This window comes from Rhinoderma darwinii, chromosome 3, assembly GCF_050947455.1.
Source record: "Rhinoderma darwinii isolate aRhiDar2 chromosome 3, aRhiDar2.hap1, whole genome shotgun sequence".
Taxonomy (NCBI): Eukaryota; Metazoa; Chordata; class Amphibia; order Anura; family Rhinodermatidae; genus Rhinoderma; species Rhinoderma darwinii.
Genome location: NC_134689.1, coordinates 149,536,858 through 149,681,036, shown reverse-complemented (window position 1 = coordinate 149,681,036; position 144,179 = coordinate 149,536,858). Strand labels below are relative to the sequence as shown.

The 144,179-nt window shown below is 43.3% G+C and overlaps 2 protein-coding genes across 4 annotated transcripts; one reads left to right on the top strand and one right to left on the bottom strand.

The window, feature by feature from the left end:
• Window positions 1–37,650: 37,650 nt before the first annotated feature.
• RXYLT1 (ribitol xylosyltransferase 1) lies at window positions 37,651–73,891 on the bottom strand. 2 transcript variants are annotated; one of them, XM_075856861.1, is made up of 6 exons: window positions 73,707–73,891; window positions 73,015–73,185; window positions 70,461–70,563; window positions 66,121–66,435; window positions 38,599–38,769; window positions 37,651–38,182 (listed from the first exon to the last, which is right to left on the bottom strand). In XM_075856861.1, exons 1-6 carry the CDS (start codon window positions 73,855–73,857, stop codon window positions 37,768–37,770), a joined length of 1,326 nt encoding a protein of 441 aa, XP_075712976.1. In that variant the 5' UTR covers window positions 73,858–73,891; the 3' UTR covers window positions 37,651–37,767. The 2 variants fall into 2 exon arrangements, with proteins under 2 accessions (XP_075712976.1, XP_075712977.1); XM_075856862.1 differs by lacking the exons at window positions 66,121–66,435; window positions 70,461–70,563; window positions 73,015–73,185; window positions 73,707–73,891 and adding an exon at window positions 58,389–58,482.
• Window positions 73,892–74,006: 115 nt separating this feature from the next.
• On the top strand, window positions 74,007–117,975 carry HAL (histidine ammonia-lyase). Of its 2 annotated transcripts, XM_075856859.1 has the most exons (21): window positions 74,007–74,230; window positions 84,345–84,618; window positions 86,208–86,268; window positions 87,337–87,364; window positions 92,457–92,531; window positions 92,765–92,837; window positions 92,923–92,989; window positions 94,300–94,337; window positions 94,414–94,539; window positions 95,133–95,272; window positions 95,473–95,520; window positions 96,082–96,229; window positions 96,316–96,411; window positions 96,602–96,660; window positions 104,582–104,662; window positions 110,271–110,336; window positions 110,441–110,606; window positions 110,783–110,917; window positions 112,598–112,706; window positions 112,801–112,870; window positions 116,821–117,975. In XM_075856859.1, the coding sequence occupies exons 2-21, from the start codon at window positions 84,372–84,374 to the stop codon at window positions 116,992–116,994; spliced, it is 2,007 nt and encodes a 668-aa protein (XP_075712974.1). In that variant the 5' UTR covers window positions 74,007–74,230; window positions 84,345–84,371; the 3' UTR covers window positions 116,995–117,975. The 2 variants fall into 2 exon arrangements, with proteins under 2 accessions (XP_075712974.1, XP_075712973.1); XM_075856858.1 differs by lacking the exon at window positions 74,007–74,230 and having other exon boundaries at window positions 84,300–84,618.
• Window positions 117,976–144,179: the final 26,204 nt, after the last annotated feature.

Here is a 144,179-nt window from a genome sequence, read left to right as displayed (position 1 = left end):
AGCCAAATGCCACTCCCTCCCTTCTGAGCCCTACAGCGTGCCCAAACAGACATTTATGTCCACAGATATGGCATCGCCATACCCGGGAGAACCCGGTTAATATTTTATGAGATATTCTTCAGTGGCACAAACTGGGACCAACATATTGTGCTCTAAAATGGCATATCAGTGGAAAATTTTAATTTTCACTCTGCACCATCCGCTGCGCATTAACCCCTTCGCGCACCACGACATAGCAGCTGGGTGATGTATGGAGCGGGCTCACGCGCTAAGCCCGCTCCATATGCTGCGGGTGTCAGCTGTGTATTAAAGCTGACACCCAGGTCTAACGGACAGGTAGAGCGGTCGCGCTTTTACAGGTTCCTATAAAAATGACAATATACTGCAATACATTAGTATTGCAGTTTATTGTACCAGCGATCTACTAATTACTGGTTCAAATCCCCTAGGGGGCTAATAAAATGTGTAAAAACAAAAGTAAATAGTTATTATTAGTGAAAAAACATTAAATACATATTTAAAGTCCCAAAAAAAACCTTTTCACATTTTTTCTCTAAAGTAATGTAAAACAAATACACAAAATTGGTATCTCTGCGTCCGTAAAAGTACTATTACAATATACCATTATTTAACTCGTACGGTGAACGCCGTGAAAAATAAAGACTGTAAAAAACGGCAAAATCGCTATTTTTTTGGTAACTTTGGCTCTACCAGAAAATTTAATAAAAAGTGTTCAAAAAGTTGTCTGACCGAAAAATGGCATCAATAAAAATTACAGCTCGTCCCGCATAAAATAAGCCCTCACACCGCTCTATTAACAGAAAAATAAAAAAGTTATGGCTCTTGGAATGCGGGGAGGGAAAAACGAAAAAGAAAAAGCAAAAAATGGTTCAGTCCGGAAAGGGTTAATTACTTTCTAATGAAAAAACATTTATGACCACATGTGGGGTATAGTCGTACTCGGGAGAAATTGCTTTACAGATGTTGGGCGGCTATTTCCTCCTTTATTCTTTGTGAAATTGAAAAAATTTAACATTTTAGTGGAAATAATGTTGATATTCATTTTCACGGCCTAATTCTAATAAATTCTGCAAAAGACCTGTGGGGTCTAAATGCTCACTATACCCCCTAGATCGATTCCTTAAGTGGTGTAGTTTGCCAAATGGGGTCACTTTTGGGCGGTTTCCACTGTTTTGGCCTCAAATGCGACATGGCACCAGAAAACCATTTCAGCTAAATTTTTGCTCCAAAAGCCAAATAGCGCTCCTTCCCTTCTAAGCCCCGCTGTGAGTCCAAACAGCAGTTTATTACCACATATAGCGTATTTACGTAATCGGGAGCATTTGTCTTACAAATGTTGGTGTGCTTTTTCTCCTTTATTTTTTGTAAAAATTAAAAATGGCGAAGTTTTTTCAGAAAAAAAGTAGATTTTTACCTTTACAGACTAATTCCAATGAATTCAGCAAAACAACTGTGGGGTCAAAATGCTAACTTTACCCCTAGAAAAATTCCGTGAGGGTGTGTAGTTTCCAAAATGGGGTCACTTTTGGGGGGTTTCCACTATTTTGGTCCCTCCAGTGCATTGCAAACGCGACACGGCACTGAAAATCATTCCAGCAAAATCAGAAATCCAAAATCCAAATGGTGCTCCTTCCCTTCTGAGCCCTGCTGTGGGTCCAAACAGCAGTTTATTACCACATATGGGGTATTGCTATAATTGGGATAAATTTCTTTACATATGTTGGGGTATTTTTTCTTCTTTTATTCCTTGTAAAAAAAAATTATGTTTTTTCAGAAAAAAAGTTAATTTTCATCTTCACATACTAATTTAAATAAATTGAGCAAAAAAAACAAACTGTGGGTTCAAAATGCTAACTATACCTCTAGATAAATTCCTTGAGGAGTGTAGTTTCCAAAATGGGGTGACTTTTGCGGATCTTTAATGTTTTAGCTCCAGAAGACCTCTTCAAACATGTCTCCGATGCATCCCCCCTCCGCCTCCATGAGCGCATTGCGCATGCCCGGAACTCCCATGACGCGTCGGGAATCCGGGCACGTGCTGCCGCGCTCGGGGCCGGATGTGGGGCATGCCTCGTTTCCGGCTGCATCGGCGGAGATGCGCCGCGGCACATCCAACGAACTACACCATTTAGGGAATATAAAAGGGTAGCGACAGGACGTACATAACTACACATCCCCCTGAGGAAGCATACGTGGCGAAACGCGCGTCGGGGTTCATGTAGCGGAGCTGACACCACTTACCATTTCTTGCTGCTATCTATGGGTGAGTTCATGACCTGACATATGACTCTTTTGACAGCAATGTCACTTGGATTATACCCTCTTCTGGTATTCACTAGTTATTAGATCTGTATTCCACAGCTATTTCTTCTAAGAGAACTTTTTCTTCCTATGAGGGAGGGTATATTGGTGTCAAATGTGTCTCGATCATTTTAGTTACTTATATGTACACCCATATATTTGAGCTAGCAACAAATATTGATATTGTCTCTGCAATTCACACTAGAGTTGTATCTTTCTGTATTTTAATTGTCCATGTTATTTGTCTAAATAAAATTTACTACTTTTATATATATATTGGCGTCAAAAGCTCTGGTTGTTTCTTTATGGTATGTAAACATGACATGGTGCCTAAAATATATTCTAAAAAAACAGGAGGCCACAAAATCCTCTAGGTGCTCTTTTGCTTCTGAGGCTGGTGTTTCAGTCTATTAGCAGGCTAGGGCCACATGTGAGATATTTATAACAACTGCAGAATCTGGGCAATAAATATTGAGTTGCATTTCTTGGGTAAAACCTTCTGTGGTACAGAAAAAATGTATTACAAATGAATTTTGGCCAAAAAAAAATGAAATTTGTAAATTTGACCTCTACATTGCTTTAATTCCTGAGAAACACCTAAAGGGTTAAAACACTTTCTGAATGCTGTTCTGAATACTTTTAGGGGTGCAGTTTTCAAAATGGGGTGACTTATGGGGTCTTTCTAATATATAAGGCCCTCAAAGTCACTTCCCAACTGAACTGGTCCCTGAAAACTTAGTCTTTTGACATTTTCTTGAAAATATGAGAAATAGCTGCTAAAGTTCTAAGCCATGTAACGTCCTAGAAAAATAAAAGAATGTTCAAAAAACTATGCAAACATAAAGTAGACATATGGGAAATTTAAACTAGTAACTATTTTGTGTGGTATTACTATCTGTTTTCCAAGCAGATACATTTAAAATTTAGAAAATGCTAATTTTTGCAAAGTTTCTCCAAATCTTCGTGTTTTTTACAAATAAATATTGACAATATGTCACGAGAAAACAATCTCAGAATCACTTTGATATGTAAAAGCATTCCCAAGTTATTACCACATAAAGTGACACGACAGATTTGAAAAATCGGCTTCGTCCTGAAGGTCAAAACAGGCTCAGTCCTGAAGGGGTTAAAGAAAGACATAGACATCAACAAAAAAGGCAGCAAAATAGAGACTGCCGCACAAACTAAGCACAAAAATGTGAAGGACCAAGAAGCGTCCACTACGCTCTGGGTTGGTTCGGTACCTACGGGGGGAAGATGGCAGCTACACATAAGAGGAACCCGTGCTCTCCAGCATATAATAACATAAAGGTAAACAGCTATTATTATTATTATTATTATTATTATTATTATTATTATAATAGACAAATTGAAAATAGAGGGGAAGGCATGTTAGAACAGCAAAAAAAATAATACCTAGCCAGAATGCAAATGACATAAAACACATTAAGCAGGAGCAAAAGAGGATTTCCAGGAACTAAACAATCAATGACATGTAGTGAAATAAGTCCTGGAAGTCATAAATAGGGGATCGTACACCACAGACCCTCAAGCTGAACGGGCAGGATCCCTGGGCGATGCAGGCTCCCCATCACGTCCGCAACTAGACCGTCTTATGGGACCTCGCGGGTGGCGCCTCTCAGCAGAAGGCGGATGCGTATAAGGAGGACTTCCCATATGAGAGCCTCTGCCAGCAGAAGGCAAGGGTCATACTTGAATAGTAATGGGAGGAAGGCCCAGGTCCCGCAGGAAAACAGGTAAGTCAGTCGGAGCTCTCAGAGTATAGGTATGTCCTTCTTGTCTGACCATTAAGGCAAAGGGGAATCCCCATCTATAGGTGATGCCTCGATTCTGACATACCTCCAGAAGACGGTTGAGAGCTGCGCGTTGCGCTAAGGTGTGTCTTGACAGATCCGGTAAGATACGTATCTGCGTACCTTGATGGAAGATGGTAGGTTGTTGTCTGATTTTTTGCAGAATAGAGTCTTTTATGGCATAAAAATTAAACCGACAAATGACATCTCGGGGCCGCTGGTGATCAAGATTCAGCGGGTGCAGGGCTCTATGAGCACGATCAAGTTCAATATGGGTATATGGTGGACGATCCAGTAGGTTGTTGAAGATGGTAGACAGTGTAGAGCAGGGGTCTCAAACCCGGCCGGGTAAGTGGGCCACATATAGAAAAAATGGGAAGTTGACGGGCTGCATTACTTTCAAATTTGATACAATACAAAATTATTGTAAATCAATTAGTTATTTGATCTACTATAACACTATATTACTTTAATAATACCACTAGGTTTAAAATTTGAGATATTTCTTCACATGCTTATTTCAACAATCCAGTTTTACAGTTTAAGTGTCGCTAAATGCAGTCCGGCGGCTCAGTTAGCAGTGTTTGGCAGACACACTTGTCAAGATTGGGCAGCCCATTTTTGTGGATGCTGCCACAGTGCCCTCTGTAGATGCTGCCACAGTGCCCTTTGTAGATGCTGCCACAGTGCCCTCTGTAGATGCTGCCACAGTGCCCTCTGTAGATGCTGCCACAGTGCCCTCTGTAGATGCTGCCACAGTGCCCTCCGCAGATACTGCCACAGTGCCCTCTGCAGATAATGCCACAGTGCCCTCTGCAGATAATGCCACACACACCCCAAGTAGATAGCTCCATTGGGGCTCCCTCTAGGATTGGAATCCCCAGCCAGAGCGTTGCCGACGGTTTGGCTGGGGATTCCTCTAATGTTGGAGCCCCTGACGTCACTGTCCATACACAGTGACGTCAGGGTATCCTCCTGGACCGGAATGTGATATCAGGGGCAACCCCAGAGCTGGTGTCCCGGGGCAGAGCACTAGTATGTGCTGGAACTCTGGGGAAGCCAGTAACATCAGTGTCCATATATGGACAGTGAAGTCAGGGGCTTGCCCAGAGCTTTAGTCCCGGAGCAGAGCGGCTTTTAGCACTCTGCCTGGGATTCCAGCTCTGCTCCTGACATCAATATGGACATGGATGTCAGGGGCAACCCTAGAGCTGGAGTCCCGGGCAGAGCACTAGTAGGCTCTTCCTGGGACTCCAGCTGTGCTCCTGACATCACTGGGACTCCTGCTCAGGGGAAGCCCCTGACATCACTGTCGATGTATGGACAGCGATGTCAGAGGCTTCCCTAGAGTCCCAGAGAAGAGCCTATACTAGCGCCTATACCAGCTCTGGGGAAGCCCCAGACATCGCTGTCCATATGTGGACAGCGATGTCAGAAGATTCCACGAAGTCCCGGAGCAGAGCCAATACTAGCGCTCTGCCCGGGACTCCGCTCTGGGGAAGACCCTGACAACACTGTCCATATATGGACAGCGATGTCAGGGAATTCTACAGAGTCCTGGAGCAGAGCCTATACTAGCGCTCTGCCCGGGACTCTGGCTCTGGGGAAGCCCCAGATATTGTGTGTCCATACATGGACACCGATGTCAGTGAATTCCAGAGTCACGTAGCAGAGTCTGCACTAACGGCTCTGTGTCCCGCGTGCTTTAGACCCCTGGTGTAGAGAAAAGATCCGATGCAGGGATAGATTCAGGTAGGCCCCGGATACGAAGATTGTTCCTCCTATTACGATTCTCTACATCATCAAATGTTGTTGCAGAGCAAACAGTTGAGCAGAATGTTGGTGCAGAGTGGATTGTATAGTTGCAAGTGATGTAGTGTCAGTGACACAGTCATGGGCGAGAGTATCCACCCGTGTAGAGAGTAAAGAAAGTTCAGCACGAAACTGGGTAAACTCCATTTTACACTCGTCCACAATTTGCTTGGCAAAGGAAGACATATCAGCCCTAGTGGGTAACGTTTAAACCATCTAACGAATATCCAAGAGTATGGCCAGTCTATTTTCACAGACAGGTATGGATGAGGCATCTGGTTGACTTAATCTGAAAACATCCGGAATATTGTCCGGGTTGTGAGCAGAGTCCAGAACGTGAATACTAGGAGAGAGGGTATTGGATCCTTGGGTAGAAACAGGTGATGAGGACATAGGCCAGTGGTGCGGGGGGACCGCTGGAGCAGTAAGGGTAGAGTGGTTGGCTGGACATGAGGGGGGCTACCCCAGGAAGAGAATGTGGACCACGAAGGGGTACCCCCCAGGGGCATGGGGACTTGCAGGAGTACATGGGCCTGTGACCCAGAGGGTTCAACATTGGGCACGGGAACATGAGGTCTATGTCCTCTGTACTTACTGTGCTCTGTCCCCGGTCGGGTAAGGAGAAGACGTGGTGCCTCCTGGTATGGAGCAGACGGAGGGTGAGGCCGATCAACCGGGCCATAGTCAGCGTGTCTTGTGTCCACCATTGCAGGAGAACCCAATTCCAGTGTAGTCAGCCAACATATGGATGCTGCGGGAAGAGGTGCCTGAAGGGAGTCTCCAGGGAGGGCTGTGTGCACTCTTCCGGCGTCCGTGTCCCTAATGGTGGGTGCCGTGGGCCATTTTGGGAGGCCTCGCACGTGGCCGGGAGTAAAGCAGCAGCTTCAGCGGCAGAGCCGGCGGCAGCAGGGCCATCCAGGGGGTTCCCAGTAAGCAGGTCTTCTGCATCAGGAGAGGCGGGCCGACACACAGCAGCAGGCCCAGGGCAGGCCGTGGAGACATCCTGGGATCCATCTGGGATGGCGGCGGTCCGTGGCGCATGGGGCCCAGCATCATCCACACCCTCGGAACGGAGCAAGCAGCCAGGTATCTCTCGAGAAGGTACCTGAGAAGGTAAGTGGGTGCCAGCAGATGGGTGGCCATCGTCACCGAAGCCCTGGAGTAGCGCAGGCGGACATGCCGGGTGGTCATCTTGTTCTCGGCCTCAGACCGGAGGGGAGCCCGCAACTGCATTGGGGTATGTCTCCCAAAGTATGTCCCGATATCACCTGCGGGGATGAAGGACGGGTAGAGGAGGGTGCCTTAGTCTTTTTAGGTGCCTTCCCCATGGTAGAAGCTGGATGGAAGTTCATAACAGGTAGGCTGGTGGAGGAGCTCAGGGAAACACGTCCTCACTCTCCCATAGCTGGCCATGCCCCCTCATCTTAATTGTTTGACAGAGAGAGGGGGCTCCCTCTGTCAATCCATGAGCACAATGCCAATGTGTTATCATGGCAGGCAGGGGCCTAACAAAGGACCCCAGGTCAGCCAGAGGTATGGTCTAAAAGATTGTCTGTCAGTTTTACACGGATGAGCAAAAGGCCAAGGCTACACTGAGAATTTTTGTAGTACTACTGATTGATTTTAACTATTGAATGGGACTGCTGCAGTCCACAAGACTGCATTTATTTAATTGGACTACAGGTGCAGCTCAATAGCTAATATCAATCAGTAGTGCTACAAAAAGTGGGATGGGATTAAAATTTTTAACAACAGGTTCCCTGTTTTTTGGATGAAAACATACGCGCCGCGGGGAGGGTGGGTCATGGTGTTTTGCGGTGTATCGCGCCATTAAAAATTATTCCAATAATAAAATAAAACAATTACGATATTCCAAATACCCCCTACATTAAAGTGGACTCTAAATAAAGAAATTCCCTGTCTAGAATGCTTTAGAGTGGATTGCCACACTACATATATAATTACATAAGCGTACAGACCTACCCACACATTGTATTAAACTAACCCATTACGTATGGGCCTATATGCGCACATTCAATATCCTAAGCGTGCTCAGCCCATTTAGTTAGGCTGTGTACATGAGAAGGGTGGAGGACAGGGCGGCGTGCGCAGTAAGCCGTGACAACTATCCAGGCTAATGCACAGATACGGTGCCAGGAGCAAGCTCAGTACATATATACAGCACCAGAACAAAGCTCAGTACATACATACAACACCAGAACCAAGCTCAGTACAAATATACAGCACCAGAACCAAGCTCAGTACATAAGTACAACACCAGATCCAAGCTCAGTACATAAATACAGCACCAGAACCAATCTCAGTACATAAATACAACACTAGAACTAGGGGCGTAGCTAGAGGCTCATGGGCCCCGATGCAAAAATTTTTACTGGGCCCCCCCCCCCCCCGCAAACTTCTCATGGCCGACGGTCCGCTTTCAGCTGCATCGCTGGGTCTCCTAAGTGACCCAACAATGCAGCACTAGCAGCCGGGGCGTCACTAAGGCTGGGTTCACACACACTATTTACGGACGTAATTCGGGCGTTTTAGCATTGAATTACGTCCGAAAATGCGGCTCAAAAGCGTCGGAAAACATCTGCCCATTCATTTGAATGGGTCTTACGATGTTCTGTGCCGATGGTCATTTTTTTTTATGCGCCGCTGTCAAAAGGCGGCGTGTAAAAAAGTGCCTGTCACTTCTTCAGACGTAAATGGAGCTGTTTTCCATGGACTCCATGGAAAACCAGCTTCAATTACTTCCGTAATGGACGCAGCAAAAGACGCCTGCACATGCCATTACGGCTGAAATTACGGTGCTGTTTTCTCCTGAAAACAGCACAGTAATTTCAGCCGTAACAGACGCTGCCGTGTGAACATACCCTCAGGGCTTAAAATGTCCGGGAAATAGCCCCAATACGTATGTGTCCGCCCCAAAAAAAAATGTGTGTATATGAGACAGCATAGCATATCTATAGCACTACGACCCTATAAACTATGGATAGGATTAGATACAGTGGCTGAGCAGACAGTATCACACATGATAGGATTAGATACAGTGGCTCAGAAGGCAGTATCACACATGATAGGATTAGATACACAGCTCAGCAGACAGTATCACACATGATAGGATTAGATACAGTGGCCCAGCAGACAGTATCACACATGATAGGATTAGATACAGTGGCTCAGCAGACAGTACCACACATGATAGGATTAGATACAGTGGCTCAGCAGACAGTACCACACATGATAGGATTAGATACAGTGGCTCAGCAGACAGTATCACACATGATAGGATTAGATACAGTGGCTCAGCCGACAGTACCACACATGATAGGATTAGATACAGTGGCTCAGCAGACAGTATCACACATGATAGGATTAGATACAGTGGCTCAGCAGACAGTATCACACATGATCGGATTAGATATAGGGCCCAGCAGACAGTATCATACATGATTGGATTAGATACACAGCTCAGCAGACTGTATCACACATGATAGGATTAGATACAGGGCCCAGCTCGATGACATTGCGGCTCCAGCGCTGGACCCAGGATAGGTAAGAATAATAATTTTGTTTCTTTATGTGTTACTGATTATTTTTGTGTGTTTGTGTTTTTTTACAGGTTCGGTTGTTGGACTTCGGATTCGAGGACTTCAATGACGGCGTTTTTTTTATTCTCAATAAAATGGTTAATGAGGGTTGTGTTTTTTTATTTCAATAAAATATTTTTTCTATGTGCTTGTATCTTTTTAAACTTTATTATCACCGCCTTAGTAATGGCCGCTGGCTGATTGACAATCTCCATTACTAAGGCGAGGCTTAATATTAGCCAGTGCAGAGGCTACACTAACCCCCATTATTACCCCGGTACCCACCGCCACCAGGGGTACTGGGAAGAGCCGGGTACAAACCAGTACCCGACCATCTGTAGTGACGGGCAGGCACCGGGGTGGCCGCAGGCTGGTAGTATTAGGCTGGGGAAGGCCAGAAACAGTGGCCCTTCCCACCCTTGTAATGCTGCCTGCTGCTGCTGTGTTGTATCTGGCTGGTTATGAAAATTGGGGGGGACCCGACATCGTTCTTTCCAATTATTATTATTTTTTATTTTTTTTAAATGACGTGGGGTCCCCCCCATTTTCATAACCAGCCAGATACAATAAAGCAGCAGCAGGCAGCATTACCAGGATGGGAAGGGCCACTGTTTTTGGCCTTTCCCCTCCTGATAATACCAGCCTGCGGCCACCCCAGTGGCCGACCATCACTACAGATGGTCAGGTACTGGATCGTACCCGGCTCTTCCCAGCACCCCTGGTGGCGGTGGGTACCGGGGTAATAAAGGGGGTTAGTGTTAGCCTCTGCATCCGCTAACACTAAGCCCCGCCTTAGCAATGGATGCTGTCAATCAGCCGGCGGCCATTACTAGGGCGGTAGTAATATAGTTTAAAAAAAACCACAAAGACATAGAAAAAATATTTTATTGAAATAAAAAAAAAAACAACACAACCCTCATTAACCATTTTATTAATAAAAAAAAAGCTGTCATCGAAGTAGTCCTGGAATCCGCCGTAGTCCAACGACTGAACCTGTAAGAAAACACACAAAAAATGATTAGTAACACATGTGTTAGGGTATGTGCACACACACTAATTACGTCCGTAATTGACGGACGTATTTCGGCCGCAAGTACCGGACCGAACACAGTGCAGGGAGCCGGGCTCCTAGCGTCGTACTTACGTACGACGCTAGGAGTCCCTGCCTCGCTGCCGGACAACTGTCCCGTACTGAAAACATGTTTACAGTATGGGACAGTTGTCCTGCAGCGAGGCAGGGACTCCTAGCATCGTACATAACTATAATGCTAGGAGCCCGGCTCCCTGCACTGTGTTCGGTCCGGTACTTGCGGCCGAAATACGTCCGTCAATTACGGACGTAATTAGTGTCTGTGCACATACCCTAAGGCTTAGATACAGGGCCCATGTGTGATACTGTCTGTGGGACCCTGTATCTAAGCCTACCACAAGGTAGGCTTAGATACAGGGTCCAGCAGACAGTAATCTTATACAGTATAAGCTTACTGTGTGCTGGGGCCCTGTATCTAAACCTACAGTGTGGTAGGCTTAGATACAGGGCCCAGCAGACAGGATCACGCATGGGCAATGTATCTAAGCCTACCATGTGATTGGCTTAGATACAGGGCCCAGCAGACAGGATCACACAATCTGTGATCCTGTCTCATGGGCCCCCTAAGCCTGCTACATCGTAGGCTTCGGGGTTGTGCAGTCCCTAAACATTGATGGCCTATCCACAGGATAGGCCATCAATAGCTGATGTGTCGCCCGGGACCCGCAAATCAGCTGTTTTGAAGGGGCCGCAGCACTCGTACGAGAGCTGCTTCCCCTTCATTTCACTACTCGCCCACACTGTGAATCGCCGACACCGATTCACAGTGTGACCGGAATGAAGGGGAGCAGCTCTCGTACGAGTGCTGCGGCCCCTTCAAAACAGCTGATTGGCGGGTCCCGGGAGTCAGACCCCGCCAGTCAGGGCTAACCTTACCTTCCTCTTCGGCCGCGGCGGGAGTTCTGTAGTCTCGATGCTGTGCGCGGCGGCATAGCGCTGTGACGTCATGCGCTGCGCACAGCGCTTGACGTCCGGACCTCCGCTGCGATCCGGAACCAGGAAGGTAAGTAAAGTATGTTACTATAGTAACTTTTTATTGATGTGGTGCGGGGGGCCGTGGGCCCCCCTGGCTTCGGGGCCCGGTCGCAATTGCGACCGCTGCGACCCCTATAGCTACACCAGTGACTAGAACCAAGCTCAATACATATATACAACACCAGAACAAAGCTCAGTATATATACTAGTCCTTCGCAATGAATTAAAAGATCAACAAAAGTTAATTGATTTCAGTAATTCAATTCAAGTGTCTCTCATATATTGTATAGATTCATTACACACAGAGTGATCTATTTCCAGCATTTTTTTTCTTGTAATGTTGGTGATTATGGTAACAGTTAATGAAAACCCTAAATTTAAGTCACTCAGAAAATTAGAATATTATATAAGCCCAATTTCAAAAAATGATTTTTAATACCGAAATGTTGTTTTACTAAAAAGTATGTACAGTATATGCCTTTGATAGTTGGTCAGTGCTCTTTTTGCATGAATTACTGCATCAATGGCGTGGTAAGGATACGATCAGCCTGTGGCACTGCTGAGGTGTTATGGAAGCCCAGGTTGCATGATAGCTGCCTTCAGCTCGTCTGCATTGTTGGGTCTGCGGTCTCATCTTTCTCTTGACAATACCCCATAGATTCTCTGTGGGGTTTAGGTCAGACGAGTTTGCTGGCCAATCAAACGCAGTGATGCTGTAGTTATTACACCAGGTATTGGTAGTTTTGGCAGTGTGGGCAGGTGCCGAGTCCTGCTTGAAAATGAAATCCACATCTCCATAAAGCGTGTCAGCAGAGGGAAGCATGAAGTGCTGGGAAATGTCCAGCTAGATGCTAAGCTGACTCTGGACTTGATATAATACAGTTGACCAACACCAGCAGATGACACGGCCCCTAAACCATCACTGACTGTGGAAACTTCACACTGGACAGCAAGACACTTGGATTGACGCCTCTCCACTATTCCTCCAGACTCTGGGACCCAATTAAATGCAAAATTTACTTTGTGAAGTTTCCACAGTCAGTGATGAAGCAACCTGGGCTTCCATAACAGCTCAGCAGTGCCACAGGCTGATCGCCCCCATGCCATGCCACATTGATGCAGTAATTCATGCAGAGACGGGACCCCGACCAAGTATTGAGGGCATATACTGTACATACTTTTCTGTAGGACAACATTTCGGTATTAAAAATCAATTTTTAAAATCGGGCTTATATAATAACTAACTAATACGGAATAGTACGTCGCGGGAGTAACGCCCATTTTGGCCGTCCTGCCGACACATGCAGGAGCTGTGACAGCTGCTGTCTCGTACAGCAGCTGCCGCAGCTCCTACAGTGGGGACCGATCGCTGTGTCCCCGCTGATTAACCCCTTAAAAGCCGCGTTCAATAGAGATCGCGGCTTTTTAGGGGTTAAGCTGCCATCACCGGCCTGCTACACGATAGCGGCCGGCGATGGTGACTATGGCAACCGGACACCAAACAATGGCGTCCGGCTATGCCATCGACGGAAGCCTAGTGGGTCCTGACAAAGTCAGGACCCACTATGCTTGCTGTCAATGAGTAGCTGACAGCTCCAATACACTGCACTACGCATGCAGTGCAGTGTATTAGAATAGCGATCAGGGCCTCCTGCCCTCAAGTCCCCTAGTGGGACAAAGTAATAAAGTAAAAAAAAGATGTGTAAAAATAAAAAAATTAAAGTTTTAAAAGTAATAAAAGTAAAAATCCCCCTTTTTCCCTTATCAGTCCTTTATTATTAATAAAAATATATAAACAAACAAATAAACTACATAATTGGTATCGCCGCGTCCGTGCGGCCTGAACTACAAAGTTATTTCGTTATTTATCCCGCACGGTGAACGCCGTAAAAGAAAATAATAATAAACTGTACCAGAATCACAATTGTTTGGTCACTTCACCTCCCAAAAAATGGAATAAAAAGAGATCAAAAAGTCGCATGTACCTAAAAATGGTACTGATCGAAACTACAGTTCATTGTGCAAAAAATAAGTGCTCGCACAGCTTTATTGATGAAAAAATAAAAAAGTTATGGCTCTTAGAATAAGGTAACACAAAAAGTAAATGATTTTTTACAAAACTTATTTTATTGTGCAAACGCCATAAGACATAAAAAAACTATAAACATATGGTATCGCCGTAATCGTATCGCCCCGCAGAATAAAGTGAATATGTCATTTATAACGCACGGTGAACGCTGTAAAAAAAATAGAATAAAAAAACAATGGTAGAATTGCTGTTTTTTAGTCACCACACCACTTAAAAATAGAATAAAAACTGATTAAAAAGTCGCATGCAGCCCATGAAAACTACAATGAATTCCTCAAGTGGTCTAGTTTCCAAAATGGGGTCACTTTTGGGGGGTTTCCACTGTTTTGGCATAACTAGACCTCTTCAAACCGGACATGGTGCCTAATAAAAATGAGGGCTCAAAATCCACTAGGTGCTCCTTTGCTTCGGAGGCCGGTGTTTCAGTCCATTACCGCACTAGGGCCACATGTGGGATATTTCTCAAAACTGCAGAATCTGGGCAATAAGTATTAAGTTGCGTTTCTCTGTTAAAACCTTTTGTGTTATAAAAAAAAATAGTATAAAAAGGATTTTCTGACAAACAAAAATGTAAATTTCACCTCTACTTTGCTCTAAATTCCTGTGAAACACCTAAAGGGTTCATAAACTTTCTAAATGCTGTTGTGAATACTTTGAGGGGTCTGGTTTCTAAAATAGAGTGTTTCATAGGGGTTTCTAATATATAGGCCCCTCAAAGCAACTTCAGAACTGAACTGGAACCTAAAAAAATAAATAAACTAGGCAATACTTCGCTTCTTACATTATACTGATAATGAGAAGCGCCCACACCGAGATGACCCCAGTTTTGACCGTTTGTTTAAATGGAGACCCCTATTAGACCGTTTCAGTGCCCGGTTTTCCCAAGCATACACCCCTGAGAAGTGTATTTCTATTGATGAGTCCTTGGTACATTTTAAAGGGAGGCTTCAATTCCGCCAGTCCCTGCCGAGTAAGAGGGCAAGGTATGGTGTGAAGATGTATAAGCTGTGCGACAGTGCATCAGGGTATACCTACAAATTTAGGATATATGAAGGGAAGGACACCAGTATTCAGCCCCAGAATGAAACCCCCCCCCCCCCCTACTGGGAGTTCATGCAAAAATTGTGTGGGATTTGGTGCACCCACTGCTGGACCAGGGTTACCACCTCTACCCGGATAATTTTTATACCAGAGTCCCACTCTTCAACTGCCTCACTTACAGAAGTACTGCGGAATGCGGCACTGCTAGAAAAAATCTGAGAGGCCTTCCTAAGACTCTGCTTGGGCAAACACTCAGAAGGGGTGAGAGCAGGGCACAATCCAGCAGCAACATATTGTGTGTCACGTACAAGGACAAGAGAGATGCCACACCAGTACCCATGTACCAGTACGAGGTACCAGTACAGAGACCCCCAAACCAGACTGCGTCCTGGACTACAATAGGTACATGGGAGGGGTGGACTTGTCAGATCAAGTCCTGAAGCCCTACAGCGCCATGCGGTGTGGTATAAGAAGCTGGCTGGGCACATCATACAGATGGCATTATACAATGCGTACGTGCTACATCGATGTACAGGCCAGACGGGAACTTTCCTGGAATTTCAAGAGGTGGTTATCAACTAATTTTTAGGGACCAAGAAGGGGAGGCACCTAGTACTTCTGGAAGACAGGCCACACGCATCGTACCAGGGCAACACTTTCCAGGAGAAGTTCCCCAAACTGGCAAGAAGGGCAAAAGTCAAAAGAGGTAGAAAGTCTGTTATAAGAGGGGGATAAGGGAGGACAGAATATATCAACATGACACGTGTCCTGAAAAACTAAGGCTCTGTATGAAAGAGTGTTTTAAAATTTATCATACATCCCTTGATTTTTAATCTACCCCAGTTTTACTTACTCTGATGCACTCTGCACATCTTATCCCCCTCATCTTTCCCTTCTGAGCCCTGCTGCGTGCCTAGGCAGCTGATAACAGCCACATTGAGGGTATTGCCGTACCCGTGAGAACCCACATTACAGTTTATGTGGTGTATGTCTCCGGTCAAAATGCTCACTACACCGCTAGATGAATGCCTCAAGGGTGTAGTTTTTTAAACCGGGTCACTTCTTGGGGGTTTCAACTGTACTGGTACCTCAGGGGCTTCTGCATACATGACTTCGCACCAAAAAATCCCCAGTAGGCCAAATGGTGGTCCTTTCCTTCTGAGCCCTCCCATGGGCCTAAACGGCAGTTTATCACCACAAATGGGGTACTGCCGCACTCAGGACAAATTGGGCAACAGAATAGGGTATTTTATTTCTTGTGACAATAAGAAATTTTCAGCCAAAACGACATATTGTTGGAAAGAAATGAGTTTGTTTTAATTCCCAGCCCAATTCAAATAAGTTCTGTGAAAAAACTGTGGGGTCAAAATTGTCACAACACCCATAAATGAATTCCTTGAGGGGTGTCGTTTCCAAAATGGGGTCACTTCTGGTGGGTTTCCATTGCTTTGATACCTCTGGGGCTCTGCAAATGCGAAATGCCACCCGAAAGCCAATCCAGCAAAATCTGGACTCCAAAGAACAAATAGCGCTCCTTTCCTTCTGAGCCCTCCCATGGGCCCAAACGGCAGTTTATCACCACAAATGGGGTATTGCTGCACTCAGGACAAATTGGGCAACATAATGGAGTATTTTATTTCTTGTGAAAATAAGAAATTTTGAGCTAAAACTACATATTATTGGAAAAAATTATTTTTTTTTTTAAATTCCCAGCCCAATTCAAATAGGTGCTGTGAAAAAACTGTGCAGTCAAAATGGTAACAACAACCATAAATGAATTCCTTGAGAGGTGTAGTTTCCAAAATGGGGTCACTTCTGGTGGGTTTCCATTGCTTTGATACCTCTGGGGCTCTGCAAATGCGACATGGCACCCGAAAACTAATCCAGCAAAATCTGGACTCCAACAAATACATAGTGCTCCTTTCCTTCTGAGCCCTCCCATGGGCCCAAACGGCAGTTTATCACCACAAATGGGGTATTGATGAACTCAGGACAAATTGGGCAACAAAATGGGGTATTTTGTTCCCTGTGAAAATAGGAAATTTTGATCACAAATGACATCTTATTGGAAAAAATGAATTTTTATTCATTTCACTGCCCAATTAAAATAGGTGCTGTGAAAAAACTGTGTGGTCATAATGATAACAACAACCATAAATGAATTCCTTGAGGGATGTAGTTTCCAAAATGGGGTCACTATTGGTGGATTCCTACTGTTTTGGCACCTCAACACCCAGGGGCGTAGCTAAAGGCTCATGGGCCCCGATGCAAGAATTCTTACTGGCCCCCCCCCGCAAACTTCTCATGGCCGACGGTCCGCAGCTTTCAGCTGCATCGCTGGGTCTTCTAAGTGACCCAACAATGCAGCACTAGCAGCCGGGGGCGTCACTAAGGCTGGGTTCACACATCCTATTTACGGACGTAATTCGGGCGTTTTAGCATTGAATTACGTCCGAAAATGCGGCTCAAAAGCGTTGGCAAACATCTGCCCATTCATTTGAATGGGTCTTACGATGTTCTGTGCCGACGGTCATTTTTTTTTACGCGCCGCTGTCAAAAGGCGGCGCGTAAAAAAGACGCCCGCGTCAAAGAAGTGCCTGTCACTTCTTCAGACGTAAATGGAGCGGTTTTCCATGGACTCCATGGAAAAACAGCTCCAATTACGTCCGTAATGGACGCAGCGAAAGACGCCTGCAAATGCCATTACGGCTGAAATTACGGTGCTGTTTTCTGCTGAAAACAGCACCGTAATTTCAGCCGTAACGGACGCTGCCGTGTGAACATACCCTCAAGGCTTAAAATGTCAGGGAAATAGCCCCAATACATATGTGTCCGCCCAAAAAAAAGTGTATATATGAGACAGCATAGCATATCTATAGAACTACGACCCTATACACTATGGATAGACAGTATCACACATGATAGGATTAGATACAGTGGCTGAGCAGACAGTATCACACATGATAGGATTAGATACAGTGGCTCAGCAGACAGTATCACACATGATAGGATTAGATACAGTGGCTCAGAAGGCAGTATCACACATGATAGGATTAGATACAGTGGCCCAGCAGACAGTATCACACATGATAGGATTAGATACAGTGGTTGAGCAGACAGTATCACACATGATAGGATTAGATACACAGCTCAGCAGACAGTATCACACATGATAGGATTAGATACAGTGGCTCAGCAGACAGTACCACACATGATAGGATTAGATACAGTGGCTCAGAAGGCAGTATCACACATGATAGGATTAGATACACAGCTCAGCAGACAGTATCACACAAGATACGATTAGATACAGGGCCCAGCAGACAGTATCACACATGATTGGATTAGATACACAGCTCAGCAGACAGTATCACACATGATTGGATTAGATACACAGCTCAGCAGACAGTACCACACGATTGGATTAGATACAGGGCCCAGCTCGCTGACATTGCGGCTCCAGCGCTGGACCCAGGATAGGTAAGAATAATAATTTTGCTTCTTTATGTGTTACTGATTATTTTTGTGTGTTTGTGTTTTTTTACAGGTTCGGTTGTTGGACTTCGGATTCGAGGACTTCAATGACGGCGTTTTTTTTATTCTCAATAAAATGGTTAATGAGGGTTGTGTTTTTTTATTTCAATAAAATATTTTTTCTATGTGCTTGTATCTTTTTAAACTTTATTATCACCGCCTTAGTAATGGCCTCTGGCTAATTGACAACCTCCATTACTAAGGCGAGGCTTAATATTAGCCGGTGCAAAGGCTAACACTAACCCCCATTATTACCCCGATACCCACCGCCACCAGGGGTACTGGGAAGAGCCGGGTACGAACCAGTACCCGACCATCTGTAGTGACGGGCAGGCACCGGGGTGGCCGCAGGCTGGTATTAGGCTGGGGAAGGCCAAAAACAGTGGCCCTTCCCACCATGGTAATGCTGCCTGCTGCTGCTGCTGTGTTGCATCTGGCTGGTTATGAAAATTGGGGGGGACCCCACATCGTTCTTTCCACTTATATTTTTTTTTTTAAATGACGTGGGGGTCCCCCCCATTTTTCATAACCAGCCAGATACAATAAAGCAGCAGCAGCCTAGCATCACCAGGGTAGGAAGGGCCACTGTTTTTGGCCTTTCCCCTCCTGATAATACCAGCCTGCGGCCACCCCAGTGGCCTACCATCACTACAGATGGTCAGGTACTGGGTCGTACCCGGCTCTTCCCAGCACCCCTGGTGGCGGTGGGTACCGGGGTAATAAAGGGGGTTAGTGTTCGCCTCTGCACCGGCTAACACTAAGCCCCGCCTTAGCAATGGACGTCGTCAATCAGCCGGCGGCCATTACTAAGGCGGTAGTAATATAGTTTAAAAAAAAACACAAAGACATAGAAAAAATATTTTTTTTTTTTTTTAAACATATTTTTATTGAATTTTTTCACCACACAAAAAAAAAACACAAATCATACAGTAATGCATTGCCATAATAATAAACATTACAAAAAATGTATAAATGAACATGTGATAGTGAATGCTTCCCAGCAAACTAGGTTTGATCTTGGAAGTTATTCCCCATGGGCTATCAGCCCTCCTTCATCTCCTCTATCTCCTCTATCCTTCCCTTCCTTTAACCCCACCTGTCGGGTATTCCTGTAAACATTGTTACATAACTTTGCATATCTGCCTAACTTACATAACTAAACAATACACAGAACAAATAAGAAATTGGAGCATACATAACAATTGGAGCTTCGTGAAGCAGTTCACCAACTCAGGCAGCTAGTCCGCAAGAATAAAGAAATCCCAGTGGATATATATGCTTTACTCCCGTGATATTTTCAGTGCCCCTAAAGTGCCCTTAAGATCTTCAATCAAGTACCATGACGTTCCCGTAAACGGATCTATGATGTCCCTTCGTTCTTCACTGGTGAAATATTTTGTGAGGAAAAGCTTCCATTTCTCAAAGAATTTTTTGCTCTGCGTGTCTTTATTCTGTAATATACCAATGCGGTCTAGATAAAACAGTTTCCTCAACCCCTGGACCACCATGTTCTGAGTCGGTACTTCAGCTACCAGCCAGTTTTGGAGTATGCACCTCTTTGCCACTATCAGTGTGGCATGGGCCATGGGAGCTAAATGTGTCGTTTCTGTCTCTTCTAATTCTCCATCATGTTGTATATGGAATAAGACCTCCATTGGCCCTAAATTCCCATGGAACCTGCCCACCTGCTGCAATAAGGATGTTATCTCCCCCCAGAATGGCTGAATATGTGCACACGCCCAAAGGCCATGATACATGTCTGTCTTTGAGATATTACATCTAGGGCATGACGTTTTCCTATCTGGTTGTGAGGCGGAGGGGGCCAGGGTAAATGCATATATTGCTTGGTGAATGATCTTCAGATGAGTTTCCCTCCAGTTTTCGTTGTGCACGTGTGCCCTGAAATCCACCAGCCCTTTTTCAATATGCTTTTCAATGCCTGGTAAATTAAACAGTTTTTCCCATCTCCCAAAGGCCTGCCCCGGGGACATCTTCACTAGTGTTGGTCTGAGTGTACTATATAATTGGGAAATGGAGTGTCTGTGATTGTCCGTGAACCATGAATCAAACAGGTTGGGGGGGACCTCATCCGCTACATCCGCTAGTTTAGTTTTACAGTGATTAACTATTTGTAAGTACTGTAAGTGCTGATGCCGAACAAAAACATATTTATTCTGGAGCTCCTGCAAGGTTAACCACCTCTTATCCTGCGCGTGGAACATATCCCCCAGAGTCGCTACCCCTTTCTCCCTCCATTCTGACATTAGTTTGTTAGATCTTCCTGCTGCAAACTCTGGGTGCTGCCATAAGGGCATATGTTTTGAAATGCGATAAGAGAGGTTATAGTGTTTGCGCAATACCTTCCAGGCAATGATGGTATCTCGTAACAGAGATGATTTCTTGACGATCTTTGGGAGACAAGTGAACGTTGTGTGTACCAGAGCCATGAGATCCCAAGGTTTTGCTAGCTGTCTCTCCAGTCTAGTATTGGAGTGGAACTCTGTGTTGTGTTTCCAATCTAGCAGATGTCTACTCAAGCAGGCCAGGTTATAACCCCGAATGTTAGGGAAATTGACCCCTCCTTCCGCCTTCCTCATCATGAGTTTCGTGAGCGCTATTCTTGGTTTCTTCCCCCCCCATATGAATTTGGTAAATGATGAGTTGAGTGTATTGATATCTGAGTGCTTGACCAGAAGTGGGATAGTCTGGAGCGGGTAGAGTAATTTCGCAAATCCTGACATTTTGACCAAACAGCTCCTTCCCATCAGTGATAGAGGTAGACTGTGCCATCTCAGAAGATCTGCTTGGATATCTTGTATAAGGGGGGGATAATTTAGATCATACAGCGAGTTGGGTGCCCGACCCACTTTAATACCCAGATAAGTAATGTTTGACTTAGCCATCTCAACATCCAGGGAGGCTAGGGACCGCCTATATGTTGGGTCCTGCGTTCCCAAATCTAGTAACTGGCATTTTAACGTGTTAACTTTGTACCCTGAGTAGCTCCCAAAGTCGTTCAATGCCTGGAAGATACGCGGAACATCTTTAAGGGGGTCTGCGAGAAATAACAAGATGTCATCTGCAAACAACGTTTCCTTGACCTCCATCTCCCCCACCCTTATGCCCGTATATAAATTGGATGACGCCAGATAACGTGCCAGCGGCTCCAAAGCCAGATTGAACAGCAGTGGCGATAGCGGGCACCCCTGTCTTGTACCTTTACATAGACGGAATGGTTTAGACAGAAAGCCTGGTGTGGAGATTCTAGCCTTAGGGTCTTTGTATATGTGGTGTAATAATATCCTGAATGCCCCCGTTATTTCCATCTTATCCAGGACAGCATCCAACCAATTCCAACGGACATTGTCAAAAGCTTTCTCCGCGTCAAGTAAAAGTAAAGCCGAATGTTCCCCCGGAAATGGGTTATGCTGTACTCTATCTAGCACTGCCAGAACCGTCCTGATGTTGGTGACCGCCGACCTACCTTTAATAAAACCTACTTGTTCTGGGGCTATGAGGAACGGCATTATATTCGCTAACCTATCAGCTATGATTTTGGAAAGGAGTTTAGCGTCCACGTTTATGAGCGATATGGGTCTGTATGATCCTGGTAGTAGGGGGTCCTTTCCAGGTTTAAGCAATAATTTCACATAAGATGTGTCTGCTGATGGTGGTAACCCCTCCTCTCCCAGAGCATTGTTAAACAAGGAGACCAAAGTCTCCGTAATCTGTTCCCGCATTACTTTAAAAAATTCGCCGGTCAGTCCATCTGGACCAGGCGCCTTACTATTTTTAAGGTTTCTTATTGCCTCATCCACCTCCCCCCTTGTGACCCTGGCATTTAGAAGTTGCAACTGTTCCGCGGAGATGACCGGTAAAGTGACCTTGTCTAACAGTGTGTCTGTCAGCGGAAGGGAAGATGTATCAGAGTACAGCTCCTCATAAAATTTAGCCAAGATGGAATTAATACTAATTGGATCGCATGTTTCTCGCCCATTATGATCCCTCAATTTCGCTATGTGCTGCACTGAGCGCTTTCCTCGAGCCATATTGGCCAAAAGTTTACCCGCCTTACTTCCGAACTTATGTAAAGTAGCTTCAAAGTCTCGAGTATATATTGTTTCTTTCTGAGCTGCCCACTCGTCAAAAGAGTGTTTTGCCTGAATCCAGGCCTGTCTGGCATCTAATGTAGGGTGTGCCAAATATGCTGTATAGGTTGCCCTCAGTGCAGCACTAGAAGCATTAAATTTTTGTGTTATTTCCCGTTTTTTGCTGGCAGTATACGCCATTATCCTTCCCCTCAGCACTGCCTTGGCCGTATCCCAGTACAGTGAGGGGTCATCTCTGTGTTCTGAATTCGTCGACGTGTATTCTAACCACCACCCTCTTAGCTGTCTCACAAAGGTGTCATCAGTTGCTAAATGAGCCGGGAATCTCCATATGAAGTCTGATCCTCTGGGATATATTTCCTGAAAATCTACTCGTACCGGGGCGTGATCTGAGATCACTAGGTCCCCTATCTCAGCGGCTCTCAGCCTCGGTTGTAGTGTTGGGGATATTAAGAGGTAGTCAATCCTGGACCAGGACTGTTGAGCGTGGGAGTAATGTGTAAATTCCCGGGCATCCGGGTTACCCCTTCTCCAGGGATCTATTAAGTGTATTCTTTCCATCAGAGGTCCCAACACTCGGTCCTGTTTTCTGGGAGCCCCTGTTGGAATGGATCCCGTGCTTTGTGAACTGTGTGTGCGTCTATCCTCCTTGTGATCAGAAACTGAATTAAAGTCACCTCCCACTATTTTGTGCTGGACATTATCTGACATAAGGGCCCTTTCCAAACCATTGAAAAACTCAATATTATCACTATTAGGTCCATACACATTATAAATGCTTAATACCCCACATGGTGTGCTTAGAGTAATATGGAGCAGTCGCCCTTCCTTATCTGCATCAGTATGAATTACCTCGTGTACCAGGTTTCTATTTATTAAAATAAGTACCCCCGCTTTACGGCCACAAGCTGAAGAGCCGTATACTTGGCCCACCCACAACTTTTTCATGCGGTGGAAGTCGCTCTCCTCCAAATGTGTCTCCTGAAGAAGAGCGATGTCCGTATGGAGTTTTTTTAAGTGACGGAGTACCATCATTCTCTTGTTAGGGGACCTAAGCCCCTTTACATTCCACGAGGTCAGCTGCATAAAGTGGGCGTTCCGAAAAGGTTCACAATTGACTGGTCATAAATATCTAATTCTAGGCAAGCGTGCTTTACTGCCTTGGTAGCCGCCCGGCGGCGTCTGCTCCAGATTGCTCCCAACATTACAATAACAACATTTACATTCGGTGCCAGAAAATTGGCACAACCTTTAACAACAAAATGCCCATCCAGGAATGTCACCAGCATTTCCTGTGAGACAAACTTTAAATTGGCATACATAACTTCACTTTTTTCTGGTCTGTGACCCCTCCCCCCCTCCCCTTCCCGCCATCTTTTCGTGATATATTGGAACTTAACATTTTAATTTTTAAAGTATCAAAAAATAAGTTGTGCTTCCTATACAACACGGGTACAAGTGCTTATGCCTATTATAGCAGGAATTTTGTCGGCATAATATCCCACCAGAACCAATTGCCACATTAATATATAAGGCACAATCAAATGCGCTCATGGAGCCTCTATGCGATACTTATCAGTCCGGGATGGTTGCAAGCCGGTTTTCTGAGCGTTGTCGATGTGGCATCTTCGACGATTCTGCCCGTTGTTGCTTGGGTGAGGAAGTGGAATTGCGGGTGATATCTGACCATGTACAGTCCCTCGATGAAGAAACTGGTGTACGGGGACCTTCACCTCCTGTATCTTGACTCGCCGTCTCCTCTCCCGATTGTCTAGGGCCCCGAAGTCCAGGGATCTTGTCTACATATAATGCCGCCTCCTCAGGATTGTGGAATACCTTGGTGGCGCCATCCGTCTGCATGATCCTCAAAGTGGCCGGATACTGTAGCTGAAATTTAATTTTGCGTTTGTAGAGGGAGGTGCAAACCCCTCCAAATGCTCTCCGCCGCCTTGTGACTTCTGCCGAATAATCTGCAAACAGGATGACTTTTGCCCCCCTTATATGCAAAGGGGTATTGCGGTTCCTGAAAGTGCGCAAAAGTTCCTCTTTGTCATTGTAATCCAAGTACCGCATGATCACCTGGCGCGGTCTGCTTTGCGGCTCTCCTTTGGCGTTGGCGCTCGGACCAGGGGGGCCCACTCTGTGTGCCCTTTCCACTCTGCAAGATCTGGTCAGACCTAGCGCTTCTGGTAACTCCGTCTCGCAGATGCCCTGGAGGAGCTGCGGTCTAATATGCTCAGGCAGTCCCACTATCCTTAAATTGTTTCTTCTGGACCGATTCTCAAGATCTTCTAAGCGGTCTCTGAGTTTTGTGTTATCTCGCATTAGGTCTCTAATGCAGGTATGTGCCCCTGCTGATTCATCCTCCATGAGGCCAACCCGCTGCTCCAATTCATCTAGTCGATTGCCATGAGATGTCACCTCATTTTGGAGTTTTTGGAGCGTTGTTGTGACTGTGGCTATTAAGGATTCTCTGATGTCGGGGGCCAGTTGGGTAGCTACCTCAATTGCCAGCTTCCGATAATCAATCTGTGAGTCAGTCATTACCGACGGCGATAGCATTTCCCTCTGAATTTCTGGGCTCTGAGACCGGCTCTGTGAAAGTGGTGGCTGCAGCGGCGCCGCCATCTTGGATGGCCCCTCACCTCGTGTGCTGTGCTCGGCCGGACAGGAGATCTCTCTGCTGCCGCTCCGGAGGAGATATCTCTCCATAAACCTCCCGGTTCTTGTCCCCCACCTCTCCTCCTAATGCCTGGGTGTTTATATCCTGCGGGTGTGTGGCGTAGATGGGTTAGGGGATCAGGGCTTCAGGAGCTCATGCAGCTCCGTCCTCACATCCCAGCGCCGGAACCGGAAGTCAGAAAAAATATTTTATTGAAATAAAAAAAAAAACCACACAGCCCTCATTAACCATTTTATTGATAATAAAAAAAAAAAGCTGTCATCGAAGTAGTCCTGGAATCCGCCGTAGTCCAACGACCGAACCTGTAAGAAAACACACAAGAAAAACGATTAGTAACACATGTGTTAGGCTTAGATACAGGGCCCATGTGTGATACTGTCTGTGGGACCCTGTATCTAAGCCTACCACAACATAGGCTTAGATACAGGGTCCAGCAGACAGTAATCTTATACAGTATAAGATTACTGTGTGCTGGGGCCCTGTATCTAAACCTACAGTGTGGTAGGCTTAGATACAGGGCCCAGCAGACAGGATCACACATGGGCCATGTATCTAAGCCTACCATGTGATTGGCTTAGATACAGGGCCCAGCAGACAGGATCACACATGGGCCATGTATCTAAGCCTACCATGTGATTGGCTTAGATACAGGGCCCAGCAGACAGGATCACGCACGGGCCATGTATCTAAGCCTACCATGTGATTGGCTTAGATACAGGGCCCAGCAGACAGGATCACACAATCTGTGATCCTGTCTCATGGGCCCCCTAACCCTGCTACATCGTAGGCTTAGGGGTTGTGCAGCCCCTAAACATTGATGGCCTATCCACAGGATAGGCCATCAATAGCTGATGTGTCGCCCGGGACCCGCAAATCAGCTGTTTTGAAGGGGCCGCAGCACTCGTACGAGAGCTGCTTCCCCTTCATTTCACTACTTGCTCACACTGTGAATCGCCGACACGGATTCACAGTGTGACCGGAATGAAGTGACAGGAATGAAGGGGAGCAGCTCTCGTACGAGTGCTGCGGCCCCTTCAAAACAGCTGATTGGCGGGTCCCGGGAGTCGGACCCCGCCAGTCAGGGCTAACCTTACCTTCCTGTTCGGCCGCGGCGGGAGTTCTGTCGTTTCGATGCTGTGCGCGGCGCATAGCGCTGTGACGTCATGCGCTGCGCGCAGCGCCTGACGTCAGGACCTCCGCTTCCATCCGGAACCAGGAAGGTAAGTAAAGTATGTTACTATAGTAACAGGGGCGCGCGGCCCGAGTTACTATAGTAACTTTTTATTGATGTGGTGCGGGGGGGCCGTGGGCCCCCCTGGCTTCTGGGCCCGGTCGCAATTGTGACCGCTGCGACCCCTATAGCTACGCCAGTGTCAACACCTCTTCAAACCTGGCATGCTGCCTAAAATATATTCTAATAAAAAAGAGGCCTCAAAATGCACTAGGTGCTTCTTTGCTTCTGGGGCTTGTGTTTTAGTCCACGAGCGCACTAGAGCCACATGTGGGACATTCCTAAAAACTGCAGAATCTGGACAATACATATTTAGTAGTGTTTCTCTGGTAAAACCTTCTGTGTTACACAAAAAAAATTTGCTTTAATTACTGTGAAATGCCTGAAGGGTTAAAAAAAACTTTCTAAATGCTGTTTTGAATACTTTGAGGGGTCTAGTTTTTCAAATGGGGTGTTTTATCGTGGATTCTAATTCATATGCCCCTCAAAGCCACTTCAGAACTGAACATGTACCTTAAAAAAAAGGCTTTTGAAATTTTCTTAAAAATATGAGAAATTGCTGTTTATGTTCTAAGCCTTGTAACGTCCAAGAAAAATAAAATAATGTTAAAAAAACTATGCCAATCTAAAGTAGACATATGGGAAATGTGAAGTAGTAACTATTTTGGGTGGTATAACCATCTGTTTTACAAGCAGATGCATTTAAATTCTGAAAAATGCTATTTTTTCTAAATTTTCTCTAAATTTTGACATTTTTACACCAATAAACACTGAATATATCGACCAAATTTTACCACGAACATGAAGCCCAATGTGTCACGAGAAAACAGTCTCAGAATCGCTTGGATAGGTTTAAGCATTCCGAGGTTATTATCACATAAAGTGAAATATGTCAGATTTCAAAAATGGGCTCTGAGCCTTAAGGCCCAAACTAGGCTGTGTCCTTAAGGGGTTAACTAATCATCAACATTAAAAGGAAAAAAATGCTGTAAATAGATCCCTCTGTGTGTAATGAATCTATAGAATATATGAGTTTCACTTTTTGAATTGAATTATATATGTTTTGAGCTTGGTTGTTCTGATATATATATAAAAAAAAATAAATATATATATATATATATATATATATATATATATTCAAACAGAGAAAGCAGCAGCACTCAATCTCAGTAAGAGAAAGCTTACATATGTGAACGGGTGCCAGCAAGCAGTCCAGATCCTAGGACTGTATCAATATTCAGGAGAAATAAATCTTGCAGCAATCCAACAGGATGAATGAAAAAAACTGATTTATTCAAGCCAACATACAGCGGTGCGACGTTTCAGTCCAACATTAGGACTTTTTTCAAGCATAATGGTGTGTACAACAGTCATGGTTTATATAGTGTGCATCAAATACAAGCAATCAAGCTCATTACAATAGTATCAAAAATACAAACAGCATTTAGTTACGTGTAAAACAAAAGTTACGGTATCAAAAAATAAAACATTGATACAGAGAGTGACAAGTGACATATTAAAAACGTCTATATATTAGAACGACTCAATATAGACCTAATTACAATGTAATCAAATATTCAACAAGATGTGTATCAAGTTACGGCTGTCAGACCACCGACCAATCAAAAGACTGATATTTAATTTATGCAAAGTGCTCGTATGTGTTTGACTCAAGTCCTCCCTATCAGGTATTTATTGCTAGCAGGTGCGCATGCGTCAGGCTGACAGCACCCGGAAGTGACGTCTATAGTAAGTTGCCTGGTTGCAGGTAATCAACAAACTCCTGACGCCATTGTGCACACATTCAACTAGCGAGAACCGGAACACGTTGCCAAGTGACAGGTAACAATCAATATTGTTGTAAATAGCTTATCAAGCAAAATTTTTCACAAATACATATAGACCCAAAATAAATCGAACCACGGAATGACAGAATTTATAAATATTCAGGACATATATATGTCCGAAGATGTCCAGGATCAGTATCAAGAAAAGGTAAAAAACCTGTCTATACAAATGTATATGTATGAGAGGGAAGCAGCAACAAAAACTAAGTGCAGCAAATAAATCTATTCATAAAAATTTAATAGAAATTCTATATAGTTGATGCCAGTTATAAGGTATATTAAACTGCGGATAAAGGATTCACACGAAAGGGGAGTGATCAGGGTCACAGTTATGTGCCCCATGAAAACCTACACCAAGGTTAGTAGAGTGACAATATCACACTCCCGTGTGCCAAGTCGAACCACAATAAAGAGAAATCATGTATCGAACCCATGAGAACTCCACAGTAGTTTATTAGATCAGTCAGTTTATACACTAATATTTTAATTATTGTTGCGCCCCTTTCACATACATTTAAATAAATATTTTCCAAAACATTAATACATGAAAACTATTCACAGGACATCAAAATTTGAATATCCAATTTCCATCTTCCATTTATTCTTGGTCAATTTTGTATCTTGTGGTCTGAAGTGGTCTACATTCACCTTATGATCTAAAATAGAAAAATAAAGTGTCAAAGATCAAGGTATATATATATATATATATATATATATATATATATATATATATATACACATCTCATATATCTATATTGGGTTCGATACATGATGGAGCACTTTCCAGAATTACAGCAAGGTGAATCAGGCAAAGCAGCTTGACTTACAGCTGCTGTAAATGTGGGGGGTAGACTCACCACCTCCCTATTTCTGGATACAAGCTAGGAAAAGTTATCTTCAAGTTGCTAAGCATTGTCCAGCTCCCATTTTGGGAGTGCTTTTACAATGGCAGATGGCAGAAGATATAGGACACACCGAAAGGCTAAGAATGATAAAAGTCAAGAGGGAGACCCTGTGGTGAATGACTTTTCAGTTGACAGGTTCACACGGCGTGTATTTGACGTATTTTTTTGGTGCATTTTACGTGCCAAAAACCGCAGAAAAAAAAACGATTGATTACGCTTTTCATTATACATAAATGGGAAAGCGCACTGTTAGTACATACAACGCACTTTTTTTATACACACAATTTAAAACAAAACACATTGTGCAAATAAAGAAGTGTCGAGTTAATTCTTTTGCACGTAAAACACGCCAAATGTTCTCAGTCAATGGGAGTCCTAATTATGCGCCAAAAAACTTGCAAAAAGAAGCGTCAAACGCTTGATTAAGCTTCCCATTTACATCAATCGGAAAGCAAGCAGTTAGTTTTTTACGCAAGCGTTAAAAAATGTGTTGCGTAAAAAAGCGTTAGATCAATTCTTTGGTGCATAAAATGCTCCAAACTACGCGCCCAAAAACTTGCAAAAAGCGCACACAAAAACCCCCGCGTGCATGGCCCCATAGAAATTAATGGGTCAGTGTGCGAACTGTTAAAAAAATATGAAGTGTGCTTGAGGCCTATTTTTTTTGCAGGTTCCGCTGGACATATTGGACTACGTCGTAGATTCGTTGAACTACTGCAATGATCTACATATTTTTTTTTAAAAATAAAATGGTTAACGAGGTTTGTGTGGGGGAGTTTTTATTTCAATAAAAATATTTTCTTATGTCTGCTTTTTTAATACTTTATTAGCGCCTTAGTAATGGCAGTTGTCTGTTTAACGCTGTCCATCACTAAGGTGGGGCTTCGCGTTAGCCAGTAAAACGGCTACCCGGTACCCACCGCCACCAGGGGTATCGGGAAGAGCCAGGTACGATCCAGTATCTGACCATCTGTAGTGACGGATAGGTACAGCCGCAGGCTAGAAAGGGCCAAAACCCGTGGCCCTTCCCACCCTTGTAATTCTAGGCTGCTTTTGTGTTGTATCTGGCTGGTTATGAAAATAGGGCAGACTCCACATCATTTGTTTATTTTTTTCAAAAACGACGGGTCCCTCCCGCTTTCATAACCAGCTAGATGCAACGCAGCAACAGACTAGCATTACAAGGGTGGGAAGGGCCACAGTTTTTGGCTCTTCCCAGCTTCAGAATACCAGCCTGCAGCCGCCCCAGTGCCCGACCATCACAACAGATGGTCGGGAACTGGAACGTACCCAGCTCTTCCCGATACCCCTGGTGGCGGTGGGTACCGGGGTAATAATGGGGGGTTAGTTGCAGCCTTTTTAATGGCTAACACTAAGTCCCACATTTGTAATGGATGTCGTCAAACAGACAACTGCCATTATACAGGCACTAATAAGGTATTAAAAAAACATAAGAAAATATTTTTATTGAAATAAAAACTCCCCCACAAAACCCTCGTTAACTATTTTATAAAATAAATAAACAAACAAACCGTCAATCGTAGTAGTTCACTGAATCTACGATGTAGTCCAATAGGTCTAGCGGAAGCTGCAAAAAAACAATTAAAGGGAACCTGTCACCAGCATTTCACCTATTGAACTTTACTTATCCTTCACTAGCCGCTGCTATCAAAAGTTCATTGCCATTATCCCCTCTCCTAAACTCCTCCTCCGACTGTAAATAACAGTCTGCAAACATTTTGCGCCTTTTATCGTAATAATCCGGTGTCCCGTTGTACGCACACACCAGAAGAGGACAACAATGCACAAGCGCGGGATTTTGTGCGCTGGGGAAATGTGTGGAGCTGTCAATCAAAAGTAGGGAGGCGGGATTAACTCGGAAAGACTTGAGGAATGAAGACATGACTTTTCAAATAAAGATTTGACTCTTATGCTCATTAGCATACGGTGTGGGAACACTAAAAAACTGATTACCAAAGATACAGAGCCGATTAAGAAGACAATTATAGGTTATATAGAAATGATTTTTCACCCACTGCCAACAGGTATTGCTGGTTTAATAGGTTGAAATGTTGGTGACAGGTTGCCTTTAAACTCACCTACAGTGACTTCTATCTTCTCGCCTGTGCCACAATACCCCCCACAAGTACCCTGCACACAACCCCCACCAGCACCCGGCACAGAACCCCCCCCCACACAAACCGTCACACAACCCCCCCCCCCCACACAAACCGTCACACAACCCACCCCAATGGCACCATGCACGCACACATCCCCGATTCCTTTTTTCACTTGACCGGATATAAACCTTGACAGTACACATTATTAATAGGCACGAGCCATGAATAAGGACAGAAGTATTGTCCGAAACCCGTAGACTGCTGCAACCACCCCCATTCACTTTTGGATTATTTTCATCATTGGAATAAACTTGGAACTTTGATTTGTTTTAAAAACTTCTAAGCGCTGGATCAAAGATCTTTTCTTTCCTTCTATTGCCTTGCGCCGTCACGCAGGATCCGAGCGCAGTCTGGATTGAGACGTTCTGTGGGTGAGCTGGAGGATCCCTCCTGTCTTTTCATAACTACCTAATAGTGTAATGTATTCCAACTGTCAGTGTGACCTCACAGTCACTCTGACAGTAAGCCTATGCCAGAGGTTGGTCCTCATAGGCTTCCATACATGGCAGACCCGGAGGCCGTTGTCTGACCATAGCAACTCCACGATTGCATGGGGGCTGCTGATGTGCTACAAACCCCCTAAATACAGCGATCACAATCGAAAGACGCATTTAAGCGGTGCATTGCCTAAATCAGCAGTGTTGACCTTCTGATCAGCAACACTGGAGTGTCAGCTGACCTACTTGTTCCCGATGCACACTGTGACCGACAGTGTGCATTGGGAACGACACAGTGACTTCCTGTCACATTGTTTGGCCTCCAGTTGCCATGCCAACCATTGGCAAACCCCGCTATTTCAGAGCAGGGTAAACCGATGTGCTAGAAACCCCTAAAATGCGCAACCGATCACCGCATTTAAGGGGTTAATTGCCAAAATCAGAGGCAAATGACCGCTGGCCGGCAAGAGTGAAGTGTCAGCTGTCGGAGACAGCGGACCTCCCGGTGCACACTGTCGCCGACAGTGTGCATCAGGAACTACTCAGTAACTATACGTCCTTGTGCGGGAAGTAACCTCCAGCGGCTTCGTATAGTTACTGAATGGGGTGAGTAGGGGTTAAATAAAAACCTTGAGGGGCCTATTTTACATAAGAGTCATTTTGGGGGTGTTAGAGGTTTTCAAGTCTCAAAGAATTGATGACCTATCCTCAGGATAGTCCTTCAATATCTGATCAGCCGAGGTCCGACTCCCGACACCCATGCTGATCAGCTGTTTTGAAAGGGCCGCAGCGCTCATATGAGCGCTGCATTCCTCTCATTTCTGTCTCTGCTCACATTATGAATCGCCAACATACTTGTAGCGGCGGTTCACTGTATTACATCCTTCTCCCATTGAAGTGAATGGGAGAAGGCAACAATACTGTGAACCGCCACCCACAAGTGTGCCGGGGACTCAGTGTGAGCAGTAAATTAAATGAAGTGGAAGCGGAGGGGATGCCGGGAGTCAGACCCCGACTGATAAGATACTGATGGCCTATCCAGAGGATAGGACATCTATTTTTTTGGGACTGGTCAACCCCTTCAAGAGTGTTATGGCACTTCACGACATCTGTAATTGCTGTTCGCGGTCAGCGGTTGAAAATTTGCTCTCCAAAAGCCAGTTTGCGCACCATTCCTTGTCTTGCACCCATGATGTAGGAAATGCACACATATTTGGTATTGCTGAAGTCGGAAGAACTTACCAAATATGTATTCCAATGTGTTTACACAATGGCATGCACCAGATGTTAAACACCATCACCTAAAATCACATATTCACTTTGTTTTTCTTTCCTTATTTTAAAAAAAGTTAAATATATCTATTTTTGTTACACAATATGGAAGCCCAATATGTTCTGAGAAAAACAAGACCAAATGTATGTAGGTTGGAAAAGTAATAGAACAACAATTTGCTTTAAAATTGGCACATGGCTAAAACTTGAAAATGAGCCTGTTCAGGAAGGGGGGGGGGGGGTTGAAGCTTCTGGTCAGGAAGTGGTTAATATAACAATAAATAATATCGTTTAAAGCTATGGGGGGAAAAAAACAACTTCAAAAGAATTTTAAAAAAAATGTAGCTTTCGGTGCAGTTTACAATCTAACACCTGGGATTCCACTGCAACAGAGTTCAGCATTTAGTAGTGCTGTTCACATTTCCTGCTGGAGATCATAGGCAATATGGTGGTGAGACCTCAGTCTTGCTCCCTTTTACTGTAGACCTCATGTGGATTAAAATCACTGCAATCTCCAGCTGTTGCAAATAAGGTTAGCAAGAAAAATACGACTGGTGACCATACAGTTCAACATCCTGGAAGATGAAACCACAAATTTGCAACAGTAGGACGTTAGATTTAATCTGCAGAAACAGCTTTAAAGAAGCTCTGTCACCAGATTCTCAAATCCCTATCTCCTATTGCATGTGATCGGCACTGCAATGTAGAGAACAGTAACGTTTTTTTTTTTAAAAACGTTCATTTTTGGCCAATTTATGAGCTATTTTATATATATATATATATGCAAATGAGCTTTGAAATGGACAACTGGGCGTGTTTTTATTCGTATGTCCAACTGGGCGTGTATTGTGTTTTTTAACTGGGCGTGTTTTCTTCTTTAACCCCTTTAGGACACAGCCTGTTTTGGCCTTGTGGACACAGATGATTTTTTCAAATCTGACATGTGTCACTTTATGTGGTAATAACTCCGGAATGCTTTTACCTATCCAAGCGATTCTGAGATTGTTTTCTCGTGACATATTGTACTTTATGTTAGTGAAAAAATTTGGTCGATAAATTCAATATTTATATGTGAAAAACTTCAAATTTTAGCAAATATTTGCAAAAATTTGCATTTTTCTAAATTTAAATGTATTTGCTTGTGAAACAGATAGTAATACCACACAAAATAGTTACTAGTTAACATCCCCCATATGTCTACTTTAGGTTTGCATCATTTTTTTTCACGTACTTTTATTTTTCTAGGATGTTACGAGGCTTAGAACTTTAGCAGCAATTTCTCATATTTTCAATAAAATTTCAAAAGGCTTTTTTTTCAGGGACCAGTTCAGTTCTGAAGTGGCTTTGAGGGCCTTATATATTAGAAAGTCCCCATAAATCACCCCATTTTGAAAACTGTACCCCTCAAGGTATTCAAAACCACATTCAGAAAATATTTTAACCCTTTAGGCGTTTCACAGGAATTAAGGCAAAGTAGAGGAGAAATTTACAAATTTCATTTTTTTTGCCGATATTCATTTGTAATAAAAAAAAATCTGTAACACAGAAGGTTTTACCAGGGAAACGCAACTCAATATTTATTGCCCAGATTCTGCAGATTTTAGAAATATCCAACATGTGGCCCTAGTGTCCTAATGGACTGAAACACAGGCCTCAGAAGCAAAGGAGCACCTAGTGGATTTTGGGGCCTCCTTTTTTTAGGAATATATTTTAGGCACCATGTCAGGTTTGAGGAGGTCTTGTGGTACCTAAGCAGTCGAAACCCCCCCAAAGTGACCCCATTTTGGAAACTACACCCCTCAAGGCATTTTTCTAGGGGTATAGTTAGCATATTGAACCCACAGTTTTTTTGCAGAATTTAGTGGAATTAGTCTGTGAAGATGAAAATCACCTATTTTTCTGTGGAAACATAGAATTTTTTCATTTTTACAAGGAATAAAGGAGAAAAAGCACCCCAAAATTTGTAAAGCAATTTCTCCCGATTACGGCAATACCCCATATGTGGTCGTAAACTGATGTTTGGACCCACAGCAAGGCTCAGAAGGGAGGGAGCGCCTTTTGGATTTTGGAGCGCAGATTTTGCTGGATTGGTTTTCAGTGCCATGTCGGGTTTGCAACGCCCCGGAGGGACCAAAACAGTGGAAACCCCCCAAAAGTGGCCCCATTTTGGAATCTACACCCCTCAAGGAATTTTTCTAGGGGTATAGTGAGCATTTTGGCCCCTCAGGATCTTTTTTGGAGCGAAGGTGACCAAAAAACAGCGATTTTGGCGCTTTCAATTCTTTATTTATTACAGCGTTCACCGTGCGCAATAAATTACGTTTTAATTTATTCTGCCGGTCGGTACGATTACGCCGATACCATATGTGTATAGTTTTTTTTAAGTTTTGCAGCGTTTCACAATAAAATTAAGTTTCTATAAAATTATTTATTTTCTGAGACACGCTATTCTGAGCCGTAACGTTTTTATTTTTACGTAAAAAAAAGCTGTGGGCGGTCTTGTTTTTTGCGGGATGGTTTGTAGTTTTTATTGGTACCCTTTTGGGGTAAATGCGACTTTTTGATCACTTTTTATTCTATATCTTGGGAGGGGTGGTGACCAAAAAATAGCGATGCTGACAGTTTTCCGTTTATTTTGTTTGCGGCGTTCACCGTGCGGAAAAATTAACATTATAGTTTCATAGATTGGGTCGTTATGAACGCGGCGATACCAAATAGGTGTACTTTTTTTTAACGGTTGAATTTTTTCCCTATAATAAATGACTTATTATAGGAAAACAAAACCTTTTATTTTTACACTTTTATAAAACATTTTTCTTAACTTTTTACACTTTATATTTTTGTTTATTAACTTTTTTTTTACTTTTTACACTTTCTTTTTTTGACCTGCAGCTCTGATCGCTGCTAGAATACATTACACTACCTAGGTAGTGTAACGTATTCCAACTGTCAGTGTGATGTCACAGTCACTCTGACAGTTGGTCTACGAGGATCAGCAGAGGCTGATCCTCATAGGCTGACATACATGGCAGACTTGGGGGCCGTTGTCTGGCCCCCGGGTGCCATTACAAGCATCAGAAGCCCCCACGATTGCATGGGGGCTGCTGATGCGCTACAAACCCGCTACATGCGGAGATCGCAATCGAGCCCCGCATGTAACGTGTTAATTGCCGAAATCAGCGGCGATGAGCCGCTGATCGGCAACACTGGAGAGTGTCAGCTGTCGGGGACAGCTGATCTCCAAGTTCCCGATGCACACGGTCGCCGACAGTGTGCATCGGGAACGACACAGTGACTTCCTGTCACTCTGACAGGAAGCCTATCAGGACCAGCCGAAGGTTGGTCCTGATGGGCTTCCGTCCATGGCAGACCCGGAAGCCATTGTTTGGCTTCCGTTTGCCATACTATCGGCAGACCCCGCGATTTCGGACGGGGGTCTGCCGATTGTTAGAAACCCCTAAAATTCGGCGATTGCACCCGATCGCCGAATTTAAGGGGTTAATGCGCCGAAATTAGCGGCAAAGGACCGCTGGCCGGCAAGAGGGGAGTGTCAGCTGTCGGCGACAGCTGACCTCCCGGTTCCCGGTGCACACTGTCGCCGACAGTGTGCACCGGGATTAACTCAGTAACTGTACGTCCTCGTGCGGGAAGTAACCTCCCGCAACGACGGACAGTTACGTCCTGGTGCGGATAGGGGTTAACTAACTGGGCGTTCTGGAGAGAAGTGTATGATGCTGACGAATCAGTGACCAATCAGCATCATGCACTCCTCTCCATTCATTTACACAGCAGCATCACGTTCTTACTAGAACGATGTGCAGCCACATACATAAGTGTCCTGATAGTGAATACACATGACCTCCAGCCTGGATGTCATGTGTACTCAGAATTCTGACACTTCTGAAGATTGTGTCACTGTTCAAATAATTCTGGACCTAACCGTATAAGCTGCAGCAATGAGCAGAGTCACTGAGAATTCAGCCCTGGGGTGAGATAGAATGTTTATTAGCAGCTGCAGCACATAAATGTCTCTCTCACTCTGCTCCCCCCTCCATAGACTTGTATTGGCAGCATGTGTGGGTCTCTCTCTCTGCTCGCACCTCCATAGACTTCTATGGGCAGCACGTCTATCTGTCTCTTTCCTCCCTCCACCATAGACTTGGAGGCAGTGAAGAGACAACCCCCCCCCCCCCCCCACCTTCTGCAGTCCATCTATAATTAGAGATGGATTTTGCTTGACAACAGGGGCTGGGGGCAACAGATTATAGGAAGGAAGACACCTAGTGGCAGTACCTTCTCACATAATTTTCATTGATAAAATTTCAACAGTAAATAATGTAGTTGATATACATCAGATATACTATTATATTAGCATAAGTTGTTTGAAAAGCTAGTGTCCGTTTAAACAGTAAAAAAAATAAAAATGATATACATTGAGATCTGGCCACTGGATATCAACGGAGGGCCCAATAGTATAGCCTTGAGATATGGAAATCTCTGAGCTATGAGCCAAAGGAGCCTAACACACAGACAAGCATTAGACCCTTTGGTCTAGCAACTTTCAGTGGTTCCAGCACCTGTATTCCATGGATCAAGATATTGAGAACTGACTGTAGAGATTCTTTGTACTGTTAATACATGCACGAGCTGTGTTCACTAAGATCTATGTACTACCCATGAACTGCAGTATTGAGGTACAAAACGTTACAATATTCTGTAATAATTTATGTAAATACAACACGTTAAAAGTACATGATCTATTCAGCAGGAGCATTTTCAAGTGAATTAATATAAATAGAACTAGAGGGCGCTAGTGCATCCTGCATTTCACTTATCCTTAAGCAGAAATGTTTTTTCAAGTGTTTCAATGAACTTGTGTTTGAGCTTTAATTTGAATTGTCTGTACCATTCTAAAATCCTTTTTCTTCTTTGGATCTTTTCTTGTAAGCTCATGTTTTTTTCAAGGTTTATAATGGCTGGAAGTTCTTTCCAGGATTTAATAAAAATAAATGGAGCGCCATAAGACTTTAGTAGTTGTGAAGGAGCATTACTGTTAACAGATGAGTTTCCACAATTTCCCGGTGTCATCACATCTTCTAACACAGGAACAGAGCCATAGGAACAGGCCTCATAAATTCTGTAACACTCCGTGTTTACTCCGACTGGGCTCAACGTTAGATCGCTCTGTAGCAGTGCATCATGATAGCTCTTATAGCTTTCATTCGTCTCCTGTGGTTGCCACCTGTAGGAATATAGTTACAAGGTTTACTACATCATTTGTGAACAATTTGACCTAAGTAGTCCTGTAATAATATTATATACTGAACTAAAAATAAGTAGGTTGACATGAGAGGCTTGACAAACCTCGAAAGATTTAGAGTCTATTTGCAAGAAGGGAAGGCAGTAAAGTTATTTTGGACAGCCTCTTTCCATATACCCTATATGCGCAACTACCCTGCGGGACTCTACCTCTGGCAGCACAGCAAAGTATTACAGAGTCACCCATGGAATGGAATGGTCACTATGTAATAATTTAGTTTCTTGCAATTTAGAAGTATCAATGTAAGCAGCTGTTATGTGGGGGTTCCAGTGGCAGTGGGAGAGTAAGCCGGAGAGGAGTTGTCCAAAGTGGACAGCTTGTTTAAAAGAAATACTTACTCATTTCTGGGTGAGATCCAACAGAGCTGATCAAGCCTCTCCTTCTTTATTACCTCCATAAGAATCTCTCTAGATGAGTTGCCATACACAGTCCCCAGAAAATTGCACAAGTATGGCCGTGAATCATGAACCAGGGACCAACTTGGATCAATGACTGTAAAGTTTCTATACCTGAAATTTTATAAGATATATAATTAGTGTTTTAAAAAGGTCAAATAAAAGGTAAACATATCAAAGTGACACGGAGAAAAAAAAAATAAAATAACTGTTAAACTAGCCTAGACCCACTGAGGACATTTAAAAGGATTGTATGAAATTAGAAAAGTAGGGTGATCTACAATACCATACATAGCCCATGGACAAGAATGGCACGGTTTCTGTGGGGCAGGGATGGGGGAATATTTCTCAAATTCATTCCTTGGGGAACCCCTACCCCTTTCCTTAAAACGGCAACGGTGATTTAGTGAATTTCACTAGATCAGTAAATTAGCACTTTTTTCACTATGGGAAATCCTCAAGATATAACTGTGGTGTTATAGGTAAAATCATCAAAATTGGGTTATTAATTGGTCAGTTCATATCTCCTTCTGACACAGAAAAAGCATCAGTTTTTTCTGAAGGAATACATATCTTTGACCATCACAGGATGTCCACTGTCAGACAAAATGCATAATTGACCCTTTCCTAACCAAGGTGTCAAGTAGTATTGATTTAGCCTACATTCACACAAGCGTGACAGATTTACGCACGTAAAAATCGCATGTAAAGCCGTCAGTGTGCGTTGCGTTTTGCATCAGTGTGCTTTGCACGTGGCATGTGTTTTTCACGCACTTGCAAGCACTTTTTCTTTCAATGTAATTGAGGCGTGAAACACGCACACCATACGGATGTGCGTCCATGTTCTATCTGTTGTTTTCAAGCACCCATTGACTTCAATGGGCGACTGAGTGCGTGAAACCGCACCAATATAGGACATGGTGAGTTTCATGCAACAGACACTCGCTGCGTGAAAACCCACGCATGTGTGCATAGCCCCATTGAAATCAATAGGTCCGTGTGCTATGCGTGGTTTTAACGCACTGCACAGGGACGAGTATCATGCTCGTCTGAATGAGCCATAAGGGTTTTCTCACTAGGGCCTGTATCTAGCATCAGATAACATCCTCACCCAGGGTTGGAGGTAATCACCCACACATACTGACCAAAGATCAAAAGTTATGCAAAAGAGATACCGGTTGTGTGTCTGCCATGCAGACCTGGGGAACCGTGAAAATGGCCTGAGTTCAAAGGAAATATGATTCATCAAGGCAAACCCCATCATAATTGATATTTGTAATGACCCACATAGGTAGTTATGATCAGGGAAAATAGCCCTCAAATATATACAGTGAAGGAAATAAGTATTTGATCCATTGCTTATTTTGTAAGTTTGCCCACTGTCAAAGACATAAACAGTCTAGAATTTTTAGGCTAGGTTAATTTTACCAGTGAGAGATAGATTATGTTAAAAAAAACAAAAACAGAAAATCACATTGTCAAAATTCTATATATTTATTTGCATTGTGCACAGAGAAATAAGTATTTGATCCCTTTGGCAAACAAGACTTAATACTTGGTGGCAAAACCCTTGTTGGTAAGCACAGCAGTCAGACGTTTTCTGTAGTTGATGATGAGATTTGCACACGTTAGATGGAATTTTGGCCCACTCCTCTTTGCAGATCATCTGTAAATCATTACGATTTCGAGGCTGTCGCTTGGCAACTCGGATCTTCAGCTCCCTCCATAAGTTTTCGATGGGATTAAGGTCTGGAGACTGGCTAGGCCACTCCATGACCTTAATGTGCTTCTTTTTGAGCCACTCCTTTGTTGCCTTGGCTATATGTTTTGGGTCATTGTCGTGCTGGAAGACCCAGCCACGAGCCATTTTTAATGTCCTGGTGGAGGAAAGGAGGTTGTCACTCAGGATTTGACGGTACATGGCTCCATCCATTCTCCTATTGATGCGGTGAAGTAGTCCTGTGCCCTTAGCAGAGAAACACCCCCAAAACATAATGTTTCCACCTCCATGCTTGACAGTGGGTACGGTGTTCTTTGGGTCATAGGCAGCATTTCTCTTCCTCCAAACACGGCGAGTTGAGTTATTGCCAAAGAGCTCAATTTTAGTCTCATCTGACCACAGCACCTTCTCCCAATCACTCTCAGAATCATCCAGATGTTCATTTGCAAACTTCAGACGGGCCTGTACATGTGCCTTCTTGTGCAGGGGGACCTTGCGGGCACTGCAGAATTTTAATCCATTACGGCGTAATGTGTTACCAATGGTTTTCTTGGTGACTCTGGTCCCAGAAGCCTTGAGATCATTAACAAGTTCCCCCCCGTGTAGTTTTCGGCTGAGCTCTCACCTTCCTCAGGATCAAGGATACCCCACGAGGTGAGATTTTGCATGGAGCCCCAGATCGATGTCGATTGACAGTCATTTTGTAGGTCTTCCTTTTTCTTACTATTGCACCAACAGTTGTCTCCTCCTCACCCAGCGTCTTACTTATGGTTTTGTAGTCCATTCCAGCCTTGTGCAGGTCTATGATCTTGTCCCGGACATCCTTAGAAAGCTCTTTGGTCTTGCCCATGTTGTAGAGGTTAGAGTCAGACTGATTAATTGAGTCTGTGGCCAGGAGTCTTTTATACAGGTGACCATGTAAGACAGCTGTCTTTAATGCAGGCACTAAGTTGATTTGGAGCGTGTAACTGGTCTGGAGGAGGCTGAACTCTTAATGGTTGGGAGGAATCAAATACTTATTTCTCTGTGCACAATGCAAATAAATATATATAATTTTGACTATGTGATTTTCCTTTTTTTTTTTTTATATAATCTATCTCTCACTGGTAAAATTAACCTAGCCTAAAAATTCTAGACTGTTCATGTCTTTGACAGTGGGCAAACATACAAAATCAGCAAGGGATCAAATACTTATTTCATTCACTGTATATGTCAAATTCACAGCCACTCACCAAGAGAAACTACCCAAAATTAGCTATTGGCTAAAAACATTGGCCTATTATAGTGGTGTTTGATATGTCCTGGTTGGTAAAGGTATGCACAGTTGAATGCAGGTAGTATTATATTTCTAGGAGATTCCTGAAAGAAGACGTGACCGTTTTTGGGTTTCTCAATAAAAATATAACTGGATAAGGGGAGAAGTACGCTTCATTATCATATGAACAGCCTCCTCTCTGTAACATCACCAGCCAGTGGACTGGAGGGAAACAATGGGTTTACAATGCCAGGAAGAGAGAGGGTCAGTGTCGGTCGTTGGGAATCCACATCTCGGTTGGATGGACTACCAATATTTTCAGCTGTCCCCACAGCCAGGATCTCACTGCTGTACATCAGTAAGTTTTTGTTCTGTTTCTTTTATTTTCATAAACAGTTTGAATGCATTGTAACTTTATGTATATGTTTTCATATTTTAATCTGACAACTATTTTCTGTATTGCACTGCACTATTGTGTATTAAATTTGAAGTATTAATAAGTCTCTTCCTTGTAGTCTTACAGAACTTAATCTTCCAAAGGTGAAGAACATTACCTGTATTAATTTAGAGCATTTTATGTTCCAATAAGATAACCTGTGTTATTGAGACTAGTGTTAAGGGAACATATGCCTAGAGAAGTATAGGTGGTGGTAGCATACGGTGTTAGAATTATGCTAAATTTCACACATAAGTTTCCAACACCCCAATATTTTATGTCATCTAGAGTAGGTGGGCGTGGATTTGTGGTAAATTAATAAGCTCAGTAGTGTAGTTCACCCCTATGACGTGACCTTAGCGGGACGATAGCCACAGATTGGTGGCATAGTGTTGGGATAGTGTTAGTTATTTACACTGTTAACCTCTTCCTGATATTGGTTGTATGGAAATGTCATGGAAAGACCGGGCTTCCCGCTAAATGTATCTATACGACAAATGGATGGTAGGGGCTCAGAAGCGGAGCCCTACTCAGCTGAATGTTACAGTGGACACCCTGCTATAATGGCGGGGATCAAAGTTGGCTCCGATCACAGTCATAAACCCCTCAAATGCAGCGGTCAAAAGCGACAGGTGTCTGCAGCCAATCGGGACGCCACACGGCGATGGCTGAAATAGCAAACGGAGGACTAACATTAGCCTCCCGGCCTGCAGAGAATGGAAGCCTCCTAGGGCCGCCCAAAAGCAGGGTATGAAAGGCTTCCAGTAACAACGTGCAGATGCCGCGAGCTCAGAAGCTGGGCCCGCGCCATCAGCGGTGGATGTCAGCTGTATATTACAGCTGACACCCTGCTGTAACGGCAGGGACCAGTGCTAGCTCCAATACCTGCCATAAACCACTTAGATGCAGCGATCACTGCATCTAAGTGGTTTGTAGCCAGTTAGCACCTCCGCGATGCGATCGCGTGGGTGCCCACGGCTACTATGGCAACAGGATGCCTAACAATGGCTATTACGGAAGCGGATTAGGCCTCGTCTGATGGCAGAACCTAATCGGTTTGCGGTCAGTGAACGACTGACAGTTCTAATGCATTGCAATACATAGGTAGTGCAATGTATTAGAACAGAGATCAGACAGTTGAACCTTAAAGTCCCCTAGTGGGACAAAGTAAAAAAAAAAGTTTAAAGTAATAAGATTTTCCCTGATCAAGTCCTTTATTATAGAAAAAAATTAAATAAATAAACCATACATAATTGGTATTGCCTCGTCTGTAATGGCCTGAACTATAAAATATGTTATTTACCCCACGTGTTAAACACCATAAAAATAAATAAATGCCAGATTTTATGTTTTTTTGACATCTTAAAGGAACAGTGTCACCAAATTTTTTTTTTTTATATCAGTTTTAGGTTAGGGTTTTATTAAAAACGTTTATATTTATTTGTGTGTTTGTGTGTTACTTTTTTCTATTTTTACACTTTTTCTTCCCTATGGGGGCTGCCATTTTTTTTTCCATTTCTGTATGTGTCGATTAACGACACATACAGACATGGAATACGGCAGCTCCAGTCCCATAGGGAATGCAAACGGGGCCCGTTCCATCCACTATGGTGTACGCCGTGTGTGTGGGAACGGCGCATGCGCCGCTACCACACAGTCCAATTTGAAATGCGCGCCGTCCGGCGCCATTTTCCTGTGGACCGGAAGTCGCGGCCGGACAGTAAGATTACTACTTCCGGTCGCGGCTTCCGGACTTGTGCACATGGAGCAGCGGCAGCAGACGGACCGGAGGGAGCGGCGGCGACTGGAGCAGGTAAGTGATTTCTATGTATGTTCGTGTTTCAGTGTGTGTTTACTAGTGTATGTAAACCTTCTAAACTGTGTGTTAGCTCAAAAAATGGCGACACACAGTGTAGGAGGTTAGACCGTTCAAACCCCTCGTTTCTCCCGGCACTACCCAGGATAAAGGAGGGGGGGATTCTGAGAGCTCACTAGAGCGAGGGATTTATTCCCAATTTTGCAGCATAAAGCAATGAGGTTGCTTTACCACATGCAATGCTGCAATTTTGGGAATTGCTCCATCTAGTGACCAGTGCAGGGAAATATTATAAATTGAATCCAATTTATAATATTTCCTGACTCGTGAAAAAAAATAAAAAATTATAACAATGTTTAATCCCCTACACACTAATTGTTTAACTAAAAAAAAAACACAACATGTTTTGCTGGCAACACATTCCCTTTAAAGAGAACCTTTTACCTGCCCATACATGTGCAGCATGCCATAGGCAGGGCTGCACAAACCCTGGGGCACTTTAAATAATGGAGGAGGATAGGAAAAAATATGTAGATATTGGTGCCGTTATATTTGGCGCCCGATATTTGAATAACCCCCTAAACTGTCAATGGAGCGTGTAATTGGCAAGGGGGGCATGTAACATCGCTGTGACACTGTCCAATAAGCTTCGGACAGTGTCACAGAAAAGTGCTGGAGAGGAAAGCGTGTGCACGCGCAGCTCGAGCTCTCACTCACTCTTCAGCCCTCGGTAGACAAGACGGATCTTCAGATCACAGTCTTGTCATCCTTGGCTGCCAAGATTGAAGATTGAGTGAGCGCACGCGCATAGCTCCGAGTGCATGCGAACACGATCTCCTCCCTCCAGCTCTTACTGGGACACTGTCCAATCGGCTACGAACAGTGTCACAGCTATGTTACACGCCCCATTGACTGTTCAGGGGGTTATTTAAATATCGTGCGGCAAATAGAACGGCACCGATATCTAAAATAATTTGTTAAGTACTCCAAGTTGGAGCAGCACCTGCCTATTACATGCTGCACATGTATGGGCAGGTGAAAGGTGCTATACTATGTACTATAGCTGGTCTCGCAAAGAGACAAGCCCTCATACAGCTCCGTCGACGAAAAAATGAAAAAGTTCTTGCTCTCAGAACATAACAGAAAAAAAATAAAAAATACAGCCCATATACCACTAAGTCTATAAAAAACTAAAATAAGTTAAAGAGGCTCTGTCACCACATTATAAGTGCCCTATCTTCTACATGTGATCGGCGCTGTAATGTAGATTACAGCAGTGTTTTTTTATTTAGAAAAACAATCATTTTTGACGGAGTTATGACCTATTTTACCTTTATGCTAATGACTTTCTTAATGCCCAACTGCGCGTTTTACTTTTTGACCAAGTGGGCATTGTGGAGTGACCAATCAGCATCATACACTTCTCTCCATTAATTTACCTTACTAGATCACTATGTGCAGCCACATACACACACACATTAACTTCACTACCAGCCAGGACGCGATGTCTATTCAGAATCCTGACACTTCGGTAACGTTTGTGTGTGATTAACAGCACAGCAAGCGTAATCTCGCTATAAATGACAGTTAACAGCGTAGTCTCGCGAGACTACACTTGCTGTGCTGCAAATACCACACAAACGTTACCGAAGTGTCGGGATTCTGAATAGACATCCCGTCCCGGTTGGTAGTGAGGTCTAATCATGGTCAGGACACTTCAGTAACGTGTGTGTGTGTGTGTGTGTGTGTGTGTGTGTGTGCACATAGTGATCTAGTAAGATCACTATGTGCAGCGTAAATGAATGGAGAGAAGTGTATGACGCTGATTGGTCAGCGTCATACACTTCTCTCCACAACGCCCACTTGGTCAAAAAGTAAAACACGCCCAGTTGGGCATTAAGTAAGTCATTAGCATAAAGGAAAAATAGGTCATAACTCCATCAAAAATAAAAGTTTTTCTAAATAAAAAAATACGGCTGTAATCTACATTACAGCGTTGATCACATTATGTAGAAGATAGGCCACTTATAATGTGGTGACAGAGCCTCTAAGGCTCCCATAACTTAGGAAAGAAAAAATATGCAGTTGTGCAGCCTGAGGGGAACACTTCTTCTGTTTCAAGAGGAGATTATCAAGGCCCTTATATGTCTCCAGTGGCACAACGTATTTGCCACTGAAACTGCATAGCTGGGGAAAAATTAAAATTGTTACTTTGCACCATCTGTAGCGCATCAATTTGTGGAAAAGACCTGTAAGGTAAGATGCTCACTACACCCCTTAATAAATGCCTTGAAGAGTGAAGCTTCCAAAATGGGGTCACTTCTCAGGGGTTTCTTTTATTATTTCACAGCAGAGCCTCTGAAATTGTGAGCCATTACTTTGTAAGTCGCCAAATTAGGCCTTAATTTCGCATGGTACTCTTTCACTCCTGGATCCGGTCGAATGTCCAGACAAAAGATTAGGGCCACATGATGGGTGTTTCTAAAAACGGGAAACCGCATAATTATGAGAGCTGTCTTTCATGATGGCACAAGCTGGGCACCACCTATTGGACACTGAAATGGCATATCTATGGAAAAATTTTCCATTTTTTTACTCTGCAACAGAGTTTACACTAATTTCTGGAAACCACCTGCAGGGTAAACATGCTCACTACACCCCTATGTGAATACCTTGAGGGGTGCAGTTTCCAAAGAGAGTTCACTTCTGGGGTTCCTCACTGTTTTGGTCATAGAGGCTTTGCAAATGCGACATGGTGCCCAAAAAACAATCTAGCAAAATCTGCACTTCAAAAGCCAAACGGCGCTCTTTCCCTTATGACCCTCACCGCGTGCCCAAACAGCGGTTTATGACCACATATGGAGTATTGTCTTACTCAGGAGAAATTGCCTTACAAATGTTGGGGTTCTTTTTCTCCTATTTGTTGAGAAAATGAAATAAAATTGAGCTAAAGCTACATCTTATTGGAAAAAAAAATTATTTTGTATTTTCACTGCCCAATTCGAATAAAATCTATGAAACACCCGTGGCTCACTACCCCAGATGAATTCCTCAAGAGAGTCACTTTTGGGGACATTACACTGTACTGGTACCTCAAGAGCTTTGCAAAAACGCCATGGTGCAGAGAGACCAATACAGCAAAATCTGCGCTCCAAAATCCAAATGGCGCACCTTCCCTTCTGAGCCCTGCCGTGTGCCCAAACAGCAGTTTATGACCACATATGGGGTATTTGCATGCTATGGAGAAGTTGCTTTACAAGTGTTGGGGGGCGGGGATTTTTCTCCTTTATTCTTAGCTAAAACGACATGTTATTAGGAAAAAAAAAAAATTTTTAATCTTCACGTCCAAATTCTAATAAAATCTGTGAAACACCTGTGGCGTCGAAATGCTTACTACACCCCTAGATGAATTCCTTGTGGGGTGTGGTTTCCAAAAAAAGGATATTTTTTGGGAGTGTTTCCTATGTTTGGGTACCACAAGACCTCTTCAAACCGGACATGGTGCTCAAAGTATATTCGAATAAAAAGAAGATCCCAAAATCCACCAGGTGCTCCTTTGCTTCTGAGGCTTGTGTTTCAGTCCATTAGCACACTAGTGCCGCATGTGATGTAGTTCTAAAAACTGCTGGATTTGAGCAATAAATATGAAGCTGCGTTTCTCTGTTAAAACCTTCTATGTTACAGAAAAAAATTTAAATTCTGCAAAAAAATAATGAAATTTGTAAATTTCACCTCCACTTTGCTTTAATTCCTGTGAAGTGCCCAATAGGGTTAAGTAACTTTCTAAATGAGGTTAGAATACTTTGGCGTGTGCAGTTTTTAAAATGATGGTGATTCAGAGGGTCTGGTTCTTATATATAGGCCCCTCAAAGCCAAATCAGAACTTAACTGGTCTCTAAAAAAAAAATATGCTTTTGAAATACTTGAAACTTTGCGAAATTGCTGCTAAAGTTCAAAGCCTTGTTGAGTCCTATAAAAATAAAAGGATGTTCAAAAAAACGATGCTGTATGTTCTGGTTATGGAGCATCTGGTTGTGGCACTGCGGAGTGACCCCAACATTAATGGTATTTGTATTGGTGCCCAACACCATAAGTTAGCGCTTTATGCTGATGCTCTTCCTTTGGGCCTCGCAGTGAGCCCAAACGGCAATTTATGACCACATATAGGGTATTACCGCACTCTGGAGAACTTGCTTAACAATATATGGCGTATTTGTCTCTGGCGGTAAAAGCTAGGCACAACACATTAGGCACCAAAATGGCATCTGTGAAAAATGGCAATTTTCAATTTTGCAAAAATTAGTACACAATAGATGTTGCAAACACTTGAAGGTCAAAAGCTCACTCTACTTCTAGATGAATTCCTTGAGGGACGTAGTTTCCAAAATGGGGTAATTTTTCGGGGGTTTCCACTGTACTGGTACCTTAGCTCAATGCAACATGGCTCCAAAAAACAAATTTGTAAAATCTCTACTCCAAATACCAAATGGCTCTCCTTCCCTTTAGAGCCTGCTGTATGTCCAAATAGCAGTTTGCGACCACATGTGGGGTATTGCCTTAGCCGGGAGAAAATTCTTTACAAACGTTGAGGTGCTTTTCTCCTATAGACCTTGTGAAAACGCTAAAAAAAAAAATGTTTACTTTATCAACCAGTTTAATTAGAATATTAAAAATGTACAACATATTGCAATGAAGAATCAAAACTCCACAATAGAAAATTGTAAAATGCAATAAGAACCAAGATAGGAGGTAAACCTCCCAGACCTCAAAATAATAACAGCAAATGGAGATCGGTATATCCACGATGTAGGATGTAGTGCAATACTAGGGAGACAAGTCCCAAGAAGCTTTGCACCCATGGTATATTATTTTCCGAATATCTAAATTAACCCCTTAATGACCAGCCTATTTTGGACCTTAATGACCAAGCTATTTTTTACGTTTTTCAATCGTCGCATTCTAAGAGCTATAACTCTTTCATTTTTGCATCGACATAGCTGTATAAGGTCTTGTTTTTTGCGGGACAAGTTGTATTTTTAATAGCACCATTTTTAGGTACATATTATTTATTGATTAAGTTTTATTAACTTAGAAAAAAATCTGAAATTTCGCCACACTTTTTTGCGTCCTAAGTCTACGCCGTTTACCGTGTGGTATAAATAACACAATAACTTTATTCAGCGGGTTGTTACGATTGCAACGATACCAAATTTGTATAGTTTTTGTATGTTTTACTACTTTTACACAGTAAAAACGCTTTTTTTTCTTAATTATTTGTTTTTGTGTCTCCATATTTGAAGAGCCGTAACGTTTTTATTTTTTCGCCGATGCGGTTGTATGAGGGCTTTTTTTTGCGGGAAGACTTGTAGTTTTTATTGGTACCATTTTGGAGTAGATGCGACTTTTTATCACATTTTTTTAAAGTCAGTATTCACAGAAAACAGCAATTTTTCCATAGTTTTTTATTAATTTTTTTACGGCGTTCACCGTGCGGGTTAAATAATGTAATAGATTTATAGTCTGGGTCGTTACGGACGCGGCGATACCAAATATGTGTAACTTTTTTACTTTATTTTGGTTTTGTAATAGTAAAGCATTGTGTAAGGGGAAAAGCTGGGTTTTTCATTTTTTTTTCACATTTTTTTTTAAATTAACTTTATTAAACTTTTTTTTTACTTTTTTACTAGTCCCATTAGGGGACTATAATATGCGATTGCATTTATAATACACTGCAATACTTTTGTATTGCAGTGTATTATGCCTGTCCGTTTAAAACGGACAGGCATCTGCTAGGTCATGCCAGAGGCATGACGTAGCAGGCATACACTACAGGCAGACCTGGGGGCCTTTATTAGGCCCCCGGCTGCCATCGCAGACACAGACACTCGGCGATCGTATCGCCGGGTGTCGGTGGGGGAGGGAGCTCCCTCCCTCTCTCCAAAACCACTCAGATGCGGTGCTCGCTATTGAGCACCGCATCTGAGGGGTTAAACGTGTGAGATCGATACTAATATCGATCTCACACGGCAGAGCAGGGACGCTCCCAGCCCTCAGCTGCCTCTAGCAGCTGAGAGCAGGGAGATTTGACAGCTCCCTGCTCTGTAAACTTATTCAGATGCCGCGACGTAAAAAGTCTATGGCATCGGAATAAGGCCCGTTAGTGACCGACGTAGAAACACGATGGGCCGGTCACTAACGGGTTAAGTAGATTACGAAGAACACAAAAACTAGACAACAAGGGGGAAACTCATACAAAAACAAAAAGCAGCAGAGAGGCAGTGAAACAGGCGTTCAAAAGAGGCCATCTAACCAGAGGCAGATCAGAACAATCCCGGAACAATGACCATACTATCCAAGTCCGAAGAAACACTTCGGAGTTACCCCGATCAGCGGCCAACAATTCCTCCAGTCTCATGATATTGTCATCTCATGTATCCATTCCTGTAAAGAAGGCACATTAGCAGACTTCCAGTGACGAGGGATCACCGTTTTAGCAGCAGTCAAAAAATGCCTAAAGACGCCCCTCTTGAGGAACCATGGAAATCAACACAATAGAAGGAGAAGCAATAACAGAAGTATCAAAAGGCTTGTTAAAGATCAAAAATTTTCTCCCAGAAGGGACGGAGCTTAGGACAATCCCACCAGATGTATAACATGGTTTCAAGTGCACCCCCACACCTCCAACAATTTTCGGACACATTAGGGAATATCCTATGAAGAAAGGAAGGGCATCGGTACCATCTCGTGAGGATTTTAGAGTTTTTTTTCTGGTGCAAAACAGGTCGGTAATTTGTGAGCTAAGAGGAATGAAGTCTGCCAGTCTTCTTCAGAGTGATGAACGCCCATCTCCCCATTCCATGCCGTAGTGAATGCCAACTGATAAGAATAACTAGGCCGGAGGATCCCATGTAGATTGGATAACATATGAGAAGGAGCAGAAGACAATGACAAATAATGTTCCAGAGGAGTCTTATTTTGTAGCAAAGCAGGACAGGCTCTCATGGAAGATAGATATGACCTGAATTGAAAATATGACCACCAGATTGCGTGTCCCCCCGGGCAGGCCTCTGAAACAGCAGCAAGCGAAAGGATGTCATCATTAGGAGTAACAGTCTGAGCCAAATACCATCCTGTCTCCCCCACCAGAGGAATGTGTCTACACCCACGGCCGGAGGGAAGGAAGGATCAAAAAGAGGAGTCAAGGGACTCGGACGGTTAGAAGGGTTCGAAGTACTAATGACCTGCTCCCAAGCAACAAGAAACCGACGTGTGAGAAAAGGTAGAGAAGAAATTGGTCTTTGAGAGCTATTCAGCCAGGGCAAGCAGAACAATGCAAGAGAAGACATACTTTTCTCAATGCGCACCCATTGCTTACCGGCATGTGAGCGGAACCAGTCCACTAGTCTCATCGGGAGTGCAGCTTGGCGATAACGCTTGAAATCCGGTAAACCCGCACCACCCTCTAGTTTAGGACGACTAAGGATAGAGAACCGAATAAGAGGTTTCAATGAACCCCATACAAATTTGGTAATGGCACGATGTAAAGTCTTAAATGCAGCGGGTACTACAATAGGGACGGTTTGAAACATATACAAGAATTTCGGCAGTATATCCATTTTAATAGCGTTGATGCGACTAAACCACGACATGCGCCCACACCCATACACCTCCAAGTCCCGCAAAGTGCGCTGCAAGACAGGTGTGCAATTCAGCTTAAACAAATCAGACGAGTGGGAATATGTACTCCCAAGTATTTCAAAAAAAGAGTTGGGCTGCCATTTGAACGGGAAGACCTGATATATTCAAGGCCTCAGATTTAGAATAGTTTATTTTAAAATTACTTAAAAGGCCAAATCGCTCAAACTCCCCAATCAATGAAGGCAAAGAAATCCTAGGATCCGTAATGTACAGAAAAAGAGCATCAGCATAAAGAGCTAACTTATGGTGTTGGGCACCAATACAAATACTATTAATGTTGGGGGTCACTCCGCAGTGCCACAGCCAGATGCTCCATGACCAGAACATACAGCAGAAGCTAGAGGGGGCACCCCTGTCTTGTACCATTGGTAACAGTCAGGGAATCAGACAAGAGACCATTAACTCGAACTCGAGCCGTAGGCCTATTATATAGTGCCATCATTTTATTCAACATGTTAGAGCCAAATCCAATCTGAGTCAAGACACTGTGGAGAAACACCCAATGTACCCTATCGAATGCCTTTTCGGCATCTACAGAAAGCAAACATATGGGCACCTTATGTCTCTGACCATATGATATTAAAAGAAGGGTCTTATTAGTATTGTCCTCTCTTCCACGTACAAATCCCACCTGGTCAGTGATGACCAGGTCAGGCAATAACAAAGAGAAGCAAGATCAATTTAGCATAGATTTTCACGTCCACGTTTATCAAAGAGATGGGTCAAAAGTTAGCATATGTCGTGGGGTCTGTACCCGGTTTCGGCAGAAGGGTTATGTGAGCCTCTAGAGACTGAGGGGCAAAGGGACAAGTGGAAGACACAGAATTAAAGACCTTTGTCAAAAACGGGGCAAGTTGATCTTTAAAGAGGCTCCGTCACCACATTTTAAAGGGAATGTGTTGCCAGAAAAACATGTTTTTTTTTAAATTAAACATTTAGTGTGTAGGTGATTAAACATTGTTCAAATTTTTTTTATTTTTTTCACGAGTCAGGAAATATTATAAATTAGATTCTAATTTATAATATTTCCCATTGCTGGTCACTAGATGGAGCTATTCCCAAAATTGCAGCATTGCAAAATTGGGTAAAAAGCCCTCGCTCTAGTGAGATCTCAGCATCCCCCCCTCCTTTATCCTGGCTAGTGCCGGGATAAACGAGGGCTTTGAACGGTCTATCCTCCTACACTGTGTGTCGCCATTTTTTGAGCTAACACACAGTGTAGTAGGTTTACATACAGTAGTAAACGTACACAAACACGAACATACATTGAAATCTCTTACCTGCTCCTGCCGCCGCGGCTCCCTCCGGCCCGTCCGCTGCCGCTGGTCCAAGTGCACAAGTCCGGAAGTAGTAATCTTACTGTCCGGCCGCGACTTCCGGTCCACAGGAAAATGGCGCCGGACGGCGCCAATTTCAAATTGGACTGTGTGGGAGCGGCGCATGCGCAGTTCCCACACAGACGGCGTACACAGAAGTGGATGGGACGGGAGCCGTTCGCAGTCCCTATGGGACTGTGGCTGCCGTATTCCATGTCTGTATGTGTCGTTAATCGACACATACAGAAATGGAACAAAAAATGGCAGCACCCATAGGGAAGAAAAAGTGTAAAAATAAGAAAAAGTAAAACACAAACACACAAATAAATATAAACGTTTTTAATAAAGCACTAACATCTTTAACATATGAAAAAAAAATTTGTGATGACACTGTTCCTTTAAGTGCCTTATCTACTACATAATATGATCGTAACTGTAATGTAGATTAAAAACCACCGTTTTTTGAAAAACGATCATTTTTGACCAAGTTATAAACAATTTTAGATTTATGCGAAGTAGTTTAGACAACGGGGCGTGTTTTTACTTTTTACCAACTGGGCGTTGTGAAGACACGTGTATGACGCTGACCAATCGGCGTCATACAATTCTCATTGTTCCAGCCCAGCTTCTTTCACTGCACAATCACGCTGTAACAATGGGCTGGAACAATGAGAAGTGTATGAAGCGGATTGGTCACTGATTGGTCAGCGTCATACACTCCTCTGTGCAACGCCCCGTTATCTATTAAGAAACAAATTTGCATAAATCTAAAATTGTTCATAACTTGCTCAAAAATGATAGTTTTTTTTAAATAAAAACCACTGTTATCTGCATTACAGCGCCAATCAGATTATGTAGGAGATAGGGCACTTATAATCTGGTGAAAGACTCTTTAAATGATTTATAAAACCTATTGTTAAACCAGTCAGGTCCCGGGCTTTTACCCAACGGAGTGTCATTAATTGCCTGTTCCACCTCTGTGTCCAGAAATTCCTCCTCCTCCTCGAGTCCCGATGCATCCCCAGCCTCCAGAGATGGCAGTGATGTGTCATTTACACAACGATCAATTTTGTGAAAATGCAACATTTTGAGCTAGAACTACATCTTATTGGAAATTTTTTTATTTTCACACCACAATTCTAATAAACTCAGCAAACACCTGTGGGGTCAAAATGCTCAGTACACCCCTAGATTAATTCCTCAAGGCGTGTAGTTTACCAAATGGAGTCACATTTCATTTTTTTTTTTTTTTTTACTGTACTGGTACCTCAGGGGCTCCGTAAATGCAACATGTCACCCAGGAATCAATTCAGCAAAATCTGTACTCCAAACGGCAAATTGTGCTCCTTTCCTTCTGAGTCCTGCCGTGTATCCAAAGAGCAGTGTATGGAGTATTTCCCCACTCTGAAGAAGTTGCTTTACAAACGTTGGGGTGCCTTTTCTCCGTTAATTGATCAGAAAATGAAACATTTTGAGCTAAATCTACATCTTCGTGGAAAAAAAAAAAAGTGTAATTTTTCATTTTCACTCCCCAATTCTAATAAAACCTATGGAACACTTGTGAGGTCAAAATGCTAGCTACACCTCTAGATTAATTCCTTGTGGGGTGTAGTTTCAAAAATGGGGTCTTTGAGACCTTTTAAGCACGCAGCATATCCACCATGTGCGCCGTGGGGAATTCTGGGCGAAAAACTGCACTAAACTGGTGCAATTGTTTGCCCGGAAAGACTGCTGCGGAAAACTGCTGCATTAACTGGCCTGCTAGCAGGCCGGTCTCCTGGGATGACGTTTCATCCCATGTGACTGCCGCTACAGCATGTGTTTGGCTGCAGCGGTCACACGGGATGAAACATCATCCCAGGAGGAAGAGAAACAGACTGCTAGGTAAGTATAGTTTTGTTTTTTTCAGAGTTGCGTTTTTTGCGGTAGAATCGCTGCAAACCCGCCCTAAAAAAAACTCAACTGCTATTTTTTGCGGGTTTTACCTTCCCATTGAATTCAATGAGGAAAACCCGCAGCAAACATGTAGTGATTATGCAAATACAATTGACATGCTGCAGAATAATATTCCACACTGCAGGTCCATTTCTGAGCAGTTTTTCCGCTCAGTATTTACCCAGCGTGTGGATGAGATTTGTTCAATCTCATCCACTTTGCTGCTTCTGTACGAAATTCCGGACTGAAAAAAACGCTACAATTCTGCTACATGTGGACAGGCCCTTAGTCTCCAGATATATTTCTTCAGACATTGAGGAGGACTCTAGCATACTCGCTGCCCCATGTGAGTCGCCGCAGATAGTAGATTAAATACTGAAATTGTCAATACTATGGAATGTGATGACCATGCGCCCAGCAATGTGCTAGAATTGCATAATCTTACTGCGCTTAGTAATAACCTAGACTCATTTAACAATGCATTGGGTTTCGATTTTATAACCAGCAATAATGTAGGATGTCATTGTATAGCGTCAGATAATGACTTGTGTGGGGATTTAGTAGTGGGAAAGGTCATAAAAACGAACGAACGAACGAACGAACACACAGAGAATGTGGTGTCCATTTCTCCTGTAACACGCAGATAGAGTGCCTGTAACACAAACCTGTGTCTGGGTTCCGGGCCCCCTACTGTGTCTGCTACAGGATGAAGGGGGGGGGGGGGGGACAGCTGACATCCCGCAGCAGAAGTGAAGTCCCTTTTACACTGGCCAATTATCAGGCAAATGAGCGTTCATAGAACGCTCCTTCATCGTCTGATTGCATAGTTTTAAATGCATAAACTATTATCGTTGTCGGCAGCATATCTTCCTGTATAAACAGGGAGACGTGATGCCGACACGATAGAACTGTATAGGGACGAGTGATCGTAGTAATGAGCGCTCGTCCCCATACTAGCTCCTTGTGAAAGGAGCAAACAGCTCGTTGATCGGCACACATTTACACGGCCCATGTTGGGCCGTGTAATACTACCTTTAGTCCGAATGTGTTTTTACTAGCAAGCACAAATGCAGAACGTCACTTATTTCAGCCTGCACTACACACGGACGATAGATTGCAGATGCTGCGGCAGCTGACTGATCTAACACTAGAGTAGGAGGGACAAAAATACAAAAACTTGGGACCAGGGGAGGCTGTATAGACAAAGTATTCCCACTGACCCCCAGCAGGATGTATTAAAAGACAGGCAACTAGTGGTGCCACGTCAGTTCAGGGAACAACTCCTGCAGGTGGCTCATAAGATACCACTACCTAGGGATGAGTAAAACGAAGTGTCATTTAAAACACAACTTTTACTGGCCTGGCTTGGGGAATGATGTGACAGATAACGAACTGCCTTTTCTGTATAGTGTGCCAAAGGATGGGGAAGTTGGGACCCGCTGACTGGGCCTGCTGTGGACCTGGTAAGGCCCTTGGCCATACTCAGCAGCTCTGGAAAGAGACTCATCCTGATGGTAGTGGATTCTGCCACACGTTTCCCAGAAGCAATAGCATTATCCTCCATCAGGGCTGATCGGGTAGCAGACTCACTTCTCACCATATTTTCTACTGTAGGATTTCCCAGGAAAATGCTCACAGATCAGGGACCCAGTTTATATCTAATTTGATGCAGTGCTTCTCTAAGAAAATACAGGTGCAAGACCCGGTGGCCAGCTCTTATCATCCTCAAGCTAATTGTTTGTGTGAAAGGTTTAACAGGAGCCTCAAGCAGATGCTCCAAATGCTTGTGGAGTCCCAGGGACAAGACCAGAAGCGTTCTCCCACACCTGCTAATTGCTTACCGAGAGGCACCTCAGGCATCAACAGGTTTCTCACCCTTCGAGCTCCTGTATAGAAGGGTACGGGGACCCCTAGATCTCATGAAAGAATCACAGGAGGGAGAATTGGAGGTCTCTGATTAATTATGTCCTGAAATTCAGAGAGGATGAAGGAACAGACAGGCCTAGTACATGAGAACATAGAACAGGCACATGCAAGTCAGAAGAGGTGGTATGATAGAAATGCCAGAGAGTGTATATGGTGGGTCAGAAGGTATGGGTACTGGTACCCATGACCGAAAACAAAGTCCAGGCGGAATGGGTAGGCTTATATCCCATTCATCAATGCCTAAACTACGTGGACTATGTAGTTACGATCTATGAAGTTTGCAAGAAACAAAGTTTTTCATGTGAATATGATCAAGGAACATTATGACTGGGATATGAGTGGTCTGCCAGAGAAAGGAGAAAGCGAAACCCTGATGGATTTAGTGGCTTCAACAATGGAGATAGGGTCCATCGAGGATGCCATAGTTAAAGGGAAGGTGTCATGAATTATTATTTATTTTTTTATATATATAATATTGCTTTTAGTATGATATTAAAATACATTTTATTTATTTGTGTTCTACTTTTTTTTTTTTCTTACTTTTCTATGGGGGCTGCCATTTTTTTTTTCATCTCTTCATCTCTGTATGTGACGATTAACGACACATACAGAGATGGAATACGGCACATACATCCCCATAGAGAATGTGAACGGGAGCCATTCCATTCACTGCAGTGTACGCCGTCTGTGTGGGAACGGACACAGACCAAAACGAAGCTTGTTAGCAGAGCGAAATCCGGCACCATTTTCATGTGGACTGGAAGCTGCTGCCGGACAGTCAGATGACTACTTACGGCCGCGGCTTCCGGACATATGTTCAAGGAAGCGAAGACGCAAGGATTAGGAGTGGAGGCAAGTTATGTTTGTGTATGTGATATGTGTATTATGTTCGTGTAATACTGTCTGCTTAGCACTGTATCTAATCCTCCTACACTGTGCATTCGCTCAGAAAATGGCGGCACACAGTGTAGGAGGTTTGAAGATTCAATCCCCTCCTTCTCCTGGCACTAGCCAGAATAAGGGAGGGGGGATTGTGTGAGGACACTAGAGCAAGCGTGTCTACCCCAAATTTGCAGCATAAAGCAATGAGGTTGCTTTACCACATTGACCATGCTGCAATTTTAGGAACTGCTCCCTCTAGTGACCAGCACATGGAAATGTTATAAATTAGAATCTTTATAATATTTCCTGACATGTGAAAAAATTAAAACAATGTGTAATCACTTAAATAATAATTGTTTAACTAAAAAAAAAAAAGAAAATAAATTTCTAGCGACACATTCCCTTTAATTCACAGCTGTCTGAGGGCCAGAAGGCATAGCTGCAGGAGGAACTTAATCCCTTTCTTGCCACTTTTACAGGGAGAGTGTGTGCATAATATATATATATATATATCTGTGTACATACACACACACATACATACACACACTGGAGATTAATTTGTTGTCCGTTCTTTATGCACGGGTATTGGCAAATCCCTATATCCGAGGAAGCGCAGTCTGGCTTAATCACCCCTTTTTGGACTCTAGGAGTCCAAGGTAATGCCCTTTGGTATGAAAAATGCCCCTGCCACATTCCAGCGCTTGGTGAATAAGCTGTTAGAGAAGTTTGAAGGGTTTGCTGTCACTTACCTGGATGACATTGCTGTGTTCAGTCAGACATGGGAGGATCACCTGACTCACCTGTCACAGGTGCTCAGGCGAATCCACGATGCAGGACTGACCATCAAGCCTGGAAAGAGTAAGAGAGGCATGACAGAAGTGCAGTACCTTGGACACAATTTGGGTGGAGGGAAATTAAAGCCAGAGCCAGGAATGGTAGATGCAATAACCGTCTAGCCCACTCTTGAGACCAAAAAAACAGGTTGTCCTTTTTGGGGACCGCAGGATACTATAGAAAGTTTGTTCCCAACTCTAGTGCCCTAGCAGAACCTTTGACAGACCTCCTAAAGAAGAAACGGCCTCAAATAGTTAATTGAACTGACGACTGCGAGAGTTCTGGGTCAGCTTTAAAAGCTGCCCTTGCCAGCTCCCGTGTCTTTCAAACCCCAGATTTTATTCGCCAGTTTGTGGTGCTGACTAACACAAGTGCCTAGGCGCAGTGCTCAGGCAGGTAAATACAGAAGGGGGTGAACATCCAATCAGGTATTTGAGCAGAAAGCTCTACCGAGGGAGGTGGCCTATGCCACTGTAGAGAAGGAATGTTAGGCCATTGTATGGGCCTTGCAGAAATTACAGGCATACATCTATGAGCGCAGATTTACAGTTTGTGACCGACTACAACCCCCTTAGTTGGTTACACAGGGTGAAAAGCGATGATGGGAAGCTGCTGAGATGGAGTTTAGCCTTGCAACACTATGACTTCACTATCCAGAACAAAAAGGGCAGTGGGCATGGCATCGCAGATAGGTTATTGCGCCAGGGGGAAGCTGCGGAGATCGGCTTGGGATATTGATGGCTATATCAATGATCCAATGCCATGTCTTAAGGGGGAGGTGTGGTGTTCTAGGTAAAATCAAAAAATTTGATTAATTGCTCAGTTCATAACCCCATCAGACACAGAAAAAGCATTGTTTTTTTTCTAAAGAAATGCATATCTTTGACCATCAAAGGATGTCCACTGTCAGACAACTGCTTAATCGGCCCTTTCCTCAACAAGGTGCCAGAAGTATTGATTAAGTGTTTTCTCACTAGGGCCTGTATCTAGCATGAGATAACATTCACACCCATTGTTGGAGGTAATTACCCACACATCCTGACTAGGTATAAAAAGTTACACAACAGGTATTACATTTGCATGTCTGCCATGCGGACCTGGGGAAACGTGACAATGGCCTGAGTTCAAAGGAAATATGATTCATCAAGGCAAACCCCATCATAATTGATATTTGTAGTGACCCACGTGGTAGTTATGATCAGGGAAAATAGCCCTCATATAAATATGTCAAATTCACAGCCACTCACCCAGAGGAACTACCCAAAATTAGCTATTGGCTAAAAACATTGGGCTATTATAGTGGTGTTTGATATGTCCTGGTTGGTAAAGGTATGCACAGTTGAATGCAGGTAGTATTATATTTCTAGGAGATTCCGGCTAGAACACGTGACCGTTTTTGGATTTCTCAATAAAAATATAACACGATAAGGGGAGGAGTACGCTTCATTATCATATGAACAGCCTCCTCTCTGCAATATCACCAGCCAGTGGACTGGAGGGAAACAATGGGTTTAAAATGCCAGGAAGAAAGGCCCAGAGTCAGTCGTTGGGAATCCACATCTCGCTTGGAGTGACAGGATCTGACTGCTGTACATCAGTAAGCTTTTTTTTTGTCCCTTTTATTTTCATGAACGGTTTGTATATTTAGTATTGCAATAACGTGTATTAAAGGGTATATTAAGGGGTTTTCCAGCCAGTAAAAATTGATGGCCTATCCTCAGCATAGGCCATCAATAGCTGATCGTTCAGGGTTTGACTCCCGGAACCCCTGGCTGATCAGATATTTTGAAGGGGGTGCAGCTCTTGTACAAGCGCTGCTTCCCCTTTATTTCTACTTGCTCACACCTTGTAGCAGCGATTCACAGGTATTGCAGCCTTCTCCCATTGAAGTGAGAAGCAGACAATTCACAGTGAGCAAGTAGAAACGAAGGGAAAGCACCCCCTTCAGAACAGCTGATCGGCGGGGGTCCCAGGAGTCGGACCCCGACCAATTAGCTATTGATGGCCTATCCTGAGGATAGGCCATCAATTTTTACTAGCTGGAAAACCACCTTCAAATTTGAAATATTAATAAATCTCTTCCTTGTAGTCTTGCAGAGCTTAATCTTTCATGGTGAAGAACGTTACCTGTATTAATTTAGAGTATTTTATGTTCCAATAAGGTAACCTGTGTTATTGAGACGAACTAGTGTTAAGGGAATATTTGCCTGGATAAGTATAGGTGGTGGTAGCATACTGTGGTATAAAATATTGGGATTGTTGGGAACCTATGTGAGTAATTTAGCATAATCCAGTCATCTAGAGTAGGTGGGCGTGGATTTATGTGGTAAATTAATAAACTCAGTGTAATTCACCCCTGTGACGTGACCCGAGCAGAGCAATTGTCACAATGAGCTTTTAAAATTCCTTGAGGAATGATGGAGAAACATTGTAGTCAAATTGATTGTGTGGTACAGGTAGAACAACATATAGCAGTTATCAAAATCCTCCTCCACCCCACACACTTAAAGAGGCTCTGTCACCAGATTTTGCAACCCCTATCTGCTATTGCAGCAGATAGGCGCTGCAATGTAGATAAGAGTAACGTTTTTATTTTTAAAAAATGAGCATTTTTGGCCAAGTTATGACCATTTTTATATTTATGCAAATGAGGCTTGCAAAAGTACAACTGGGCGTGGCGTGTTGAAAAGTAAAAGTCCAAGTGGGCGTGTATTAGGTGCATACATCGGGGCGTTTTTAATACTTTTACTAGCTGGGCGTTCTGATGAGAAGTATCATCCACTTCTCTTCAGAACGCCCAGCTTCTGGTAGTGCAGACACACAGCGTGTTCTCGAGAGATCACGCTGTGTAGTCACTCACAGGTCCTGCATCGTGTCAGACGCGCGAGGACACCGGCACCAGAGGCTACAGTTGATTCTGCAGCAGCATCGGCGTTTGCAGGTAAGTAGCTACATCGACTTACCTGCTAACGCTGATGCTGCTGCAGAATCATCTGTAGCCTCTGGTGCCGGTGTCCTCGCTCGTCTGACACGATGCAGGACCTGTGAGTGACGTCACAGCGTGATCAGGCAGAAGCTGGGCGTTCTGAAGAGAAGTGGATGATACTTCTCATCAGAACGCCCAGCTAGTAAAAGTAGTAAACACGCCCCGATGTACGCACATAATACACGCCCAGATGTACTTTTACTTTTCAACACGCCCAGTTGTACTTTTGCAAGCCTCATTTGCATAAATATAAAAATGGTCATAACTTGGCCAAAAATGCTCGTTTTTAAAAATAAAAACGTTACTGTAATCTACATTGCAGCGCCGATCTGCTGCAATAGCAGATAGGGGTTGCAAAATCTGGTGACAGAGCCTCTTTAATGACACCAGTCAGTGTTAAGCAGCTACAGGCGAAAGCTGCAGAGCATAAGGTCTCCCATACACGAGCGTGTTCGGTCCGTGATATACGGTCCGTATGTCTGTCACATTTCCCCGGACCGAACACACTCCTAGCATCATAGTTATCTCAAGCTCTTGTTGATGTAGACACTTCTGGTATAAATGAACATTGCACAGCTTGATCTATTATGTTTACCGGTACATTGTTTTTGTGTGTAAAGCTCAACTTATATGTGGGGTTTAAGCGTAAATGTATGATTTAGTACTCTTTTTTTAAAATAATTCTTGTTTGTCATAAAGTTATGTAATGGGGAACATGGCTGTTAACAGCACGCCATGACAGCTGCAATCGTAATGTTGTCTGCTTCACTCACCTTCCAAGGTGTGTAATCCCTGCATTTTATAAATTGTTTTTCTGAAATTTCCAATTCAGAACTACATTTTTGGTTTCTCTAGTTCTGGTGCTTTTATGAAGATATGTGCATGTAAACATAGGTATAAGTGGTATGTATGCACATATTGAACTTATTTTTAAGGAGGCGTTGTGCGTCTACATTTTTTGCTTGGGTCACACTTTTAGCCACAAATGTGAATTTTTATGCGTAAAAAATTACAGTTGACACAAAAGTGAATTAGAGTTGTCACGTTACCAGAAATTTGACTTCAAAACCGATACTTTGTGTAGTTTTGCGATCCTTGATACCAAAACGATACTTTGCCAACAATAATAATAAAATAAAGTTCTCCATTTTCTGATGTAAGGCACGTGGTGTGATGAATTTTGAACCTCCATGTGCCTCACATTAATAGTAATTAGTAATAGTAATTAACCCCATCATGTTTCTCAGTCATAATGGACAACATTGGGTTAATGTGTGAGGTACATGGGGTTAATTACTATTAATGTGAGGCACATGGAGGTACTAAATTCATAACACCTCGTGCCTCACATTAATAAGTGAAAGAAACAGGTTTTATTTTATTTAACAGCGTAAACATCATAAATGACGCTATAAACTTGTTGTGCAGGTTATTACGGTCACGACAATACCGAATGTGTATTTTATGTATTGACTTATTTTCATGCTTATTGTAAAAAAAATTGCTGTTTTTTGGTTTAGTTATCTTTCTTAATTTATTACTTAATTATTTTTTTCACTTTTTTTATTTTTAAACTTTAAAAAGGTAACTAAACGTTCAAACTTCTGAGATGTCACAGTGACATGTCAGAAGTTTTGATTGGTGGGGGTCCGAGCATTCAGACCTTAACCAATCGCTAAAACGAAGCGGCAGAAGCGCTCGTGTGAGCGCTTAGTTTCTGTTTGGCTTTTTCCGGAGTCGAGCCCATACTCCACTACATCGATTTCCGGAAAAAGCTGAACAGAAACTAAGCGGCTAAGTGCACCACTGCCGCTTCGTTTTATCGAGTGCTCGGACCCCCACCAATCAAAACTTCTGACAGGTCACTATGACACGTCAGAAGTTTGTTGAACATTTAGTTACACTTTTAATGTACTGGCATACATCTATATGCCAGTACATTAGCCTGTGTGTACTGATCGTACACAGGCAGTTGTTAGGACAAGGGATGTCACGATAACAGAATTTTGACTTCGATACCAATACTCTGTGTAGTATTGCGATTTCGATACCAAAACGATACTTTGCCAACAGTAATAAAAAAAAAAAAAAGTTCTTCCATTTTCTTGTGAGGCGCGAGGGGATGATGAATTATGCCTCACATTAATAGTAATTACCCCATTATGTTTCTCAGTCACAATGGGTTAATGTGTGAGGTACATGATGGGGTTAATTACTATTAATCTGAGGCACATGGAGGTTAAATTCATCACACCTCGTACCTTACATTAATAAGTGAAGTTTTTATTTGACTTTGATAGCGTACACATCATAAATGACGCAAATAAAATTGTTGTGCAGATTATTACGGCCGCGCCAATACCGAATGTGTATGTTTTATGTATTGAGACTTATTTTAAATGTTTATTGTAAAAAAAGGTTTATGTGTATCTTTTTAAATGTAATATTAGTTTGTTTTTACTTTTAAACTTTAATATACTGGCATATAGCAGAATATCTATCTGTGCCCTAACAGGAAATATGGTAAGACAGCCCTGGGGTCCTTCAATAGACCCTGGGCTGTCAGGCCATATGTATGGTATGTCCCTCAATCATGTCACAGGGATTTCTGTGATCCCTTCTCATTTTCTCCTGAATGCTGCAGTCAGCTATGATCGCAGCATTCAGGGGAATAACGGCAGAGATGAGGTTTCTCTGACCTCCGCCGTTATAGAGCGGGGCTGCGGATGTGTAATACAGTCATTGCCCCGCTCCTGACATTAAGAGCGCGCGCTGTCAGCATGAGGTGATGCGGCCGGCGCTGCACTAATGATCAGCGCAGGCACTGAACACAGAACATGGGGGTGTTTTGCAGTGCGCCCGCCATGTTCGGTTTTCAGTGCCGCCACTCAATAGTGCAGCGCTGGCCGCATTGTATCATCCGGACAGAGCGCACTTGTCAGGACTCAAGAGCGGGGCAATGGCTGTATTACACAGCTGCAGCTCCACTCTCATACATTCATGTATTACTATACTAAGCTGAGCGGCCGCACAGCTAAGTATCGAAATACATGAAATAACGGTATCGAACCGTTTGGGGGTGCACAGTATCGACGTTTTGATGCATCGTGCATCCCTAGTTAGGGCATTCTTTGGTATGTCCTAACAGGAAATATGGTCTGACAGCCCTGGGGTCCTTCAATGGACCCATGGCTGTCTGCCCATATATTGTATGTCCCTCGATCACGTCACAGGGATTCCCTGAGTCGATGCCGTCACAAGGATTCCCTGAAACACGATCCAAGGCGCATCCCCCTTGTCATATTCTCCTTGAATGCAGCGGTCAGCTTTGATCGCAGCATTCAAGGGAATAGCAACGGAGATCAGCGGATTCTCTGATCTCCGCAGTTAGAGCAGGGCTGTGGCTGTGCAATACAGCCATTGGCCCGCTCTTGACTAGTGTGCGCACGTGGTCAGCACGATGCGAAGCGGCCGGCGCTGCACTAATGAGCGGCAACGGCCTTGAAGACAGAACATGGGGGTGTTTTGCAGTGCGCCCGCCATGTTCTCTGTCTTCACTGCCGGCGCTCATTAGTGCAGCGCCGGCTGCATCACCTCATGCTGGCTGCGCACACTGGAGCACGGCAATGGCTATCACACAGCCGCAGTCCCGCTCTGACCACATTTATGTGTTACAATACTGAGATTCGTATCGAAATACAAGAATTAACGGTATTGAACCGTTTGAGGGTGCACAGCATCGAAATAGTATCGATATTTCGATGCATCGTGCAACCCTAAAGTGCATTTTACATCTTACTGAAAAATCTCATCTTATTCATGGTGTCGATTGTTTTTCATCAAGTAATAAAATAAATTCTGACTTACAGACTATAAAACATATGAGCCTGACAACTAATTATATATACACACACACACACACACACACACACACACACACACACACACACACACACACACACAATAAATCTTGCAGCATGAAAAAACTGATTTATTCAGGCCAACTTATAGCGGTGCAACGTTTCAGTCCAACATTAGGATTTTTTTCAAGCTTTCATGCTTGAAAAAAGTCCTAATGTTGGACTGAAACATTGCACTGTAATATGTTGGCCTGAATAAATCACCGTTTTTTCATCCATCCTGTTGGGAGTGCTGCAAGATTTATTTTGCTTGAATATTGATACAGTCCTTGGATCTGGACTGCTTGCTGGCACCCGTTCACATATGTAAGCTTTCTCTTACCGAGATTGAGTGCTACGTGTGTGTGTGTGTGTGTGTGTGTGTGTGTGTGTGTGTGTGTGTGTGTGTGTGTGTGTATGTGTATGTATACATATATATATATTTTTTTTTTTATATATATATATATATATAAAAATTTTCAAGGATTAAGGAAGTTTTACATAAAATATTTACTACTACGGTGAAGCGAAACCTCCCCAAAAGATAACCACTTTATCTAGACCGGATTTCCTGTGACAGACTTTCAGTTCCATCATACACAATACATACTGGCCACCTTCTTTGAGAGCACAGGGTAGTTTTTTTTTCAATCCAATTTTGGGTGATTGTCTTGAGGAGGTTCCACTGTATTTTGTGTTAAACATTATCCATTCAACTTTTCTATAAGATGTCCTGTAAGAGTAAAAAGATTAAAAACTTACGTTGCAACTCCTAGGGGCCACTGGTAAACATCTTGGTCATTAATCCAAGTACTGTCATAGACAAGGAAGAGAACCTCCACAAACCCTCCATTCTTCTTCAAATAGGGAAGGATCCAGTTATTACTGCACTGCTCACTTCCAAGCAGCACTACAGCAACGTGTCGGAGTTTATGGTTTTCAACCAGAGTCTGTGTGTATTGAAGCCATTGAGTGGCAAAATAAATCTTTGTTTCTTCTCTGCCATTGAGAACAAGAACTACATTCTGGGCTTCCACAGAGAAGTAACCTGGAACCACTGCAGGGCCGGTGATAAATCTAGACAGGGAAAGTGGGTGAAGCAAAATATTAAACCAATATATTAAAGTTTCAAAGCATGATGCTAATGAAAATATTACTTCCACCGCCGCCAGACCAACGACGATCATTGTGGAATGAAAAGTTGCCCAAAACCTGCTTAAAAAATTTTAGTAAAACTACATAAGACTGGACAACCCTGATAACATTTGCTAAAACAAACACAAAAATAATAGCAACACTTATGATATTCTCTTAGGTCTTTATTTATAAAACCATCAACATTTTCCTGCAGACATTGATAATGCACGCCCTCCCTTTTTTCAGTCCAAAACATGTGTACAACAAGTGGTGGGGCTTGGGATCTCTTGGTTTTGGCTATGAGCCTCTCAACACTTCCCGGATATGGAGACCCAGCAATACCATGCCCTTCCTACCTTCCCTACTGAAACTAAACTGAACATAGATTACCAGGAGGGGAATGTCAACTTTTTATCCACCGTACACTGCTGCTTGTTAAAACACCTGATGTTCCGTAACCTGTCAAAAAAAAATTATATGTTTTCTGTACGATATCTGGAGAGTATCCTAATTAATAGGACCCATGCACCATACTCTCTGGGCATCGTGTGAATTTACCCTTACACAGTGTCATGCATTGCGTTTTTTAGGCTGGATTTTGGGGCATAAGCCACTCTGTTTACACGAAGTCTCAGCACGACGACGCAGGTTTGACACGGTTTGGAGTAAATAGTGCGATGTATGAACACAGCCTTAAAGGGAATGTGTTGCCAGAAAAACATGTTTTTTTTTTTTTAATTAAACATTTAGTGTGTAGGTGATTAAACATTGTTCAAATTTTTTTTATTTTTTTCACGAGTCAGGAAATATTATAAATTCTAATTTATAATATTTCCCATTGCTGGTCACTAGATGGAGCTATTCCCAAAATTGCAGCATTGCATGTGGTAAAGCAACCACATTGCTTTATGCTGCAAAATTGGGTAAAAAGCCCTCGCTCTAGTGAGCTCTCAGCATTCCCCCCTCCTTTATCCTGGCTAGTGCCGGGATAAACGAGGGGTTTGAACGGTCTAACCTACTACACTGTGTGTCGCCATTTTTTGAGCTAACACACAGTGTAGAAGGTTAACATACAATAGTAAACGTACACAAACACGAACATACATTGAAATCTCTTACCTGCTCCTGCCGCCGCGGCTCCCTCCGGCCCGTCCGCTCCGTCTGCTGCCGCTGGTCCAAGTGCACAAGTCCGGAAGCCGCGACCGGAAGTAGTAATCTTACTGTCCGGCCGCGACTTCCGGTCCACAGGAAAATGGCGCCGGACGGCGCCAATTTCAAATTGGACTGTGTGGGAGCGGCGCATGCGCAGTTCCCACACAGACGGCGTACACAGAAGTGGATGGGACGGGAGCCGTTCGCAGTCCCTATGGGACTGTGGCTGCCGTATTCCATGTCTGTATGTGTCGTTAATCGACACATACAGAAATGGAACAAAAAATGGCTTCCCCCATAGGGAAGAAAAAGTGTAAAAATAAGAAAAAGTAAAACACAAACACACAAATATAAACGTTTTTAATAAAGCACTAACATCTTTAACATATGAAAAATAAATTTGTGATGACACTGTTCCTTTAAAGGTGATGTTACTCGACCCGAGTAAACGAGCGACGATCAATGAGACAGCAGGTTGATCCGCAGTCTTTTGCCCCTTTTACAAGAGCTAGTATGGGGACGAGCGCTCGTACTCCGATTGACCATCCCCATACATTTCCATCATGTCGGCAGCAAGTCTCCCTGTTTACACAGGTAGATGTGCTGCAGACAACGATAATAGTTTAGGCTTCATTCACATCTGCGTCAGGGCAACGCTCCGACGTTCTGTCAGGGCTTTCCGTTGGAACGGAGCCCTGACTGACAAACGGAAGCCATAGGTTTCCATTTGTGTCAGTCAGGGTCCCGTTCTGACGGAACGGGACCCTGGCGCTTATGTGAACTAAGCCTTAGGCATTTAAAACGATGCAAACAGCCGATGAATGAGCGTTTGCTCGTTCATCGGCTGATCGCTGCGCGGTCTACACAGGGCAAGGATTGGGAATGAGCATTCTATGAACGCTCATTTGCCCAATAATTGGCCGTTGTAAAAGGGCCTTAAGGCTTAGTTCACATGGCATATTTTACAGACTAAAAAAAATAAGGCTGATTGAGAGAAAACTGCCTCTGAAATCCAGGCATTTTACCAGCTGATTTTCAAAGCGTTTTTTTTTTTTTTAAGCATATTTTAGGCGTATTTACAGGATGTTTTTTGAAGTGTCAATGGGAAAGCCTTCAATAGAAAAAAATGTCTTTAGTAAAATGCTTAAAGGAACAGTGTTACCACAATTTTTTTTTTTAATATGTTAAAGATGTTAGTGCTTTGTTAAAAACGTTTGGATTAATTTGTGTGTTACTTTTTCTTATTTTTACACTTTTTCTTCCCTATGGGGGCTGCCATTTTTTTTTCCATTTCTGTATGTGTCGATTAACGACACATACAGACATGGAATACGGCAGCCACAGTCCCATAGGGACTGCGAACGGGTCCCGTCCCATCCACTTCTGTGTACGCCGTCTGTATGGGAACTGCGCATGCGCCGCCCCCACACAGTCCAATTTGAAATGCGCGCCGTCCGGCGCCATTTTCCTGTGGACCGGAAGTCGCGGCCGGACAGTAAGATTACTACTTCCGGTCGCGGCTTCCGGACTTGTGCACTTGGACCAGCGGCAGCAGACGGAGCGGACGGGCCGGAGGGAGCGGCGGCGACTTGAGCAGGTAAGAGATTTCTATGTATGTTCGTGTTTCAGTGTATTTTACTACTGTATGTAAACCTTCTACACTGTGTGTTAGCTCAAAAAATGGCGACACACAGTGTAGGAGCTTAGACCGTTCAAACCCCTCGTTTATCCCGGCACTAGCCAGGATAAAGGAGGGGGGGATTCTCAGAGCTCACTAGAGCAAGTGCTTTTTACCCAATTTTTCAGCAAAAAGCAATGTGGTTGCTTTACCACATGCAATGCTGCAATTTTGGGAATAGCTCCATCTAGTGACCAGCAATGGGAAATATTATAAATTAGAATCTAATTTATAATATTTCCTGACTCGTGAAGAAAATAAAAAAAATGTGAACAATGTTTAAACACCTACACACTAAATGTTTAATTAAAAAAATAAAAAAAATACATGTTTTGCTGGCAACACATTCCCTTTAAGGAAGGGACAGATCACATTTACAAAAAAAAAAAATGTACACTGTTTTCTAAATTAGCGGTGTAAAAATACACCTCGTATAAACTACACAGCATATTTCACACTGAAATCAATGGGAAGTGGTTTGCAAGCGTATTTGTGCGCACTATACAAAAGTTTTGTCTTGGCCCCCATTCTTGATATACTTGCGGGCCCCACATTTATCAGACATCTCCTTGCCATTTCCATTACAAGGGTTATTCAAGATAAAGGGTGATCTTATTAAATAAAATCTTTGTCATGGCTGTTGTACCTGTAGACTCCATATAATGCGCCAAGATCTAATGAAATTATAGGCAAGTGTACCACATTGTATGAAAAATCTGCACAGTTTGCCCACAATGGGGCTACTTCAGATTTCACATTGTCTTTTTGTATTCAAGGGAGATATGCATATATTGTGCTGGGAACACAAACACTCGAAACCATTATCTTCACATGCAAATATATACTGGGATCCTGCACGTTTCCTGTGCTTTGTCAATCCCACTGTCGGCAGCACTGCCATCTTTACAGATACACATGTAAACACTAGAGACAAGACATGAACCAGCTTGTGTGCATGAGATTTTTTAAGTTTTGTTCACCATAATGTAAAATCTGTCTGTGGAGGTAAATTTATTTAGTGGTCAAGGGCACAGCCAGCCCCAGAGTAAATGCATATCATGGTCTGTAACAATACCTAGCTAGGTTTCACAGACCATAGTACAGTGTCCTACTGAGATGTATTAGTGTCACATACCGGATGTTGGTTCTTCCAGTTTTGAGCTTGCCCTCCCTCCAATGAGCAGTATCATCAACCGGTTCAAGTGGTCCTTCCAATATATGCTGCCACAAGTAATGCCCTTAAGAAAAAAAACAAAACGCGAACTATAGATTACATTTTAATAGAAAGTCTGTAGCTGTTGCTCTAAGCTGGGTCTGGTTCCAGAAGTACCTGTTAAAGAGTATAAAGGAAATGCCTCAGATTCATATTTAAATGGGTTCTCCACTTTGGACAATGCCTACTTGTGATAGGGGTCTCTTGACAATAAGCAGATCACAAGGTATCCCCCTGCTGGGACCCCCAACGATCAGCTGTAGTCTGTGAGGAAACCGGGCAGTAAGCGGTCGGTTTCCCTGCAGCGCCACTAGAGGGGAAAACTAAGCATTACACAGTGCCCATTCAAATGGAAGGGTTGTAGGTGTAATGCCCAACAGAATAGGTCCTACAGAGTAAGAGATGTTCTTTGTAACCACTCTAGCTAAGAAACAAGAATCCTGAACAGGGGATGCCTCTCTATTAAACCAGAATTCGCTGAAAGGGTGTATGTAAATGGCCCTTCTAAATGGGACAACCCCTTGGCGACATGTCACGTAACTGTACGTGACAGGCGCCAAATGGGGGAGTATGGAGCGCACTCACAGGCTGAGTGCGCTCCTTACAGAATGGGTGTCAGCTGTATGTTACAGCTGACACCCCACTGCATCGGTCGGAATCTAAGAGCACTTAGATTCCAGCCGTTTAACCACTTAGATTCCGCGGTCAATAGCGACTGCAGCATCTAAGCTGTTAAAATAAGGGAGCAGACCCCTCTGACGTGCCATCGCCCCCCTCCCCGCAATCGCTGGTGCAGATTGTCATTATGGTAGGCTGGGGGCCTAATGAAGGTCTGCTATCTTTGTACTACTATGAAGCCCTCGGGCAGGGCTTCATAGGAGACTGTCAGTATAACGATATGCTGCAATACATTAGTATTGCAGTACATCATGCAAGCGATCCAACAATTGCTGGCACAAGTCCCCTGGGGGGGGGGGGGGGGGGATGTACAAAAAAGATAAATACGGTTAAAGTTTTTTTAAGGTACAAAAAGTTATGGCTCTCAGAACGTGGCAACAAAAAATATTATAGTAGTTTTTTTCTTTATAAAAGTGGTAAAATATGAAGAAAAATACCCTGTAAATTTGGTATCGCTGCAATGGTATCGAACCGTAGAATAAATTTAACATGTCGTTTTTAATCAGACGATGTACGTTGTAAATACGAAACACAAAAAACACCAAAAGGTGGAGTCACTTTTTCTCCCATTAAAACCCACAAATATTTTTTTTCCGTTTCCCATTACATTACATGGCACATTAAAGAGGCTCAGTCACCAGATTATAAATGCTCCATCTCCTACATAATCTGATCGGCGCTGTAATCTAGATAAGTGGTTTTTATTTTGAAAACGATCAATTTTGAGCAAGTTATGAACAATTTTAGATTTATGCTAATTCGTTTCTTAATAGACAACTGGACGTTTTTTTAACCTTTTACCAACTGGGTGTTGTAAAGTCAAGTGTATGACGCTGACTAATCAGTGTCCTACACTTCTCATTGTTCTAGCCCAGCTCCTTCCACTGCACACACAGCGTGATCTCGCGAGATCACGCTGTGCTGTGTAAGTCCCCCAGAAACTTTACCGAAGTGTCGGGAGTGTGAACAGACATCACATCCTGGCTGGAGGGGATGTCTACTCACTCTCAAGACACTTCGGTAAAGCTAATGTGTGAGTAAGTGACAGCACAGCGTGATCTCGCTGTGCTGGGAGTACAGCTAATCATGAATGTAGAGAAGTGTATGACTCTGAATGGTCACTGATTGGTCAGCGTCATACACTTCTCTTCACAACGCCCAGTTGGTCAAAAGTTCAAAACTGCCCAGTTGTCTATTAAGAAAGTCATTAGCATAAAATTGCTCATAACTTGCTAAAAAATTATCATTTTTTCAAAATAAAAACCACTGCTATTTACATTACAGCGCCGATCAGATTATGTAGGAGATAGGGCATTTATAATCTGGTGACAGAGCCGCTTTAAATAATGCTGCAAAAAAAAACACAACTTGTCCCGCAAAAAACAAGCCCTACAGCTAGGTCAACAAATAAGTTTGGGTTTTTGGAAGAAAAAAAAAAAAAAAAGAAGAAAATCGGAAAAATGGCTGCGTCTCCAAAGGGTTAAGGATAGTTCTGACTGCTACTTTTCTAAAGAAACCGTTCTAGAAAAACTGCACATCACTACATATATAAAACATCACATTCTATACATGCATATTTATATGAAAACAAGCAACAAATATGACTGGTTCGACATGCTGGGATTATTTAAAGAAACATGGAGAATTATGAAAATGCCACAATTTTCAACCACATTGTGTGAACAGGATTTTTGAAGATCCTCCCTCACTACAACGTAGCAACTGGAAAAACGCATGCCTTGGCATTCAATGTGAACGTACACCAAGTCTCTGCTGTTGATGACCAGCCGTCACTTACCAATAGCAGCCTTGCCCCAGATTTGCACCTGCAGTTCTGGCTGTTCTTGATGGGAGATCTGGTTTAATAGGACTTTCCAGTTTTTCCCAACTTTTTGCGAATGGGAGCCCTTACGTCCCTTTTCATCTTCTTCCCAAGGATTCCATTGTTCGTTTCCAAAATATAGAGACCCTGTCAAGCAAGAGAAGCATTAACGCAGAGAAACTCTACAAGGGAACTGTAGCATTACACAGTGCCCATTAAAACCAGTGGGTGCCAATGTATTACGCGGTTGCACTTAGCAGCGGCTCTTTTGTGCGTTTACATTTTCAGATGTGTAAATTGCAGATGTTTCTCTGTGATTGTCATAGTTGAGAATTAAACTTTTCTATTCTATTCTCTCTGCTCTGGCTATACTGTGGGACCCATGGAAAGAGGAGAACATGTCAACGTTACCATAGGTTACATTGTGTGGATCCTAATCATGATCTGCATCAATGGCCACATCGAAGAAGCAAATAGCGGCTATTGGGAAGTGTACAATGCGGCAGCGGGCAGTTCTACATTTCTTGAATAAGCCAATTTTAAAACATTTCTATTACTGTTGCTTTGTTTTCTATGTTCTTTAAGAATTTGCACACTGGTTAACCCTATATGCCATTTTCCTGGGTCAGTCTGTGCACGACGCTGTCCAGCACTGCAGACACTATTACCTCTGCTGTCTTCTTCCTTTTTGCTGACTACCCTGTGCACACGGGACACCTGGGGCGGTCGGAGGAAGACATTATAAGCGGCATAGAAGGAGAAGACGCCGTACAGGAGCACTAGCACATAGCAGCATAACCTCTTTCGGGTGAATCTCATGCTGCTCCTGTGCCAGCAGTAGTAGCCCCGCCTCTTCCTCGCTTATGTTACGCACGCGCTGATTGGTCGAGGTCTCGCCGTGAGCCGCCGCAGTATAAAGGAGGCGGGCTTCCGGTTAGAGGCAGTACCACGTGTGTCATGAGCCGGCGGTGGGTTGCGAGAGAGACTACGCGGAGAATGGTCGGAGCGCACAGCAGGCTGGGACTGCTAATAGCAGCTGCCGTATGCTAAAGCCACAAGAACCATAGTCTAATTCCCATTCATGTACTATAGATAAAATCTCCTGCGTCCCCTATTCCTTGCGCTTTTATTTTTCTGTGGAGAAGCTACGGATTATTTGGACAGTTGAAATCCGCATGTAAAAGCATTTATTGTACGTGAATCCAGGCTAGGGCTACATTTTCACCTGACATTGTCAGCACTGATTGTATGGTGTCGTTGTTTAGGGACACAACCCGTTGGCACAGGGAATTGGCTTCACCTGTTTGTCAATTTGTTCATACGTTTCCAGGAGGGATAAGGAATGGCACAGTGAGAAAGATTTTTAACGGAGCGGTGATCACGCATGTGCCCTGCCGCGCCAATTAATGTCTATGGGGCTGTTGGAGCAGGGTGCGTTACTCGGCTGGCCCCATAGATATTGAATGCAGCGGCAGGGCACATGCATGACCACCACTCCATTCAAAACCTCTCAACTGCGATTATGCCGTGAGGAGGAACGGGGGTTCGGCACCTCTGTTTCTCGTGATCGGTGGGGTCCCCAGCAATCACATTCATCATCTGTCCTGTGGATAGGTGATAAATATTTGGAAAACCACTTTATTTGCAGTAAACACAATGTGTACTTTACCGTTCTGACGTCCTGTATTAATCCTGCCTCAGTGGTGGATTAAGTAGACCATAGGCCCTGGGCTGTTCCACAAACTTGGGCCCCTCTTCCCCACCGCCACTCTGCCGTGTCTATAGCGAACACCACCTATTTGTGCGATCATTGACAAATGGCTGTTACAATTCCTCTTGTCAAAGGGCTATGTCCCTACATACTGACAGTCTCCAACCAACGCTGACAGTATCACACTGTATAGGGACACATCCTCCTGACAATGAGAATGGTAACACGCATTTGTCTATTAGTCCTGGGTACACAAAGACTTTATGTGGAATAAAAGGATTTCCTACAACAGACATGTCAGGAGAGGAGACAGTTCCTCTATAGATCCAGTGACTCACAAGTGACGTCTTATCTGTTGGGAGTCGTTCTCTTTTCTTCTCTATCTGACACAGACTGATATGGTGACTTCTCCTGATGAGACATCTTTGCTCCTCACTCCTGCAGCCATTTCCAGCCTCTATAGAAACACAAAAATTCAGACACCACGGCCCAGTACCATAAATTAAAGGGGTTGTCCGGGCATGGACCGGTTTTTCATACTGATGACCTATCGATGTGCCCAGACAATCCCTTTTACTCTGACTAATAAATTAGAATGCATATAGACCCCAGACCTTTTAAACTATTGCCATCCCCAGACCCCCCTAAGCAAATACGGACCCCAGAACAAGCACCCGAAACAAATACAGACCCCAGAACAAGCACCGTAAATACAGACCTCGGACCAGACCTTTAAATACAGACCCAACCCCCTAAACTAATAATGACCCCAGACCTGACTCCCTAAACAAATACAGACCCCAGACCAGGTCCCCTAAATACAGACCCCATAAACTAATTCAGACCCCATACCTGACTCTCTAAACTAATACAGAACCTGACCCCCTAAATACAGACCCCCATAAACTAATACAGAGCCCAGGCCAGACCTCATAAATACAGACCCCTAAATACAGACTCCCTAAATATACAGACCCTAGACCTCCTAAATACAAACTCCAGACCTCCTAAATCCAGACCCCCTAAATACAGACCCCTTAAACTAACAGACCCCAGACCAGACCCCCTAAATACAGACCCCTTAAACTAACATACCCCAGACCAGACCCCCTAAATACAGACCCCTTAAACTAACAGACCCCCTAAATACAGATCCCTTAAACTAACAGACCCCCTGAATGCAGAGCCCCTAAATACAGACCCTTGTGGCTCTATCTGAATTCGATCAATTCTCAAGAGAATATATGACAGACCTTAAAAAATCAAGGGTACATGGAGCGGCACTGTGAGATGATTTTTTCATAAACCAGAAAGGTTTATTTAAACTAACAAAGGAAAAATGTTTTACAGGCACATCTAAAAACAAATAACACGCGGCACGCCAAGTAGTTAGCCTTATTTGCAGTGTTGACAATAATGCTTGGTTCACAACACATTTGGCCCATACAAGTAAGACCTGGTTCTCATCACATTATTTTCCTTCAGTCGGAGGAGTCCCAATGTATACCTCCAAAGGGCGGTAGCGACAGCTCCCACTATATAGACATACAGTGGGATTCACCGCCCAAACTCTACTTGATGCAGTACTAACCACATCTCAACTGCAACGTATGAACGAACCCTTAGGCCCCATGCACACAATTGTAGATTTCATCTGTAATTGCAGACCGTAACTACAGTCCGCGATTATGGACCCATTCATTTCTATTGATCACGGACACCTTCCTGTATAGTTGCAGGAAGGAGTCCAGGCCCTAGAAAGCCTCCGCAAAAGATAGGATATGTCCTATCTTTTGCTTTTTACGGACCGTGCTTCCATACTTTAAATGGGCTGAAAATGCGGGTGGCTGTCACAGCAAGGACTGGTACTTGTGTCAGGCAGTTTTATGGTTAACCCCATCCCGTTTTGGCCTTCCTGACAGAGCCTCATTTTTCAAATTTGACGTGTCACTTTATGTGGTAATAACTTTGGAATGCTTTTACCTATCCAAGCGATTCTGAGATTGTTTTCCTGTGACACATTGGACTTTATGTTACTGGCAAAATTTGCTCGATACATTCAGTATATAATTGTGAAAAACACCCAAATTTAGCGAAAAATTGCGAAAATTCGAATTTTTCTAAATTTGAATGTATCTGCTTGTAAGGCAGGCAGTTATACCACACAAAATTGTTGCTAATTAAAGAGGCTCTGTCACCAGTTTATAACTTCCCTATCTTCTACCTAATCTAATAGGTGCTTTAATGTAGATAAGAAATGTTTTGTTTTTTTTGTTAAAAAAAAGTTTATTTTTGACAACGTTATGAGCATTTTAAGTGTTATTCAAATTTGTTCTTAATGCCCAAGTGGGTGTTTTTTTTTACTCTTGACCAAGTGGGGGTAGTAAAGAGAAGTGTATGACGCTGACCAATCAGCGTCATACACTTCTCTTCATTCATGTGGGAGCAAGTGACACTGTACTGTCACTTGCTCTTGTAGTTCCTTCCTTTCTTTTTTGCAGAAATACAATTTTAATCCATTGTTTGTTTGTAACACAGAAAGCTTTACCAGAAATACGCAATTCAATATTTATTGCCCAGATTCTGCAGTTTTTAGAAATATCCCATATGTGGTCCTAGTGTGCTTATGGACTAAAGCACAAGCCTCAGAAGCAAAGGAGCACCTAGAGGATTTTGGGGCCTCCGTTTTATTAGAAAATATTTTAGGCACCATGTCAGGTTTGAAGGGCTCTTGCTGTGCCAAAACAGCTGAAATCCCCCAAAAGTGACCAAATTTGGTAAACTAGACCCCTCAAGGAAATTATCTAGGGGTATAGTGGGCATTTTGACCCCACAGGTTTATTGCAAAAATTATTGGAAGTAGGCCGTGAAAATTAAAATCTACATTCTTTCAAAGAAAATGTAGGTTTAGCTAATTTTTTCTTATTTCCACAATGACTAAAGGAGAAAACTGATGCAACATTTGTAAAGCAATTTCTCCCAAGTAAAACAGTACCCCACATGTGGTCATAAACGACTGTTTGGACACACGGCAGGGCTTAGAAGGGAAAGAGCGCCATTTGGTTTTTGGAGCTCAAATTTAGCAGGAATGGTTTTCGGAGGCCATGTCGCATTTGCAAAGCCCCTAAGGGACCAAAACAGTGAAAAGGCAAAAAAAAGTTACTCCATTTAGGAAACTACACCCCTTAAGGAATTCATCTAGGGGTGTAGTGATAATTTTGACCCCACAGGGGTTTCATAATATTTTATTAGAATTGGGCAGTGAAAATAAAAACATTCCCTTTTCTTCAATAAGATAAATCTTTAGCTCAAAGTTTTTCATTTTCTCAACAAATAAAGAAAAAAAAAGAACCCCAACATTTGTAAAGCAACTTCTCTGGAGTACGGAAATACCCCATATGTGGTCATAAACTGCTGTTTGGGCACATGACAAGGATCAGAAGAGAAGGAGCGGCATTTGGCTTTTGGAGTACAGATTTTGCTGGATTGGTTTCTTGACACCATGTCGCTTTTGCAAAGCCCCAAAGGTACCAGTACAGTGGAAACTCCCCAAAGGTGACTCCATTCATGAAACTACACCCCTTGAAGAATTCATTAAGGGGTGTAAGTGAACATTTTGACCCCACATGTGTTTCATAGATTTTATTAGAATTGGGCAGTGAGAATAAAAAAAAATCCTTTTTCTTCAATAAGATGTAGCTTTAGCTCAAAATTTTTCATTTTCTCAACAAATAAACGGAAAAAAGAACCCCAACATTTGTAAATCAATTTCTCCCGAATATGGCAATACCCCATATGTGGTCATAAACTGCTGTTTCGGCACATCTTAGGGCTCAGAAGGGAAGGAGCACCATTTGGCTTTTGGAGTACTGATTTGGCTGGATTGGTTTCTGGGCGCTATGTCACATTTGCAAAACCCCTGTGGGACCAAAACAGTAGTAAACCCCCAGAAGTGACCCCATTTTGGAAACTACACCCCTTTAAGGTATTCACCTAGGGGTGTAGTGAGCATGTTAACCCCACAGGTGTTTTGCAGAAAATAGTGTGCACTCGATGTTGCAGAGTGAAAATTAGATTTTTTTCCATAGATATGCCAATATATGGTGCCCAGCTTGTGCCACCATAACAAGACTGGTCTCTAATTATTATGCTGTGTTTCCCGGTTTTAGAAACACACTACATGTGGCCCTAATCTTTTGCCTGGATTATCGACAGGGCTCAGGAGTGAAAGAGTACCATGCGAAGTTGAGGCCTAATTTGGCAAATTACACAATATTGGTTCACAATTGCAGAGGCTCTGATGTGAAATAATAACAGAAGCCCCTGACAAGTGACCATATTTTGGAAACAGCACACATTAGGGTTCAGAAGGGAGGGAGTGCCATTTGGCTTTTGGAGCGTGGATTTTGCTTGGTAGTAGTTTTTTTTAGTATTACTGGTATTTCAGTTTAAAATGTGGGGGTACATCAGGGGCATAGTCAGGTGGTATAATAATGGGGTAAAAAAAATTATAAAATAGTCCATAGATGTGTGTTACGCTTTGAAGCAATCCTTTCTGCACAGGCCTGTGTCGCATTGATAAATGGTGTCCTTTCTTATCCCCTTTAGGTCCACACTCCGTACCTTTTCAGTTTGGGGAATTTTACAGGGAAAGTGTTGTCCTGGTATAATACGGGCACCCTCACTTCTAGCAGATATGTTTGGGCCCTCTCCTTTCTGGTTCCCTAATTTTAGGGTCTTGATAATTCGCCTTTTGGAGCCTTAACTTATTCTTCATAGACATAGTGGTATGAGGACTGTTTTTTTGCGGGACGAGCTGTAGTTATTATTGGTACCATTTTGGGGTACATGCAACTTTTTTGATCACTTTTTATCTTTTTTTTAGGAGGCAAGGTGACCAAAAACAGCAATTCTGGCATAGTTTTTTTTAGGGTTTTTTTTTATATAGCGTTCACCACACAACATAAATTACATGTTAACTTTATTCTGTGGGTCAGTAGGATTCCGGCGATACCAAATTTATAGCATTTTTTTATGTCCTACAACTTTATGCACAATAAAATTACTTTTGTAAAAATAATGTATTTTTTCTGTCGCCATGTTGTAAGAACCGTAACGTTTTAACTTGTTTTTTGCGGGACGAGCTATAGTTTTTATAGGTACCATTTTTGGATACATGCGACTTTTTGATCACTTTTTATTTACATTTTTGAAAGACAAAGTGACCCAAAAAACAGCAATTCTGGCAGTATTTTGTAGGTTGTTTTTTTTACGGCGTTCATTGCGCGGGACAAATAACATAATATTTTTATAGTTCAGATCGTTACAGACGCGGCGATACCAGAAATGTATGGTTTTATTATTTTCAATAAATGACTTGATACACTTTTTTTTACACTTTTCTTTAGTCCCACTAGGAGACTTGAAGGTCCAACTGCTTGATTGATCTGATACATTGCACTACCTATGTAGTGCAATATATTAGAACTGTCAGTTGTCCACTGACAGCAAGCCGATCAGGCTCCATCTCCGGTCGGAGCCCAATCGGCTTCCGTAATGGCAGACAGGAGGCCATTGTTAGGCCTCCTGTTGCCATAGTAGCAGTCGGCAGCCATGCCATTGCATGGCAGGGCTGCCGATTTGCTACAAACCACTAAGATGCAGCAATCGCTTTCGATTGCTGCATCTAAGGGGTTAATGGCAGGAATCGGAGCTAGCTCCGGTTCCTGCCGTTACAGCAGGGCGTCCGCTGTAACATCTTGCTGATGGTACCGGAAGCCTTTTAGGCACCGCCCAGACAGGGAGGCCAGTATTAGGCATCCGGTTGCCATTGCAGCCACCAGCAACCCAGCGGTCATGCTGCTGGGGTGCCGATGGCTAAAAACCCCTCACATGCTGCGGTCTCTATTGAACGCAGCATCTGCGGGGTTAATCGGCCAGATCGGAGGCTAGCTCCGGTCCTGGCCGTTACATCAGGGTGCCAGCTGTAACACACTGCTGGCACCCGGTGGTGATAGTGCGGGCTCAGCTCGTGAGCCCGCACTATCACTGCAACGTAATGGTACTGCGCTTTGTGGGATGCCCTGCCCGATAGCGCCATATATATACGGCGGATGTCGGTAAGGGGTTAATCTGCCTATTAGGTAACAATACCTGGTAAGTGTGCATTGTTGAAGTAGCAAAACCATGTCAGATCACAACTATCAGAGCAGATGCTTTTTCACAGGAGACCTTCTATTACACCTTGATTGCAAAATAACTTGTTTACAGTAGTTACTTGTCATCGAGTAAATTTCATAGTGGATAATAGTGAACTCGCCCTGTAGTCCTGGCTCCAGATTCTGGGATGTTGAAAAACTTAGAGCAACATGTTTTGAGGGTTTTTGCTTTGTTGTTTTCATGTTATAGTAAAGGCTTATGCACATGGCAGAGACAGTCGGCCTCCATATGTACAGAGATATGCTCCCCTTCTAGAGGAGAATACCACAGTACATAAGATTCGTATATCCAGTACATACCACAATTTTGTTTCTACTGAATTCCCATGTAACCCGCCAAAATAAACCTCTGTTAATCAGAGGCATACAAAGGTACAATAGGGGCAACTCTTTGGCAGCCCTATTACGTCTCAGTACAAAACGGAGCCATAATATGGTCATGTGCATGAAGCACAATTTTTTTGCCTTAAAATGGTTTACATAGCCTTCAAGGTAGGGCTGGCCGAATAATCAAATTAATTCGCCCTCAAGGCCTCTAACGATTCAGTTTTTTTGAACAGAATAGTTAAATCGATTCTCTAGTGGCACCGTGCTGCAGGCGGAAGCTCTGCCTCGTCACCTGCCTGGTCCGCCCCTTCTCACAAGCTGGGCCCCGTTCTGTCCCCATCTGCTCCCTGTTCTGTCCCTTCTTCCCCATGGAACTGCTCTTCTGTACTGAACAAAATGATACAGTACGGAACAGCTTTCCGTGGGGAAGCAGGGACTCCTAGTGTAGAGCCACACCGCCCTGTAGCTATCACCCCCCTTGTAGATCGCACCCCCCTTTGTAGATAGCGCCAATGTAGCCCCCACTTGGAGCGGAATCCCCGGCCAGAGCATAGCCAACTCTGACGTCTCTGTCCATAAATGGATAGTGATGTCAGGGGCTGCCTCCAAGAGCAGAATCATTGGCAGCCTCTGGCTCTAGGAAGAGCCCCTGTTGTCACTGTCCAGCTGAGCCGGCACTGTGGCACTATGTGGGCACTATCTACAGTGGGCACTGTGGCCCTATCCACAGGGGCATTGCAGCACTATCTACATGGGCACTGAGGTGTTTTCAGGAGATTGGGAGAAAAAAAAAACCTGACAAATGAAATACATCTGGGTTTTTTTATGGCCATGAAAACCAGATGGCAAATGAATGACCAACTGCCATTAAAAACGGACAGACAGACTAGAAATGGATGAAAATTTGGAGACACGCTGATTAAAACATCCGTGAAAAACTGACAATTGATCAGTTTTTAATGGCCATTTTTTTTTACTGTCATGTGACTGGAGTCTAAATGACTAATGATGCCAGGAGTCCCATTCACATGTACCGTGGTCGTGCCGGGAAATCCGACTGACACACGAACCATTTTTCATGGTCCAATAACAGTCGTGTAAATCCTGCCATAATATAATTTCTTTAAAACCCAATCGTGGGGCCGGTACTGGCAGGGTCCTGCTCAGACTTTAGACACTATATTGTAGTCTTGTCGCCGAGTGCACACTCGGCGCTATCTGTCCGGCCCTGCTGCAATTTACCATGCTCTCGCCTTCAATGTCAGAGACCGGCTGATGTGGTGATGGGCAGAGAGGGATGTTAGTGCACACTGTGGATCACTGATTATAGATTATTAACCTGTTCCCTGCCGGGGAACACAGAAGTTATAATCAATTAGATATACATTTTTCCAATTGTATTTCTGATTAAAAAAAAAGTATTTACAGAGGTTAAAAGATGTGAAGTTACGTACAATTATAGTAATATATGTTAAAGAGTTATTTATATAAAGAAAATTATTTTTGAAATGATCTCTTGGCATTACTGTTATATAAACAGAAAAAAATAAGAAAATCGAGATTCAAATTAAAAATACCCCACACCCATTCCTACTTTAAGCTCATGCACACATAATAGGGCACCCATAGAAGCTCATGGGGCCTTTACTGCACCTCAGTATCCCTCCAATTTCATGCGGAAGGATACAGGTTTGTTTTTCTCTGTGTGCCACCATACGGCCTTTGTGCCATGTGCATGAGGCCTAAAATAGAGCAAATTATACATTGATGACTGTGTATTCTACTGTATATACAAAGTTCATATTAGTTCAGCAGAACCATTGTGGTCTGGGTGTCACATTTGTAGTACAGATGCTAAAATGCGGCAGTATAACAGCAGTCTGAAACTGGCCTAAAGAGAAAAATTGTATCTAACATGCCTAGCGATCTGTGCCAAATATATTATGCCACATGTATTATGCCTCTGTGGTAGTTACAGCAGAGGAAGCGTGATCTCGCGAGATCTCGCTGTGAATGACAGGTTACAACGAGATCACGCTTCCTCTGCTGTAACTACCACAGACAGAGTAACGAAGTGCAGAGATTGTGTATAGTCATTCCGTGGAATGTCTATTCACTGTCTAAACACTTCAGTATTGTTAATGTGTTAGAATAAGACAGCACATAAGGATCTAACAGGATCCCTATGCGCTGAGTAAATGAGTGGAGAGGAGTGCAGGACGCTGATTGGTCAGCGTCATACACTCCTCTGTACAACGCCCACTTGGTCTAAAGTAAAAATACGCCCAGTTGGGCATTAAGCAACTCATTAGCATAAATCTAAAATCGCTAATAAAGTGGTGAAAATAGATCGTTTTATTAAATAAAAAGCATTACTGTCAGCTACATTATAGCGCCCATCTCCTTATGTAGGAGATAGGGCACTTATGTGGTGACAGAGCCTCTTTAAGTATAAATCTTTTTTGTTTTAGGTGCAGTTTTCCACAGCGGATATTCCGGGCTAAGAACTGCACCACAATTTGGTGCTAATTTTAGGCCGGAATTCCCTGCGGCGCACAGGGCGAATACGCTGTGTGCGTTCATGCAGCGTATCTGCCCTGTGTGAACATAACTTAAATCTACAGATATATTTTGCTCAGTATTGTAATCCTATTCACTTGCATTGTACAGTACTTTGCTGCAAATTTTTAATGGGACTGTAATGTCAATTTTAATCCTTTAAAATTATTCAAATATTCTTAGATATACAATATATTTACTGCGTAACAAATCCTGATTTTCATTTGTTTAGTTGCAGTTATTTTCCTTTTCCAATGAATTGTACAAATATACCATTTCTAATACTATTTTATTGAAAATAAATGATCTCCATCATTGTTATTGTTATTTTTTTTCCTAATAAAGAACGGGTGTCCTTAGTGCTCTGCCTGTGATTGGTTACCTCCCCTCAATCATTAACTTTAGACAGAGTTGGTGACCTGTATGTCTTCACTAATGAAATGTGACTTTAGGCAACAAGACCAATTCTGAGCATCATCTTTTTCTATCAGGCTTAGGAGCTGCTTCTGTCAAGAAATATGCCAAGATACACAGTACATGTGCGAGGAGAATGGCTGTCAGTGCCTTGTAAAGATCCCTCCAAATCTATTAGATGTCTGGGTAAGGAGGCACTGAGGAGGTATATCAAAAATAAGCCTGATAATGGCGGCTTTGTAACTCTGGAGAATGTGAAATTTTACCTGCGAAGATGTAAAGGTTTGGGCTTACTGGACCTTGAAGATAAACTAGAAGATGCATTGGAGGATAATGAGTTTGTGGAAGTTGGTGAGTGCGAAAGTATATATATATTAATTTTTTTATTTTGAAAAAAAAAAAAGTTGCATATTGATGAATTACATTTACAGCTGTATATTGTATTTGCTGCCATTTAATGCACGGCTTATTTTTACCCGGAAAACTGGAGCACAATATATTAATGTATGGTGATACAGTTTAGGTAGACAATGTAAATTAGTATGCGTGCTAAAAACCTGTAGGCAATCCATGTGCTTCTGTATGGTAAAACTGCATATGGGTGAAACTGCATATGACAGAGCATGCCCAATTATTTTTTTTACACAGATACCATATCAATCTTTGCACAAGCGATCGTTCAGGACCCAGTATAGTAGTCAAGAAAGGGAGTGCCTATTATGGATCTTCCATGTTACTTTTTGGACTCCTTTACGCACAGAAAATTCCTGGTGTATTAAACTGCATCAAAAAATGCTTCTAAAAAGCGCTAGTATTATTAAAATGTAACATGCATTTTTTAAAGCTTTGCTTGTGGCATTTTTCATTTGGTGTCATTTTGTACATGCTTTTTATGGCGTAAGTCCTATAGAGAAGCCTATGGGAAAAACGCCTGAAAAAACACCATTGCCAGAGCATGCTGCGTTTGGAAAAGAATGGCACTGACCCCAAAATTGTCTCAAAAATGCCCCAAAACAAAACTAAGTTGTGTGTAGTGCATTTGATATTTTACTATAGACTTTAATGTAACATCTAGCCTCATTAAAAAACATAGCAAAAAACACCACAAAAACCAGGGGAGCCCATAGTTCTCCCTTTAGCACCACGTCTGTCCACTGTTATTTTAATAACTGGGGCCTATGTAATAAAATACACGGACCCCTGTTATTACGGTAACGGTATACTTACACTCCCCACTCCTGACTCGGGTCCGGGTGCAGCATTATGTGCACTGTGCACAACGTCATGGCGCTAAATGACGACAGGACCCGCGCTGTGACCGGAAGACGACCCGGTTTTGGAGTGAGGAGGCTAAGTATATTAATACAGTTTGATGGGCCCTGTATCTAAGTCTGCCATGGTCGGCTTAGATACAGGGCCCAGAAAAAAGTATCACATATGATGTGTGATGCTCTATTGGGCCCTGTATCTTAGCCTACCATGTGTGATACTGTCTGTGGGGCCCAGTATGTAAGCCTATCGTGCGTGATGCTGTCTGCTGGGCCCTGTATCTAAGCATATCATGTGTGATACTGTCTGTTGGGTCCTGTATCTAAGCCTACCATGTGTGATACTGCCTGCTGGGCCCTGTATCAAAGTCTATCATGTAGGATCATGTCAGATCTGTGAAAAATGGACGTGTGCATGGCCCCTTAGAAATGAGTGGTTCAGTGTGCACTCTGAAAAAAAAATAACAGATAGGACACTGAAGAAAGCAACGGCTGTGTGCATGAGGCCTTATGCTTATATTTATTCTCTTTTATGCACTCCTAGTTTTGGCTTAAATATACGGATGCAAAATACTGACTAAATCTGTACTTTGTAAAAGTATCCTCAGTTTCATCTCTCTCTTTATACCTTGAATCTTTTTTAAATATTTTTTTAATTCTTCCCTGCTATAGTTGTGGAAGGGGATGTGATGTCACCAAACTTTATACCGTCTCAGCCGGAGGGTGTTCATTTGTATCCTTTATTGAATAGCATTGTACACAGGAGCACTCTAGACATCTGGGTGCCTATCAAAGGTCATACTCGGGTTGACTTTCACATATTGTATGGACAAACGGAGTATGATGAGTCTTGTAGTTTAACAAGAGGCAACCACAGGTTGTCTGCCAGGGGAAATGGTAGTAGTTTCCTATGCAGTTTGTTCAGTATTCCTGATGGTGGCATTGTTATAATGGTCTGCTCTGGTTTTACATTATAAATCTTCAGTGCAATCTAAACATCATTCCATATTCAATATAATTCCTTTAATCCAGCATTAATGGGACCTGATAGGAACCAGATTATCAAATATTCTGGATTATTGAACGATCATAATTTAATATATAAATCCCACATGAAAGAGTGGATAAGTTTCAGGAAGACAGACAATATAACAATTTTAAGTTATAGTAAGATGTTAGACAGTATTAGTAAATATGCGCAATTGTGTGTTGTGTTTTTTTTTTTGTTAGCGACCAAATTCCTAATTGGTTATCTCTGTTTAGTCTTCTACCTGTGGTTTTATGTTAGGCCCCATACACACAAACGTATTTTTGCGGCCTCAATTAACCCGCAATCTGCGGGTGAATTGCGGCCACATTCATTTCAGTGGGCCCATGCACACAACCGTGGTTTCCACGGTCCGTGCATTGTCCAGGCAAAAAGATAAGACATGTCTTATTACAGCCGTGTTTTGCGGTCCAGGCTCATAGAAATGAATTCACGCGGCCATGTGCACGGCCCGCGATTTGCGGGCGACCCGCGGGTGACACTCTGCGGCCGTCCGAGCCGCAAATCTCGGCCGTGCACACAACTACAGTCGTGTGCATGAGGCCTTACTGTTCTGTGTGTTCTGTGCTGGAAACATGTGCAGGATTATTAGACTTTGTGTGTTATCAAATGCTGGATTAAAAGAATTTCTCTTTACCTATATTTTTCATTACTATACATTTTTGAATAGTAACTCCATGCTTAATAAAATGTTTTGGCCCAAGTATTGAGACTAACAAAATATATCTTGGAATTTCTTTAACAAATACATAGATATAGCAAATATAAAGAACCTGCCCAGGTGAGTAACTTCTATATTATATTCTGTGACAGAGTATTAAATGAAATAAAAAATAATTCTGTACTGATGAAGGAGCCCGGGATGACCCTTGAAAGCCTCCAGTCAGAATCTGAAAACGCACATTTGACTGGATCTAATCCCAATAACCCACTTGCATCTAACTCAGACTCATAGAGACTTTGAGATATAAGACTTTGAGATCCAGTATAGATAATTGTTTAGTGGAGCCCTCACAAGCTTTTCTTTTTATTTTCTATACTTTATATTTCATAGGAACATAGACTGCTAAATGGGATCATTTCATTTCTAAAGGTGTAAGAATTTTCTTGTATTTACAAAACTGTGAATACAGCTATAAATTTATAGTTTTCTATATTCTTTATTACTAGTTAATTCTGTGTTTCGTAAATTGAGCAATGTTGGACACTGTTAATAAAGTTGGTGAGAGGTAAAAAAATGGTGTTCCTGGGGAATATTTTGTTCTGGCAATCTGGATTTCGATGATGTTGCAGGCGATGGAGGCGCGCACTGTCAGTTGCAGCTCCCCAGCTCCACTTCCCCTGCTGGTCCACTGTGCTCTTTTGCCCCCCTTCTCCAGTCCCAGTAATCCACTCCTAAAATCTTGGGCTCCCAATGTGAGATTCATGCAGTCCTTGCAATTTATGCTTAGAAATGAGACATCTAATCAGTTGTCAACCGTCACGGATTGTTTGGGAGTCTCCTAAAACGAGAAGGTCTCTTTGCAGGACAGTCAAGTCTGTTTAGTGATTGATCGCTCGTGCTGGATGAAAACGCACTAATCTCTGCTTATAGAAATAAGAATTAAGAAAAGAATAACACACTAAATGGAAAATTCAGCAGCACATCACAAATTCCGAAACATGGCCAACAAGCTGATAAAGGTGTGATGTCCCGGTGTCCACATACTTTAGATGAGTTACCGTGAACATGTAATATAATTGAATTAATGTAAAAAAATGAACCAGTCTGAGATTCACGCAATCAATGTAAACAAACATTATTTAAAGAGGCTCTGTCACCAGATTTTGCAACCCCTATCTGCTATTGCAGCAGATCGGCACTGCAATGTAGATTACAGTAACGTGTTTATTTTTAAAAAACGAGCATTTTTGGCCAAGTTATAACCATTTTTGTATTTATGCAAATGAGGCTTGCAAAAGTCCAAGTGGGCGTGTTTAAAAGTAAAAGTCCAAGTGGGCGTGTATTATGTGCGTACATCGGGGCGTTTTTACTACTTTTACTAGCTGGGCGTTCTGACAAGAAGTATCATCCACTTCTCTTCAGAACGCCCAGCTTCTGGCAGATCACGCTGTGATCTCACTTCCCCAGGTCCTGCATCGTGTCAGACGAGCGAGGACACATCGGCACCAGAGGTTACAGTTGATTCTGCAGCAGCATCAGCGTTTGCAGGTAAGTAGCTACATCGACTTACCTGCAAACGCTGATGCTGCTGCAGAATCCACTGTAGCCTCTGGTGCCGATGTGTCCTCGCTCGTCCGACACGATGCAGGACCTGTGAGTGACGTCACAGCGTGATCTCTCGAGAACACGCTCTGTGTCTGCACTGCCAGAAGCTGGGCGTTCTGAAGAGAAGTGGATGATACTTCTCGTCAGAACGCCCCGCTAGTAAAAGTAGTAAAAACGCCCCGATGTACGCACATAATACACGCCCAGTTGGACTTTTACTTTAAACACGCCCACTTGGACTTTTGCAAGCCTCATTTGCATAAATACAAAAATGGTCATAACTTGGCCAAAAATGCTCGTTTTTTAAAAATAAAAACGTTACTGTAATCTACATTGCAGCGCCTATCTGCTGCAATAGCAGATAGGGGTTGCAAAATCTGGTGACAGAGCCTCTTTAAATAATGTTTGTTTACATTGATTGCGTGAATCTCAGGCTGGTTCATTTTTTTACATTAATTCAATTATATTACATGTTCACGGTAACTCATCTAAAGTATGTGGACACCGGGACATCACACCTTTATCAGCTTGTTGGCCATTCCATTCCAAGATTTTGGAATTTGTTCCCATTCAGCCAAAAGATCATTTGTGAGGGCGGGTATAGATGTTGGACGAGAGGGCCTAGCTTGCAATCGGTGTTCCAATTCATCCCAAATGTGTTAGATGGAGTTGGGGTTAAAGCTCTGTGCAGGACACTCGAGTTCCTCATCACTAAACTCGTGACAGCATGTCTTTATGGACCTCACTTTGTGCACAGGGGCACAGTTATCCTGGAACAATGCTGCAAGCATACAATTGTCTAAAATGTGTTTTATAAGCTGTAGCATTCACCCCCTTCACTGAAAATAAAAGCCTAGCCTTTATCGTGGAAAAACACTCCAGACTATTATTCCACCTTCACCAAATTTTACAGGAGGATTAATACATTTCATAGCTTCCCCGGCATCCGTTAAACCCATATTCAATTGTCCGACTGACAGATGGTAAAATGTGATTCATCACTCCAGAAGACAAGTTTCCACTGCTACAGAGTCCAGTGGCGGTGCGCTTTACACCACTGCAGCCGACCCTTGGCATTGTGCGTGGTGATCTTAGGCTTGTGTGCACCTTCTCCACTACCCATTTCAAGAAGCTTCCAACCACACAGTTATTGTGCTGATATCACTTCCAGAGGCAGTTTGGAACTCTGTAGTAAATGCTGCAGCAGAGGATATTTTTTTATTTTTTACGTGCAACACACTAAAGCACTGGTGTACCACTTTGTGGCTGACGCTTCCACTTCACAATAATAGCACTTACAGCTGACCGGGGCAGGTCTAGCAGATTAGAAATTTCACAAACTGATTTGTGGCAAGTGTGTCATCTTATTAAAATACCATGTTTAAAGAGGCTCTGTCACCACATTATAAGTGGCCTATCTTGTACATAATGTGATCGGCGCTGTAATGTACATTACAGCAGTGTTTTTTATTTAGAAAAAAAATCATTTTTGACGGAGTTACGACCTATTTTAGCTTTATGCTAATGAGTTTCTTAATGGACAACTGGGCGTGTTTTACTTTTTGACCAAGTGGGAGTTGTGGAGAGAAGTAAATGACGCTGACCAATCAGCATCATACACTTCTCTCCATTTATTTACACAGCACATAGTGATATAGCTATATCACTATGTGCAGCCACATACACACAGACACTAACGTTACTGCAGTGTCCTGACAGTGAATATACATTACCTCCAGCCAGGACGCGATATCTATTCAGAATCCTGACACTTCGCTAACGTTTCTGTGAGATTTACAGCAGGGCAAGCGTAATTTCGCGAGATTACGCTGTAAACTGTCATTTAAAACGAGATTACACTTGCCTTGCTGTAAATCTCACATAAACGTTAGAGAAGTGTCAGGATTCTGAATAGACATCACGTCCTGGCTGGAGGTAATTAATATTCACTATCAGGACACTGCAGTAACGTTAGTGTGTGTGTATGTGGCTGCACATAGTGATATAGCTATATCGCTATGTGCTGTGTAAATGAATGGGGAGAAGTGTATGACGCTGATTGGTCACTGATTGGTCAGCGTCATACACTTCTCTCCACAATGCACACTTGGTCAAAGAGTAAAACATGCCCAGTTGGGCATTAAGAAACTCATTAGCATAAAGCTAAAATAGTTCATAACTCCGTAAAAAATGATCGTTTTCCTAAATAAAAAACACTGATGTAATCTACATTACAGCGCAGACCACATCGTGTACAAGATAGGGCATATATAATGTGGTGACAGAGCCTCTTTAAAGAGGCTCTGTCACCAGATTATCAAATCCCTATCTCCTATTGAATGTGATCGGCGCTGCAATGTAGATAACAGCAACTGTACCCTCTGATGCCTGGAGCTGATGTGTCTTCTCTCTTCCGACGCCAAGGTTGAAGGACCTGGGTTGAAGGTTACCCACAGGTCCTTCAACCTTGACGTCGGAAGAGAGAAGACACATCAGCTCCAGGCGTCAGTTGAATTTGCAGCAGCATCACCATGTGCAGGTAAGCATAGTAAACTCCCTAGAGACGAGCATATTAACCTTTTGGATGCCTGGAGCCGATATATCTTCTTTGTCCGACGACAAGGTTGAAGGACCTGTGGGTGACGTCACGCTGTGTGTCTGCAGTGAAAGAAGCTGGGTGGGAACGATGAGAAGTGTATGATGCTGATTTGTCAGCGTCATACACTTCTATTCACAATGCCCAGTTGGTAAAAACACAATACACGCCCAGTTGGACACGCCCAGTTGTCCATTGAAAAGCTCATTTGCATAAATATAAAATTGCTCATAACTTGGGCAAAAATGATCGTTTTAAAAAAAAAAACTTTGCTGTTATCTACATTGCAGCGCCGATCACATTCAATAGGAGATAGGGATTTGATAATCTGGTGACAGAGCCTCTTTAAAGTCACAGCTCTTCAGTACGACCCATACTACTATCAATGTTTGTCTATGGAGATTACATGACTGTGTGCTTTAGTTTATGCACCTGTTTGCAATGGGAGTGACTGAAACACTTGAACTCAGTAATTAGGCGGAGTGTCCACATACTTTTGGCCATATAGTGCAGCTGTCGGCAGACAGCTATACCTTTTGACTCCAATATAAACATGAACATTTGGTCAAGCATACAGTTTTATTCAATGGGGAGAGGCGAATAAGCTGCTTCCAGACCCCTCTAGCAGTGGTTTATCTCAAGTGGGAACCAAGGATTTGGCATGTTCAAATGCAACATGCCCGAACCTTCTTTTCCCCGACACCTGCTGTCGGGGTGGAGTCAGGAGATCCCATACACATTTAGTCATTTATCTAATGTGCAAGGCTGAAGTACCCCTCTAAAAACCTGATATCTATTTCTAATGGAGGCAAACATTTGTGGTTCAACTTAAGAACTCAACTACAGTCTATACAGAACTGAACACATTATATAATATATATATATTTAGACCATATACCCGACCAGATGAGGTAATGTATGCAGTATTCTAATTTTACCTTCTGTTTTGTGTGCTGTATTGGATCAGTCTGCATATATTTATTTTTTGTGGCACTTCTTTCTGTTCAGTATATAGAAATAGATGGAGAGGGTCTGACAACAGAGGATTTGCTCAACCTAGGAAAAGGACTCTATAAAATAAAGGTAAATATCCTGCTCAATTTACATAAGTTACCAATTAATAAATCAGAATGTTAATTTAGAACCATGTGTAAAAAAACAAATCCGCACTATATTTTTTCACCAATAATACAGGTCGTATGTAATACGAAAATAAAATATGTATATTAATTTTCCATGAAAAATTTAAAAAAAAAATTCCATCCCTAGTTTTATGATTAACGATGAGTGTTTTTGTTTCCATTTCACTTTATAAGCTTACCCCAGAGGCTGAACAAAGGGTGAAGCAGTCCAGACTTCTCATAGAAAGCATTGTGAAAGAGCATAAAGGTACTCGGGTGGTTCCTGTGATGTAATGGCCAGGTGTAACATTTATTGCTGTGCATTCACATGTATAATGTACACTTTATTGCAGTGGTGTATGGAATCACTACAGGATTTGGAAAGTTTGCTCGCACTGTAATCCCTTTCAGCCAGCTTAAGTAAGTATTATTTGCCAGCATTACGAGAAACCTCTGTGGTTTGTACTGTTGGCAGCCTATAATCAAAACTACCTAAAGTGAAGGTATATAAACATTTTGATGCTGCCGGCACCAGGATCTTCTAACCACTTGCCAGGTGGCATTACGCCACTGATAGGCATATTCAGGCGATTATAAGTCTCCATTTGAATACATTCGGATGAATGATATGTGGGTCTACCGTTTATTTCACTGTATTGGAAAGCATAGTCAACTACGCCTTTTAATAAAGGGCATCCTGCAATAAAACCTATACCACGCAGAAAAAAAGGGAGTGAATGGGCGCTGTATGCAACTGTATTGCATACAATTGCATACATGCAAGGCTATATATATGGCGTATAAATCAGAAGATGTTCTCAGCATATATACTGAATGTGTACCACAAATGTGATATGGACCGAGCCATGAACGTACTGTATCCTGAGAGAGACTGGTTTTAAAGCAATTTATACTCCTTTGTTTCAAATTACATTAGTCTATTCTACCCTTTAGTTTAAAAGCAGCAGATTTTCGGTGCAGATTCTGCATGGGAAATCTACGACGATTACAGTACAATGCATGTGGGTAGGGTTTTCAAACCCCTATCCACATGTAGCAGAAAAAATCCACGTGGAATTGAGGGCATGCTCAAATTCTGTAGCATGTCAATTCTATTGCGAATTTTCAACACAGATTTGCCTTGCAAAGTGTGAGTTCTGCTGCAAAACCTGCTGCAGATTTTACAACATTTTCCCAGTAAACCTGCTATGAATCCAGGGCAGAATCCATGGTAGACAAATACGCAATGTGAGAGCTCAGCCTAAAAGGCATGTGTATGATTCCTGTGTAGTAATTCTAACATGTTATATTAGAATAATCTACTGTCAATATTTTTTTTCCATTTACACACTGCACCTACATTATTACAGTTCTTCTAGTTTTCTGTTGTGTTATTCATATTTACCTACGTTGTCAGATTTGAGCCATCTTGTTTTGTTTTTGTTTTTGTTTTTTTAAGCCTAAATTTGTAAACTCTCCAAAACTCTCCCAGATCTTTCTACCATCTGGTGATGTAAGTGTGGAAAGGTGATGACCATACATGTTAGAATTTTTATTTTTATTTCGTTATAAATGATTTGGAAGAAAATTTATTTAGCTTTACATGGTTGGTTAAAATGAAGTCTAAGTTAATCAACAAAAAATAGGGGGTATCCACTTATTATGTCAAATTGAATTATGAAATGTTGACTGGTCTGTATATGTACATTCTTTTCTTTTATCCCACTTAGAGATCTTCAAGTGAACCTTGTTCGTTCCCATTCAGCAGGTAATGGTTTATTCATTATTTTATTCTAATATTGATACTAGATTGCATTTTAAAAATAATTTTCATCTATTAACAGGTGTTGGAAAGCCCCTAACTCCTGACCGTACACGTATGCTCTTGGCTTTGAGGATCAATGTCTTAGCAAAAGGATATAGTGGTATTTCACTTGAGACACTTCAGCAAGTGATTGAAGCATTTAATGGTAAACCTGTACAATTCTTATAAGAAAACTGGAGAAAACTCCTGCTATAATTCTATATTAGATCCTGCCAGACTTTTTTTTAAACTGACAGATGACAACTTTATCTGCAGTTGGAGGTTCCTCTATAAGTTTTGAATAGCACTAGATCCCAGGGTTATAATAGTAAAGGGGTTAGGAGATCAGAAGTAGCTCCTTGCAGAATTGAATTTTCAGTTTTGGTGAAGTCCGCCTTTTAATAAATAGCAAATTTTTTTTTATTTCTTTTTTTGTTAGTCACAGATCTTTTTAGTGTATACAATGTGATACTGAGGTCTCTAATGAATAAATCTTTTTTCATTATGTTAGGATCTGATTTTTATTCTTTCTTTAAAATAGTTTCTCCGATTTAGCCCGGCCCAACCTGCTGCCAATAAATTGATTATTTATTGTGCCAAGTGAATTCAGCACCTATAGTTGTGGTGCATACATTTCTCATGTAATTATTCGTAATCTCGCACACTTCCGTTCCTATTTCACATCTGTACTGATGGATATTTTGTTTGTGCCCATTAATTACTAGTCATTTCTCCTTTTTATTTTTTTCCCTTCTCTAGCATGTTGCTTGCCATACATCCCAGAAAAAGGCACTGTTGGAGCCAGTGGAGATCTTGCCCCTCTAGCTCATCTTGCTTTGGGCTTGATAGGAGAAGGAAAGATGTGGTCACCTAAAAGTGGCTGGGCTGATGCTAAATATGTAAGAAATTATTATCTGACATACTGTTACTTGAGCCATATTTACGAACGCTATTTAAGTGATGAAAACAAAAAATAAATATCCACATATGCCACAATTATCTATTTTCTAATTGGGTGAAACATGTAAAATCATGAACCACATTACAACCTTAACTACGTCAAACAATAGAAGTACTGGTTTTGTCATTTTCCTTTCAGGTTCTTGAGGCTCATGGATTAAAACCGGTATCTTTGAAACCAAAAGAGGTAAATTAATTTTTATATACATATAATCATTTAGTAACGCTCAATAGAAGAACTCCTACTGTAAGTCTCTGTTCTCCTTGCATATGAATCTTATGCTTTGGGAGGATTTAGAAAACCCATTTTCATATACATCATTAGAGAATTCTGAGCTAATAGAGGGGTCCTCTGTTCAGAATCCTTATCTCTTAGCCATCTCTCATCTCTCGCTTTGGAGGATCTGTCCAGTATTGCACAGACAACTCATTAACATGAATGGGCACTGTGTAATGCTTAATTTCTCCTGTGGTGGCACTGCAGGGAAATTGAACACTTACTGACAGATTTTCCCACAGATTACAGCTGAACGCTGGAGGTCCCAGCAGGGAGACACATTGTGATGTGCTAACTGTCAAGGCACCCTCCTAAGAAGTAGGCATTGTCCAAGCGGAGAACCCCTATAATTATAACTTTAAATTACTGATATTACCAGTACTGATTGGCGAGCACAACAAACGAGACTTTATTAAAATCCAGAATAAATTGTGATACACTAACTTTTTATGCTTTGCACTTTATTTGCAGGGTCTAGCTCTTATCAATGGTACGCAAATGATCACATCTCTAGGCTGTGAGGCTGTGGAGAGAGCCAATGCAATCGCTAAACAAGCAGATATTATTGCTGCTCTCACATTGGAAGTCCTGAAGGGAACTACAAGGGCCTTTGATTCGGGTTGGTCATTATATGCCAAATATATTTTAATTACCAGTTGAGTACAGGTGATTATATTAATGAGGTTTTTTTTATTTCTCTTTCAGATATCCACAGACTAAGGCCTCACCCTGGACAGGTGGAGGTAGCCTTTCGGTTTAGATCACTTCTAGATTCGGATCATCACCCTTCAGAGATAGCTGGTAATTAAAAATGGCCTTCGTACAATTTATATGTAAGATGACTATAGAACCTATGAACATACCTCAAGGCAAATGAAATGGAAAAAGACGGTCATATAACTGTCGCACCTAATATAAATATGAAACCATTTGGCCGTTAAACATATTTTAAGCAGTCACAGAGCTAAAATTACCTACTTTTTACTTCTAGAAAGTCATAGATTTTGTGACCGGGTTCAAGATGCTTATACACTACGTTGCTGTCCACAGGTATGAAAATTGACAATATAAGCCAACAATAAGTGACTATCCCTTAATTGAATCAAAGGGGTTTTCCGATCTTATGTGAAGCACCGAAATCTACCAATTTGTGTTTCAGTGTTTACCAGGTGATGCCACCATAGCTCAGAAGTAGTTATTTTTCATATTCATAATGTTATATAGCTCTGTATAGCGCCTCTGTTTTAATGCTGCCAGGGCTTTCTGTGAGTGGGATTGCTATGTAAAGAACTCGAGTTCCCATGATTCTTCTCTCCTCTTATAGACATTGCCTATATTTACAGCTGCCAGCATGCCCCTCTGTTACAAGGTGTAAGGTAGTGCTGTATTTACTCACTGTCTACTAGTGACAAACAGTTCTTCTGCTGTCCATCATGTGAAACTGGATCCTGCCAGAGATAGGCAGGGGGGACAACAAGGAGCCGTGGAGATGTGTGGCATCTCATACTACAGGGAGGGGGAGGGGGAGATAACCACGTGGTCAGAATATGAAATCTTACACAAGCGATAAACACTGGCTTACATAAGCTTTTCAGCTACAGACAGCACATTAGTAGTGACTAACCTTATTGCAGTTGAACCATTTGCACGCAATTTTTAAAGACCAGAAAAAGCCCTTTAAGAGAAATATGTATGACAACAGTGACAGAAGAAACATTTGGAAAACATATAATTTTATATTCCTTTTTGATTTGATTTTGATTTCAACAGTCAGATTTTACAAAGGAAGAGCCAATATAATGCACGATGATTTTAAAGAGGCTCTGTCACCAGATTATAAGTGCCCCATCTCCTACATAATCTGATCGGCGCTGTAATGTAGATAGCAACAGTGGTTTTAATTTTGAGAAACAATCATTTTTGACCAAGTTATGCACAATTTTAGATTTATTCTAATTACTTTCTTAATAGACAAATGGGCATATTTTAACTTTTTGCCAACTGAGCATTGTGAAGAGAAGTGTATGACGCGGACCAATCAGTGACCAATCAACGTCATACACTTCTCATTGTTTCATCCCAGCTTCTTTCAATGCACAATCCACAATCACGCTGTAACAATGGGCTGGAACAATGAGAAGTGTATGACGCTGATTGGTCACTGATTGGTCAGCGTCATACACTCCTCTGTACAACGCCCAGTTGGTAAAAAGTAAAAACACGCCCATTTGTCTATTAAGAAACTAATTAGCATAAATCTAAAATTGTGCATAACTTGGTCAAAAATGATAATTTTTCAAAATAAAAACCACTTTTGCTATCTACATTACAGCGCCGATGTAAAGGATCTGCCAGGCACAGCTTCGGGGTTAACTCCCATAATTAATCAGTCAGCACCTGAATCTACATCCCTGAGACTGACTCCAGCTTCCACCACTCAGGCTGGCAGGCTTAGGAGTGGGAGAGCCTATCGCAACCTGGCCAGACTCAGCTAGCTCCCGCCCCCTCGGTCTGTTTAAGCCTGCCCTTCCTGTCCCTCGGTGCTTGTGATTCTTTTCGTGTGGTTTCCTGGCCCAGCTACAGCTCCTTCTATTTTGATCCTGCTCCATACAGACCCTGGCTTACTGACTACTCTTCTGCTCTTCGTTTGGTACCTCGCACACTCCTGGCTTGACTCGGCTCGTTCACCACTCTGGTTGCTCACGGTGTTGCCGTGGGCAACTGCCCCTTTCCCTTGCTTGTATTCCCTTGTATGTTTGTCGTGTTTGTCGTGCACTTACTGAGCGCAGGGACCGCCGCCCAGTTGTACCCCGTCGCCTAGGGCGGGTCGTTGCAAGTAGGCAGGGACAGAGTGGCGGGTAAACTAGGGCTCACTTGTCCGTTTCCCTACCCCCCGTCATTACATAATCACAAGCCCATACCTAGTCTACCCTGGTCCCTGACACCACTATGGACCCCCGTGAGACCCTGGCTCAGCAAATGCAGGGTCTCTCCCTACAGGTCCAGGCCCTGGCTCAGAGGGTCAACCAGCCTGATGCTACCTTGGTAGTTCCCCTCACCTCTTGAACCCCACCTCAAGTTGCCCGACCGGTTCTCAGGGGACCGGAGGGCTTTTCTCTCCTTTCGGGAGAGTTGTAGGCTTTACTTTCGTTTAAAGCCTCATTCCTCAGGTTCTGAGAGCCAGCGGGTGGGTATAATTATGTCCCGGCTCCAGGAAGGGCCCCAAGAGTGGGCCTTCTCCTTGGCTCCTGACGCCCCTGAACTTTCCTCCGTTGATTGTTTCTTTTCTGCTCTCGGACTTATTTATGACGAGACTGACAGGACTGCCTTTGCCGAGAGTCAGCTGGTGACCTTACGTCAGGGTAAGAGACCTGTTGAGGAGTATTGTTCTGACTTTAGGAAGTGGTGCGTAGCTTCTCGGTGGAATGACCCTGCCTTAAGGTGCCAGTTTAGGTTGGGTCTGTCGAATGCCCTGAAAGACCTGCTAGTTAGCTATCCCTCTTCTGACTCCCTAGACCAGGTTATGGCTTTAGCGGTACGACTTGACCGACGTCTCAGGGAACGACAACGTGAACGTTTATGTGTTTTCTCCTCCGACTCCCCCATGATGCCTCCCGAAGTTCCGTTGCTTCGTTCCTCCCCGAAAGACTCAGAGATACCTATGCAACTCGGGGCCTCCGTGTCCCCCCAACAACGTAGAGAATTCCGCAGGAAGAATGGTCTCTGCTTCTACTGTGGGGATGACAAGCATCAAGTGAACAACTGTCCTAAGCGTAAGAATGCAGCCAGAGAACTTCCGCGCCTAAGTGATCATCGGGGAGGTCACTTGGGCGCACAGGTATTTCCCGTAAATATGAAACGTACTAAGATCTTGCTTCCCTTTCAGGTCTCTTTTGGTGGTAGGTCTGCTACCGGCAGTGCCTTCGTGGATTCAGGGTCCTCTACTAATATCATGTCTGTGGAATTTGCTATGTCTCTTGCTATGCCTCTGATTGATTTGCCTAAACCTGTCCCGGTAGTGGGTATCGACTCCACTCCTCTTGCTAATGGTTATTTTACACAGCATACCCCTGTTTTTGAACTCCTTGTTGGCTCCATGCATTTGGAGCAGTGCTCTGTACTGTTGATGCAGGGATTATCGTACGATTTGGTTCTAGGCCTTCCCTGGTTGCAGTTGCATAATCCCACGTTTGACTGGAATACTGGGGAGCTAACCAAATGGGGTAATGAATGTTTTACGTCATGTTTTTCTGTTAATTCTATTTCTCCCCCTGAGGAGGCGAACACTCTACCCGAGTTTGTTCAGGACTTCGCTGATGTTTTCTCTAAGGAGGCCTCCGAAGTGTTACCTCCTCATAGAGAATACGATTGCGCTATCGAATTGGTACCAGGAGCTAAGCTTCCTAAGGGTAGGATATTTAATCTTTCTTGTCCCGAACGTGAAGCCATGAGAGAGTATATCCAGGAATGCCTGGCCAAGGGTTACATTCGTCCCTCTACTTCTCCGGTAGGTGCTGGCTTCTTCTTCGTAGGGAAGAAGGATGGTGGTCTTAGGCCATGCATTGACTACCCGAGCCTGAATAAGGTCACGGTAAGGAACCAGTATCCCCTTCCTTTGATTCCTGATCTCTTCAATCAGGTTCAGGGGGCCCAATGGTTCTCTAAGTTGGACCTACGGGAGGCGTATAACCTTATCCGCATCAAAGAGGGGGATGAGTGGAAGACTGCGTTTAACACGCCCGAAGGCCATTTTGAATACCTCGTCATGCCCTTTGGGTTGTGTAATGCCCCTGCGGTCTTCCAGAATTTCATAAATGAGATTTTGAGAAATTACCTGGGGATATTTCTTGTAGTGTACCTTGATGACATACTGGTGTTTTCCAAGGACTGGTCCTCCCACATTGAGCATGTCAGGAAGGTGCTCCAGGTCCTTCGGGAAAACAAACTGTTTGCCAAAACCGAAAAATGTGTGTTTGGGGTACAGGAAATACCATTTTTGGGTCAAATCCTCACTCCTCATGAATTCCGCATGGACCCCGCCAAGGTTCAGGCTGTGGCGGAATGGGTCCAACCTGCCTCCCTGAAGGCGTTACAGTGTTTTTTGGGGTTCGCTATTTATTACAGGAGATTTATTGCTAACTTCTCGGTCATCGCTAAGCCTCTTACGGACCTCACTCGCAAAGGAGCTGATCTCCTCCACTGGCCTCCTGAGGCTGTCCAGGCTTTTGAGGTCCTTAAGAAGTGCTTTATCTCGGCCCCGGTGCTGGTTCAGCCCAACCAAATGGAGCCATTTATCGTGGAAGTTGACGCATCTGAGGTGGGAGTGGGGGCTGTCTTGTCCCAGGGTACCAGGTCCCTCACCCATCTCCGCCCCTGTGCCTACTTCTCCAGGGAGTTTTCGCCAACTGAGAGTAACTATGATATTGGCAACCGCGAACTCTTAGCCATTAAATGGGCATTTGAAGAGTGGCGCCACTTCCTGGAGGGGGCTAGGCACCAGGTAACGGTCCTTACCGACCACAAGAATCTGGTTTTCCTAGAATCTGCCCGGAGGCTAAAGACAAGCTCGATGGGCGTTATTTTTTACCAGATTCAATTTTTTGGTTACCTATAGGGCTGGGTCTAAAAATATTAAGGCTGATGCACTGTCGCGTAGCTTCATGGCCAGCCCTCCTTGGGAGGAAGATCCTGCTTGTATTTTGCCTCCAGGTATAATCATTTCCTCGATCGATTCTGATTTAGTCTCTGAAATTGCTGCTGATCAAGGTTCAGCTCCCGGGAACCTTCCTGAGAACAAGCTGTTTGTTCCCCTGCAATTCCGGCTAAGGGTACTTAGGGAAAATCATGACTCCGCACTCTCTGGTCATCCAGGCATCCTGGGTACCAAACACCTCATTACTAGAAACTATTGGTGGCCTGGGTTGCCTAAAGACGTTAAGGCCTACGTCGCCGCTTGTGAGGTTTGTGCTAGGTCCAAGACTCCCAGGTCCCGACCAGCGGGCTTACTGCGTCCGTTGCCCATTTCCCAGAGACCTTGGACACATATCTCCATGGATTTTATCACCGATTTGCCTCCATCCCAAGGCAAGTCGGTGGTGTGGGTGGTAGTAGACCGCTTCAGTAAGATGTGCCACTTTGTGCCCCTCAAGAAACTACCCAACGCCAAGACGTTGGCTACCTTGTTTGTCAAACACATCCTGCGTCTCCATGGGGTCCCTGTCAATATTGTTTCGGACAGAGGGGTACAATTTGTTTCATTGTTTTGGAGAGCCTTCTGTATGAAGTTGTAGATTGATCTGTCCTTCTCCTCTGCCTTCCATCCTGAAACCAATGGCCAAACTGAGAGGACTAATCAATCTCTAGAACAATATTTAAGGTGTTTTGTCTCGGACTGTCAATATGATTGGGTCTCATTCATTCCCCTCGCCGAATTTTCCCTTAATAACCGGGTCAGTAACTCGTCAGGGGTCTCCCCCTTTTTCTGTAATTTTGGGTTTAATCCACGGTTCTCCTCCGTTTCACCTGGTAGTTCCAACAATCCCGAGGTAGAGGTCGTTCATCGGGAACTGTGCACAGTCTGGGCCCAGGTTCAGAAGAACCTAGAGGCGTCCCAGAGCGTACAAAAAACTCAGGCTGATAGAAAACGTTCTGCTAACCCCCTGTTTGTGGTCGGGGATCTGGTGTGGTTGTCGTCTAGGAACTTGCGTCTCAAGGTTCCGTCCAAGAAGTTTGCTCGCCGGTTTATTGGGCCGTATAAGGTCATTGAGGTCCTCAATCCTGTCTCCTTCCGGCTGGAGTTACCCCCGTCTTTTCGTATACACGACGTGTTTCATGCCTCTCTCCTTAAACGCTGCTCCCCGTCCTTGGCTCCCTCGAGGAGACCTCCTGTTCCCGTCCTCACCCCTGAGGGGGTGGAATTCGAGGTGGCCAAGATTGTGGACAGCAAGATGGTCCAAGGCTCCCTCCAGTACCTGGTCCATTGGAGAGGATACGGGCCCGAGGAGAGGACTTGGGTACCCGCCCGGGATGTTCACGCTGGGGTATTGGTCAGGAGGTTCCACCTGCGTTTCCCCAGTAAGCCAGGTCCACTTAGAAAGGGTCCGGTGGCCCCTCATAAAAGGGGGGGTACTGTAAAGGATCTGCCAGGCACAGCTTCGGGGTTAACTCCCATAATTAATCAGTCAGCACCTGAATCTACATCCCTGAGACTGACTCCAGCTTCCACCACTCAGGCTGGCAGGCTTAGGAGTGGGAGAGCCTATCGCAACCTGGCCAGACTCAGCTAGCTCCCGCCCTCGGTCTATTTAAGCCTGCCCTTCCTGTCCCTCGGTGCTTGTGATTCTTTTCGTGGGGTTTCCTGGCCCAGCTACAGCTCCTTCTATTTTGATCCTGCTCCATACAGACCCTGGCTTACTGACTACTCTTCTGCTCTTCGTTTGGTACCTCGCACACTCCTGGCTTGACTCGGCTCGTTCACCACTCTGGTTGCTCACGGTGTTGCCGTGGGCAACTGCCCCTTTCCCTTGCTTGTATTCCCTTGTATGTTTGTCGTGTTTGTCGTGCACTTACTGAGCGCAGGGACCGCCGCCCAGTTGTACCCCGTCGCCTAGGGCGGGTCGTTGCAAGTAGGCAGGGACAGAGTGGCGGGTAGACTAGGGCTCACTTGTCCGTTTCCCTACCCCCCGTCATTACAGCCGATCACATTATGTAGGAGATAGGGCACTTATAATCTGGTGACAGAGCCTCTTTAATGTAGGTCTTACCAATAACAAAAGCATTTTGTAAGTGTAAGCACGGGAAGAGGATAAACAAGGACTATAATTGAGGCTATAGCAGCCCTGCAGTTAAGAAGTTAATCACAACTCCAATATTTATGGCATAGCCATAGTATATGCCATAATGTCTGATCGACGCAGGTCCCAGCTCTGATATCCACACCTTTCTCCAGAACCCCCGTCTAGCCTGGTGAGACCGACTACCGCTTTCAGGCAGAGAATGAATGGAGAGGTGGCCATGCACATGCACAGCTTTCTCCATTCATTTTTATTGGAATTATGAATACACAAGTATGCTTGCCCAGAGTTGGGACCCACATCTATCAGACATTTATGGCATATCCTGTGAATATGCAATAATTGCCTAAGTTCAGAATACCCCTTTAACTTTGGATATTTGTGAAAAACATCAATGAAAACCCCTATTCACTGAAATCTGATGTTGATTACAATTTTCACTGCAGGCAAGCATTGTATTGTTTTAGTGTACGGCCACACGGAGCGGCCCTGACACAATCGCAACGCGGCCAACAACCGCACTGGCACTATGTAGGAGCGGCTGTCAAATACCTTGATAAGGGGTATTCCGGTTACATGCGCATGTCCACTGCCGCTCCATTCATTCTCTATGGGAGCGCCGGAGATAGCCGAGTGCAGTGTTCGGCTGTTTCCGGCACTGCCATAGAGAACGAATAGTTGTTGTAATTTGCAAAATCGGGCGGCCCTAAAGGTTGTATTAATTCATGGCCGCACGATTTTGCAGATAAAGGGACGGTTTACCCGCGTTAACATGCGGCCACTAACAGGCTGTTTGACAGCCGTACAGAACATGGTGCCGGCGCGGTTGTTAGCCGCGTTGCAACCGTGTCAGGGCCGCTCTGTGTGGCCCTACCCTTATCGTTTATTTAATTGTCCAAAAAAGTCTCGATCTTCTCAAAAATAGAATTGCTTTTATTATTATTGGGCCTACCAACTAGGAGACCAGACTGTAGGGTACCTATAAGGGATAGAGTAGATCCAGAAATGAGGTTGTGGAGTTACCGGGCTCAAAATAGATACTATACAAGCAACGCAGTAAGTACTGATGGCAAAACGGGGAGAAGTAATAAAAGCAGAACTGAAATCCTTGTACTACATAGTAGTTCCAAATAATGGGTTAATGAGACATATATCCTGTGTATATATTGTGTTTCTAGGTTCATGGTGTGGTGAATGATACTATTGACTTTGTTAAGAACATCATTTCAACAGAAATTAACAGTGCAACAGACAACCCTGTATCCTTTTATGTGATATAATGAATTCTGTATAACAAACAAACAAACTGGTTGAAGGGGGATCTGTTTTAGATCATGGTGCAGCTGTGTCTCAATGTCTCATTATTAGTGGTATTTGTTAGTTTTAGTGTTAATATCATTGGGGGACACGTCACCATGGTATATGCCCTTGCCACTAGGAGATGGACACAAGGTAGGGACGACTCTTGGCTCCGCCCAGGCAGGCCATACTATTCCTATAAATTTGTATCTGCTGCAATTTTTTATTCTAGTATTATTATTTATTTCTATACTTTCCTTAGCTTTATGTGGGTTGTCAGCTTGTTCTCAGCCTAGTCAGCCCCCTCTGGGTGTCGGGAAACGAATCAGTCTTCTGCACTGAATTTTCCTCACCTAACCTGTCTTTTCTGCTTGTGCAGACAGAGTTCCAGCAACCCACTATTTGTGAAAGGTTACTGAGAAGGTGACACTGCATGCACCTGAAGACTCCTGTGGGTGAGCATGCCCCCCCATCCAACACCCCTTTCCCCACCAGGAAGATTTTGTTGCACAGTCTTTTAGGGGAGTGATTTGGAGTTCTCAGCTCTATGGGTGTCACGTTGGGTATGTGGACCCACTGGGCCGTACCGCCTTGACGATATGGCAGCTGGCAAACAGGACACAGGTAACAGTCTATAGTTCGTATAGTGTACATGTGGTAGCTCAAACAGTAGCAAGACAGGCGAGGCTGGGACTAGGCAGCAGGCAGGAGCCAGGCGTGGTGTAGCAGGACAAAGGAGATGGGCGCTATAATGTAGGTGAAAGCAGTGCTTTTTATTTAGAAAAACTATCTGTTTTTACCATGTGTAACGGCTGCCACGCCGTTCCCCGCTGCTTCCATGGCCACTGCTCCGGTTCCTGCACCCTCCATTCCCTCATGCTCGTCCCAAGCTCCACTCACCTGATCCGGACGCTCTGCAGGCTCTGGGCGTCATCAGGTAACTGCATCTCTCACCTTCCTCCACGGCCATCATCCACTATGTGCGGCTGCAGCCACTAGAGGGTGCACGCGCTGACTCTTCCCTTCTTAAAGGCGTGTGTCAAAATCCTAAGACTTCCTATTTAAGGACCCACCTCCCTCAGATCTTTGCTTGTTCAACCAAGTTATCCCAGTGAGCTTCCCTGTACCCAGTTTTCCCTATTACCTTGCCTTCTGCCTTTGTCTGGATTTCCCATTGTGACCTCTGCCTGAACTTGTACTATCCTTGCCTGCCGCCTGCCTTGACCTATTGCTATCCATACCCGTAACGACGTCTGCTGCCTGTCCTGACTTCTGGCCTATTCATCTGACTGCCTCTAAACCTGCGGTGCCAAGCGTTGCCCTGGGTTACATGCACCATCTCCCAGACGACACAGAAGATCCACAAACAAACCGGTGAGAACCGTGAAAGTTTGAACAAGCCATGGATCCCCTTGACACAGCCATGCCTGATGCGGCTGATATGGCTCAGGAACTTTCAAGACGAGTCCGCCAAGACCAGCTTTTCCAGCTTCTGCAAAATGCGTCCACTCGTGTGAAAAAACTAGCGCCTCCGATACAGCCACCACCTCTGCAAGCTCCTGTCTACAGTCCAGGACTACATTTACCTACACCTGCCCGCTATGAGGGTAACCCCAAACCTGCAAGGGATTTGTTAATCAATGCACCATCCATTTTGAGGTCATGGCGCATCATTTTTCCTCAGACTGGGCTAAGGTGGCCTACATCCTGTCTCTGCTTTCTGGCGAAGCGCTGGCTTGGGCATCGCCCTTGTGGGAGAGAAACGACCCCATAATGTATGATATTCAGAACTTTCTCTCCACATTTAAAAAGGTGCTTGAAGAACCGGGTCGAGTGTCTTCAGCAGCTTCCTCTCTTCTCAAGCTCCAGCAAGGAACCACCACTGTAGGCCAATACACCATTCAATATCGCACCCTGGCTACAGAACTCCAGTGGAATAACGAGGCTTTGGTATCTACCTTCTGGTAGGGTCTGGTGGGTTGAATCAAGGATGAACTTGCTGGCCGAGACCTTCGACCATCCTTGGATGACTTGATCACTCTTGCCAATCGGATTGATATACGTTTCCGCGAGAGACAACAAGAATCTGCTCGGGGCAATCGGACATCACGGTTGGCACCAACCTTCCAAAGGCTTCTTCTTGCCTCATCTTCCTCTCGGTCGGATGAGCCCATGCAGGTGGCGAGAACAAGACTCACGCCTGAGGAGCGCCAGAATAGACGCAAGTTGAATTTATGTTTATATTGTGGAGGTAAAACGCACTTCCTCCAGTCCAGTGAGGCTGGAAAACTCCAACACCTAGGGCAAGTAGGAGAGGTTACCCTAGGTGGAGTACCACCCTCTCAAAAGATGACCATACCGGCAAAACTGTCCTTACCGGCATTGTTCACTATGTGCTGTCTTATACTGACACATTAACGTTACTGAAGTGTCTTGACAGTGAATAGACATTCCTTCCAGCCAGGACGGGATGTCTAATCACAATCCCGACACTTCGGTAACGTTTGTGTGGGATTTACAGCAAAGCAAATGTAATCTCGCGAGATCTCGCTGTAAATGACAGGTTACAGCGAGATTACGCTTGCTCTGCTGAAAGTCCCACACAAACGTTACCGAAGTGCCGGGATTGTGAATAGACATCACGTCCTGGCTGGAAGTAATGTCTATTCACTGTCAAGACACTTCAGTAACGTTAATGTGTCAGTATAAGACAGCACAGCGTGAACAACGCAGTGTCACAATGCGCTGAGTAATTGAATGGAAAGAAGTGTATGACGCTGATTGGTCACTGATTGGTCAACATCATACACTCCTCTGTACAACGCCCACTTGGTCAATAGTAAAAACACGCCCAGTTGTCCATTAAGAAAGTCATTAGCATAAAGCTAATATCGCTAATAACTTGGTAAAAATAGATCGTTTTTCTAAATAAAAAGCACTGCTGTCACCTACATTATAGCTCCGATCTCCTTATGTAGGAGATATGGCACTTATAATGTGGTCACAGAGCCTCTTTAAGTCTGGACTGAGCTTGCGAGCGCACCCTAGTGGTCACTGTGGAACAGGACGGCCACATGTGCAGACATCTCTGGAGAGAAGGGCGTCGACCGGATGGAAGGAGTTCATGGTCAGCGACTGGGCACTATATACTTTATTGGGAAGTGAGTTTCCTTCTCTTTGCACATTCTTGGGGAATGTCATATATTTCCCCCTTATTTTATTCCTGGGGCAGTGTTTCTTGTTTGTGGGAGGAGTGCTGATGTGCACCGCTCGACCTGCCGATGCTGTGCCATGGCTTCAAATTCAGCCCGTGGCTGTTTCCAAGCCTAAGCTGCAGTTTTCTAAATTTTTTCTCTGCCTCCAGCATATCATATACTGTTTGATGGCCTGTCACCCCCCTCCTCCATGTCATCTATTAATTGGAGTGAGGTTTTTCCAGGAGACGGGTTTGGGCATGGGGGCCTATATTTATAGTGTGTCAGCATCTCTTCTGTGTTCTCCTGAACCAGCAACATTTTCAAACAGTCTGGAGGACTTCATCTCTGCTAAAGCTCGTCTATTGGGGCAATCCTTCACCTGTTTTGGTACACAGTTCAAGGGGTCAGGTTGGTCAAACTTTTGTCTGTATCGTATTGTCAATGGTGAGTTGCCCATGTATCCTCTGACTCGGATTTAGATCCAGAACAGGAATAACAATTGACAGCTGCTTTGCAGGTGTTAATGCGTGCTGTCAGGGACACCTTTCATGTAAAGATGACCCCATCCCCCTTTCTCAGGAGGAGGCACCCTTACAGCGCCATCGTCTATGCTTCCCAAACCATAGCGAATTTGAGGAGATTCTATCCAAGGAGTGGAGACATCCCGACAAACATCTAGCTTTCAATCCTAGACCTGTTTGGCATCCGCAGCTCGGGGCCCAGAAGCACCGCACTGCCTAGATATCTTCAACATGCCATTGATAACACGCCAACATGAACAGCACAGGAAGCAAGCCCTCAGTCACGTGGGGCCATGTCGGCGCGTCATCGATATTAGAAAATCCCAGGACTTCCGGGAACAGTTCACCGGGTTTGAACGGCACTATTTAGTTCCGAATTTTGAATTAAGGGGAACCTGTCACCAGCATTTCGCCTATTGAACTCTATTCACCCCTCGCGGGCCGCTGCTGTCGAAAGTTTGTTGGCGTTATCTCCTCTCCTAAACTCCACCTCCAACCGTAAATAACGGTCTGCAAACGTTTCGTGCCTTTTGTGATATTAATTCGTCAGTCTCGTTCGTTCTTCTTATGCCCGCCCACCGCCAAAAACTGGCACACCCTGAATGCCGAAATCTCGTCTGAGATAGCGTGCATGTGTCAATCAAAAGAAAGGAGGCAGTGTTAACTGTGAAGGACTTTAGAAATGAAGATATGATTCTTTTCAAATGAAGATATGACTCTTTTATGTTCATTAGCATACGGTGCAGGAACACTAAAAAACTGAATACTAAAGCTACGGAGCCTACTAAGAAGATAATTATAGGTTACATAAAAAAAAAATTTCACCCACTACCACCAGGTATTGCTGGTTTAATGGGTAAAATGCTAGTGACAACTTCCCTTTAAAGTATATTAGTAAGTCACTTATTTTTACATAAAAATATGAATGCAAAGCAATTTTTGGTCCCCGGATAAGCCCTTTAAAGCTTCCTTCGAGAAGGTTCTTTCTGTCAGCTCCCCCTCGCGGACCGGATCGCGGTTCTGCATTTCTCCAGGCTGTTTGTTCCCTACGCCTACTGAAAGTTATCGTCCCAGCACCTGTATTCAGAATGTTTTCAGGTGTTCTATTTGAATCTATTTACATTTCCGCAAAAAGATTGATTACTTCAGCGAATCCTAGATTTCAGGAGGTTGAACTGCTTTGTTTGTGTTCGGAGGTTTCGCATGGAATTCTTATGGACGGTGATGGCATCGCTGGAAAAGGGTGTTCCGTCTTTCCGACCGAAGGTAGTAGTCTCTGCCTTTCATATCAATCAAGAGATTGTTCTCCCTTTTTTTGTCCCTCCCTCCATCTTATTCGAGGGAGTGAGCTTTGCAATGTCTTGATTTGGTAAATAGCAGACCTAGTCTATCTGGCTGCAATGGAGTCGTTTCGGCACTACAATTCTTTTCTTGTTATTCCTGAAAGTCCACGCAACGGTTTGGCAGCATCCAGGGCCACCATTGCATGGTGGATCCAGTCTGTGATTACGGGAACCTATCCATCCAGGAATAAAGTTCCTCTTCTTCTGGTTACTGGCCATTCTACAAGGGCTGTTGGTGCCTCCTGGGTGGTCAGGCATCAGTTTTCAGTTGCTCAGGTCTGTAAGGCTGCTACCTGGGCTTCTGTGCACGCCTTTACTATATTTTTACAAATTCATTCTTTAGCCTCTGCAGATGCCAGTCTGGTTCGCAGACTGCTGCAGGCAGCTTTGTATTAGACAGGTCACATGGCTGTACTATTAAAAAAATTTGTTTATTTCTTCGCAGATTTTTTTTTTATAGTCCATTTTAGTTTTTTTGTAAAAACAAACCTTAACTGCTCTTTAAAGATGGTTTTTGCAGAAAGAGGAGAAACCATTTCAGGTGGAAACTTTCACGGTGAATATCCTGCAAAGGTAAAAAAAAATTCTGAGTTCTTTCCTGCTATGTGTTTACATTTTTTAACAAATTTTTAACCTCCAAAGAATTTGCCATCTCATTAATGCCTTGCCATTTGCAGGCCTTGGATTACCTTGCCATTGGAGTCCATGAACTTGCATCGATAAGTGAGAGGAGGATTGAAAGACTCTGTAATCCTTCCCTCAGTGAACTACCAGCATTTTTAGTCACAGAGGGGGGGTTAAACTCAGGCTTCATGATCGCCCATTGTACAGCTGCTGCCCTTGGTAAGAATTTTAGAAATTCCAATACAGTGTGTGTGTGTGTGTGTGTGTGCGTGCGTGCGCGCGCGCGTGCGTGCGTGCGTGTTCCTTCTGAAGGCCTAGACACCCTTTTCTTTTTTTTCTTCAAAAGTAGACAAAGTTTTAAATATCATGGTTTTCATTCTCAATTCGTCCTCCAGTCTCTGAAAATAAAGCTTTGTGTCACCCGTCCTCGGTGGACTCCCTCTCCACGAGTGCTGCCACTGAAGACCATGTATCTATGGGAGGCTGGGCAGCAAGAAAAGCTCTGAGAGTAATTGAAAATGTGGAGCATGGTATGAGCTAAACACGTACATTACAAATAGGCTCTCATCTGTCCAGATTATGAAGTAAAACTGCATATTTCTATAATATGATGGAGCATTCAACTTGTATTCCTTATTACGGTCTAATGTATGTTTCTGGCAGAGTGGTATTTTTAGCCATAACAAATAAAATTTTAACTTGAGCTAATATTTATCGTGTAAGATAACTTCAAATTCATAATGGATATGCCCAATTCACACAAGATTATTATTTTTTTTAAACAAAATAAAATTGGGTACACGTATATTTACTTATAGGGATTATCTTATTTAGAAAACCTATTGTGAAATACCCTATTAGGGAAGTCTGACTTGATAGAGAGGGTCCCCCTTCATAATTCTCATCTATAGCCAGAGGGTGGCTACAAGGAGCATCTCTTGCTCTGAAGGACCAGATATGTCCATTGATTTGAATGGGAGCTGCGTAATGCATCATTTCCCCTATGGGGGTGCAGTAGGGAACACTTATTGCTGGGTTAACACACAGATTATAGCTGATTGCTAGGGGTCCTATCAGTGGGACACCCTTTGATCAGCTTTTTTTCAGAGAGCCTTCTAACAAGAAGGAATTATCTAAAGCACACAACACATTTTAATGCGTTGTATAAGCCACAAGCCTTAAAGAGGCACTGTCACCACATTATAAGTGCCCTATCTCTTACATAACGTGATCGGCGCTGTAATGTAGATAACAGCAGTGGTTTTTATTTCGTAAAATGATCAATTTTGACGGAGTTATGACCTATTTTAGATTTATGCTAATGACTTTCTTAATAGACAACTGGGCGTGTTTTTACTTTTTGACCAAGTGGGTGTTGTAAAGAGAAGTGTATGACGCTGACCAATCAGCGTCATACACTTCTCTCCATTCATGTACTCAGCACATCTTGATCTCGCGAGATCACGCTTGCTGTCATTAAGTCCCACATAAACGTTACCGAAGTGTCTGGATTGTGAATAGACATCGCGTCCTGGCTGGAAGCGATGTCTATTCACTCTCAAGACACTTCAGTAAAGTTACTGTGTGAGTAAGTGGCAGCACATCGCGATCTCGCAAGATCACGATGTGCTGAGTACATGAATGGAGAGAAGTGTATGACGCTGATTGGGCAGCGTCATACACTTCTCTTTACAACGCCCACTTGGTCAACAGGTAAAAACACGCCCAGTTGTCTATTAAGAAATCATTAGCATAAATCTAAAATAGGTCATAACTCCGTCAAAATTGATTGTTTTTCTAAATAAAAACCACTGCTGTTATCTACATTACAGCACAGATCACATTATGTAAGAGATAGGGCACTTATAATGTGGTGACAGAGCCTCTTTAAAGAGAACATAAATAATATGGGCAGTAAAACAATGCAGTGCTTCTACCCAATATTTATTTATACACTGATGGATGCAACCAGTATCCATATGTAAATACAGATTATAGTTGATATATCTATCTGTGATATTATCGATTACATTTCCCGAAACCTAAGGAAACAATATATTTTAGAAATAATTAAAATATATGTTCTATATTCCTTAATTTTCTAGACAGTATCTACGAAAAACCCTTCTTCTTAAGAAGGTTTATATTTATTAATATTTTCAAGTAAATACCCAGGCGAGCATATTGTGAATAATGTTTTCTATTTTCAGTGCTGGCTATTGAGCTGCTTGCAGCCTGCCAGGGGATTGAATTTCTACGCCCTCTTAGAACCACAACTCCATTGGAGAAAGTCTACGACCTTGTTCGCTCTGTTGTCAGGTAAAAACAAACAGTATTTCAGAGTCTATGTTTTGAAGGCCTGCATGTTGTAGTAGTTAATGATCAATGAATGTTCCTAATTGTCATTTTGTAGGCCTTGGATGAAGGACCGTTTCATGGCACCAGACATTGAGGCAGCTCACAGATTACTTGTTGACCAAAAGGCAAGAGTTTTGTTTTTTTTTGTCAATTTTAAAATTTTATCTCTCTTATTGCATGAGAGTGGTCTTTTTTTATTGTGATTCTTTATCATATTAAACTATAAATGTCATCTAATAGTAGAACCTATAATTATACTATCTTATTCCGACCTGAAACCCGCAGGACATTCACTCTGAAAAATCGCACCTCATTGTATTGCGATTTTTCAGACAGAAATTCCGCTGCGGAAGAAAGCCCCCTCCCTCTTCTAACGTCCGCTCCGGCCTCCCTGGATGATGTTGCAGGCCATGTGATACTTCAGCCAGTGATTGGCCGCAGCAGTCACATGGGATGCAACGTCATCCCAGGAGGTCGGACTGAAGGAAGAAGGAGGGCAATCTGGGTAAGTATGATTTTTTTTCTTCTGACTTTGCGATTTTTGCGGCATTAACGCTGCGATTTCGACGCAAAAGTCGCAACGCTTGGCTTCTTTCTGTTGCGGGTATTGCATCCCCATTGAATTCAATGGGGAAAACCCGCAACGGAAAAATCAACAAAAACGCAGCATAAATTAACATGCTACGGAATTAAATTCTGCACCGCAGGTCAAGTTATTGATGTTTATGCTGCGGTTTTTTTCCGCAGTATGGGCATGAGATTTACTAAATCTTACCCAGTTTGCTGCTACTGTAAACACTGTGGAATTTCCGCACACAATTCCGTTGCGGAAATTCCTGCAGCGTTTACGCTACGTGGGAACCTGGCCTAAGAGTGCTATGGTAAAGAGCAATTCCTTTATGGTGATACGTTTGCCACCAACATTTTGCTATAATATTCATTGACAGCCCTCCAGATCAACTCTTATTGGTTGGTTGGTTGGTTGGTTGGTTGGTTGGTTGGTTGGTTGGTTGGTTGGAAGGGCATACTTGAGAACTTATGACAGTAATTGGAACACAACTTGCTCTGTGCCACAATTTAGTTCTATACCATGATGACTTTGCAGAGATTTTGCTGAAGAGTTATTAGCGCTTTACAGCCCCAACCAGAAACCATGGTTTGAATGTTCCCTCTTATTAGTGCTGTGTGATATTTTAAATAACTCATTGATATTATGCAATGAGTTTAAAATTTTGTTGATGGGTAAGGGCATAGACGAAAAGCGGTATGCGGGGGTCCCTGGGCAAATGTGGGGGTCCATTGCAATTTGTTTGCAAAGAGGGGGAGAAATGAATTGTACTGCCAAATTAACAGTACCATACATCACCCACATAATGCTACCAATATAGTACCTACATAGTGCCATATAGTTAACATATAACTATGCCTTGTAGTTCTCAATTGATAATACTATACAGATCCTAATTCATACTACGGAAGCAGGCACTGTGATGTAAGTTTAGAGCATGGTGAAGGCAGAGTGTTACAGCTCCCCAAGTGATGAAGACCCTAGGACAATTGCCTGTGATAAGGGTAGTGATTAATATTGTTATAAGGTACTGGTGATCATCTACATTCTGTTGGTGAGTTAATTTTCACATAATTTCCTTCCTTTTAACTGTATTGTAAGCATCTATTTGTCCTGCAATGTGAGACATATTTAACAAACTGTTTTGAGAAGCTGAGTCAATGATTAATGTGGTATACACAATTTAGATGGAACCAAATCTAGCATGTAAAACATGGCCAAAGGTCCCTGAACCAAGTAGCTAAGTACATATTTATTTAACCAAGAAGTATCGGAGCCTTTATACCAGCCTCAGCATTTGCTTATCTTTCCTTATTGACCCATTGTGAAATGAAAGACTGGGAAAACATCATATGGCTTTAGTAAGGAGAGTGTGCTGTAATTTTATAATACTTTTTAGTGTGTGAGTGTGATGTACGTATACCTATATATTAAAAAATAAAATATCACAGTGTGTGTCAGCTTGCAGAAGGTATAAGGGAAGCTATAACGTGCAATGTTGCGATGTGACATTGACAGTTCACCAAGAAAAATAATGCCTTATGGTTGGTATAAACAGATGGACTAGTTAAATCAATGCTAGGTTGGCTACACAGTACAGTGGCAGTGTGTGAGCCACATTGTTTCTGTGACTATAGTGCATGTGTGTATGACATGCAGCAAATTAAAACAGCATACACTACATTTCCACTCGGGAAAAATGCACTTGTGTGTGTGTCCCTTTTTATATTGCGCAATATTCATGCAGACCGATTGCTTTCACATGCTTTATTTATTTAGCTGACTGACTAGATAATGGGCACATATTTTTAATTACACACAGCAGGTATGTGCCTATGGGTAGCCCTGTGGGTAAGGGTACCTGCTGCTCAGGGTCAGGAGTGGATCATAGTTGATGCATTGGTATATCTTCCATTAAACACATATAGATGTAGCTCTATTTGTAGATGACTTCTATAATGTGGTGCTAATTCGAAAAAATTGTGTTGCATTTTGTGGGACCTTCTATAAAATAAGCTAGATGTAAGTGTACATTTTTATTATTTAGAAGAATCCCGATATTTGGTTTTACTTCAAGCTTACTTGGAAAAAAATAGATAATTTTTGATAACTTGGTTTATGGGATAATTTCATGTTCAAGACCTGCTTATATCAGCATTGTTCCTTTATTCACCACATGCGACGTTTCAGTCCTACTCCATGGGGCCTTTCTCTCTCTCTCATATATATATATATATATATATATATATATATATATATATATAATATATATATACACTACCGTTCAAAAGTTTGGGGTCACCCAGACAATTTTGTGTTTTCCATGAAAACTCACACTTATATTTATCAAATGAGTTGCAAAATGACTAGAAAATATAGTCAAGACATTGACAAGGTTAGAAATAAGGATTTTTATTTGAAATAATAATTTTCTCCTTCAAACTTTGCTTTCGTCAAAGAATGCTCCATTTGCAGCAATTACAGCATTGCAGACCTTTGGCATTCTAGCTGTTAATTTGCTGAGGTAATCGGGAGAAATTTCAACCCATGCTTCCAGAAGCCCCTCCCACAAGTTGAATTGGCTTGATGGGCACTTCTTGCGTACCATACGGTCAAGCTGCTCCCACAACAGCTCTATGGGGTTGAGATCTGGTGACTGTGCTGGCCACTCCATTACAGATAGAATACCAGCTGCCTGCTTCTTCCCTAAATAGTTCTTGCATAATTTGGAGGTGTGCTTTGGGTCATTGTCCTGTTGTAGAATGAAATTGGCTCCAATCAAGTGCTGTCCACAGGGTATGGCATGGCGTTGCAAAATGGAGTGATAGCCTTCCTTATTCACAATCCCTTTTACCTTGTACAAATCTCCCACTTTACCAGCACCAAAGCAACCCCAGACCATCACATTACCTCCACCATGCTTGACAGATGGCATCAGGCACTCTTCCAGCATCTTTTCAGTTGTTCTGCGTCTCACAAATGTTGTTCTGTTTGATTTAAACACCTCAAACTTCGATACGTCTGTCCATAACACTTTTTTCCAATCTTCCTCTGTCCAATGTCTGTGTGCTTTTGCCCATATTAATCTTTTCCTTTTATTAGCCAGTCTCAGATATGGCTTTTCCTTTGCCACTCTGCAACAAGGGTTTTCCAGTGTTTTCTAATCATCCATTAGCCTTCTAACACAGTTAGCAAACACAATGTACCATTAGAACACTGGAGTGATGGTTGCTGGAAATGGGCCTCTATACACCTATGTAGTTATTGCATTAAAAACCAGACGTTTGCAGCTAGAATAGTCATTTAGCACATTAACAATGTATAGAGTGTATTTCTGATTAATTTAATGTTATCTTCATTGAAAAAAACTGTGCTTTTCTTTCAAAAATAAGGAAATTTCTAAGTGACCCTAAACTTTTGAACGGTAGTGTGTATGTATATATATATATATATATATATATATATATATATATACATACTTAATGAGTGCATTTGTTTCTCTTGCAGGTTTGGCTTGTGGCAGTACCATATATTGAAAAATACAGAATAGAACACATTCCTGAATCCAGACCAGTTTCACCTACTGCTTTCTCTGTGGATTCAAACTCCTTGAGCAACCCCTCTTTGCTTGAAGAACATGATCATCATGATCATGATAACTATGTCAGTCATGAACCTTAGGGCTACCTAATATTTTAAATACCATAAAAAATGTTGTTTTTTTTGCAGCACTACCACTGCACATATCATAAACCTGATGTGCTGATAAAACATTTGTAACATAGATGAAGGTCCTTGATATAAAATCTTATCGGACCTGTCACTAGGTCATATAAGTTGAACTGGTTTACTGACCCGAATAGCGCTTTTTCCCTGAATCCAGCACTGTTTTTTGTTTTTTTCCATGGAACCCCCCCCCAGTCCAGAGATATGGCCACCATTGTGTTGACTCTTTATATGCTAATTTGCTGTAGTTAAAGGGAATGTGTCGCTAGAAATTATTATTTTTTTTAGTTAAACAGTTAGTGTATAAATGATTAAACATTGTTCAAATTTTTTTTATTTTTTCACGAGTCAGGAAATATTATAAATTAGATTCTAATTTATAACATTTCCCAGTGCTGGTCACTAGATGGAGCAATTCCCAAAATTGCAGCATTGGCATGTGGTAAAGCAACCACATTGCTTTATGCTGCAAAATTTGAGAAGACACACTCGCTCTAGTGAGCTCACAGAATCCCCACCCCCCTATCCTGTCTAGTGCCAGGAGAAAGGAGGGGATTGAACGGTCAAACCTCCTACACTGTGTGTCGCCATTATTTGAGCGAACACACAGTGTAGTAGGTTTACATACAGTAGTAATCACACAGTAAAACACGTACATACACAGAAATAACTTACCTGCTCCTGCCGCCGCCGCTCCCTCCGGTCCGTCCGCTACATCTGCTCCCTCCGCTCCAAGTGCTTGCATTAGAACACAAGTCCGGAAGCCGCGACCGGAAGTAGGGAGACAGCGCTATTTAGGTCAGTAAACCATTTCAACTTATATGACCTAGTGACAGGTCCTCTGTAACTCCATGTACTGTACTATATTTGTTGCTATAAATATGTGGTCTAATCCTGTCCTTTACAATAATGGTATTAAATGCTATTCATTGGAAAGAGAGTGTTGTGAATAATTATTTGTGTATCACGTGATGGCAATGGTTACAGATGTATGGTTTTTCTTTTTTTGGGGGGAGGGTGGCTTTAAATACTAAGAAGTGGCCTTACAACAATGTACTTTTTGCAGGGCATTCCCTAGTTTTTATGGAGGAGTTTCATTTATTCTCAAGTGGTTGATGTAGTGTCAAGCTAAATCTAAGGTATAATAAGTGTAACTAACCATAGACCTTTCCGGTGTAAAAGATTGGTGGAGGGTGCTCATAAAATGTACAAGCATCCCTGGGTTATTAGAACTAGAATCCTCTCAGCAATAAAAGATACAATTTAACTTTTATTTTGCTAAGGTGTGTCAAAGATATTTTAATTATCTTTATATGTGTGAACATATATTGCTTTAAATGGACAGTTGAGTTGTCACTAAAGCTCAAAGATCTGCTAACAACAGCCTACAGGGGGGATGAGTATTCTATTCTAAGACTTCGGCCACATGACCTAATGACCTTGTAATCAGCTGATACAAGGGCTGACATGACAAAACCCAAAAACACTTGCAATCCATTTAAACTAAATATATATATGTTAAGATAAGCTTGGAACTCTATGTTTTACCATATGTGGTATGTATATGTGTAAGCATGAGGGTAACACCTTCTCTCTCTTCATTATAAATAAAGATGCTTCTGCCCCCCCATGGCAGAGACTGTTTGAACACTGACGCTGCGTGTCATGGTCTCTCTCCAGCCGGCCGGCCTCTCTCAGATCCACCATTGAGAGGGCATTCATTAATTTGAAACTCATAGACAAATGCAGATAATGTCCAACGTTAATGGACAATGTAAATTCTGCAGCGACATTACTTGGGGGCTCTTGTCCGGGATTCTCAACACAGATTGAAGGTGACAATCGAAGGTGGATGACGGCTAAGATAACGGAGAACTGCACACAAAACCGGTGAGTAAGAAATGTTATTCTTACTGTGCACTTCTCTCTTGTTTTAGCTGCCGTCCAGGTATTGTCTCTTTTGACTATTTGGGAACATGAACACCATTTGTCTATGAGTTGTATGTATGAATTATAGGAATAGGCGTGTGAGTAGAAACAAATCTGTGAGTGTATCTGTGAGAGGCTGAGATAAGGGAGCGTTTGTTTTCTGATCCCAAAGCATACAAAAACAACCAAATACCGAGATAACACTAAACGGCTTGTCCGAAGTGTTCCCTCCGGCCCCTGGGTTTAGTATGTATTAAGATCAGGTTGCAAATTGATCCTTGCAGAAGTGACGGGTAACCATCCCCGCCCAAGTGATTGTTAGGACTTTCGCGTATCCAGACTGTGACCCATAGGAGGCGCACCTGGCCGGAAGTAAGAGTATGTATGTGGGCTAATCCTCGGACGCCCGAACTGAATGAGTTGCTGATTATTAAGTAACATCTCTGTAACTAGAAAGTTTATGGAATATCCACGGGCCCCTGAGACAGTGAGATAGTTATAAATCACACCCATCCCTTTAAATACAACATAAAGTAGGTTAACGTACACTGCACCGAGGGACTTGCAATAATTGTGATCTTGTTGACAATAGTTGTGATTTGGCTGCTGTTTAGGAGACCGGATCAGAGACGTGGTTGCCCAACGACAGTCTAAAACATTTAGCAGAGCGCGTGGGGGGGGTAAACTCCATGACAGTCTAGAATATTTAGCAGAGCGCGTGAGGGGGAAACCACCATGACAGACTAGAAATAGGCCCAGGATTTAGCAGAGTGCTTTGAGGAGCCCTACGGACAGACTAAACACAGGAGTTAGCAGAGTGCCTAGGGAATTCTCATTGACAGACTAAGAAAGCCGAAAGTCTAGCAGAGGGCATGGGGACTTCTGATTCAAAGTATGCCCAAGGTAAAGTGCTGGCCAGCCGGGAATTGGGGCATAACACCCAAGGTACAGGGTGTGGAAAAACAGCAGCAGATATTGTTAGGAAACTAAGTGGGAAAAGGTTTAGTTTAGAACCTAGAGAAAACGTAGAAATCGAGAATGTCCAAGCAGGTAGTTTTCAGCTATACTGGATGGGATGGTTTCTTGAGAGATGATGGGCCCTGGATTAATAAACAGTTGCAGAGAACAGATAGAAGTGATTGAATGCACCAGAAATAGGAAAAAAAAAAAACACAAGGAAACAAAGTTGTCAGTAAGAATTAACCAGCGTCTAATTCTATAGATAGACATTCCAGTAGAAAATAATGTGCCAACATATAATTATTCTATGTACAGCTTTATACACCAAAGGTTTACAGAAACAAGAGGTTTCCAGGGGTGACATGCGATCAGTTATTAGCCATACATAGAGAGAAAGGAGTCATCTGAATTCATAAAGGAATCGATTAATTCTTCACTTCCTAAAAAGGGAACATTGGGTGAAATGTTCAGGGATTATTGATAGAGAGATAGACGTCGATTAGGAATTGGCTAGAAATAGAGTTAAAGCCAATAGGATCATTTTAAGTGTAATGACCACGGATTGTAGAAGGAGATTGATAAAGTGAAGATTCTTATGTATTTCTATCCAGATCTGCTTGTTGGAATATTCTGTATATCATCTGTCCTAAATTGTCACTAATGAAATTTCCTCTCGTTATAGGAGTTTTCCAAGACATTTTAAACAATACTGTAAATCTTTTTCCTTTTTGGTTTATTTAACAGTCATTTTAATAATTGCATGGAATGTCTAACAAGATTTATTGTTAATCTATAGTAACCGTGTTAGACTAATAGAACTGATGATAAGAGAATAACGTGTGTTAACGTGAAGAGGTTCTGTCATTGATTGACAGGAGCACATGGTGACATTTTGACGTTGTAGCTCATAAGTTTTGGCTAGTAAGGGGTTAATGCTACATTCTCTGTTATCTGTAGTTTAGCTGTGTCTACAGAAAGTGCACATGTAGTGCAAAATAAGAAGACAGGATTGAGTAGTATATGTTTTATGTTTATATGTTATATGTTACGTTATATGTGTTTTATGTGTCGACCACAATGAAAAAAGGTGACTCACATATTTAAATTTAATATGATGCCCATTACTAAATGAAGATTATAGTTCATAGGATGAATAATCCAATAATAGGAGTTTATACACAGTCACTCTAGTTATATACTTGTTTTACATAAGGTCACACACAAAAAGTTTACACGTGTGAGATTGGATTCTCAGTACTGAGAGTGTCTGGGAACAGCTGGTATTGTGAGTGACTGGTGTGTGCGCTGAACTATTTTTAAAGGGAAATGGTTTCTTTGAAATCACCACATGAGAAGTGAGTCAACAAGAAAGATTTTTATGTCATTGTTACATTTTAGTTTATGATTATTTGATATTAACAAGTTTCTATTGGCATATGATGACGCATATAGTGCACGATATGTTTCATCATTTGTGTTAATGGATTGGTTTATTTAATATTGATATATACTAATTAAGGAAACAAGTATTTTGCTATTTTGCAAAGTTCTATTATTTAATTATAAGAGTATCCTTTCTGTTGAATGATGGTATATACATTACATATGCACATGACACACACACACACACAGAATATATTTTATGAAATGAAAATGCAAATAAGATTACAGCATTAACAGGAGCTGTCCAGTCAAACTTATAGTTTCTGACATCCTTGCAGCAATTCAGGTTGTCATCCAATATAAGGCTGATGGACAGATTGAAGTTACTAATGATATGCAACATTTTATGTTTGCAGCACTCTATGGGGATTGCACTGAGAGGAGGAAGACCCCACATCTCAGGCTTATTGAGAGCGGTCCTGTCCTCCTTCTGCGCACAGGGTAAACAGATGTAGGACGCATGTCTGTGGCCCCTGTGACTGTTAAAATTGTTTGCAAACATCCCCAAACCTCAGTTGAAGAAGTGCCCTCCGAGCCTCCCACAGTTGAAAAGTATTGATAACCAGATAAGACAGTATTTGGAGGCCGGGGTACTGAAGGAATGTGTATGTTCTTATAATAAGCCCCTCTCCCTAAGAAAAAAAAAAAAAAAAACTTTGTACCTTCCGTCTTGTATCTGTGTAGGAGCAGCAGCTGCTCTTCCCAAAGACAAGACAACAGACATAGTGCTAAGATTAGCCTCTAGTTCTCAGGGTGCCCCGTGCTGTTAGTGAGATTCTTCATCAAGCACACACTAAGTATATGTCTACAAAGTATAAGACCAGTCTCATGGCCCCATATAAAACTAACCATACATTGATGTACAGTGTTAAACCCTACTACATTGCTTCCGCAGGGTTCAACAAAGGAGGAAGAGAAGGATACATGGTCAATGGGGGACTTGAGGGAATGGGATAAGTCACAGGAAACAGTAGACAGTGAATTTCCGGCCTGGTGGGAAGTTGATTTCTCAGCACATTTGATTCCCTAGTACCCAGATCACCAACATAATTGTATTGAATTAATGACAATAGAGATGAAAACATTAGAAAATGTAACAGGGGATCCAATATCTAATCTAGCTTTTGAGTTTCTTTTGTAGATGGTTCCAGGTACCACCATGAAGGATGCTACAAGACTGGGTATATACTGTCACCACCGAAACAGAGGTAATAAAGAAACAACCACTCCCATCCTCCGTGTCAGCACAGGAGGTGAAGGTGAAGGTACTCTCTGAGGTGTGTAGACTGGCTGAAGGTAAAACCGCAAACATATATACTGACTCTAGATATGCTTTTGTTATTGCACATGATTATGGCCTAATCTGGAGGAGCAGAGATTTTGCTGGATCCACGGGTAAACCCATAATGTTGAGAGAGTGAGAGAACTGTTTGAGGCTCTGACACTGCCAAAGCAGGTAAATATACGTTAAGTGCAAGCTCTTACTAAAATGCAAGCTACCCCCGAAGCAAGGGGAAATAGACTAGTAGACAAGGCTGCAAAAGCAGCGGCTCTCATGTCCCTCATAGAGGAGGACGTAGTATTCTTGACCAGCATAGTATCTGGTCCCATAGACATGATAATATTAAGTAGACTACAAAGTCAAGCCATATAAGAAGAAAAAGGACATTGGCAGACAAAAGGTGCCAGTGAAGGGGAGGATGGAATATGGAAGGTGGGTAACAGGATGTGCCTACCCAGAGTCCTCTTCCCCATGATAACCCAACTAATGCACGGACCAACGCAGGTGTCAAGAGAAGGAATGAGTGCAATGGTGACCAAATGGTGGGTACCCCCGAGGTTTCAGCAAGTGCTGTTGCCAGATTTGTCCAGAGGTGCATGATATGTGTCTGCCATAACATAGGCAAAACTGTGCGGGTTGCAAAAAGGCATATGGTAAAGGCAGACTACCCATATCAGCGATTGCAGATTGACTCAGTTACCAAAGGTGGGACAGTATGAACATGTACCGGTCCGTGTAGATCTGTTCTCTGGGTGGCCTGAGGCGTGGCCAGTAACGTGGGCCACAGCAAAAGTAAAAGATGGCTCTCAGAAGTGGTATGTAGATATGGGGTCCCTGAGACAATAGAAAGTGATAGAGGAATTCCCTTTACTGGAGAGGAACTCCGAGACATCCTGCAGGTCCTGGGTATAGAGCAGCTTTTCACACCCTGTATCCCAAGAGCAATGGGAAGGTAGAAAGGTGGAATGGGACTTTTAAGTTAAAAATCCAGAAGGTCATGGCTAAAACTCATAAACCATGGACTGAGTGCCTGCCCATTGCCCTCTGACCTCACCCGTTATGTGGGAGCTCTGAAGAAACAGCTCACGCAGATGTATAAATATGTTTATGATTCCATTCCAGAACCTAAGCGAAAGGAGGACATTGTATTCAGTCAGGGGACTTGGCCTGTTTAAAGAGACACCGTAAAGCACTAGAGCCGCACTGTGACGCTCCGTACCAAGTCCAGCTCACAACTTCCACATCCGTTACATTGGAAGGACAGAACTTGGACACGCCGGTCACTGCTGAAAGGTCCTCAATCACGATGAACTGTGGGTCTCGTCGAGCTCCAGCTGACACCATCTTCTCTGTCATCTCTACTTTACCTATTGTCTAAATGATGAGCTAGAAGAAGAGTTTAATGACACGTTTATCAAACATCAAGTGATACCAGTATTGACTAAATTGCTGGACTATTGTATATGTCTCCATTCAAAGACGATGCCATATCTGAAGATAGATGAGGTTATTGCCTTGGCCTTGCAGTCCCATCTCTTTTCCCTAGCGCTTAACCCTTACTCACCTGGAGTTGTCCTTCGTGTAATAGCAGCAGGGGTATTGGTTCCCTGTCTGTTTAAACCGTGTAAGATATTCAAAGAGGGAAGCGCTGTGGAAAACAGATCTCAGGCTAGGAATGCTGCCGTCCATGATTGGATGTTACCCCAATGACAGTGTGTGATGTGTAAACAGAGGTCAGGTTAATAAAAATGACATATTGTTTGATGCTGTAAACCTCACCAGCTGTGAGGGAAGAGACACAGAATATGTATAGTCTGGGGATAAGAGCAACTGGCAGCTCCTAGTGCTCAGAAACAGCTAGAAAATGGATGACGCAGGGTCTAGAGGGTGTAACACGAGGTAATCTAACTAATAAAGGGGGGGCATCGATGAATGCCACCGGACAGGGCATGATCTTGTTCTCCTGGATTGCAGGAGTGTTAAATCACTCCAGGGATGTGCTTCAACCCAACATGTATGTCATATATGTGGGTACGAGGCATATAAGTGGTTGCCACCCAGGAGACCAGGAGTATGTACCTTAGCTAGACTACAACCAGCTACTTAGATAGAGATATATTATGTTTAAACTTGTAACATGTTTGATTGCAAAAGTATCAGCACACGATATTAAAGTGCATGAGGTCCAGACCACCCTAAGAACCGAGGTGGGAGAAAACATTCAGAGCCACCTGTGTACGTGACACTAAATGCTTCCATACCTGATAAAGTCATCTGTCAAGCCGTAGAAAACCACCAAGATAGACGGGTTTGCCCGAATTGTGAAACCTGTAATTCCCTAAATCTTCAGGTGTGTACAGTATGTAACGCTGTGCACTCACCTATTGCTAGACACGTATCCTGAGTATTCGTCTCGCGGTGAATGGCATTAAAAAAATGCCCTGGTCTAGGGGATCTAGCCAGAACGTAATCTCGGACGAATATTCGAATACATGGCTAAGCAATTTTATGTTCAAAAGAAGGGAATTGTCAAAGATATTTTAATTATCTTTATATGTGTGAACATATATTGCTTTAAATGGACAGTTGAGTTGTCACTAAAGCTCAAAGATCTGCTAACAACAGCCTACAGGGGGGATGAGTATTCTATTCTAAGACTTCGGCCACATGACCTAATGACCTTGTAATCAGCTGATACAAGGGCTGACATGACAAAACCCAAAAACACTTGCAATCCATTTAAACTAAATATATATATGTTAAGATAAGCTTGGAACTCTATGTTTTACCATATGTGGTATGTATATGTGTAAGCATGAGGGTAACACCTTCTCTCTCTTCATTATAAATAAAGATGCTTCTGCCCCCCCATGGCAGAGACTGTTTGAACACTGACGCTGCGTGTCATGGTCTCTCTCCAGCCGGCCGGCCTCTCTCAGATCCACCATTGAGAGGGCATTCATTAATTTGAAACTCATAGACAAATGCAGATAATGTCCAACGTTAATGGACAATGTAAATTCTGCAGCGACAGGTGTATATCAAATATTTGTCTTCATCTACATATTCACAAATAAAAAAAAGTACTGACTATCAAAGGCAAAGGTTTGCTAAGTGGTTTGATACACTTTTTGGTAATAGAAGTTGTGCCAGTGGTCTTTGTATTATGGTAATGGGACAAACCGTGCATAGTGATTAAAGAGAAACTTCCATAGTTTCCCATATAAATTGTAATCCTGTATTCACAATGTCTGATGTCACTGCTGCCCCTTTGAGGTTTCTGAGTAATTTACAGTCAGAATTGTTCTGGGACCACTGCATAGCAACAACCCAAGTACAAAGGTTTATTATTACGGTCTTCAATTTCGACTTCTTAAAACTAGAAAACACAGGCAGAAAATGTGACAAATTTATCTCAATGTCTCACCCTGCATGATAAATTTGGTGCATCTTGTAGACATATTAGACACTTTTGTCTAACTTTACAATACCTCTTTGTTGGTTTACTTTAGACCTTTAATATAAGCCACACCAACTTGTCCATGAGCGTTTAAAATACTTAAAAAATATGGCTTATGCCATGCGCGCCAGTTTTTTGGCTAAATTTGATATTAAAATCCTAGCGCACTTTGAATAGAAAATTTGTCTCACAGTATGACATCAGTTCAAATCTGCTAAGCCCTGTGGCTCCCATGCAGTCTGCTCACAATCTGAAGTTTTCTATAGAACTTTACCTTCTGCTATTTTCTTATGGCCACACCGTGGACAGAATCTAGATTATTCCCTTCTAAAAAGCATGTTAGAGAAGTCATGGGAGAAACAGAAAACACCCCCTTAGTCCTAATGCACACGACCGTGCCCGTAATCACGGCCCGCGATTACGGGCACGGCCAGCGGCCACGGACAGCCACTCACATTTTCGGACATAATTTGTATGGGAGCACGACCTATAAAAAGCAAAAGAATGGACATGTTCCATCATTTTCTGAACATTTCTACAGCCCGGACACCTTCCCGCAAATATACGGGAATGTGTCCGTGGTCAATAGAAGTGAATGGGTCCGTAATTGTGGACCATAATTACGGTCCGCAATTGCGGATGATTTTTACGGTCGTGTGCATGGAGCCCTAGCCTGTGGCTTAGATTAGGGCGGGGGGGGGGGGTTTGAACAATTTCTTGTTTCTTCTATACACAGAATCAAATGGCTACTCACTGATGAATGAACTTTTACATGATGGCTTTTATAAAGTTACACCACACTTTACTTACTAAATTGTGCTTTATGTGTGTACATAACATTAAAGAAGCACTCCAGGTTTCTTCTTTCCTGCCCTCTTCCCTTTTTCTGAATGTAATTTAGGGATGTATATTGGATTACCTAGTGTTCTGGGCTGCCATGGGGTCATGTGATCTTCATTCTGACTCCCTGTATCCTACAGCCTCTGCTGTAGTTGACCGGAAGTCAGGCTCTCAATGCAAGTCTATGAGAGCATTGATGTGATTCTTATCGACTTGCATTGCGAGTCTGACGTCCGGGTTCTACAGTAGATTATGTAAAATTTGGGTTGTCAGAGTACAGCTCACATGACCCCCCACGGTGGCCTGGAATGGAGCTGTGTTCAATTAAATTCAGCACCAGGTAAATTGATACACATCACTACTTTACACTTGCAAATGGAGGGTGGGGGGTGGCAGAAAATAACAAACCCTTTAAATAATCCAGTCTGTCCCTAATGCACTTAAGAATTTGGCACCTTTTATTAGCTTATATGACAATGCCCTCAGATGCAGGGTTTCTGGGCTCAAGTGGTTAGGGTTCTTCATGACATAATGGGTTCCCCGATAACCCTACCTCCCCCCCTCGCCCGATGCTGTTCACTTGATCTATTTAACCTCCCTCAATTTTCTAGAGTTCAACATGTACTTCTATGCAAAACTTTATTTCAGGTGAGGAAGGTAATAGTTAGGAATAGGATGTCCTTCTTTGTTTCACATCTCGTGTTAGATCTTGTGGCCCTTCCCTTCTCCACAATCACCTAGACCTGTAGTCCAATACCTTCTTCTTCTTTGCCTATCTCAGACATGATATTGTACATAATGTTTTTACTTTTTGTTGTTTTTTCTTAAAGTCTTCCCTACATTAAGCGATGTTGTGAAATATAATTCTATTTCTTCCATTTTTTTTAGTACTCCTTTTATGCCACCTTGCATGGAAGGAGATATGTCTATTGATGTATGTTCAGAGGCATAGCTAGAGGTTTAGCATGGGGGGGGGGGGGTGAAACCTTTTCATGGGCCCCATACACAGTATAATGACCACTTAGTGGCTCCCACACAGGATAACGTCCCTACAGCTGCCCCCACACAGGATGCCATATAGTGCCTCCCTACACAGTATAATGCCCCTATATTGCTTCCCCACACAGTATATTGCCCCATACAGTATAATACCTCCTTAGCTGTCCTCACACAGTATAATGTCCCCCATCACGGCCCCCATACCCAGTATAATACCCCCATAGCTGCCACACACACAGTATAATGCCAATAAAAAAATGAGAAAATACTCTCCTAATCCCATTCCCACGACAAGTTGAGGAGATCCCTCTGGTCTGTGCAGTGTGCGACTCGGCACAGACATACCCTATAACGTCACTACATCGCCCCTGTCTGCTCTGAGCCATTGACAGCTGGCATTACACAGTGAATGCTAGAGCAAGGAGTCGTCAGCTCCCCGCTCCAGCATTGGATTCAACTGTATCGGTGTCCTGAGGAAAAAAAACAAAAACTTTGCGGAACTGAAACCAACTGCAACAGAAGCATTACCCTTGAAATCAAATGGTAAAGCAAACGGAAGCTATAGTTTCCGTTCGGCTTTCCGTTCATCTGTTCCTCTGATGGAATGGATGAATGGAAACCCACGCTGATGTGAACAGAGCCTTAGGGTTTATGTTGCTTTGTATGAAGAAATCATCTAATCCTTTATTGTTTCTGCTAAAACCAACTCATGAGGTGATCACTGTAAGAGCAGTAAAGCTGTGGAATAAAGAAACCTTTCAACCTTTGGAGAGGATTTATCGTTTCTCAGAATAAAGTGCCCTCTGGTCTTTTGAGAGGTCTCTGCATTGAACAGCTTAGGGCCTGTTCACATCTGCGTCAGTCGGTCCGTTCTGCATGGTCAGAGGAGAATAACGAAAAAAACTGAAGCACTGCTGCCGCTTCCATTGGTGCCTGACAGAACCCATTGACTTTAATGGGTTCGGTCGGGTTTTTGTCATGTTGTCCATTGTTTTAACCAAAAATAATAGCGCATCATGTGGCGCTATTGTTTCATGTATTTTCGGCTGGATCAGTGACGGAGGCCCCTTACATAGATGTGGACACAAATGTGAACGATTTTTTTTTTAATGGTCCATTTATGGATTTGTACAAATATATCATGTCCCTCCTTAGACGTTCCCCTTGTGTTTTTGCCAGATGTTACATTATTGTGAATGGGCATTTATGAAATCCTTTTCACATAGTGCAGTTCAAAACCGTGCATTTTAAAAAGGTATTCTGCGGTTTTGCATAGATGCAGATCTAAGAACATTTCCAAGAATTGCGTCCTTAATAGAAATCGCAACAGAATTTGCAGTAAAACCACAATAGAAAGCCACTGTAAAGGATCTGCCAGGCACTGCTTCAGGGTTAACTCCCAGAATTAATCAGTCAACACCTGAGTGTACATCCCTGAGACAGACACCAGCTTCCTCCACTCAGGCTGGCAGGCTTAGGAGTGGGAGAGCCTATCGCAACCTGGCCAGACTCAGCTAGCTCCCGCCCTCGGTCTATTTAAGCCTGCTCTTCCTGTCCATCTGTGCTTGTGAATTCTTTCCTTGAGGTTTCCTGGCCCAGCTACAGCTCCTGCTACTTTTTGATCCTGCTCCATACAGACCCTGGCTTACCGACTACTCTTCTGCTTTTCGCTTTGTACCTCGCACTCTCCTGGCTTGACTCGGCTCGTTCACTACTCTGTTGCTCACGGTGTTTCCGCGAGCAACTGCCCATTTCCCTTGCTTGTGTTCCCTTGTTTGTTTGTCGTGTTTGTCATGCACTTACTGAGCGCAGGGACCGCCGCCCAGTTGTACCCCGTCGTCTAGGGCGGGTCGTTGCAAGTAGGCAGGGACAGAGTGGCGGGTAGATTAGGGCTCACTTGTCCGTTTCCCTACCCCCCCCCACCATTACAAATTCACAAGCCCTATACCTAGTCTACCCTGGTCCCTGACACCATTATGGAACCCCGTGAAACCCTGGCTCAGCAAATGCAGGGTCTCTCCCTACAGGTCCAGGCCCTGGCTCAGAGGGTCAACCAGCCTGATGCTACCTTGGTAGTTCCCCTCACCGCACCCCTTGAACCCCACCTCAAGTTGCCCGACCGGTTCTCAGGTGACCGGAGGGCTTTTCTCTCCTTTCGGGAGAGTTGTAAGCTTTACTTTCGCTTAAAGCCTCACTCCTCAGGTTCTGAGAGCCAGCGGGTGGGTATAATTATGTCCCGGCTCCAGGAAGGGCCCCAAGAGTGGGCCTTCTCCTTGGCTCCTGGCGCCCCTGAACTTTCCTCCGTTGATTGTTTCTTTTCTGCCCTCGGACTTATTTATGACGAGACTGACAGAACTGCCTTTGCCGAGAGTCAGCTGGTGACCTTACGTCAGGGTAAGAGACCTGTTGAGGAGTATTGCTCTGACTTTCGGAAGTGGTGCGTAGCTTCTCGGTGGAATGACCCTGCCTTAAGGTGCCAGTTTAGGTTGGGTCTGTCGAACGCCCTGAAAGACCTGCTAGTTAGCTATCCCTCTTCTGACTCCCTAGACCAGGTTATGGCTTTAGTGGTACGACTTGACCGACGTCTCAGGGAACGACAACGTGAACGTTTATGTGTTTTTTCCTCCGACTCCCCCATGATGCCTCCCGAAGTCCCGTTGCTTCGTTTGTCCCCTAAAGACTCAGAAATACCTATGCAACTCGGGGCCTCCGTGTCCCCTCAACAACGTAGAGAATTCCGCAGGAAGAATGGTCTCTGCTTCTACTGTGGGGATGTCAAGCATCAAGTAAACAACTGTCCCAAGCGTAAGAATGCTGCCAGAGAGCTCCCGCGTCTAAGTGATCATCGGGGAGGTCACTTGGGCGCACAGGTATTTCCCGTAAATATGAAACGTACTAAGATATTGCTTCCCTTTCAGGTCTCGTTTGGTGGTAGGTCTGCTACCGGCAGTGCCTTCGTGGATTCAGGGTCATCTACTAATATCATGTCTGTGGAATTTGCTATGTCTCTTGCTATGCCTCTGATTGATTTGCCTAAACCTGTTCCGGTAGTGGGTATCGACTCCACTCCTCTTGCTAATGGTTATTTTACACAGCATACCCCTGTTTTTGAACTCCTTGTTGGCTCCATGCATTTGGAGCAGTGCTCTGTACTATTGATGCAGGGATTATCGTACGATTTGGTTCTAGGTCTTCCCTGGTTGCAGTTGCATAATCCCACGTTTGACTGGAATACTGGGGAGCTAACCAAATAGGGTAATGAATGTTGTACGTCATGTTTTTCTGTTAATTCTATTTCTCCCCCTAAGGAGGTGAATACGCTACCCGAGTTTGTTCAGGACTTCGCTGATGTTTTCTCTAAAGAGGCCTCCGAAGTATTACCGCCTCATAGAGAATACGATTGCGCTATCGAATTGGTACCAGGAGCTAAGCTTCCTAAGGGTAGAATATTTAACCTTTCCTGTCCCGAACGTGAAGCCATGAGGGAGTATATCCAGGAATCCCTGGCCAAGGGTTACATTCGTCCCTCTTCTTCTCCGGTAGGTGCTGGCTTCTTCTTCGTAGGGAAGAAGGATGGGGGTCTTAGGCCATGCATTGACTACCGTGGCCTGAATAAGGTCACGGTAAGGAACCAGTATCCCCTTCCTTTGATTCCTGATCTCTTTAATCAGGTTCAGGGGGCCCAATGGTTCTCTAAATTGGATCTACGGGGGGCGTATAACCTTATTCGCATCAAAGAGGGGGATGAGTGGAAGACTGCGTTTAACACGCCCGAAGGCCATTTCGAATACCTCGTCATGCCCTTTGGGTTGTGCAATGCCCCTGCGGTCTTCCAGAACTTCATAAATGAGATTTTGAGAAATTACCTGGGGATATTTCTTGTAGTGTACCTTGATGACATATTGGTGTTTTCCAGGGACTGGTCCTCCCACATAGAGCATGTCAGGAAAGTGCTCCAGGTCCTTCGAGAAAACAAACTGTTTGCCAAAATCGAAAAATGTGTATTTGGGGTACAGGAGATACCATTTTTAGGTCAAATCCTCACTCCTCATGAATTCCGCATGGACCCTGCCAAGGTTCAGGCTGTGGCTGAATGGGTCCAACCTGCCTCCCTGAAAGCGCTACAGTGTTTTTTGGGGTTCGCTAACTATTACAGGAGATTTATTGCTAACTTCTCGGTCGTCGCTAAGCCTCTTACGGACCTCACTCGCAAGGGTGCTGATGTCCTCCATTGGCCCCCTGAGGCCGTCCAGGCTTTTGAGACCCTCAAGAAGTGCTTTATCTCGGCCCCCGTGCTGGTTCAGCCCAACCAAAGGGAGCCATTTATTGTGGAGGTTGACGCGTCCGAGGTGGGAGTGGGGGCCGTCTTGTCCCAGGGTACCAGCTCCCTCACCCATCTCCGCCCCTGTGCTTACTTTTCTAGGAAGTTTTCGCCCACGGAGTGTAACTATGATATTGGCAACCGCGAACTTTTAGCCATTAAATGGGCATTTGAAGAGTGGCGCCACTTCCTGGAGGGGGCTAGGCACCAGGTAACGGTCCTTACCGACCACAAGAATCTGGTTTTCCTAGAATCTGCCCGGAGGCTAAACCCGAGACAAGCTCGATGGGCGTTGTTTTTTACCAGATTCAATTTTTTGGTTACCTATAGGGCCGGGTCTAAAAATATTAAGGCGGATGCACTGTCGCGTAGCTTCATGGCCAGCCCTCCTTCGGAGGAAGATCCTGTTTGTATTTTGCCTCCAGGTATAGTCATTTCCTCTATCGAGTCCGATTTAGTCTCTGAAATTGCTGCTGATCAAGGTTCAGCTCCTGGGAACCTTCCTGAGAACAAGCTGTTTGTTCCCCTGCAATTCCGGCTAAGGGTACTTAGGGAAAATCACGACTCCGCACTATCTGGCCATCCAGGCATCCTGGGTACCAAACACCTCATTACCAGAAATTATTGGTGGCCTGGTTTGCCTAAAGACGTTAAGGCCTACGTCGCCGCCTGTGAGGTTTGTGCCAGGTCCAAGACTCCCAGGTCCCGACCAGCGGGCTTACTGCGTTCGTTGCCCATTCCCCAGAGACCTTGGACACATATCTCCATGGATTTTATCACCGATTTGCCTCCATCCCAAGGCAAGTCGGTGGTGTGGGTGGTGGTAGACCGCTTCAGTAAAATGTGCCACTTTGTGCCCCTCAAGAAACTACCCAACGCCAAGACGTTGGCTACCTTGTTTATCAAACACATCCTGCGTCTCCATGGGGTCCCCGTCAATATTGTTTCTGACAGAGGGGTACAATTTGTTTCATTGTTTTGGAGAGCCTTCTGTAATAAGTTGGGGATTGATCTGTCCTTCTCCTCTGCCTTCCATCCTGAAACCAATGGCCAAACGGAGAGGACTAATCAGTCTCTAGAACAATACTTAAGATGTTTTGTCTCTGACTGTCAATTTGATTGGGTTTCTTTCATTCCCCTCGCCGAATTTTCCCTTAATAACCGGGTCAGTAACTCGTCAGGGGTCTCTCCCTTTTTCTGTAATTTTGGGTTTAATCCACGGTTCTCCTCCGTTTCACCTGGTTGTTCCAACAATCCCGAGGTGGAGGTCGTTCATCGGGATCTGTGCACAGTCTGGGCCCAGGTTCAGAAGAACCTAGAGGCGTCCCAGAGCATACAGAAGGCTCAGGCCGATAGAAGACGTTCTGCTAACCCCCTGTTTGTGGTCGGGGATCTGGTGTGGTTGTCATCCAGGAACTTGCGTCTCAAGGTTCCGTCCAAAAAGTTTGCTCCCCGGTTTATTGGGCCGTATAAGGTCATTGAGGTCCTCAGTCCTGTCTCTTTCCGGCTGGAGTTACCCCCGTCTTTTCGTATACACAACGTGTTTCATGCCTCCCTCCTGAAACGCTGCTCCCCGTCCTTGGCCCCCTCGAGGAAACCTCCTGTTCCCGTCCTCACCCCTGAGGGGGTGGAATTTGAGGTGGCCAGGATCGTGGACAGCAAGATGGTCCAAGGCTCCCTCCAGTACCTGGTCCATTGGAGAGGATACGGGCCCGAGGAGAGGACTTGGGTACCCGCCCGGGATGTTCACGCTGGGGTATTGGTCAGGAGGTTCCACCTGCGTTTCCCCAGTAAGCCAGGTCCACTTAGAAAGGGTCCGGTGGCCCCTCATAAAAGGGGGGGTACTGTAAAGGATCTGCCAGGCACTGCTTCAGGGTTAACTCCCAGAATTAATCAGTCAACACCTGAGTGTACATCCCTGAGACAGACACCAGCTTCCTCCACTCAGGCTGGCAGGCTTAGGAGTGGGAGAGCCTATCGCAACCTGGCCAGACTCAGCTAGCTCCCGCCCTCGGTCTATTTAAGCCTGCTCTTCCTGTCCATCTGTGCTTGTGAATTCTTTCCTTGAGGTTTCCTGGCCCAGCTACAGCTCCTGCTACTTTTTGATCCTGCTCCATACAGACCCTGGCTTACCGACTACTCTTCTGCTTTTCGCTTTGTACCTCGCACTCTCCTGGCTTGACTCGGCTCGTTCACTACTCTGTTGCTCACGGTGTTTCCGCGAGCAACTGCCCATTTCCCTTGCTTGTGTTCCCTTGTTTGTTTGTCGTGTTTGTCATGCACTTACTGAGCGCAGGGACCGCCGCCCAGTTGTACCCCGTCGTCTAGGGCGGGTCGTTGCAAGTAGGCAGGGACAGAGTGGCGGGTAGATTAGGGCTCACTTGTCCGTTTCCCTACCCCCCCCCCACCATTACAGCCACGTTCGCTGGGCCGGTTTCATATCCAAAGTTTTGCTGTCGTTTTGTTTTGTTTTTAAAGGATAACTAAACGTTTGACAAACTTCAGACGTGCAGGTTCGGCTTTTTCGGGGAATTTAATGTATCGGCGTACGGGCTCAATAGGAAGTCTATGAGCCCGTACTCCGATACATCGGCTTTCCGGAAAAAGCCGAACAGAAACGAAGCGGCTGATCTCTCACATGAGCGCTTCTGCGGCTTCGTTTGAGCGATTGGTGGGGGACTCAGTGCTCGGACCCCCACCAATCAAAACTTCTGACATGTCACTATGACATGTCAGAAGTTTGTCAAACATTTAGTTACACTTTAAGCTAACAGACTTAACTTTTGTCCACATACACAGCATTTTACTTTGTGCTATTTTTGGGGTTAGTGGGGTTGGTTTTTAGTAAAAGAGCATACTGAAAAACAACTTATTTTCAGGCATTTTACTCCATAGGGTCTGCAATATAACACTTCATATTGCCGACGTTTTTTGTACATGCATTTTAAAACTCCACAAATAAACCCGTCTAAACCCGTCCTTAACATGCTTTTTGGTCGAGTTTTTGCTGTGCAGTAGCCAGGCGTCTTTGTGTCTCCGGAATTTCAGACGTAATGGCATGTGCAGGGGCTTTTCGCTGCGTCCATTTCGGACGTAATTGGAGCTGTTTTTCCATGGAGTCAAGGGAAAACGGCTCCAATTGCGTCTCAAGAAGTGACAGGCACTTCTTTGACGCGGGCGTCTTTTTTACGCGCCGTCTTTTGACAGCGTCGTGTAAAAAAAATGACCGTCGGCACAGAACATCGTAAAGCCCATTCAAATGAATGGGCAGATGTTTGCCGACGCCTTGGAGCCATATTTTCGGACGTAATTCGTGGCTAAAATGCCCGAATTACGTCCGTAAATAGGGTGTGTGAACCCAGCCTTAGGCCACCAGTGCAAACATGTTCTCTGGAGTGGATAAACACATTTTCGCAGTTACAGATAAATATAGTGCTGGCATATGCCAGGAGGACTTTGGAACAACAGTTTAGGGATTCAGTTTAATGCCCCTCTACACAAGGGAAGGTTCATAAAAAATAATTTTGCCAAGTTTTGCGCAGTAAATCTTGACTGGCCAGCACAAAGCCCTGACCTAAAACCCTTCAAAACTCTCTTGGGATGAATTGGAGCACAGACCCAAGCCAGGTCTCATTCAACACCAGTGCATAACCTTTGTTAGGGTATGTTCACACGGAGTGTTTTCAGCCTTCTTTCGGGTCGTAAACGTCCCGTAAAACGGATGAAAAATCGGAAGCAGAATGCCTCCAAACATCTGCCCATAGATTTATTTATTTATTTTATTTTTTTTTAATTCTGTTTTTATTCATTTATCACAAGTGTATGACAGAGACATTAAACATATACTCCGAAGAATTCTCAAAACTTGCCCAGGTTGACCAGACGCGCATAAACTTATCATGAGGGTCCCGCAGGGAAGCCGTAAGCTCCTCCATACGTTTCACTTCTTGGATCTTCTGAAACCAAAGGCGCACAGTGGGGGGCTCGACTTGTTTCCACATAGCCAGAATGCAAGCACGCGCCATGTTGATCAAATGTCGTACTATTGACTTCTTGTATGTGGAGATTGGGATGTCACACAGATGAAGCAGGAAGAAGCCCGGAGATCTAGGCAGCGTATAGTCAGTAAACCTAGAAGCTACACTCCAGACCTTATCCCAAAAAGTTGTTAATCGCCGGCAGTCCCAAAAGGTATGTAATAGATTAGCTATCCCACCCCGCATCTCCAACACATAGGGGACACCCCCGGATAAAATTTGTTAAGTCTGGAAGGGACCCTGTACCACCTCGTCAGAATCTTATATCCTGCTTCCTGAATTCTACTTGATATGGAAGATTGATGAGTCATGGTATACAACCGAGTATGCACATCCGCTGTAATAGTTATGTCCAGATCTGTCGCCCATTTAGCCAAGTAAGATGGATGTGAGTCTGCCATTGGGGAATTTAACAAACTATACGTTACAGAAAGGGTGTGGTGAAGAGGACCCGACCTTGTGCATAAAGTTTCAAATGTTGCGGGGGAGAGAGATAAAAGAAAGGGACGTAATTGGGAAGCTTGCCAGAACGGGAGGTGTCCCGGATCTGCACCGTCAGTTAACTGAGATACCGTCTTCCAACTATCATTAATAAGATAATGACGGGCCTGGGTCTCCCTAGCCAGACGTTTGTGTGAGAAAGGTCCGAGTTCACAACCCGGCTGAAAAGAGGGATTGTCTAATACGGGGTATAGTGGTGACCTGCCCATTGATTTATATAGGGAAACGGCATGCTGTTCCGACGGGACATTTTTGTAAACGGCCGTGCAAAAGAAGTGCATGTCACTTCTTGAGCCGTTTTTCATAGACTCTATAGAAAAACAGCTCCAAATATAGCCGTTAAAAACGCTGCGAAAAACACGACTTTGATTAAAAAACTTCTGAAAATCAGGAGCGGTTTTCCCTTGAAAACAGCTACGTATTTTCAGACATTTTTGAGTTTACGTGCGGACATACCCTAATGCTTTCTAAAGCAGGAATAGCCATTGAGGTTTAAAGTGACTAAACCCCCAGCAGAGGCTCCTAACGCCCATGTGAACATAGCCTAAGGCGAAATTCACACGAACGTTTTTTGCACGTTGCAGTTCCGTGTGTCATAAATGTTTGGTGCGTGGCTGCGTGATTTTCACGCATATGGCATCGTTATGACACTGTTTTTATGTTTAGGAACAGAAATTAAGGAGGTGCTTTTATTTTTGTATAAATATTCTGCCTGTGTAAACGTTTAAAATAAGTTTTAATTAGCAAAATTTATCATTAAAAATTGTAGGGCATAGAGTGCCAAAGAATCCAGATACAGGCGTTGGCAAACAAATCCAGATTGCACACGGAAGCTTGCAACGTACAGACATACAGATAGCACCTATACAAAAGTGCCTGACATGTCGGATAACTTTATTGCATTACCTTGCCACGTGTGCTGACAAATATTCAAATGAATCTGATTGCCACAAGTATAACAGACACACTTCCCAACGCGTTTCTGCACCACATAGGGGAGTGTCCTCAGGGGTATAATTTGTCTAGTTATTTCTATTAGTAAAATGCCGGTCAGCGTGTATTACGCTGTTCATTCAAATTGCGGCGCGCACAAGACAGCTGATATCGGTCCTAGTATGCGCCGGGGAAATACTGAAGTCTTATACATTCCAGACCCCACCTCCCAGGCCACGAGCAAACCGAGCCACGCCAATGGGATCTTGCAACGTCAAAACCGACGCCCATCCAACCGGCCGGCTCCCTAGTAACCACACAGCCAACGGGATCGATGCATCTCGCATCATTAGTAACAGGGGGGAGCTACAGGCGGCCAAACATACCAAGCCGATACAGCACCGAACCGGACGCTGTGCGACAGCGAGAAAAAAGCTTAGAGGCTGATACCACTACAGTCGTGAATCAGCAGTGTGGGAACCATAAAATCACCGCACACAGATAAACCACATAGAAATGCCAAATTAGAACCCAACGCATAAACACTGCAGATTAATGACAAAAAGCCTGTTGACAAAAAGGCCATCCAAACGGAGTGTCATCAACCAGCATAGGTTAATGATGCGTCATGATGACCCAGCAGAAACATGTCATGATTAAACAGCGCACCATCATAGTCAGATAGTAAAGCATGACTCGCCATTAATAAGACAGTACAAAGGGAGTATCATAATCCAGCAAGTAAAGCCAGTGAACCACAGTCACAGAACCTAGCGCACATGTCATAGATACATTATTATGATAAAGCACATCCAGAAGAATTCTGTACTGGGCAGTAATCACACATAGGTTCGAGCAGTGTTGTAGGGGCACCCAGTGTGTTAGAGGAATGGAAGATAGGAAATCGATTCATTAAGGCCCAGTGGCTTAACAGTTTGAATCCTGAAGATCCACTGGGCCTCCTTCTGTAGGATACGTCTATCCCAGTCCCCCCCTCTTATTGGTGCTTTTACACATTCCATGCCTTGAAATTTAATGACAGAGGAATCTCCCGAATGACAGTCCCAGACATGCTTCGAGACAGTAGTGTCAATTCTGCCATTGATGTCACATATGTGGTTGTGAATTCTTCGTCTGAATTCTCTCTTTGTTTTACCCACATATTGCAACCCACAACCGCAGGTAATGAGGTATACTACCCCTTTTGTAAGGCAGTTGATAAATGCCCTGTTGTGGAACACATCTCCCATTACATTGCTTTTTAAGGTCTTACTTTTAAGAACAGATGTACAGGCTTTACATCGACCGCATTGATATGAGCCCACAGTATTGGTAGAGAGCCATGTAGTAGCCACAGCACCCTCCAAGTGACTGTGTACTAATCGGTCCTTAAGGTTTCGGCCCCTACGGAGCACAATTTCTTTATCTTCGAGCACAAGTTCTTCCACCAGCTCAGAGGAGTGGCCATGGGTAGCCCCTGCGCTCCCACGTATGCCAACCTCTATCTGGGCTGGTGGGAGAGAGAATTTGTGTTCTGCGACAGGATGGAGAGGTTTGTCTCCTCCATTCTGGTGTGGATAAAATTCATCGATGACGTCTTCATCCTATGGTCGGGTACGACAGTGGAGTTTAAAGAGTTTGTGTCTGTCTTGAATGTCAATGACCTGGGTCTCTTTTTTACTTCGGAGATCAGGGATAATAGGATAACATTTCTCGACATCCAGATAGAGAAGACGGATCAGGGATATATTAAGACAGAGATGTATAGGAATAGCACTGCTACGAACAGCCTGTTAAGATGGGACAGTTGGCATCCGAGATCCTTAAAGATGGGGATACCCAAAGGACAGTACATAAGAGCCAGGCGAAACTGCACGACTATGTCTGATTTTAGAACATCGGCCATGAGTCTTAGGAATAGATTTGAGCATAGGGGGTACCCTAGGAAGGTTTTGAAATCGGCATACCAGCATGCCATGGTGGCTGACAGGGAATCTCTACTTAATCCGAAGTTACGCTCAAATGAAGATAACACCATGAGAATAGTTGGCACCTACGACGCTGCACATCAGGAGGTCAGAAAAATACTTGCATCTTACTGGGACATACTCAGAGCTGACCCTGATGTTGGAAACATGGTTGGAGATTGGCCACAGATTACATTTCGTAGGGGCCGAAACCTTAAGGACCGATTAGTACACAGTCACTTGGAGGGTGCTGTGGCTACTACATGGCTCTCTACCAATACTGTGGGCTCATATCAATGCGGTCGATGTAAAGCCTGTACATCTGTTCTTAAAAGTAAGACCTTTAAAAGCAATGTAATGGGAGATGTGTTCCACAACAGGGCATTTATCAACTGCCTTACAAAAGGGGTAGTATACCTCATTACCTGCGGTTGTGGGTTGCAATATGTGGGTAAAACAAAGAGAGAATTCAGACGAAGAATTCGCAACCACATATGTGACATCAATGGCAGAATTAACACTACTGTCTCGAAGCATGTCTGGGACTGTCATTCGGGAGATTCCTCTGTCATTAAATTTCAAGGCATGGAATGTGTAAAAGCACCAATAAGAGGGGGGGGACTGGGATAGACGTATCCTACAGAAGGAGGCCCAGTGGATCTTCAGGATGCAAACTGTTAAGCCACTGGGCCTTAATGAATCGATTTCCTATCTTCCATTCCTCTAACACACTGGGTGCCCCTACAACACTGCTCGAACCTATGTGTGATTACTGCCCAGTACAGAATTCTTCTGGATGTGCTTTATCATAATAATGTATCTATGACATGTGCGCTAGGTTCTGTCACTGTGGTTCACTGGCTTTACTTGCTGGATTATGATACTCCCTTTGTACTGTCTTATTAATGGCGAGTCATGCTTTACTATCTGACTATGATGGTGCGCTGTTTAATCATGACATGTTTCTGCTGGGTCATCATGACGCATCATTAACCTATGCTGGTTGATGGCACTCCGTTTGGATGGCCTTTTTGTCAACGGGCTTTTTGTCATTAATCTGCAGTGTTTATGCGTTGGGTTCTAATTTGTCATTTCTATGTGGTTTATCTGTGTGCGGTGATTTTATGGTTCCCGCACTGCTGATTCACCACTGTAGTGGTATCAGCCTCTGAGCTTTTTTCTCGCTGTCGCACAGCGTCCGGTTCGGTGCTGTATCGGCTTGGTATGTTTGGCCGCCTGTAGCTCCTCCCTGTTACTAATGATGCGAGATGCATCGATCCCGTTGGCTGTGTGGTTACTAGGGAGCCGGCCGGTTGGATGGGCGTCGGTTTTGACGTTGCAAGATCCCATTGGCGTGGCTCGGTTTGCTCGTGGCCTGGGAGGTGGGGTCTGGAATGTATAAGACTTCAGTATTTCCCCGGCGCGTACTAGGACCGATATCAGCTGTCTTGTGCGCGCCGCAATTTGAATGAACAGCGTAATACACGCTGACTGGCATTTTACTAATAGAAATAACTAGACAAATTATACCCCTGAGGACGCTCCCCTATGTGGTGCAGAAACGCGTTGGGAAGTGTGTCTGTTATACTTGTGGCAATCAGATTCATTTGAATATTTGTCAGCACACTTGCAAGATAATGCAATAAAGTTATCCGACATGTCAGGCACTTTTGTATAGGTGCTATCTGTATGTCTGTACGTTGCAAGCTTCCGTGTGCAATCTGGATTTGTTTGCCAACGCCTGTATCTGGATTCTTTGGCACTCTATGCCCTACAATTTTTTATGATAAATTTTGCTAATTAAAACTTATTTTAAACGTTTACACAGGCAGAATATTTATATTTGAATAAAAGGAAACGTATACCTACTACATTGCTACCTTTGCTTTTATTTTTGCCTTAATTTCTTGAACAACTGTTGCGCGAATCAGGCGCAGCACATGGAGGTGTGTCCGTGTGCCAAGCGTGATTTTCACGCACCCATTGACTTCAATGGGTGCGTGATGCGCGAAAACCGCTCAAGTATAGGACATGTCGTGAGTTTTATGCATTGGACACACGCTTCGTGAAAATCATGGACTGTCTGAACGGCCCCATTGAGTTACATAGGTCCGTGCGACGTGCGTGATTTTCACGCGCGTATCACGGACGTAATACACGTTCGTGTGAATAAGGCCTGATACAAATTTTTATTACAAAAAAAAAATTACAAATTTATTTAGATATTACCTGTGTAGCAATGGTAGGATACAACCTGAGTTCATCTCAGGATAGTAGAATGGAAAGAAAGCTGTTAAAGTATTATAGAGTTGTGCTCACACCGTAACCAGTGTTTGAGCTTTGCACTTCTTATATACTCTAGTGAACTACGCTCGTGTAAATAAGGCCTAAGAGTGTTATCTGGTATAACAGCAATTTTACTTTAACCCACAAAACACACATATATATCTGGATTTATTTAAAATTGTACAATTGTATAAACAGAACTCAGAATAAGCTATCAAAATACATGTATGGTTTGTAAAGTCGACAAAAGTGCTAATAATTTCCCACTGTATTTCTAGACTTTTCTGTACATATTAACAGATCCAAGTATTTCTGATTAGGTAACGAATTGTTACATGTAAACTAGAGTACATAAGAAGTGCAAAGCTCAAACACTGGTTACGGTGTGAGCACAACTCTATAATACTTTAACAGCTTTCTTTCCATTCTACTATCCTGAGATGAACTCAGGTTGTATCCTACCATTGCTACACAGGTAATATATAAATTAATTTTTTTTGTAATAAAAATGTGTATCAGGCCTTATTCACACGAACGTGTATTACGTCCGTGATACGCTTGTAAAAATCACGCGCATCGCACGGACGTATGTTAGTTAACCGCTTCAGGACGCAGCCTGTTTTGGCCTGCAGGACGCAGCCATTTTTTTCAAATCTGACATGTTTCAATTTATGTGGTAATAACTTCGGAATGCTTTTATCTATCCAAGCGATTCTGAGATTGTTTTCTCGTGACACATTGGACTTTATGTTACTGGCAAAATTTGCTCGATACATTAAGTATTTAATTGTGAAAAACACCAACATTTTGCGAAAAATTGCAAAAATTAGCATTTTTCTAAATTTATATGTATCTGCTTGTAAGACAGATAGTAATACCACACAAAATTGTTGCTAATTAATATCACCCATATGTCTACTTTAGATTGGCATAGTTTTTTGAACATCCTTTTATTTTTCTAGGACATTACAAGGCTTAGAACTTTAGCAGCAATTTCTCTTATTTTCAAGAAAATTTCAAAAGGCTATTTTTACAGGGACCAGTTCAGTTGTGAAGTGGATTTTAGGGCCTTATATATTAGAAACCCGCGATAAGTCACCCCATTTAAAAAACTTCACCCCTCAAAGTATTCAAAACAGCATTTAGAAAGTTTCTTAACCCTTTAGATGTTTCACAGGAATTAAGGCAAAGTAGATGTGAAATTTTCAAATTTCTTTTTTTTTTGTTGCAGAAATTAATTTTTCATCAATTTTTTTTGTAACACAGAAAGGTTTACCATAGAAATGCAACTCAATATCTATTGCCCAGATTCTGCAGTTTTTAGAAATACCCCACATGTCGCCCTAGTGCACTTATTGACTGAAGCACAGGCCTCAGAAACAAAGGAACACCTAGAAGATTTTGGGGCCTCCTTTTTATTAGAAAATATTTTAGGAACCATGTCGGGTCTGAAAGGCTCTTGCGGTGCCAAAACAGTGGAAATCCCCCAAAAGTGACCCCATTTTGGAAACTATTCCCCTTGAGAAAATTATTTAGGGGTATAGTGAGCATTTTGATCACGCAGGTTTTTTTCAGAAATTATTGGAAGTAGGCCGTGAAAATGAAAATCGACATTCTTTCAAAGAAAATGTAGGTTTAGCTAATTTTTTCTAATTTCCACAAGGACTAAAAGGAGAAAATGCACCACTACTTTTGTAAAGCAATTTCTCCTGTGTAAAACAATACCCCGCATGTGGTCATAAAAGGCTGTTTGGACACACGGCAGGGCATGGAAGGGAAAGAGCGCCATTTGGCTTTTGGAGCTCAAATTTAGCAGGAATGGTTTGCGGAGACCACGTCGCATTTGCAAAGCCCCTAAGGGACCAAAACAGTGAAAACACCAAAAAAGTGACTCCATTTGGGAAACTACACCCCTTGAAGAATCCATCTAGGGGTGTAGTGAGCATTTTGAACCCACAGGGGTTTCATAGATTTTATTAGAATTGGGCAGTGAAGATAAAAAAGATCCTTTTTTTCCAATAAGACGTAGCTTTAGCTCAAAATTTTTCATTTTCTCAACAAATAAAGGAATAAAAGAAACCAACATTTGTAAAGCAACTTCTCTGGAGTACGGCAATACCCCATTTGTGGTCATAAACTGCTGTTTGGGCACACGGCAAGGATCAGAAGAGAAGGAGCGCCA

Coding starts and splice junctions, on each gene's coding strand:
- RXYLT1 (XM_075856861.1), bottom strand. CDS start 73,857: ATGAGATTCACCCGAAAGAGGTTATGCTGCTATGTGCTAGTGCTCCTG. Junction 70,564..73,014: donor CTGGGGCAAGGCTGCTATTG/GTAAGTGACGGC, acceptor TTTTTTCTTAAG/GGCATTACTTGTGGCAGCAT. Junction 38,770..66,120: donor TGGCCCCTAGGAGTTGCAAC/GTAAGTTTTTAA, acceptor ATAAAATTTCAG/GTATAGAAACTTTACAGTCA.
- HAL (XM_075856859.1), top strand. CDS start 84,372: ATGCCAAGATACACAGTACATGTGCGAGGAGAATGGCTGTCAGTGCCT. Junction 110,337..110,440: donor ACGGTGAATATCCTGCAAAG/GTAAAAAAAAAT, acceptor TGCCATTTGCAG/GCCTTGGATTACCTTGCCAT. Junction 110,918..112,597: donor AATTGAAAATGTGGAGCATG/GTATGAGCTAAA, acceptor TTCTATTTTCAG/TGCTGGCTATTGAGCTGCTT.